Consider the following 143,219-nt stretch of genomic DNA (forward strand, 5'->3'; position numbering starts at 1 on the left):
TCTGAGCAGCACAAGAAGGGAGGGCGGCCCAGAGCCATCTCCAGGACAGCTGAGGCTTCTGTGATGCCCAGACTAACAGTCTGCTCCCGAGCCTGGGAAGGAATTGCTGGGTGTTCCTGGGACACATGTGCCAGCTCCAAGTGTCAGCCTGACTCAGCGCACACCGGCCCTCAAGGCCGATTCAGGGTTCAGGTCCCACTTGACGCCACTGGATCAGGTGAGGGCTCTCACAGCTGCCACAAGCAGCTACTTACAGTTCTCTAAGTTCCTTTACTCCAGATCCATTAACTGGGGAGGAGCCAGGGAGCACGTCTTGTGTGTGTGTGTGGGGAGGGGGCGTCTGGGATTCCCGGCCCTACCTCCCTTAGGAGAGGAGCCTCCAGGAGGGCCCTGCCCAGGCATCAGTGGCCATGGATCCAGTACCAAGAAAACAGAGCTCAAGCTGGGTCCCGGAGGACAAGGAGGAAGAGGGAGAGGAGAGCAGCGGCGGGGTCCAATTGCCTGATGCGGGCAGGCGGATGGGGCGTGAGGCACAGCGCATGGCGACGGGGGAGAAGAGGGCAGCCCTTTCACTGCTCGTGACCCCATCTTACCCCCACCCCCATCCTTTCACAGGAGAAGAGATGTCCTTCAAGGGCGCCCGGCTCAGCATGAGGAACAGGAGGAACGGCATGCTGGACAGCACGAGGACCCTGTACTCCAGCGCGTCTCGGAGCACAGACGTGTCCTACAGCGAGAGCGTGAGTTCAGGGCCCTTCCGCGCCCCCACTGCCCTTGTTATGTCAGAAAGCATCATTTTGCAGTTTGGATTCTTTGCAAACCAATACCCCTTCTTTAGAAAGTTCATTTCTCAACGGATAGTATTTCGTTCGTGGATTATTTATATGGAAGGTAGAGGCATTTTCTGAGCTGCTTTTTAAGCGTTCTATTTTCAAGATTGTGGCTTGTAACTTTAGCACGTTGTTAAAGAACCCACTTGTTAACTGACTTTTACAAAGTCTTAAATACGATGTTTGTTTTACTACGTAGTGCTTGGTAGTCTGGCTTCCAGCCTTGTGGGTTCACCCCGAAAATGAGTTTTGAATTGAAATCCTTTTCTTCGACTCTGGCGGGAGCTCGTTCTGGGTCTGCCTTTGCTCTTGCTGTAGCCTCGAGCTGTGCTCTTTGGCATGCGTTTCTCCTTGTTCCAAGCCTGCGTGCATGTGGCCTTCAGGACTTCGCATGCAGCGACCCCACAGCTGGTCCTTGCTTAGGGATGAGCGGACTCAGGGTGGGGGCGCCCGCAGAAGGCCCCCCCTCTGTGCTGCGCTGCCCCTCCCACCCCAGTCTTTGGCGACACCTCGAGGGTGTCTGGTCCTTGTCAGGGCGTAGCGAATGCTCCCATTGGTCAGCAGGCACTCCGTCTGACACCAGGGTTTCCCTCAACTGCAGGGTTAAAAGTCTGGGAGGGGGCCAGCTTTGGAAGGCGGAGGGATGGGGCGGGGCTTCCGGGGTGCTGGGCCTGTCAGTATTTTGATGTGATTGGCAGAGTGCACTTGCCACTCCCCACACAGAGCACCTCCTTCGAATCTGCACCTGCTGTCAACGTGGCCCCAGTCCTGTGCGAATTACACGACAAGCAAAGCATCTCCAGTGCTCCCTGCTCCCGCTCCCAGCAGGGAGAGCCCCCTTGGAGGGCAGAAAAGACCTTTCGAGATCACACTTGGGTGCAAGCCCTGGTGCCTCTGGGAGACAAAGGCTGCCTCTCTCTTACCCCGCTCCTTCCGGTTCCCACCGGATTTCTAGATGGATTTCCTGCTCCCTTCAAATCTCTCACACTTCAGAGATGACAGCAGCCCTGTGGGTAGAACTTCTGAGACGACCCAAGTACATCCCAGTGCTGGGGGTGGGGGGTACGGTTTGAGCCCGAGGACACACCTCTCAGCAAAGTGAATTTTCAGAGAGTTTTTCACAAGGCAGTTTTTGTCACCACCCTTCCGCCACCGTCATTGATCTCACAAGCTTATACATCTGTTGAGTTTTCTTCATCTGTGTTCAGAAGATTTAAAATCAGTGAAGAGCTTAGAAAGTATTTTGAAGGAGAAAAGGTGGTGGTGATTGCGACCCAACGCCTTTGCTTGTGGGAGGGCGGATGCATCCAGAAGGAATATTCAGAACATACCTTCTTTTGCAAAGCAAGCGTAAGAGGAATGAGAATCTGCAACGCTAAATGATTTATGCTAAACTGTCAACACATGCTTATATTCCCCCAGTTGCCTTAGAGTCAGAAAAGCATACTTTGTATGCTCATGATGACATTTGTTACAAGATAATGTCAAGTAACTTTTAGAAAAATTTGCATTTAGTTATAACAATTTAAATATATGTATGTTTTTTTTTTGCTTTTATTTTATTTATTTATTTATTTATTTTTTGCAAACTTTGTGTGCTCTAAAAACATGAAAGTGTGCTAGGAATAGGTGGTGAACAATTCTTCTTCTTCTTCCTCCTCCTCTCCCTCTTCCTCTTCCTCTTCTTGTCTTTTTAGGGCTGTACCCAAGGCCTGTGGAGGTTCCCAGGCTAGGGGTCAAATCAGAGCTGCAGCTGCCAGCCTACACCACAGCCACAGCCACACAGATCCAAGCCACCACTGCGACATATGCCACAGCTCAGGGCAACGCCGCATCCTTGACCCACTGATGGAGACCAGGGATCGAATCCGTGTCCTCATGGATACTAGTCAGGTTCATTACGGCTGAGCCAGTACAGGAACTCCATGGTGGTGAATTCTTAAAACTTTTGAAGTAGGTTTAGATTGTTTACTAGATCAGCAGGGGGTGAGGACAAATTAGTGGTGTGTTATTCCAATGTTCTTTCTTTCTCCAAAGGACTTGGTGAATTTCATTCAAGCAAATTTTAAGAAACGGGAATGTGTCTTCTTTACCAAAGATTCCAAGGCCACGTAAGCAAACTATTTTGTCTCTGTTTTCACTACCATGTTCAAAACTAAATTATTAACAACCATGACAACAAACAAACAAATGCTCCCTAGTTCATTATTCAAGCTGTTTGCATCTTGCAATTCTCAGAAATGGTGTGTGAACAGGAAGAATTTGGCAAGCAGCTTGTCCCCAGAGAGGTATCATTTCATTGCATATTTTTAGCTCTGGTGGTAGCTGGTAAATGATTCAAGAGAGGCTGTCGCTCTCTTGAGTATCCCCACGAGCCTGGGAGCCCACCGGAGTGGCCATGGTGATGCACCTTGTTGTTTTATAGAGGTTGGCAGGTGACACCAAGCCTCTGCACCATCTAACCAGATGCTCATCTACTCTAAGTCTTGTGTGTTTTGAAACATCAAAGGCTGAGTCACAAAAGCCTTGAGGGGCAGCCCCAGCAGCAAATGTCACCTAACGGGCCAGTGAATATGTGGATGGATGCTGGTCTTTTCTGAGGATGGTGCCCCGGAACTAAAGAAGTGATTTTAGTCCCCCTCAACTCCCCTCCTCGGTCCCCTCTGCCCCCTCTCTTTTCCCTACTGGTGATCAAAGAGAGTCTAGCAATGTATTAAGTGGATCGTTGCTGCTGTGATTTGTATTAAAGCGTTGATTCTGCTGAACAGAGACAGTGCACAGAGGAAGGTGGAAGGGAGAGAACAAGAGCTTTGGAATCAGCCTCGGATCCCACCTGACTCCCTGCCTGACCTTGAGCCAATTACTGTCTTTTCTGAACTGAATCCTCTTAGCCTAAAACTCTAGCAAGTATACCTCCTGGGTAAAGATTCAGTGGAGTAATGCATAAAATTCCTACCATCAATATGTTTTCTTACTCTGTGTGAATTAGAAAATAAACATGGGAGAAAGTAAGAGATACTTATTTTGCCACTGGTATGAACTTCAGCTCACCCTCCAGGGGGAAGAGGGCCTTGTTCCTAGCAATTCCATCCAAAGTCCTGGGTCTACGTTCATGGCTCTTATTGGCCTAGCTTGGGCCATGCGCTCCCTCTAACCCCGGGGGCTGGGCAATGGACTAGGTGATTGGCCAGCCTTGAATGTTGTGTCCACATGGACCAGGTGCAGAAAGGGAAATCAGGATGTTTCGATTAGCAGAAGGAGAAAGAGATGCCAGGTAGGCAGATCTATGGCTGCCACCTTATGGTGCTTGATTGCAGATTGAATCTGCTTTAGATGAAGGCAAATGCAGTGAGCAGCCCCCGGCCTCCATAAAACCTGCAGAGGACAGGAGCATCTTGGGGGTCTTCCAGTTCTCATCTCAGAGGAGAACCCAAGGTTATAGACCAGAGTCCACACCCTGTAAGCTTTTAACTTCTTGAATTTATTATTTTCATCCCGCCATAGCAGTGGGGATGCTCTGTGTAATCTGAATTACCCATCTGACAAGGAAATCAAGGGAAGTGACTGGTAGTAATGAGGCCAGAAAGATGTTCCCGGAATCTGGGTTCTTGTTCATGCAGTTGAAGTATGAACTCGGCTAACTCACAGGCAGAAAGCAAGCAAAGTCTTTATTAAAGGAAAGCAAATAGCTCCCAGGGCTGCTGGGAGTGGGGAGAAGGGCCCCCCCCACACCTATCTATTGCCCGATAGGGGTTTTTATCCCTTAAAGATGGGGGGGTGTACCTACATGGGGTCCAGAAAGATGCAGTTTTTTCTTTTTGGCCTTGCTCAGTTGTCTTTATCAGTCCGTGTCCAATACGGGTTTTAGGAGTGGAAATGTCCCATAAGTTTTATGATTTCTTTGTCTTTCTCTTTCCTTAGATTGAGTCACCCTTCCTCTCATTCCTTTTCTATCAGTTGAGGAGTGGGTTAGAGATTAAAGTCCATGTGGGGGTAGGCCCATTTCCTATAGTAAACAAAGCCTGTGGAGAAGGCACAATGCCTATAATAAAGCAAGGCCTGTGGGATTACTCTCTGGAGCCCTTAAGCCGCAAATGTTAATCAATAGCCTTATCAAAGAATGCATCAAAGCCCATGCTCCTACACTGACTACCTGAGTTAATATTCTGCCTCACTCGTGATACTGTAATTTTGTGGCTATTGGCCACACTAGCTGACCCAGCTGGCCCAAGTCTCCCCAGTGTTGCCTCACAGGTGCTAAGTCCAGACCACGGGTACTTCTCTACTTTATACCCTTGTGGATGTCTATTTCTTGACTGGTCACTGGAAAGTGATGCCTCACCATGGCCTTGGCTGCTGGGTGCCCTTGGAGGCACTAGCTGCCCAGCTTTGGGGCCGCCTCCTGGCCCTCCCGAGTCTGTAAATCCCTGGATCTGGGTTTGTTCTCTTGAATTCTCACTGCCTTGGCCATGCCGGGTTTGAGCTAGAAGAAGGAAGAATATAACTTTTGCTATAACAGGCTCTGTGCAATGGAACACTCTACTCTAATGGAAATATTCTTCATCCATGCTGTCCTATAGGACAGCCACTAGCCTTTTGTGGCTAGTGAGCATTTGAAATGTGGTTAGTGCAACCAAGGAATTGAATTTTCAAATTACACTACATTTAAGTTAAATAGCCACACGTGGCTAGTGGCTACACTATTGACAGTGGAGCTCTATAGGATTTGGACTTGTATGGGGTAGAACAAGTGTCTTGTCTTCTCCATCTCTCCTCTTTGCCCCTCTAGTGCCTGCTCCATGTATCTGTGCTTCTGATGCATCCTGGCCTTCTTTCTGGCCTCCTCTCCATTTGTAAAACAATTCGTGCAAATTGGTTCTTGGAGGGCTACCAGCCGGAAGATCATCAAGATGGAGCCAGACAAGTCTCTTGGTCAAGGTGACCTGAGACACATCCCTGTTCTTGGAAGGGAAAAGGACTTGAGAGTCAGTCTCAGGTTGGGCAAGGACTTCCTTCCCCAATCCTGCAATGAGCTTGGGCGGGTGTGGACAGACCCCAAGGCTAGCGGGACAGTAACAGCTAAAGAGAGAGGGGAGGAAGCCAACTTGGACTCTAGTGGGGAGGTCCCTGAAGCTATTAACAGCAGCCTTGGCTCAGGAAGTGCCCCCGGGGGCTTAATAAGAGAAAGGACTAAAGGAATTTTTGATCAATTCTGGTTGATTTTTTCCCTTGGTCAAAAGGAGTGATGCCACCTGGGAACTGTCCCCAAAAGGAGGCAAGATTGATGCTGGAGGTGTGATTCTAGATCCAGGTTCTAGCTCAACTTCTATAGCTCTAGAAAATACTGAATGTTTTGACATATATTTTGAATATAGGTAATTGCCATGGTCTATAGTAATTAAGACTTTTGGTTACAAGGAAGCCAAACTAGCTTAACCTAAATGGGGAGCAGGGGAGGTTTACTCCAAGAAAATAGGAATGCCACTCAGAACCTAAGAGAGAGAAGTGGCTGGGAGTCTAGAATGGTTGGGACCATAGCTGGAACATATGGAGACTCAAGTAATAGTCTCTCTCTCTCTTTTTGCTTTCTAGGGCTACGCCTTCGGCATATGGAAGTCCCCAGGCTAGGGGTTGATTCAGAGCTATAGCTGCCGGCCTATGCTATACCCATAGCAACGCAGCATCTGAGCCTCGTCTGCAAACTACACCACAGCTCATGGCAACTCCATATCCTTAACCCACTGAACGAGGCCAGGATCCAGTCTGCATCCTCATGGATACTAGCCGGATTCGTTTCCGCTGAGCCCCAACAGGAACTCCCTCTGTCTTTTATCCCCAACTCTCCCTGCGTACCTGCTTTCTTTTATTCTCAGTGGAGGTACAATTCCATTATATTGCCTGGATCGTTTGTGTCATGGGGATTAAACATCAAGATAGTTTTTAAACAACCGAGATGGTGAAAATAGTCTGAAAATTAGATGCGATGGTGAAATCTCTTTGAGGGTTTATTTAAGCTAATCATGTGCAGTCCAGTCTAATTAACAAGACGGACTGTTGAAGCTGAAGGTGTAATGAAATCTGTTGCCTCCCATCAATCTCACTCTGCTCAGGGAAAACGTGTGCAAGTGTGGCTACGCCCAGAGCCAGCACATCGAAGGCACCCAGATCAACCAAAATGAGAAATGGAATTACAAGAAGCACACCAAGGAATTCCCCACTGATGCCTTTGGGGATATTCAGTTTGAGACCCTGGGGAAGAGAGGGAAGGTAAGCAATGGTTTTCTATTCTCAGTAGCTAATCCTAATGCTAACAGAGTGTGGGCTTCCTTGAGTTACCCCGAATTGTCTAATACTATGAATGGAGATAAGGGAGATGGGTAATCAAGCAAAAGTGATGACAGAAAAAGTCTAAATCTTGCAAAAAATCAAAAGCTATGATCAGACTACAGGCAACTGCAATGCTCCACAGGTGATGACTGGCTTGTCACCCAGGGTCCTCTCTCCAGGCACAGGGCAGGCATTCAGGTAACATCTGTCTTGACCCTTGCCGCTATGAAAGGCCTGACGCATGCTTTTGTGAGTCGTCTGGTTTAGTTTGGCCTATGACATTCTTGAGAATACATGTGGCCTTGAATCAGGCAACATTTTCCTCTGCACACCCACACTGCAGGCTCCTACGTAGGATTTTACAAAGATGTTTAATGATTGGGTTGAATAATAATAATAAAAAAGCAAAGTATGAGAGTTGTGAGTTAAGTTTTATTTGGGGCAAAATGAGGACCATAGCCCGAGGGACAGCATCTCAGACAACTGCTCCAAAGAGGTACTGGGGAAGGTCAGTAGCACATGGTTTTAGTGAAGGGGGGGGGCGGCGGGTATACAATTAGGCACACATTTTGGCAGAGGCTTGCTGCTTGTCACGAGGAGAAGATGTCTCTTAAAGATTGCAGCGCTTTTCTAGATATAAGAAGTTGCAAGAATTGAGGCTCATAAAATCTCCTGAAACTATCTCTCTGAAGGCCTGTTGGGTCTGTTTTTCTCAGAGCGCAGCGTGCCTCATTCCCAATCTCCACCCTCGACCCCCTCCAGGGGGTGCTGAAGGTCAGGGACTACAGTGGCCAGTGACTCCATCCTTGTTGAAGCAGAGGGCAAGTGCCAATTTTCAGTTGGCCATTGTTAAATCCTCCTGTGTCCTGGATCCCAGTGACACAGCCATCCACAGACAGCTGGAAGCTGGGCCTTGACTGCACACACCTAAGCACTGCAGTTGCAGCCCCAGGACCTCCCTGACACCCAGCTCTGTCCACTCTGTTTTCCCAAGGCCTCTGTCCCAGGACGGGCCACCTCTACCTTGCCTCCCAGAAGCTCTCCCTACCTGTCTCCTCCCATAGGCTGTAGGCAAAGCGGCTGCTGCAGGGCTCCCTAAATCATAAATCCCATTCCATTTCTACTTGGTTTCAAACACCTCCTCTTGGGAGCACTGGGACGCAGGTTCGATCCCAGCCCGCACAGTGGGATTAAAAATACAGCGTTGCAGAAGCTGTGGCTAAGGTCACAACTGTGGCTCGGATCTGATCCCTGGCCCGGGAACTCCATGTGCCACGGGGTGGCCAAAAACCAAAGAAATCAACAAACAAAATCTCACAGTGCCCCACGGCCTTTAGGATAAAGTCCGAAGTTCTCCAAGGGGCTTGGAGGGGCGTCTGCATCCCCTCCACTCCCCGCCTTCCTTCCACTGCCCCACGGGGACCCTCCTCGGCTCCCCTCTCCCCCTCCCACCGGAGCCGGTGCGCTGGGCCAGGCCCCAAGCTCAGGAGAACAGGAGCGGATCCTGATGCTTCCCCTCTGCCCCGCAGTATATCCGACTGTCCTGCGACACCGACGCAGAAACGCTCTACGAGCTGCTGACCCAGCACTGGCACCTGAAAACGCCCCACCTGGTCATTTCCGTGACCGGCGGCGCCAAGAACTTCGCCTTGAAGCCGCGCATGCGCAAGATCGTCAGCCGCCTGATCTACATCGCGCAGTCGAAAGGTGCGCGGGGGGCCCGGGCGGCGCGGGGGGCCCGGGCGGCGCGGGGGGCCCGGGCGGCGCGGGGGGCCCGGGCGGCGCGGGGGGCCCGGGCGGCGCGGGCGGGTCCCTGCTGCGCGACGTTGCGCTAGCGCTTGGTGCCTTCAGGCTGCTCAGCGTCTTCGGCGGCGGGATGCGATTCTTCGCCACTCAGGGACAGAATCTGGATGGCCTAAAACTGTATGATTAATCATTATCTTATTGGAAGCAAGCTCCTCAAATGAAGGGACAGGCCGGGTGCACTGGCAGATGGCGGGCTGGGACTGGGGGGCACAGCAGCTTTTTAAAATCAGCGTTAAGAGCTGCAGCCTCAACCTATGGCAGGGCTGCAGCAATGCTGGATCCTTAACCTACTGCACCAGGCTGAAATTGAACCTCTGCCACCCAGAGACAATGCTGGATTCTTAACCTGCTGTACCACAGTGGGAACTCCAAGCCCACATTTATTAAAAACAAAACAAAACAAAACAAAAAAAACAGCGTTAAGGTGCTTCATGGTGCGTAATTTTATATATATATATATATATGTATATATATATACCTTTTTTTTAGTCTTCTGTCTCAAGTTTTCTTTTCCCTTCCTTCCTTTCCTTGCTCCCTCCCTTACTTGTCTCTTTCTTTCTCTCTTTCATTTCTTTCCATATAAGACTCCAGACTTGTCTGGGAAGTCAAAAAGAAAGTTTAATGTTTGCTCTTTAGTTTGGGGTCCATGATGTGTTTTGGAAACCGTGACAGTGCTGGGCAGGTTGTCTGATGGAGACCAAAACAAATGACCGTGGCTTTGTTATTTGAAATTTTCAGCTTATTTTTTTTTTCTTTTAAACTTTTTATTAGGGAAAATCTCAAGCCTGAAGAAGAGCTGTAGGAATAATATAATGAATAAGTGCACACCCTTCACTTAGATTTACCAGTTGTTAGCATTTTCCCATTTGTCTTATCCCTTTGTAAACATCCACATATTATGATTTAAAAAAATATTTGAGAGTAAACTTCGGATATAACCCTTAGCGCCTAAGTATGTCAGGCTGCATGGTTCTCTCACATAACCCAGTACAACTTTCCAACCTGAGAAAGTTGATATTTACCAATAATGTTATCTAACAAGAAGTCCATGTGTTAATTTTGCTAAGTATCCCAACAATGTCCCTCAGAGCAAAAAAAAGAAAAAAAAAAATTTTTTTCCTCTGTCTGGATTCCAATCCTTTTAGCTCTTCATATCCTAGAAAACGGAAAAGCTTTCTTTCCTCTGGAACTGCTCTTTAGATTTTTTTCCGTCTTTCAGAACATTTTTGAAGAGCAGAGGCAAATTGTCTTTGCAGACGTCATGCCATCTGAGTTTGATTAATATTTCCTCAAGATTAGATTCTGTTTATTAAAGCCTCACATGTATTAGTTTATCTAAGGCCAACATTTAGAAAACTTCTTTATTAAGATTATCGGTGGACAGAACTAAGGTAGCATGTCTTGTTTTAGATATGTTTTTCTTTCATGTCAAGAAGAAACCATGTTCCTCCTCCTTCTTTCTCTCCCCCCCGCCCCCCGCCGTCGTTTCTTCCTTTCCCCCCCCTTCCCCCCATCCCCTGCCATTTATTGTTAATTTCCTGACCAACCAGAGAGGACCACAGCAGATAGTTACCTGGTTGTGAAACCCTGCAGCTCAGCTTCCTTACTGCTGAATCTGAACACACATCATTTACTCATTCAGTAAACACTTCTTAAATGCCTACTAGGTGTCAGGTATTGTTTTAGGCGCTGGGGATAGAGTAGAACAAAGCAGACCAAAGACCCTGCAGCGGGACGTCTACTTAGAGGAGGTGAGGCATCAGAACGGGAAGATTGTCTTATTGTATTCTGGGTTGGCCAGGTGGAGAGCTCCTTGCTTCTCCTTGCTGCCTCCTTTGAAAGAGAGAGTTGACAACTGTTCCTTTCAAGGAAGGAGACTGGGTGCTGAGGGGTGTGGAATTCACACCCTGGGAGAACTGGCTAAAGGAATTAAATCTGAAACTTCTATGGACTGCATAACTTTTAGGTTAAAATATTGAAATGACTTCTAAATGTGTCCCTTATGTGGAAGACAGTAGTAGCATTAGAGAATGGAGACAAAATGAACAAAAGGAATTTTGAACAGCTGGGAGAGGCTGCCTTGGGACTCCTGAGCCTTTGTTACGAGAGCTGCTCAGGAGAGGCTGGGGAGCAAGCCTTAGGTGGGATCCCTGCCTGGGTAGCATAAAGGGATCCAAGCCTTGGGCTGGATCCCCTTCTGATATTATCTTCCATAGTGTTCTATCCTGGAGGACTGGATATAGGTCCCTGTGCTGTACGGTAGGACCTCATTGCTTATCCATTTTAAATGTAACAGTTTGCATCTGCTAACTGCAAACCCCTCATCCATCCCACTGCCTCCCCCTCCCCCTTAGCAGGCACAGATCTGTTCTCTATGTCTGAGTCTGTGTTCTGTTGGTCGGTTCATTTGTGCCAGACTTTAGATTCCACAAGTAAGTAATGTCTGTATATTTTTTAAACAGCATCTCTTAAAACCTTGGCAATCCCTTCCTCTTCCTTTCATGTGGATTAGGTCACGGTAGTTTAAAATGTGGCCATCGATGCTGATGTGTCTGCTGCGTCCTGGTGCCCACAGGTGGGGCTTCTTTAGGGGTCTGTGAGGGCAGGATGAGGAAATTACTCGGAGTCACGGAGTGTTCGTTCTTCCCCCTTGTGGACAGGCGCTTGGATCCTCACTGGAGGCACCCACTACGGGCTGATGAAGTACATTGGGGAGGTGGTGAGAGACAACACCATCAGCAGGAACTCGGAGGAGAACATCGTGGCCATCGGCATCGCCGCTTGGGGCATGGTCTCCAACAGGGACACCCTCATCAGGACCTGTGATGTCGAGGTACAGGCGGGAAGGGCCGGGGTCTGCCAGGTCATGGGGAGAAAGACCGTGGCACGCGGCTCTGCCGGGAGCACTGGGGCTTTGGGACGCAGTCAGCTCATGGGGAAATCGGCCAGAGAAGATTAGATTAGAGTCCTTTGGAGACTCAGGAATTCAAAACAAAGCTGACATGTGTGATGGTCATTGTACAAATATAACTGTAATACAATCGTTGAGTTAAAAAAATAAAAATAAAGAAATAAATAAAATAAAAATAAACACAAAGCTGACATACGCGAAGAATTCCTGGGCAGGGGTTATCAATGAATGTGTTTTGTTCCTTAAAATGCGTTCCCAGCAAATCGTGTTGAAGTCGGGTTCTTTATTCTCTCTCTTTTTTTTAATGAACCACATTCTTCCTTTTTTTCTTTCTTTTCTTTTTAAAAAATTTTTGTATTATAGTTCATCTACAATGTGCTGATTGGTTTACAGTGAGACAGCCCCTCCCCCAGATTTCCTGTGAGCATCGCTAGAGAGTAATCAAATGAGCGTGTCATGCTCAAGAGACCAGATAGACATCTGGGGTTTTGTACCAGGTGTGGAATTTTGAAAAGAGCATTTCCAGTGAGTTGAGGACCAACTTAGGCAACAGGTGTTCTTTGCCTGACAGCTCTGGGCCTGATGGTCAGAAATCCCAATTTAACTTACACCTTCTTCCCTCAGGGGCCATGGAAGTTTAGGCAGTAAACGGTCAGAATTCGGGGAATTGCAATGGTTCTTTATTCTTTAAAAAATTATCTTACTTTTGTGTCTGTAACCATTTTTGAGATCCATAAGGGGCGAGGGAGAGTGGGGAAGCATTTCCATGGACCATCTTTAGAGGCTCTAATGGTAGTGCTCCTTTTAGTGTTGATTGATGATAACCTCAGGTAGAGCAGCTTTGCAGCAAAGTCACGTGATCTCGTGTCTGACTTCCTTGTTTCTTTCCTGTCCCCCAGCAATACTGTTTGATCTTTGGCATAGGTTGAACGTAATACCTATAGGCATCACTTTGTTGGTCCTCTTTTCCTCTGTGGTTTCTACCTGTGATTTTATTATAAACCCCATTATGGGGCTGTACTAAGACCCAGATTGAGCTGGCCTGAAACACTACTGCATGTCACAAACGCTAAAGTTTGATGTGATTTTGAGGCTCTCTTTCAGGACTCTTTCCTCATCTTCTATTAGCTCATTTTCTTTTTTTGGGTCACTACGATATTTATTTTTTTTTGGCGAGGCTGTGCCTGCAGCATGCAGAAGTTTCTGGGCCAGGGATTGAACCTGCATCATGACAGTAACCTGAGCCACTGCAGTGACAATGCTGGATCCTTAACCCACTGAGCCATGAGGAACTCCAATACTACGCTTTAAAAATTGCTGTTGCTTAAAAAAAGACAGCTCACGCCTTTATTCATCACTCTTGCCTTTTAAAGTTCCTTTGTCAGGTTACAACCACAAGATGAAACAACACACTAAAAATTTCATGCTCACTGAGTCTAATTGTATTAAAACTGTAAGCTGATGCTGAAAAGATGGAAATTGTTATAATATCAAGTCATGGTCCAGTGTTATGATATGTTCTTCCATTTATGCAAGTATTTGTATTTCAGGAAAGTCTACCCTTTTTCTTCTCATTAGGTCCTACGTATTTCTTCTTAACCTTCTTTGTAGGTATTTTCTATTTTTATTATTGTTACAAATGGGGTCTTTTATTCAGTGTGATATTTGAGGTGATTTTCACTGGTGTATATAAAAATTGTGATTGGTTTGTTGTTTTGAACCAGAACTCTTTTCCTTGTTCTGATAATTTTTCAAAAGACTCTGGGTGTCCCATGTTTGCAACCCTATTATTGGTAGAAATTGTTACTTTTAAAAATAAATCTTCCATTTAAATACACTTTTTTTTTTTTGCAGTTTTTGCTCACCTTGTTGCCTTGCCTGTAATGTAAATAATACTAATGGTAGCAGGTGTCAGGGCAGGTGCCCAAGATGCCCGAGATCAGAGTTAGTAGGAATGAGTCTAGAGTTTCACCAGCAAGTAGGATTTGGTTAACGGTTCAATATGCATATATTTTTTTAGGGCCACACCTGTAGCATGTGGAAGTTCCCAGGCTAGGGATCAAATCAGAGCTGCAGCTTCTGGCCTACACTGCAGCCACAGCAACACCAGATACAAGCAGTGTCTGTAACCTACACCGCTGCTCACGGCAACTCCAGATCCTTTACCCACTGAGAGGGGCCAGGAATCAAACTCTCGTCCTCATGGATACTAGTTGGATTCTTACCGCTGAGCCACAATGGGAACTCCCTGCTTATGTTCTTAAAAGGTCTCGAAGACACTATCCTTTCATTTCTAGTTTTAGATCTAGAATGAATATTGAGTGTGAAATATCTTTTTGCTTCAATTGAGTTATTTTTCTCCTTTAGATTGTAATCAAATTGGCTGATTCCTAGAAACCACACTAATTTTTCTTTAGTAATTCTGCTGAATAATAAATAAATATGTAACATATAAGATAAATATACCATTTAATTAGCCAATGGTTTTTTAGGGTTTTTGTATTCTTATTCCTTGGAGAGCTTGGTCTTTGGCTTTTATTTCTGTGGATCCTTCCTTGTTAAGGTTTTGGAATTGGGGCTGTGTTCTGGAAGGGTAGAAATGATGTGAGGATTACATGACTTGTTCTGGAAAACTTGGTATTGTTCTTCTGTCAAACATCTGGGGCCTGTCTTGCAACTGTGATCTCCTGTGTCGTGACGAGAACTCTCCAGAATGGAGCTCCTGGACTAGGCAAGAGTCCCTTGGAGAAGAGAACGCTAACATTTGAGTCTTACTTTTCCCTCTGCCTTTGTTCAGATTGTATATATGTCGTTAATAGAGTCAACAACCTTCCTCTCCTCATTGCATTTTCAACTTGCATTCTTGCTGCTCAGGTTAGACACCTTCTAAGTCACCCCGATGCTTTAAAAACTGGACACCTTTGAATGGGTCATGAGGGTCAAGACCTTCCTTCTTTATACTCCTGTGGCAGTTTTTTATTCTCTGTTATTGAGTTAAGACAGTGTCTATTTAATTACTTCTTTTTGGTCACATAACTGTGTGTTCTTCAAGGGCTAGGACTCTGTCTTATTCATTGTTTAATCCCTAGACTCTGGCATAGGTCTTGGCAGATGATAGATTCCAGACAGATGTGGATGTGTGTGTATGTGTGTGTGTGTGTGTGTGTGTGTGTGTCTATGTCTATGTCTACTTCTACCTTATCCAGACGTGCACACACAAATGTGTGTGTATGTGTGTGTCTAGAAATACACACACACACTTTCCTGAATGCTATCAGTTTCAATGCATTTATACAAAAGAGCACCAAGTGATGAAACAAGAACTGGGTTGGAAATCTGATTCTTACCCTGCCTCTGGCCATTTATGTGACCATTGGCAAGTGACCCTGCCTTCATTTTGAGCCTTCATTGCTTCAGATTTAAAATGATGGCCCGTACTCTAAGATCCGGAAGACCCTTTTGTACTTAGGAATCTGGGAGGAGGCGTCAGTATCACTGAACCCAAAGGGAAAGCCTTACAGGAGCCTATAAAAATGTCATCGTGCATTTTTGACCAGCGAAGAAATCTCAAAGGCAGGTTTCTCTGTGCTTTTCAGGGATATTTTTCAGCTCAGTACATTATGGATGACTTCAAAAGAGACCCTCTGTACATCCTGGACAACAACCACACTCACCTGCTGCTCGTGGACAACGGCGGCCACGGGCATCCCGCAGTGGAGGCGAAGCTTCGCAATCAGCTAGAGAAATACATCTCGGAGCGGACTATTCAAGGTCGGTCTTGAGGAGGTGGGACGTTAGAGAAACATACCATAACAGGGGCAGCAGCAGCACCAACAGTAACACCCATGGATTGAGGAAAGCCTGGTGAACCCACCCAATCAGATGTTCTAGTGCCAAAGAGGAGCTGTCACACCTCTTCCTTAACAGGCCAGAGACGCGTCTTCCAGGGTTGCCGTGATATGTCCCCTTCAGTGGGCTGCAGCACTGACAAATACTGGTTTGTCAGTAGAGAGACCTGCTGTCTGTTTTTCTGCTCGACAACATTTAAGACCAAGTAAAATCCACAGCGGCAAATCTGAGCCGATGAAGCAATGCTATTAGCTAGGGTAGAAGGGAGAAAAACCAACCCCCTTAACGGATGGTTTACTTCTTCGAGTACTGACTACTTCTATTTATTAGAACCACCTAAAACATTGGTTTCAAGGGGAGAAGGCAGCAATTGAGTAAAGCCTTTGTCTGCTATGGAAAGCGATAAATTCTCTCTCTCTTCCTATTGTTGAGATGTTGGTGGTGAGCTGTGTCCTGTTGTGGAACCAGATGACCTCAGGATCTAGTGATAGACTCTGGGGAATTGTTGGCAATAATCTCAACCTTTTTCCTTTCTCAGTGGGACGGATGTGACGGAAGATGTTTATATATGCAATACTCTCTTTTTTTGTCTCGCTCTTTTTTTTCTTTTAAGGGCTGTGCCCTCAACACATGGAAGTTCCCAGGCTAGAGGGTCAAATCTGAGCTGCAGCTTCCAGCCTACAGCACAGCCACAGCAACACCAGATCCAAGCCTCATCTGCAACCTACACCACAGCCACAGTAATGCCAGATCCTTAACCCACTGAGCGAGGCCAAGGATTGAACCTGCGTCCTCATGGATACTAGTCGGGTTCCTTACTGTTGAACCACTCCCTACAATGCTCTCTCTTGAAAGAACAGAGAGTTATGCACATTTTTCACCCACTTAAGAAAGCATAGGATTATAAAAGTGAGTGAAAGTGTAATTATCAAAGGAGAAACTTGAACCTGGACTAATATATATTAGAAAAAATCAGTCATTCATAGACTTTAGCATTTTAAATGTCAGTAACAAATTGCAGGGTGACCTGTTCGGGGCGCAGAGGTGCAATGTTTAAGATCAAGTGATAGATAGTCAGGTCAGTGAGATCTGTAGCTGTCACCCCATACTCTGGGCTCAGGGGGCAAAGCTCCTGATCCACCACTTCCTTGAGGCAGGTGAGTATTTCTGATGAGCCCAAAATAAGTTTTATGTTTTGTATTTCACAGATTCCAACTATGGTGGCAAGATCCCCATTGTGTGTTTTGCCCAAGGAGGTGGGAAAGAGACTTTGAAAGTAAGTCTTGGTTTGGTTTTCTTGAAGATTATTCAACAACGTTTTTTTTCAATATTTTATTTTTTATTTTTTAGGGCTGTACCAGCAGCATATGGAAGTTCCCAGACTAGGGGTTAGATTGGAGCTGCAGCTGCCAGCCTACACCACAGCCACAGCAATGAAGGATCGGAGTGGCGTCTGTGACTTACACTGCAGCTCACGGCAATGCCAGATCCTTAACCCACTGATTGAGGTCAGGGATCGAGCCTGAGTCCTCATGGATACTAGTTGTTTTTTTTAGCACTGAGCCGCAATGGGAACTCTGTTCAACCATGTTAAATCAACAAATTTGTATTTTCAGGGATTTGGGGCTTGCTTAACCTAACTGGACTCATTTCTTTTCTACAGTAAGTAGCATCTTTCCCACCACACAGTGTTGCCCTTACAGGCTTTGGTTGTTTCCTTAGCTGAGAAGATTTAGAAAGAGACATTGTAGCAACATGAAAGCCCCTGCACTTAACCTTGGCTTTGACCGTCAGCCTGCCAAAGAGAAGGCTTGCCATTAACACACAAGACTTAGGGATTATAACCCGCATGGTTGGAAAACCATGGCCCCCTCATCTGTGTGGAGATGAGCTGTGATCATACACACCTGGAGTTACGTGAAATTTCTGGCTGAGTTTTTGGAGTTATCATCTGGCACTTTTCTTTGTTTATTCTTTTCTATAACAATGATCTTTTCATTCACTCATTCATCCATCAGCAGGTATTTATGAAGCAGCTACTAAAAGATCTTCTGCTGAGAGGATTAGTGAGTAAAAGTCTTTCGGGGCAAGGCTTTTCAGAGAAAAATTAGAGTTTTTTTTTTTTTTACTGTGAAATAGCATGAAAATGCATGAAGAAGCAGTCACGTTAAAGAGGAAGAGAGATGCAAAGACAGTCATTGAATAAGGCTATGTTTATCATCTCCCACATTTTAGGTTTACGGTGAAAGTTTCCAGAGGGCTGCTGTGGGCCTTGGTCACTGCACTTCTGCAGCATTTCCCTGCAAGTCTGCACAGCCAGCTCACAACCCACAGAACCCAGAGTTGAGCTCTTTATCCCCCTCATCCTTCAGCTCACTCTCTCATCATCCCACTCCCGCCCCCGCACGGCCCGACGTCCCCCTTAGGGCAGGTCGTGAGGTCAGGAGGGATTCCAGCCTGATTTGTGAGGGAACCCTCTGCCCACTCTCGGGGAGGCACCGCCGTCTCCAGGCTCTGTCTTCTCTAAGGAAGGTGTTCAACTCTGGCTAAAGGAAGGGGCTTTGCTCTTTCTTCTGTCCCCACCTGTACGTCACTGTGTCTTGCTGTCAAGGGATTAAAATTCTTCAGACCTGAGTCCCCTTTGCTGGTCCTGGGGAATGAAAAGTGTGGAAGAGGTTTATCCAGAAAGAAAATATGTTTTTCTTTTTAATGAAAGGAGTGGAGGGAATTATTTGAGGAGGGAAATACATGGGTCGACATAGCAAAGAATGAGTAGGTTGCTGCTGCGAAGGTATTTTCAGACCTTAAAAGTCTGAATATCGTTAACCTCCTTCAGAACAGCTATCAACCATCTCAAGCATTGTCACTCAAATCTGTGATGCCAGAAAAAAATTTATATTCAGGAGATATTTTAAAGCATTTATTTATGGAAAACTTGCCAGCCACACGTGTCCTCGTAATGGAATTTGGTATTAGCACAGGACGTAATACAATTGGCTTATATTTCTTCTTTTAAATCTTAAAAATTAAAAATCTCTTTAACTATTGAAGTGTGGTTGATTTACAGTGTTGTGTTAATTTCTGCTGTGCAGCAAAGTAGCTCAGTTACGCATACGTATTCTTTTTCATGGTCTTTCCCCAGATCCCTATGCTATACAGTTGGACCTGGTTGTTTACTCGACTGGTTTCCATCTCTGATTCTTGTTTTTTTTGTTTGTTTTTTTATGTGTGACTGTGCCCATGGCACGCAGAGGCTCCCCTGCCAGGGATCAAACCCGCATCACAGCAGTAACCCGAGCCACAGCAGTGACAATGTTGGATCTTTAACCCACTGAGCCACCAAGCAACTCCCATTTCTGATTCTTAAAGTGGTTGCAAATATTTGGTTTTCTTTTCTTTTTGCTTTTTAGGGCCACACCTGAGGCATATGGAAGTTCTCAGGCTAGGGGATGAATCAGAGCTGTAGCCACTGGCCTACACCACAGTCACAGCAATGCAGGATCTGAGCCACGTCTGTGACCTACACCACGGCTCACAGCGATGCTGGATCCTTAACCCACTAAGCGAGGCCAGGGATTGAACCCGCATCCTCCTGGGTACTAGTGGGCTCATTACTGCTGAGCCAAAATGGGAACCTCCTTGGTTTTCTTCTGACTGAAAATAAAACCCTCGAAGCTTAAAGTGCTGAGACACGTCAGCGTGATTTGTTAACCAGCTCGGTGGGAGCCTGGGTCCCGAGCTGGGTTCTGTCGCTCACCTGGCGGACTGTCTCTGTCTCCCAGGCCATCAATACCTCCATCAAAAGTAAAATCCCCTGTGTGGTGGTGGAGGGCTCCGGGCAGATTGCCGATGTGATTGCGAGCCTGGTGGAGGTGGAGGACGCCCTGACGTCTTCGGTCATCAAGGAGAAGCTGGTGCGCTTCTTACCCCGCACGGTGTCCCGGCTGCCAGAGGAGGAAACTGAGAGTTGGATCAAATGGGTGAGTTGTGGGGGAAGCAAGTTCAAGAGGGGGCGGCGCTCCTTAAATGCCCAACGCCCCTGGCACCTGCCAGTGCTTTATACTTTCTCAGTGACTTTAAAACTGCACTCTGGCCCAAACCACATTTTTTTTTTTTCCCTGCTGGAAACTGAAGCTCACCTAAGTTCAATGACTTGCCTTGACTCCATACCCCGTAAGGAGTAGCATACAGGGCTTAAACTCCAGTCTGCCCGTTGTCAAAGCTCATGTTCCTTCTTTTACGCTACGGTACCAATCTTGGGTGTAGTTCTCTGTGCTAAACAGTAAATAACAAGGATTTAGTAGTATGGACCTTGTCATTATTTAAAGCAAGGCTGGACAAGACAAAGTCTGGTAAATAATGAGTAAAATCAACCCAGCCTTCTAGGCTGCCAGGTACCCTGTACTAAATTCATGCATAGGAGACCCTGTTGGTTTTATTTAATTTCACACGAGTAGGTAAACAGGCGATTATCTTGATGAGGTACAGCACGGTCAAAGCGACCAGGAAACAAGTCCTTTCTGGATTAAGCCTCATCACTAAGATGCAGAATTTAAAACTGCTGATGCATCTTCTTCCCATAGCTGAGGGTCAGTGTTGGTGCTGAATGATGCCTGGTCTAACAGATGCTGAGATGATGCTCCTTCTGAGATACTGCATTTTGCAGATTTTACTGAAAGAGGTAAAGCTGATGGTTTTACATGAAAGTTCTTGCTGGGATTTTCTTGTGTCTTGGCCAAGTCCAGTGGAGAGACGGACATACAAGAATCAGGTGAATAGAGAGATTAAAATATCAGCTTCATTGAATGGAAATATCAGCCTCAATGGAGAGATGTGGCTTAGGAGTGCAGCTACAATGGGCCTCCTTATACTGAGCCCAGAAGGAGGCCGTCCTGGATGGCTGCCGGCCCCCATCAGGCTGGGCGTGTGTGGCTGACGCAGACAGCCGAGCACTAGTAAGCACCCTGCCCGAAGCAGTTCCCAGCTGAGAAGCAGGACAGGGCTGACTGGGCAAAGCCAAAAAGTCACACTCCCTCACCCTGAGTAGCAGTAAGCAGAGGGGTGGGGGAGACCCAGGGACGTAATTCCGATGGCGCGCCCTCTGCATGAAAACATGTGGGGGAAGAAACGGTGTCGACCCCAAAGCGGTGGTGTTCAGTCCTCCGCAGATTCAGACAGAAACAGGGTGAGGCATTCCGCACAGACCAAGGGAACCATCCCAGAGTGTAGCTATCAACCTAAGACATCACCTGTGGAGTGCCCTACGACAGGGGACTTCCCGTGATGGATGGAGGAACTTCAGGGGTCAGTGCAGGACACTCACAGAGACGGCGAGGCCTAGACACACCCACCGAAGATGGCCCGGGGCACCTTCCATCGACTTTCTTCTTACTCCTCACGCCAATTGGCTTGTAGCGTCCAGGCCAGGTCATGTCCAAAGGGCTTTGTCACCTTATGGGTCCCCACACCCTTCATGCGGGATTTTGATTTCTGCTTCAAGAAGCCACTACAGGAAACTCATCTGAATTCAGTAGGCTAAATGTCAGACCCATTGCACTTTCTGCAATTATATTATCCTTTCTCGGATTCATGTCTAATTCACACTCATATGCTAATGATTTATCCTAATTATAATCATGCCAGTCAGAAGACATCCATCAGCAATAAAAATTAGTCTGGCATTTTAATTATGCACTCATATGGTTGTTTGTTTGTTTGTTTTTTTCCATTGGTAGTGATTTCCCAAAAGACCAAGTGCAAGAGTGGAATTATTAATTACTGAATGTATACGCTCAGTCAGTTATTACTTGAGCAACCTCTTGGTGATCTCCTTGAAGCCCCGAAGCCTGACCTTACAGTTTCTCATCCTCTATAAGAGACTACTCTTCCCCACCGGACCATGCCCTCATCCCCCTACGATGCTGTCAGGGTTATTCCACTGTACCTACTCCCCACCTTCTCAAGAACTTGATCCTGAAAAATCTCCAAATCTCTCAGCCAACCGAGATATCATTCATTCATTCATTCATTTCAAACATGGATTTATGCACTTGTTTATTGAACACATCCTGTACGATGCCAAGTTCTGGAATAGGCACCTCAGAAAGAACAGTATACTCACCAGAGAGAGTGCTTGTCCTCTGAGAGAGAACAGAAACTGAAAGTTCATGTTGAGTGATTACAGCACAATGCCCTGTCTGATTTCAAACTGGAGTGGGCATTCCGAAGAAAGGTAGCATGGGTACGCGGGGCCAAGAGAGCCCGGCCTGGCGTGGAATGCCTTTCAGGGGAGGACTTCCCAGAGGAAGTGACATGGGATCGGTGAGCTGAGTGATGGCAAGGGTTCCAGGGGTGAGGGCTGGGGCTGTTTGGTGAGAACAGCACGTGCAAAGGTCCTGAGATGCATGGTACATAAGCATGGCTGCCCGAGGAGCTGAGAGATGGAGGTGAGGGTGGATACCGTGGGTGGAAGGACTTACGAGGGCTTTGGTCCTGTTCGGGTGTAATGGCAAGTCACTGAAGGGTTTGAGGCAGGAGAGATGTGACCAGTGTATACAGTGCAGCCCCCACTGGCTGCAGTGAGGGGTGAGGGTCGGAGGAGGTGAGTAGGTGGGTGGGGAGGGGAGATGAAGTAGGTACCCCTGTGATGTCTCTGGTCCCATTGGTTTGCTCTGTATCCATAGTCACCTTCTCCTTCTTCCTTCTCATTTTGGAGGAAAAGATCTCTCACCCCCCCTCTGCTGCCTGCCCCCACCTGTGCCCCAGAATCTTTGGTTCTGGACCTGGACCTGGACCCTCCCTACCTGTTGTGGCTGAACCCCTTTCCGTGGCCTCAGCAAAGGCCGCCAGCATGGTCTGAGGGCCTTTCCTTCATGCTGGAGCCCCCCACTCTTTCCATCACACCCACTGCAGTTTGTGTTTTCCTGCAGGTTTTTTGTTTTTTTTTGTTTTTTGTTTTTTTTTTGTCTTTTCTAGGGCTGCACCTGCGGCATATGGAGGGTCCCAGGCTAGGGGTAAATCGGAACTATAGGTGCTGGCCTACACCACAGCCACAGCCACGCCAGATCAGAGCCGCGTCTGCGACCTACACCATAGCTCATGGCAATGCCGGATTCTTAACCCACTGAGCAGGGCCAGGGATCGAACCTGCATCCTCATGGTTTCTCCCATCGGATTCATTTCTGCTGAGCCACAATGGGAACTCCTTCCTGCAGTTTTCATTTATTTTCTCATCACCCTTAGGTGCCTTTTGAATTAAGACCACTTTCCCAAGAAGCTGGAGCCTTCAGGTCACCTCCTAAGGTCCTATCCAAGAGCCTTTATATTTTTTATTGAATATAGAAATGTAATTATTTGTAGGTGATTTATAATACTGTGTTAGTGTCCGGTGTACAGTGTATTCTTTTTCAGACTCTTTTCCATTATAGGTTATTACAAGGTATTGAATATAGTTCCCTATGCCGTACAGTGGGTCCTTGCTTGGAGAATTCCTAATTCACGGTGATGTACACCTGTTGTCTAGATAATCCTGATTGTTTTATGATGGTGATATGCATCTGTTAAGCCCATACCCTAATCTATCCCTTCCACCTTTCCCCTTTGGGAACCAGAAATTTGTTTTGTGTCTATGAGTCTGTTTCTGTTTGTAAATAAGTTTACTTGTATCATATTTTAGATTCCATAGGTAGGTAACATCATATTTGTCTTTTTCTGACTTACTTCATCTAGTAGGATTATCTCTGGGTCCATCCGTGTTGCTGCATGTTATTTTATTCTTTTTTATGACCGCGTAGTATACAGTCCATTGTATACATATATTACTACATCTTCTTTATCCATTCATTTTTCGATGGACATTTAGTTTGTTGCCATATCTTGGCTATTGTGAATAGGGCTGCTGTGAACCTGGCGGTGCATGTATGGTCCAAGGTCTAGATTTCCAAGGTCTGGTCTGGTCTTATATCCAGAGTCCATATGTCCAGGGTCTGCTCTGGTCCTAGATGCAGGGTCCCTTCTTAGTCCACCATCATCACCTTTCACGAAGGCTTCCCTCTTCCCCCAGCTGAGACCCTCTGTAGTTCTAGATCCTCATCACAAATGTTGCCAAGAAAGCCCACCTTGAACTCCGTCTAACCACAGCCAGACTTGCTTCCTCCTCTAGAAGGAACTCTTCCTCTCCAAGCTCCCACCAAGCTCACCAACACCTGAAACCTTGAAATCAGGGGCTCCACCTCTCCCCCAGCACTTTAATCTTTAAAAAGGCTTTAAAAATTAACCATTAAAGAAAGATCACCAAGGATATAGCAAATTCCTCATCTCTTTATTCAGTCGCCAAGTTGTCTTTGAACTTTTCCTTCCTATAGTCTAAGCCCCGAAGACCACACTTGGATAATTTCTGTGGTTTTCTGTTGTCTTTTTCTCATGTATTCATTCATTCAACAATTGAGTGCCTACCATGTCTCTCTCTCTCATACACACACACACACACACACACACACCACACACACACACACACACACTCACACACACTCACACACTCACCCCTAGTCAGCGAGTCTCTTAGCATTTTGATAGGGACTTTTTGATAGGCATGCCCTTGTAGAATTCACACTTTATCCTCATTGTCAAGGACTCGCTATTCCAATTTAGAAATTAGATGCTATGGGTACAGGTGCTGTAGGGGAGGGAAGGGGATCTGGAAGGCCCCTGTAGATGGGCTGAAAAAAAGTAGAATGAGAGATTCCTCCCCGACAGAGAGGAGTTTATCCTCCTTATGACTGAAATCAGTTGGCTGACCACTCTGCTCTTTAAATCTTGCTAGCTCAAAGAAATTCTCGAAAGTTCCCACCTGTTAACAGTTATCAAGATCGAAGAAGCTGGGGACGAAATAGTGAGCAATGCAATCTCTTATGCGTTGTACAAAGGTGAGTAAAAATAGCTCCCCTAGAAGTGTGAACTTTGTGTTGCTTTCTGTGGCTTTTAATGGCTCACGTTTATTTTTTTCAACAGCTTTGCTGAAATATGATCTTGCACTTAATTTTGATGATTATAGATTGGAAGTTAGAAGAGCATCTTTTGACCCGCTGAGTTAAATCTCAAGAACAAGAATTTCCGTGTCATTAAAATACTGGTCCAGTATAATTGTAGTGCTCTCCAAAGAGCTGTGTCCAGTAGTGGTTTAAAATCTTTATCTGATTCTCAGATGCCTTTGAGAATGTGGTACAAGCTATAGACCTTCATCTTAGAATTTCACCTATGTGTACACACACACACACACACACACACACACACACACACACACACACTGCACCCATATGCATTCAGTTTCAGGGGCTTATACATCTCCTAAAGCTTATGAATGAACCACAGTTTTGAGATCCTCATCTGTGAACTTTGCTGTCTTAGAATCCCATCAAGGTGGAGTTATCTGAAGTAAATAGATCCTCGGCAAAGACCATGTGGATTGAGCCACCTGGTGAATATACGGAAGGCATGCAGTGCAGGGCAAGGCACCTCAGAAGTGCAATTTAAGCATCAGCTGTTTCTTAGAAACACTCTTATTGTGCTGGTCAGAAATTTAGTTGTGGGGCAATTTATTAAAATTGGATGACAGCTGTAGAGATATGTAGATACAGAAAATATTAGTTCTGGGATACAAGTGGAACACTGTTATAATGTATCTCATGATTTCATAGGTTTAGATATAGGGTAAGTCAGACATGGTCCTAGAAATGTAACACTATGGAATCTGAATCTACAGAAAAATATCAACATACCATGATTCCACACTGTTAGAATATGAAATGGAAAGATGGTATCACCTGCATCTATCCTCGTCATATAGCTAGGGACATACAGAATATAGATAAGAATAAGTGAAAATAAACTGTCAGTGAGATGACAGTTCTGAGTGTCTGATTCTAAGAGAACATGCTTAGCATCTCCTTGGATGAATGGCTCTGATAATTGGCCCTGCGGAATGGCTCTGACTCTCTTATTTCTGGGCATTTGGTGAGCTAATCTTCTTCCTGTCCTCTTACAGCCTTTAGCACCAATGAACAAGATAAGGATAACTGGAATGGGCAGCTGAAGCTCCTGCTGGAATGGAACCAGCTGGACCTAGCCAATGATGAGATTTTCACCAATGACCGCCGATGGGAGGTAAATGAGAAGCCCTCCTGGGTTATTCCAGTGGCGAGTCTGGTCCATTTCTGAGAAGGTGTTCATTGCTGAGTCTTGTAAAGGATTACTCTGTGCTGGTCCATCAGTATTGCCAAGCCTTACTTTCCTCATCTGTAGTTTGGGATAGTAACCTTGACTTAGTATGTTGGATGTGAAGAGATGATAAAAATAAATACACTGACGTAAAGTAACATCCAGAGTTCATAGTTCTCCAGCCTTGATGTGAAAGATGATTCTTCATCTGGGTGGAGAGATGTAAATTTCCTTCTGGAAGCTGCTGGACAGAGTATGGGGGGGAAATGTGCAGGATGATTGGCAGGGGTTTATCAGAAGTAGCTCGACTAAAAATCAAGACAGTGGAACTCATTGCACCCTGCCCATCTTTCTCGCCAAAGTCTAATAAGAGAATTGTCAACAGTGAGACACATATGCAAAAAATAGAACAATTTGATTGAATACATACAATGAATAGCTTACAGCTAGAAAATCAGAACTCCCCCAGGCAAATGAGCACCTCAATATGGAAGTGTTATGTCCGAAAAAAATCTGTATTTTTTTTCCAGTAGACTGACTTTTCTTACTTAGAATTTGCTGAGAATCATAGGACTGTGCTTTTCAGCAGTGTGCTCTGTTGCAGCTAAAGTGAAACCAGCCTTAGGAGCTCTGTTTTGTAGGAATAATTACACACCATCACACTTGGATCTACAAAGAGGGGTTTCTTTGTTTTCAGCTCTCCCGAATTAAGTCATTAGTGGGCAGTGAAAATTTAATTTTATGTGTGTATAAAATTTTATGAAAATGCATGTATTTCATAACCCTCATCCTTTATAGTCAGGTTCAGAAAACATTTTTAGGCTTATCATTGTATAATCAAAGAATTATACTAACATATGATCAATTTTAATAATAGAATACAAATAAAGCCCATGGCTTATGGGTTTTAAATTATTCATTCCTATAGCAAACATTATCTTTATTTGTTTTTTGCAGTATAATGAACACTATCTCATGTTGCAAGGCTTTAGTTAGTCAAAGGAAAGCAGAATTGTAAGTAGATCTGGTTAATTGATTCATAAATGAATCCCTGTGTGTGAAATGGTCTATTTAAGTGAGGTCAGATGGTACACATAAACATAAACTCAGGCACATATTGAATGGTACATTTAATTTTATTAACTCGGCTAAAGACAATTAAGGGTCAAGGACATAATGGTTAAGAGTTTGGACTCTGAAGCCAGCTCATCTCCATGACTTAACCTCTGCAAGTTGCTTAACCTTTCTAGGCTTCAATTTCCTTGTAAGTGGTAAGTTGAAGCCAGCTCATACTGGTTTTACCAGGAGCTGACTGCTACATTTTTAGGGCTTTTAGAGTTGGTTGTTAAATACAGTCATTAAAAATCAAATAATATACACTTAGACCTAAATATATTTTATTAAAAAGAAAGGTAATAAATAATAAAGCTCATCTCTTTCTCATGATTTTACTACATTTACTGTGGCCTACACCCTGGAGGGTATGTCTATTGTATCCGCCTGGTGGAAACACTATATCTGCTACCCCGTGTCTCAGCCCATTTGTGTAATTAATGTTTTCACACTGGTAGCTGAAAACTGACCATGCTAGGAGCATTTACACCATAGGAATGGGCAAGTACTACAAATCAGGGCTTATTATTTTCTTCCAGAGAGTTGGTTGTTAAGTATTTACCAGCACACCCCTGCTTATATGAAAATGGTGGTAATAGTAGTGCTACCTCATTGGATTGTTTTGATGATTGCATTGGATAATGTTTCTAAAGTACCTATAACATCGGCATATATTAAGCCCTAGAATAAATTGTTGTTTAAAAGTAAATGAGAATCTTTGGACTAATGGTAATGGTTGTGTAACTTTTTACAGCACACAAAACTTTCACGGTGCTGTTTCACTTGGCTTTCATGCCAACCACCGCAGGGATTGTGTCATCTTGCTGGTTAATAACCCAGGGCTCCATGTGTACCACAGGAGGGGCATGACTGATTTTTTTTTTCTTTATTAGGGCTGTACCTGTAGCATATGAAAGTTTCCAGGCTAGGGGTTGAATCAGAGCTGCAGCTGCTGGCCGATGCTACAGCAATGCAAGATCTCAGCCACATCTGTGACCTATACCACAGCTCATGGCAAAGCTGGATCCTTAACCCATTGAGCGAGGCCAGGAATCGAATCCGCATCCACGTGGATCCTGGTTGGGTTCCTTACTGCTGAGCCACAAAGGGAACTTCCATGAGTGATGGTATTTTGAGGGCATGCTCTGAACTTGAATCTCTGAAAATGTCTTGACCCATGTTATTTCATCCCCACAAACACCTGTTTTACAGAAGAGCAAACTGAGATTCAGAGATGCAACCTTGTTTGAGGTGGCACATAAGGTAATGGTAGGACCAAGGTTTGAAAACAAAGGTAGCAAAGCCTTTCTCTTCTCCCTGTGCCACTGGTTCTCAAAGGGTGGTCCTTGGACCGGTGACAGCACAGACATAACCTGGGACCTTATTAGCAGTGCAAATGATCAGGGCAGCCACATCTTCCCATCCCTGTCCTACCTGGAGCCACGGTGTGGGACTCAAGGGACCCTTGGCAGTTCCCTCTGCAGGCAGCGTGTGGTCCCCATGGGACCAGCATTAGACAGAAACAGAAGCTTCTCGTGCTGCCCTTGGCAGGGGATATTCTCCTGAAGCAGGGGTCAGACAAGTAGAGTGAGGAGAATGACCTGGGTGGACAGCATTGAGGCATGTTGGGGGCTTGTGGCTGTACCACCCAGGCCTTGGGAGCCCCTGCCCCTTGTCTCCAACTGCTGGTTCTCTGTGTTGTCACATCTTCTGGTGTTTACTCATAAACTTGGACTTTAATGCTGCAAATGTGGCTTTTTATGAACCATTTAATTTTTAAATGCTGGTAGCTGAATCGAATTGTAAGAAATACTGTGAAGGACCATCTGAATGTTTCTGAGGGCTGGTGTGGTTTATGGAACACTGGTTTGTGTCTAAAGTACACATTGATTGTCTTTATTCAGATTCTTAATAAGTGCCTATAGGATAAGGTTTATTAGGAGCCCAGAGATAAAGATAAATCGTAACCAAGTATAATTGTCAAGTCTTCCAATGACTCATGGTTATGTAACATGACCAAGCACTTGCCTCATGGTGTGTGGTGGGCAGCAGGGAAACCGCATGGCACAGAGGGGAGATTGTGGCTTGGTAGTTGGCTCACAATTGGTGTCCACTGTAGACTTGGGAGAAATGGTGTGAGCTATACAGCTAGCCCTCTACCGCCTCATGGAGTAAGTGCTTCCTCTTTGCCGGACATTGGAATACATTCTTTTTTTTAAATGTACATTTAAATTTTTTATTATTATTGATTTACAATATCATGTTAATTTCTGCTGTACAGCATAGTACCCTGGCCATACACACACACACACACACACACACACACACACACACACACACACACACACACAATATTCTTTTTCTTATGCAAACTTCCACCATCTTCTATCCCAAGAGATGGGACATATTTCCCTGTGATAAATTCTTCATCAATATCATCCCCACATGGGTGCAGTCATCTCCACTTTACACTCGCAAGAGACCAGTTCTCATCCACCCTCACATCTGGCTGATTTCAAAGATTCCACCACACTGCTTCCCCCGTCTTGATATCTGAGCTATGGTCCAATGTTATGTGACAATTGAAAAGGGACATTGTATCCCCCAAGCAGAATTGAAAGAGCCATCGAAGATACTGTTACTTTATGGTTGACAATGCCATGTGGCTGAGAACGAAAGCGCCTTGTGTTGCCTTGATCAGACTTGGGGTGTGAGGTCTCTCTCTGCCCTTTCTCCTCAGTCAGCTGACCTTCAGGAAGTCATGTTTACGGCGCTCATCAAGGACAGACCCAAGTTCGTCCGCCTCTTTCTGGAGAATGGCTTGAACCTGCGCAAGTTCCTCACCAACGACGTCCTGACCGAGCTCTTCTCCAATCACTTCAGCACCCTGGTGTATCGGAACCTGCAGATCGCCAAGAACTCCTACAATGACGCCCTCCTCACATTCGTGTGGAAACTGGTGGCTAACTTCCGGAGAGGCTTCCGGAAGGAAGACAGGAACAGCAGGGATGAGCTAGACATAGAACTTCATGTATGTACCGCACGGTTGTCTGCCTGAATTATTTGATCTCTGTAGTCTTCCTATTACAAAAAGATCTACCTCCATCTTTCCTACTCCCTACCTCATCGCCATAATTAGTTAACACGTTGGCATTGTTCATTTCTTCTGCTGCCTTTATTTAAGCGGTCAAGTCCTAGACAGGTGACAAGTGGTGCTTTTTCTTGCTTTATTATGTGTGCTATGTTTCAAACTAGTGGTTGCAGGGTTTCTTAATTGCAAAGCTTGGTGTGACACACCTTCTGACAGCATCTAACAGGGAAGAGGGACAAGTGAATGACCGCCTGCTCAGGTCTTAGCTTTTTGGACATGATCTGTCTAAAATAGGTCTCTGCTACCCATGCAAGGGACTGGAGAGCTGCCAAGTTTTCTTTTGTGCGTAACAGGCGTAGTGAATATTTCCAAAGGGATAGCCCAGTTTTCCCATTGAGAGGATGTTGTGGATGGACCACCTGTTTTCTCTCGGGATTTCCTCTTTTAAGTACAGGCAGGCCCCATTTCCCGTTGCCAAAACCTGCAGTTCTTTGCTGAAGGTTTGCTTTGGTCAGAGCCCAGTGACTGCCAGAAGGTGGTGTATCAGTTCCCCAGCAACCTCCCGGCTCAGAGGAGAGAATTCTCCTAGGGTTGCCTAGTGGGATTAATCTCTAGTTACCAACCACGACACTTTGTTCATAATATCCTCTTTATTGGTTCTTTCTTTCCAATATCGTTTCCTCAGTCTCTTAGAGGTTTTCCTGGAATGACTTTTCAAGTAAACTATTTGTCTCAAATTCTTGATTACTTCTGGGGAAACTCAAACTAGGCTGTTACCTTTTATAGTTCTAGAATTTTAATATATGTGTGTTGCAGAAATCTAAATGAGCTAGGTGTTTGAAGGAATTGGAGGTGTTTAGAAAGCTTCTGTATGATGCTATTTAAGTCAAAACTCTCCACAGTATCCGTAACTGTGCCAGAAACATGTTGGATCTTGGTTAAACCTGTAGGGAAGATTAAAAGGAATAAGTTGTTTTCTCTCTGAAATGGTTCCCTTGGACACTCTGGGAGGCTGAGCAGGAGCTGGGGTTCTAATTGGCGTATGAGGAATTGAAACCTTCAATAGCACTCCAAAGATATAACTGCAGTGTTACGTTGTGATAATTGAACGCAAGCTGTAAGAAAGTTGGAATTTAGTTTGAACGATTTTCCCGGATGAGAAAGAGAAGGAATTGCTTTCTCTTCAGCTTGTCAGAAGTCATTCAGATTTCAAATTGCTGTCAGCACAGGGTTTTCACCCTTTATACCTTTCCATCTACTTTTATGTTGTCTTTTATGATAGATCAAAGATTCTGGGTCAAATTATACCACCTGATGAGCTGAGGAGATGAAATTCACATCACGGGTCTGTTAAACAGGATTCAGACACCCAGTTACAGAGCTCTCCAAACACAGGATGCTCTTCTAGGGCAGCCTGGCCCCGTTTTCATTCTTCTACTGGTGTGTCTGGTAAGGTGGTGCTCTACCTGCGTGTGCTGACCCCATGCTCTGACCCCTCCCAGGACGTGTCTCCTATCACCCGGCACCCTCTGCAAGCTCTCTTCATCTGGGCCATTCTTCAGAACAAGAAGGAACTTTCCAAAGTCATTTGGGAGCAGGTAAATGTCCAAGTCCACGGCACATGTCTGCTTTGTCGTGGTTGTTCTCACCCTCTCGAACGCAGTGTCTCATCTAAAACATCATCGTAATGGGAGAGTTGAAGTCAGTGGATATGCCCGTTGCCATGTGAACAGGGGTGCGTTTGGGAGGGAAGGTCCCCAGAAAGTTCTGGGCTTGGTGGTCACTCCAGTAGGTGCCTGCTTCTTGGGTGTGTGTGGACATGTGATTGTGTTCCAAGTAGATGAGGTTTATCAGTTTAATTTAAAATTAATTTCTAGCTTTATTGCATTATGGACAGGAGGGAGGGCCTGTAAAAATTATGCTTTGGGAGAGGATTGAGTTTTTTATTTGTGGTTCTGCACATCATGATTTTTAGAAATGATGGAGCAACAGTTGGAAAGAAGCTCCATTCTCCCCTTTCAGAGCAGACAGCTGGGCACTGAGTATTGACTCACATACACAGTCTCGCTGATGACATTGTCAGGTCTTTGCGCCCTTGGTCACTTTTCCCCTCTGAGCTGGTACAGCACGATGGTGGGTAGTCAGGCCTTCCACTGTCACTTCAATCTGTGAGCTTCTCCTGTGCTTATCTTTTTTTTTTTTTTTTTTTTTTCTCTTTAGGGCTGCGCCTGTGGCACGTGGACGTTCCCAGGCTAGGGGCTGAATTGGAGCTACAGCTATCGGCACCACAGCCACAGCAATGCAGGATCCAACTTGTGTCTTCAACCTCCACCACCGCTCACAGCAATACCGGATCCTTAACCCATTGAACGAGGCCGGGGATCGAACCTGCATCCTCATGGACACTAAGTCAGGTTCTTAACCTGCTGAGCCACAGCAGGCCCTCCTGTGTATCATTTTTTTTTTTTTTTGGAGCTGGAATTTTGTAAAATGGATATATAGTTTGTGTATAGCATAAGTCACAGCTGTATAATATAGTGATTCACAATTCTTAGAAGTTATATTCCATTTACAGTTATTATTATAAAATGTCAGCTGCATTCCCTGTGTTGTACCATATATCCTTGGAGCTTCTCTATTTTATACATAATAGTTTGTGTCTCTTTTTGTTTCATTTTTTTGAAGCTTTATTGATGTATATCCGGTTCACAATGTTGCGATAATTTCTGCTGTACGAGCGATTCAGTTGTACATTACACGTATCCATTCTTTTCCCACATAGATGATCCCATCTGGGTAGAGTTCCCTGTGCTCTCCAGCAGGTCCCCATTGGTCACTCACTCCATATAGCCCAGGGTGCACATGCCAGTTCCAATCCTGCATTTTTCTTGATATTTCCTCTTTGTTATGCTCATTCCACGTTGAGGATTGTGCGTATATCCAGGATCCAGATTCTTGGTGCCCATTGCAGATTTTACTAGAAATCATAATGAACCATTCAGAGGTGCATCTCTCCCTGCTGTTGCCATGATTTTGTCCTTGTCTGACTGACTGCAAGGGATTACGAATTAGCCCTGACATGTCATTCCTCTGAAAGACCAGGGGCTGTACTCTGGCAGCGTTGGGTGCCAGCAAGCTTCTGAAGACTCTGGCCAAGGTGAAGAACGACATTAATGCTGCTGGGGAGTCAGAGGAGCTGGCAAACGAGTACGAGACCCGTGCGGTGGGTAAGTCTCCGGGGACAGGACCCGCAGGTAGCACAGGTATGCCAGGCGGCCTTGACGGATTTGTCCAAGAAGGCAAGTGGGAAAACGTGGGCTCTTCCAGCCCACAGCTGCCCAGGGCCATGCCCAGCCCTGGTCGAAGTAACTCCTCACCCCCGGGAGCTTTGGGGTGTTTTGTTTGGGGGGATGCTTGTGGGAAGCTTTGGGGTGTTTTGTTCGGCGGGGTACTCGTGGAAACTGTCATAGGTGTGAGGTTTTACCTGCCTCGCAAGGTAACAAGTCAGCCTGCCAGTTTCCTATGCATGCAGTGATGGAAGACCCCAGACCCCTGGGTCAGGGACACAGATGGTTTCTCTCTGATGGCAGAGGCAACAGCCAGATAGCATCTTGGGTTGTTCCCGTATCTCGGTTCCCCATGGGGTGATGTGAATAAAGGCTGGTGTGGGTGGCCCCCAGCTCCCCAAACTTAGGAGACACGGAACTGCTATCAGGCGACAGGTGAGCTGTCCAGCTCCCCTCCAGGCACGATTTCTCATCACCTGGTTGGAAGACGGCAGAGGCAGGTCTGTCCTCTGTTTGCTGTTCACCTGTCCTTGAACAAAGCTTGTCAGGGTCCCTGCTCAGAGGCCCCAGACTATACAGGGATGTGAGAAATCCAGGACCAGTTACCTCCCAACAATAGTTTTAAGTTTGCAGTGTGGCACGTTGTAAAATGCATGCATATTTGTCTGTTGTCTTATCTAATGAAGACATACTTGTGAGTTTAGCTTCTCTGTGTTGGAAAATAGGTGTTCGACTATTTCTTTTATGAGATTAAAAGTTTGAGAATATTATGTTGATTTCTGGTGGACTTTAGGTGATTTCTCCTAATATTTTGACTTAAATTTCCTCTGAGGCTCTGCATTCCACTGTTTTTGTTGTAAGGTCTCAAAATGTAAAGCGCACCCTCAAGGCAATAGGCTGGTGTTTCTTATTCCATCATTTTGGGGTGTTTTTTGGCACTGTGCCTTTTATGCAATGAACCTTCCCCAAGAAAGCACAGAAGGTTAAATGAGATGGAGGGGGCTGGTCTGTGAAGGGGAGGGAGAGGGTATGGATCCCCTCCCCAGGAGCTGAGCCCCTCCCCCCCCCAAGAGGGGGCTCCCCGTGTTCACTGCAGCTCACTTCATGGGCATTTCTAGACACCTGCTTCTAAGAGGCGCTGTGCTGGGTATGGGGCACCTGAAGCAGGTCTCTTTGTTCAGTAGAGAAGCACGTTGTGTTGGCATTTGCTCTGCCTTTTATTTTATTTTATTTTTTGCTCTTCAGGGCCGCACATGTGGCATATGGATGTTCCCAGGCTAGGGGTTGAATCCGAGCTACAGCTGCCAGCCTGCACCTCAGCCACAGCAATGCAGGATCCAAGCTGAGTCTGTTACCTACATCGAAGCTCACGGCAATGCCGGATCCCTGACCCACTTATCAAGGCCAGGGATCGGACCTGCATCCTCCTCACAGATACTAGTCAGATTCATTTCCACTGCACCACAGTGGCAGCTCCCACTCTGCCTTTTATAACTTAGGATGCTCACCGCCAGGCTTTTCTGGAAGTCAGGGCTTGGTTGGGGGGCGGGGGCGGGGGCAAGTTCTGTTTGTTGGGCAGCCCTGCCTCCTGCTGCCCTCTCTCTGCTGCTCATGTCACTTAGAGCTGTTCACCGAGTGTTACAGCAGCGATGAGGACTTGGCCGAACAACTCCTGGTCTATTCCTGTGAAGCCTGGGGCGGAAGCAACTGTTTGGAGCTGGCAGTGGAGGCAACGGACCAGCATTTCATCGCCCAGCCCGGGGTCCAGGTAAACACACAGTCACCAAACGTCACGCCCAGAAATGGGCCTTTTACATCAGATGCTGTTGGCAGCATCCAAAAATGAATACTGAGAACAAATCTTCTCCTCCAATTTCAAGGCCACAGCAGGAGAAGATGGGCGATATCAAAAGATGGCAGAGGTCCTTGTCTCAGGAGATGCTGCAAGAGAGAGCTTGAGTTTCCACAAAGCAAATGGCGCAGACCATGATTGTGAGCTGGGCCTGGTGTATCTCTAACTAGTTTGTAGGGATGGGGCAGATTACACAAGCTCTCTGAACCTCTGTTTTCTCATCTGTAAAATGGGCATGCGAGGGGAGGAAGGAAGGGTTGCAGTGAGGACTCAGTGAGATAACCTGTGAACAGTGGTGCCAGCCCCTTATGACTGGGCTGTCACTGTCACTGTTACTGTTACAGCTATTATTCGTAGGAATGGCAGCGGAGAAACTAGTATGAAGTGGGTTCCGCCAGTGTAGACGTTTTCTGCCTTGGGATTCAATTTTATGCCTGGGGCCTCAGGGTTCAGAGGGGAGATTTTCTATCTACCACCTAGCTGGAGGGCCTGGTGGAAGGGAAGGGAGGTGGGGAGCTGTATGGACTGACACCCCCGACACAGGCAGCCACGCTGTGTCTTCTCAGCACACATGGTGGTCGACAGTTGACGTCATCCTATTTTATGAAAGAGAGGAAGGAGAGAACTTCGGCGCTCAGAGCGGTTCTGGAATGTTCCCCAGCTTGCTGCGAGCAAGTAGAGGGGCTAGAATTTGATCCCATGATGACCGATTGTCTGCTCGATGGACTTGCCATCATTCTGTGCAGCAGTAACGAGCACCGTGTTTATAAAACACCCGCTTGCTAGGGCCGCTAAGTGGCCTCAAGGTCCTGTGTGACAAGGAAGATACAGGAGTCTTGCTGTGGCTCCTTTCCAGCCTCTGCACCGAAGCGGGCTGGGGGTCGCTGGCCTTGGGGTGGAGGGTGCCCGGGAGACGGGCTGGCTGCCGTGCTCCTGACTCGTGCTCCTGTCCTCGTTCACTTAAGCCCGAGGGTTTCAACCAGATGCCAGTTCACTGACGTTCGTGGGACCACAGGGTGTTGTTGCTGTGGGCAGGGTACCATGGAGGGGTCAAATGTCACCAGTGACCCTAGAACCAGAGCTAGTGGGGACCTTTCTGTGTCCAGGGGCCTCGTGGTGCTGCTTGGCGGTGGCCCAGGCAGGGTCAGGACGTTGAGGTAGGCTGGATCCTACTTGTCTATGTGCCCCGCAGAAGAAGACCCCAAACAAGGATTTGACTGCAAGTATTTTGTTCTGGGCATGAGTCCAGGAGGCGTCTGAGGGGAGTGGAGGCCGTGAGTCAGGGAGGAGACGGGGAGGAGGGATTTGCAGGTGCACTAAGGAGGGAGTTGCCCCTGCGCTCACCTCCTGAGGCTTCCGGGAGCTGCATGGCGCCTGCCCTGTGTTGCCCTTCTGGGCACGAGGAAGCTGGCCTTTCCCACCAACTGCAGCTTGTTGCTCCTGGGGGCTGCTCCTCTCGGGCCAAGTTCAGTTGGGGCCACAGCAGCCCCTGTCCTCTCCTGGAGGGAAGCGTGGGGTGCGGGTGTGTGGGGGGATCCTAGCCCCACTGCCAGTGCTGGGGAGGCCTCAGGTCCTCAGTCTGCCACAGACACATTGGTCCCTTCTGATAGACAGGCTCTTTTTTTTCCTTTGTTTTTTTAGGGCCACACCTGCAGCATATGGAAGTTCCCAGGCTAGGGGTTGAATTGGAGCTGCAGGTGAGGCCTACACCACAGCCACAGCAACATAGGATCACAGCCACATCTGGGACCTATACCACAGCTCATGGCATTGCTGGATCCTTAACCCACTGATCGAGGCCAGGGATTGAACCTGCGTCCTCATGGATACTAGTCGGGTTCCTTTCCACTGAGCCACAAGGGGAACTCTGACACGCTCTTTTCTGAGAGCTGTGTGGTCCCTCTCTGTGGCTCTGCTCTCCTCTCTGTGTTGACCTAAACTCAACCTGAGTTGGGAGCTCCTGTCGTGGCTCAGTGGTAACAAACCTGACTAGCATCCATGAGGTTGCAGGTTTGATCCCTGACCCTGCTCAGTGGGTTAAGGATCCGGCGTTGCCGTGAGCTATGGTGGAGGTCACAGACGTGGCTCAGATCCCACATTGCTGTGGCTGTAGTGTAGGCCAGCAGCTGTAGCTCTGATTTGATCCCTAGCCTGGGAACTTCTGTATGCCATAGGTGTGGCCGTAAAAAGACAAAAATAAAATAAAGTCGACCTGAGTTGACTAATTCACACCTTGCTGGGATACACCTGGTCTATCTTTCAGGGGTTGATAAGATCGAGGAAAAGCTTTTCCGTGCATTTCAGCCGGAGTTGGTGTTGAGACACCAGTGGTCTGTCCCTTCCCGACTTCCTTTTAGTTTCCTGACAAGTGTCACCTGTCTCCCTGCGGAAATGAACCCTTCGGGACCTGCAGATAGCACTGGATGTGCATGCGAATGTGTGAATCTTTCAACAACTACAAGGACACTTGTTTAAACTTATATAATAAGCATTAGAGTTGGTTAACTTTCGTAGGCTTAGTGAATTTGGATTCGCACGACCTCTAAAGTTTGTTTAGGAAAGGACTGAAAATAGAACAGAATTTTAAATGGTTTAATCATAGCGCCTCAGAATCCAGGTCACTAATAGGAAAGGATAAGGACCTCAGTGCAGAGGGTTATGTATTTGCGGGGCGTTGGAGGGCTGGGAAGAGCAGTTGCACACCACCTGGCATGTCATTACCTTAATAAGGACCTATGTCCTTGTCTCTGTTTCCTGTAGAATTTTCTTTCCAAGCAGTGGTACGGAGAGATTTCCCGAGACACCAAGAACTGGAAAATTATCCTGTGTCTGTTCATTATACCCTTGGTTGGCTGTGGCTTTGTGTCATTTAGGTATGAAACTGAGGCACAAAATCACTTTGTGTGTACCTGTGTCCATGCATCTGTGTGTGTGTCCATGCATCTGTGTGTGTGCGTGTGTATATAATGCAGCTTTGTGTGTACATGTGTGCGTGTGTGTGTGTACATGCTGCAGCTTTGTGTGTACACATGTGCGTGTGTGAGTGTGTGTGCGCGTGTGTAAAGGATTGTAAGGCCTAGAGCTCACGATGCTCACCCTAGTCTGGGGTCTCCTCTGGTTTTCCTGGGGTTTGATTTCCGACAGGTGGAGGTGGGGTCCTGTGTTCAGTATCCGAGGCAGGATCTGGGTTTGGCAACCACGACGTGCCAAGGCCGAATTTGGCAGGGTCCTTCCCGAGCGCCGTGGGCCGCCGCCCCTCCCTGGCCCAGCTGTGGGCGTGTATCCCCCTGTGTGCGGGAGGAGGGGGACCCTGAGCCTGACCGAGCCGTGCTCTCATGCCCCGGTCCAGGAAGAAGCCCCTGGACAAGCGCAGGCAGCTCTGGTGGTCCTACGTGGCCTTCTTCACGTCCCCGTTCGTGGTCTTCTCCTGGAACGTGGTTTTCTACATCGCCTTCCTCCTGCTCTTCGCCTACGTGCTGCTCATGGACTTCCACTCAGTGCCGCACCCCCCGGAGCTGGTCCTCTACGCGCTGGTCTTCGTCCTGTTCTGTGATGAAGTGAGACAGGTAGGACGGCCCCCCGCCCCCGTGGGGTGCCTCCCCCTCTCCGAATGCCGGGGGGAGCAGAATTGCTCCTGAACTTCCCAAGTCATGATTCCCCCCAAATAAATGTGCCTGTTAGGGGGGCAGCCCATGAACGTGAAGACGCTCTTCGGTGAGATCGCTTCGCACCAAGCTCACGCTCTGCTCTCTGATTAATGGTCATTCATGGAGGTGAATTACTCAGGGGGAGGGATGCTTTCCAAGAGTGGGTTGCCCTGCGTGGCTGTGGCTGTGGTGTAGGCTGGCAGCTGCAGTTCCAGTTCGACCCCGAGCCTGGGAAGTTCCATATGTTGCAGGCATGGCTCTAAAGAAAAAAAAAAGAAAAAAAAAGACCAAAAAAAAAAGAGGAGGTTGACTTTGGAGGGTAAACCCTCTCCCAGCGGGATGAGTGTCAGGGCATCAGCAGGGCCTTCCGGCTAAGACCATCTTAAGGCCCAGTGTGTCAGATGGACAGTGGTGGAAATTTCTGTAAGTCCCTGTGGATTTTAGGGAGTTCGTGTCAATTATTCATGGTGCTTTTCTGAAGTTTCTTGGGAGCCCTGCTTGGCATCTTCTTCTTACCCTTAAGTCCAAAACTTTAGCCTGGGCCTGGCATATAGCAGGTGCCTAGTACTGTTGAATAAATAAATGTGGCTGGGGAAGACTGGTGCTGTCCCTAAATCCTCATGAAAATTATCCAAGAAATCCTTCCAAAATAGTCGTTTACAAAATGTTTGAGACCTACTGTTGTTGTCACTCATATTCCTTCTGATCCCAAATCCAAAAACCTATCAGGTCAACAAGTATACCCTAGGCGCTTCCAGTTTATAAGGTACTATGCCAAGGGCTACAAGATGTTTGGAAGAGCAAAGAATGCTGTTCTTGACTTTACCGAATCACTGCCTAGAATAGAAATCCTAAATTGGTTTTGATCATCATGCCCACTCTAATAGATGTTTATTTGATTTTATTGGCGGCTTCCAGGAGCCCTGGAAAGATTCTGAGGCTCTTTTTGCAGGAGGAGAGTGTCTTAACCCATTAGCGGTGTTGGCCTTGGGCACAAGAGGTTCCAGGAGTCCTTGCATCAGTGCCCTGGATCTGCTTTCACTTACCTAGTAGATGGAGGTACAGTGTAGGCTGGAGATGAGGTGCAGGTGGAATTATGTTGAGCAAGGCAAGATTATCAGGCTTTCTGTCCACCAGCAACTCTCCCCCAGGACGAGGTGTTGCTGACATGCAAGGGGTCTCTATGGTTCCTATGACTTCAGATCAGCCTTGTGAATGTTCCAGGCATTGGCTCAAGAGGTCACAGTCATGGCCACCCAGCTGGGTGGCGTCACAACACAAGTTCATGGTTCTGGAGGCCCAGAAGTCTGCGATCAGGTTGTGGGCAAGGTTGGTTCCTTCTGAATGGGAGGGAGAATCTGTCTCAGGCTCCTCCCCAACTTCTGGGGATGTGCTGGCTATCTTTGTCCATCCTTGGCTGTCGATGCCTTATGTGATCCCTGTCCTCACGCCCACACAGAGTTCTCTCTCTGTGCTTGTCTCTGTCCAAGTCCCCCCTTGTCATAGACACTAATCATGTTGGTCCGGGGCCCATCCTGCTCCAGTGAGGACCTCACCTTAATTACATCTACCAGAACCCTACTTTCAAACGGGGACATCTTCTTTGCTTTTTTTTTTTTTGCTTTTTTTAGGGCTGCGCCCGTGGCATATGGAGGTTCCCAGGCTAGGGGTTGAGTTGCTGGCCTACACCACAGCCACAGCAACTTGGGATCTGAGCCCTGTCAGCTCATGACAACGCCAGATCTGTAACTCACTAAGGGAGGCCAGGGATTGAACCCACGTCCTCGTGGATACTAGTGGGGCTCGTTACTGCTGAGCCACAACGGGAACTTCCAAACGGGGTCATATTCTGAGGTGCTGGGAGCAAGGCCTTCAGCGTATGAATTTGGAGGGGCATGGCTCAGCCTACAACCCTTCCAGGTAGCCTTTTTCTCAGCAGCCGTCTTTGGCCTTCTAGTTTTCTCTCTCTCTTTTGACTTACTTTGTATCATCAGCAAGGGTGTGAAAATATCCTGCTTGGGAGAAGTAGAGAAAGATGGGAGGAGAGTCAGTATTTGAAACGGGAAATGGGCCCAGACCATTATGAGAAAGTTAACCAGGAGCCTTTAACCCAGGAACCTCCTGAGAGTTACACTGTCGTGGGAGCCGTGCCACATGGGTCCCACGTGTTCCCTCCTGGACCAGTGGGGTCGGGTGCCGGGGCCCTGAGTCCCGTCCTCCCATTGCTTCCCTCCAGGGCATGGCCGACCACCTTTCAAGGCACATCCAAGAGAAGAAGACAGTGTCCCCATGTTGGCTTTTGCAGAGGAAGAAGATGAAGGGGTGCAGTGAGAGGACTTGTCTCGCTGCAGAGGGAAGGCAGGGAAAGAAGTCCTGAGCACAAATATGTGGAGGGAGAGAAGGAGAGCGAGAGGGAAAAAGCTGCAGGAAGTGCAAATGGCATGGTAGTAACGTACTTAATTTCTTGGATCTTCTGGTTCCCCATCTTTTTTTTTTTCCCTTTTTTGGCCGCCCCGAGGCATATGGAGTTCCCAGGCTAGGGGTGAGATCTGAGCTGCAGCTGAGACCTGAGCCACAGCTGCTGCGACGCTGGATCCTTCAACCCCCTGTGCTGGGCTGGGGACCGACCCCACGTCCTGGTGCTGCAGAGACACGGCCGATCCTGTCCCACCGCATTGGGAACTCCGGGTCCCCCATCCTTAAAGGGCGTCTTTCCTACTGGAAGAGGTTCCTTTTTTTTTTTTTTTTTTTTAGAGATACTGACATATAGCACTGTGAGTTCAAGGTGTACCACAGAGTGAGAGCACACACGTACAGCAGAACGATCATCACGTGACTTACTCCCAATAGAGGACAGGGTGTCCCACGCAGTGGCCTCACTCATCTCATCAGCATCAGCTCTGCTGGGAGTTCCGGCTCCTCACACAAATCCACTCCTGCCCAGAATTGGGCAGCGTGGAAATGACTTAATTTGGATGTTTGTTTCTTTTTCATATTTGATCCTCGGGAACTAGCATGGGAGCTGGTGTTGTCTTTCTGGCCAAGTGTGTTATCTTTTTTTTTTTTTTTAAATGAATTGATGAGGCAAGGGCTTTTTGATTCAGCTCCAGAGCTGTGCTGTGACTGAGAACAAGGGTGACGTGTGAGGCCACAGCTGGGCAGTGCCAAGGAACCTGGAAGGAAGGGGCCAGGTATCCCTCTGAGCAGGGGGTGCTGTTGATGGCTGCTCCTTGGATTGGTTGGAAAAAGGTAAAAAGTTCTTTTCCTGATTCTGGCTCCCAACATTCCTCCCCTCGTCCTGTTCCTGACCCTGCCGCCCTGTGGCCCTTGTCCACATATCATTTGGATCCTCCAGGCATCTAAGGAAGAGGGAGGTCCAGAGAGAGAACCTATCCTGAGTTCCTCTGGCGGGCAGAGCTTGGCCTGGATGGAGGATACAGGGAGAGGCATCCTGGCTTAAGCCAAGCACTTCATCCATGTACTCTTTCTTTCAACAACGATTTATCGAGCAGCCGTTAGGTGCCAGGCAGTGTTCTAGACTTAAGGATGCAGCAGTGACCCAAGTGGGAAGATATCTCTGTCTTCATGGACTTTGAGCCAGTTAGAGATGGTGGCAGGGTCATTTCTGGGCACCTTTGGCGGGGGGTGAGCATGGCGGGCAGCACCAGATGAACATGTCTTGCATGGACGGAGGACAAGCGATAGTAAAATTTGGAGTCTGTAAGTCACAAGCGTTTCCTACAAATCGAGTGTACATTGAACTGCTCGTGTCCTATTCGGGTCATGCAGGAAGGTGCCTTTTGTTTGGAGAGGGGCTCTGGGCAGGCGGAGCGTGGAGCACTGCTCGGGAGGGGCACAGAGCAGGGACAAGGAGTGGGAGTGGGCGGTGGGCACGAGGTTCCTGGTAGGCACATTAATGTGCTTCCCAGTTACTCCCCGGGCCCCACGTGATGTCCAGAGGGTCTGGCTGGGTCCCAGCTGTCCTCCCTTCACGGCGGTGGTGTTGGATGCTGATAAGGACGTGCGGTTTTGTCCCAAGTGTTTCCTCTGTTCCTTTGTAAACATCATTTATGTATTATTTTTGTTATGGCTTCACCCGAGATGTGTGATAGTTCCCGGGCCAGGAATTGAATCGGAGCCCCAGCTGCGACCTATGCCACAGCTTCAGCAGTGCTGGATCCTTCAACCCACTGCACTGGGCTGGGCATCTAACCAGCACCTCCGCAGAGACCTGAGCCGCGGCTGTGGTTGGATTCTTAACCCGCTGTGCCACAGCGGGAACTCGTAAATGTGATTTTTGAATGGATAGTTTGCACCCAGAGATCCTGCGTATGAAGGTGGTGGTGAGGGAAGCTCCCGAGTGTGGGTCAGGTGGGGTCAAGGCCAGCTCTGCCAGGGGGGAGCAGCTCTATTGTGCCCCCGCAGATTCCTGTCATTACTGGAGACCGACACTAGGGGTCGCTGTTTCCCTTCGGGTCTGCAGACTCGGGCCTTTTGGAATCATCCACGCGCTTGGATGCTTCAGACAGTTCTGCTGGCCTGGGACTGTCTTAATTAACCTAATCCACACTTGTTAGTGGAAAATCAAAACCGCACAGGATGTTACCTGTTTCGGATTGTGTCTGGGTCAGAGGCCTGCCCTGCAGTCTCTCCCTGTGTCCCCCTTGCCCAGGGGCAGAGGTTGCTCTGTGAATTGGAATTTTTTAACCAAGGCAATCAATAAGTGCAAACACAGTTGCTAAATAATGCTTAGGTCTGTTAAACAGACTGTGAATGTTTATTTAAAATGAGGTAAGTCTCACCATCCCTTCTCGGAAGACACGTTCAGTCTTGAGGCCCTTGGATCCTCAAATCCAGAAATAAGTGGTCCTGATATTTTATGAGTATATCTCTGGCATTCAGAAAAGAGGCTGTTATTCCCCCCTTTTTTTTTTTTCTCTTTAGGGCCACACCCGCAGCATACGGACCTTCCCAGGCCGAGGGTCAAATCGGAGCTGCAGTTGCCAGCCTCCACCACAGCCACAGCAACATGAGACCTGAGCCACATCTGTGACCTACACTGTAGCTTGTGGCAATGCTGGATCCTTAAACCCCGAGCGAGGCCAGGGATCGAACCTGCATCCTGACAGAGACCGTGTCGGATTCTTAACCTGCTGAGCCACAAGAACTCCTGCTCTTCCTTTTTAAAGATGTTTTCTTACTGCAGTGGTGCCTCTGAGCCCAGAATTGATCTTTGTAGGGTTCCTCCCACCATGCAGCCCAAGGCTGAGGGGGCTGAGGCTCCCGCCTGTCCTGTGCCTGCCTGCCTCATACAGTGATTCAGAGGGAAGCTGACTCAGGTAGAGCCTGTCCCCACCACCGTCACCTTGCGAATGGCTCTTGGAGGCGGCGATCAGTGTCACTGGGACCACCCAAATAGACCGTTAGGGATCCTGACTCGATTTCTGAGCTCAGGAGTGCAGCCCTCCCCCAGGGGAACACGGTCAAATCAGGCTGCTCACATGTGGGGGATTTTCATCCTTCCTTGGCGCTTGATTTCATAGCCCTCACCCCTTTGTCCACTAAAGTTGCTATTTTCATTTATAAAATGGATGAAAAGAACTACTTTCTTGAGACATGGATGATGTTTCTTGAATTCCTTCCAAGCCTAGGACGGTGGGATCACTATGGGGTCTGAAGAAGCAGGGTGATGCAGGAGAGAAGAAACCAAGCTTCAGAACCCCGCCCCCCCACCAGCTTGACTTGGGGCAGGTTCCGTGGTTTTGTTTTCTTAGGTCTTATCTATCTGCATAGCACGTGGCCCTGTGTAGGGACTGCATTTAGCAGAACTGAAAAGTTCCTCTGATGGAGTCGACTTTGCTGTCGTTTTCCTGCCTTGCGTGAGTCTGGTGGTTGCCTCACCTGAGCTCTCGTGGGCCGCTGCTCTTACCTCCCCTCCGACCTGTCTTACTCTTCATTTTAAACGTGTTTCACGTCTGTCTTCCCCACGGGCCAGTGGATTCCTTGAGAGTCGACATCGTACCCAGTCTGATGTCTCCATGTCCCAGAAGCCCAGCATATGGGTTTGCAATCCCGTGGGTTTGCAATCTCAATAAATATGTTGTGAGTGAATGGATGAAGGAAAGGGTTAGATGCCCACCTTGGAGCCACCCAAATCTGGCACGTGGATTGCCAGAGAGGCTGTCCAGGTGCCATCTTCTTGTGGAGAATCTTGTCCCTCTAAGTGTTTTCCTGACATGTTGTCTTCTGAGAAATCATGACCAATAGTTACAAATCATGACGGAAGACTCACAGAGGCACATTGTTTTTATCAATCCTTTCTGCGACCACACCTGTCCTTACAGGTAACACATATACCACCTGTGTGCAAAAAAAAAAAAAAAAGTTTTCTAAACTTTAAAAAAGTTCCTTTTATGGAGATGTTTTATTGCCAGCTGCCAGAAGATTTTCGCAATAAACACACAGATCTGTGATGGATAACACCCTCTAGAGTTGTGCAGTGTGCAACCTGCACCACTGTACATGGTTTCTCAGGGGGTTCCATATTTTCCCACACAGGCTAAACTCATTCGTTGCAAGTTCCTCTTTAAAGAACAGGAAGGATCCGAGAGTCCTTTTTCTTGACTTTGCTAGAAATCCATGAATAACAGAAGAGCAAGCGTGCAGCCTACTTTCCGATCCCCCTGGAATAGCACAGTGCAGTTGTAGGACCCACTTGGCACATCATTGGCTCAAAAGGATCTGGACAAAAGTGTGTGAAGCCTCGTAAACCTGGAAGCAGCTGATATTTCTAAACTGCTGTGTCCTCTCTCTGTCCCTCTCTGTGCGGCAGTGGTACATGAACGGGGTGAATTATTTTACCGACCTGTGGAACGTCATGGACACGCTTGGGCTCTTTTACTTTATAGCAGGAATCGTATTTCGGTGAGTAGTCCTTGCCACTCTCCCAAGATTCAGATGGTTTTGGATTCTCTTGGGTGGAAAGGTGAAAGAAAGACATTTCAAGCCCAAGAAAAGTCTGTCTGCCCCTATTAGAGATTATTGCAAATGCCTGCTGTCTCTGCCTCTTAGAGACACCAGCTTGGTTGGTGTAAAATTGTCTCCTGTCTTCCCTCCCCCTGGTGATCTGGAATTTGCCAAAGGGTTCCGCACGGGTTTTCCCTTTGTGGTTCTAGAACTGGGGGAGAGAGAGTTCAAAGTCGCGGGGCATAGAGATGGATGAGGATGTGAAATATCACACGGCATTTTCGTCTGGGGCCGTGTCATCGTCTCACCTGCACTTAACTTCAACTCGAATGCTGGTCCTGGAGCCTGCCCTCCCAGTTACAGGATTTCTTCCATCCCAGAGCCAGAGCGTGTGATTAGAAAATTCAGCTGCAAATGATGGTTGAAGGTAAAAAGCAACCAGACTCCACCTGATAGGGGAGTTGGGGAGCCTTCAAGCCTTGGCTCCCCCCTGTGCAGGCCTGCTCCCTCCAGGCCTGCCTGCCCTAAAGAGCGTCGAGGGAGAGCTCGTGCTTCTGTTGGAGCCCAGAAGCCTGACTGTGCACGTGTGCGTTTACCCAGAGTGAGGTGCTTTACACTGAGTGCTCTCTCGATGATTTGAATGGGGTCAGACCTCAGTTTCCGCCTCCCTTTGGGTTAAAGGCCCGGCGTTTGAGTCGCCGTTGGCTGGATGTGATTCTAGAGGGTCCCAGGTAGGAAGCACATATGGCGGTCCATTAACACGCTAGCAGGTGGTTAGCTAATCAAATGATCTGGTGCAAATGAGGTACGTTTCCCTGGGGGGACGTCTGGCAGGGTCGAGTCTCAAGTGGCTAAAGTCATTATAGACCTTGTGAGCCCGGAAGTTAGCGATGGCGGGATGGGCCCCGCAGTCGTATTTAGGATGGAAGACGAAAGGGTCGGGAATCTTGGCCGCTCTGTTTTGTGTGACCTCCTTGCCCCTCCTGGGGTCCACGAGGGCAGAAGATGGGGCCTTTGGTTTTCAGTCACTGACGGGAGGGTGTGCTCCCTGGTCTTTCATCCCACTTGCTCTCCATTCCCCGGCTCCTGGCTGTTGCCATGCTTTTGGTTATTTTTTGATTTTTTTGCTCTTTTGGGGCCACACCTGCAGCATGTGGAGGTGCCCAGGCTAGGGGTTGAATTGGAGCTGAAGCTGCCAGCCTCTACCACAGCTGCAGCCATGCTAGATCTGAGTCATTTGCAACCTACACCGCAGCTCACAGCAACGCCGGATCCGTCACCCACGGAGTGAGGCCAGGGATGGAACCCGAGTCCTCACGGATGCCAGTTGGGTTTGTTACCACTGTGCCACAATAGGAACTCCTTGTTTTTTTCAAAAGCACCGCTTTGAAATATTTTGTTAGCGTCTCACAAATTCTGTTCCCCTTCTTCCCACAGGCTCCACCCTTCCAACAGAACCTCTCTCTACTCCGGACGCGTGATTTTTTGCCTGGACTACATCATATTCACGCTAAGGTTGATCCACATTTTCACTGTCAGCAGAAACTTAGGACCCAAGATTATCATGTTGCAGAGGATGGTAAGAACGAGGAATATTTGTAGTTGTCCTTCTTCCGGTTGTACCCAGGTTCCTCTCACTGTCGCGACGGGATTTTGTCTGCAGAGTGACGGCTGCATTTCACCATCGGTCGGGTTTGCTCTCTCTGATGTGTTTTCATCGGGGCCCCTTCTGGTTAAAATTTAACACAGGATGACTGTCAGGAGCAAAGAGCATAACTCTGTTCATTTCTGAGAACGATCTTTATTTAGATTTGACACTCCGAGCCCAGGCAGGGTAGGGACTTTTATACCCATTTTATAGATTTGGACTATCGGGTTCAAGGAGGCTAATATGTTTGTTTGGAGACATGCAGTGAGCCAGAGGTAGAGTGAGGGCTGGCGCTTTGGCTTTCTAACCAAGTGGAACAGACGTCAGGAAAGCGCTACCAGACCCGTCTCATGGGGGGTGATAATTACACACCGGTGATGTGGCTTCTTTCAGCTTGTTTTCCACGTGACTCATACCTCTCGTGCCTCTGTCTTCAAATCAGATGGGCATTTGGATGAGCTCATCTGGAGGTTTCTTTTCCAAGGCTGAGCTCCGGTTTGTGGTTTTAATTCAAAGCGTATCTGGGGCATCGAGTCACCAAGAGGTCATGCTCTGTGCGCAGAACCTTAGAAAAGATGAAACTGTGCATTCCTGCCTAACAAGGAGAGCTTTTTCTTTGCCTTAGGGAAAGAAACAATGCAGGCATGACTGAGGGGTCCGCGGAACTGGAGAGAAGGAGGGGCTCCAGGCTGGTCTCATTCAGAACATCTCTGCTACTGAGCTGGTTTGGGGACCTGGGAGCAAAAATGCGCCTGTCAGTTTTCATGCTGGGAGACAGATGCCTGGAGACCTGAGGGTGATGATGGCCATTTTTAAAAATTAATGAGCGAATGTTGGGTGGCTTAGGTCCCAGGGCTCCGGAGCCTCTGAGCTCCCCTGTGGTCAGCGGAGTAGGGGAGCAGCCATGGCCTGGTCCTGACCCTGCTCTCCTGTCCTCTCGTCACAGTTGATCGACGTGTTCTTCTTCCTGTTCCTCTTCGCTGTCTGGATGGTGGCCTTCGGTGTGGCCAGGCAAGGAATCCTCAGGCAGAATGAGCACCGCTGGAGGTGGATCTTCCGCTCGGTCATCTACGAGCCCTACCTGGCCATGTTCGGCCAGGTGCCCAGCGACGTGGACGGTGAGCCTGACGTGGCCCCAGGTGGGGACAGCTGGGAGGGGGCAGTTGCTTCCAGCACCAGGGCTCCCTGCTCTGGCTCTGGGCGTCATCTTAGAAGCACATGGCTGGAGTGTGACCAACACCAGGCAGTGGACACGAACTGTCAAAGCCTTTCTTCCTCCTGAGCAGGAGCTTCTGTCTGTCTGCCTTGCAAGCTTAGGCCCAACATTTCAGACTGCTTTTTAAAAATTTGTTTAATTTTAATTTTAATTGTCCTAGGGCCACATGTGTGGCATATGGAAGTTCCCAGGCTAGGGGTCAGTTGGATGCAGCTACCAGCCTATGCCACAGTCACAGCAATGCAGGGTCCAAGCTGCGTCTGTGACCTACACCACAGCTCACAGCAACACCAGATCCTTAACCCACTGATTGAGGCCAGGGATCAAACCTGTGTCCTCACGGATACTAGCCAGGTTCATTACCACGGAGCCATGACGGGAACTCCCCAGAGCAATCCCCCTTTTTTTAAATTTTTTCTTTCTACTTTATTATTTTTTTATTACTTAATGAATTTATTACATTTATAGTTGTGCAAAGAGCAATCCTTGAATAAAGAGACTCTGACGTGTCACTCCTCTGTGTAAAGCAGTCTAATGGCCACCCCTTGCCTTTAGTATAAAGATAAAAAATTAACGTGTCTGGTCACCGTGCATCTGTTCCCTCACTTTCACAGACCTTTCCAACCCCCACCGCAGGTCCTTTGCACATGCGGTCCCCTCTCTGGATGCTCTGCCTCTCCCCGTTCACTCAGTTGGTGCCTACTCACCCTTCTGTCCTCGGTTCGGAGATGCTTCCTTCTTGTGGAAGCTGTTCCCAGTGACCATGGGAGGATGCCCCCTTTTGTGCCTGAAGTGTCCTCTGAACACCTCCTTCTTAGCCCTTCTTGGGGCTGAAAGGTTCAAAGAGCTGTCCAAACAGCTGTGCGGTCGACCATCCATCTGCCCAGAGAGGCCGGAAGCTCCCGAAGGGCAAAGACCATGCTTACCTTGCACTTCCTCTTCTCCCCCATCCTGGTGAAGTCCCCACTCCTAGCTGCTCAGTGTCTCCGTGTGGAGTGGATGCACACACGATGGGAAGGCCTACACCTGGTTTGGACAGAGTGCCGCGGAGCAGTGCCCATCATGCTGCACGGTCACCCTGTGTCCCTTTGGACCCTGGCCCTCTGGAGGGTCCTCACTTCGCCTTTGGGTTTCTGCACCTCCAGGCACCACGTACGACTTCTCCCACTGCACCTTCACTGGGAACGAGTCCAAGCCCCTGTGTGTGGAGCTGGACGAGCACAACCTTCCCCGCTTCCCCGAGTGGATCACCATCCCCCTCGTGTGCATCTACATGCTCTCCACCAACATCCTGCTGGTCAACCTGCTGGTCGCCATGTTCGGGTACGTGCCCGGGCGTGCCCTCGCGGGCTGTCCATGCCCTGCGCGCAGTGAGGCTGGAGGAGCCGCGAGCAGAGGAGCAAAGGCCGTGGAGCTGGTGTTAGAGGCCTTTCAGGGACTGGTGGTCGGGGGTGGGGAGTGGCCTCGAAGGGACTATATTAAAAATATAGCATGTCCCTATTGGCTGTAACCTAAGTTTGACGCCACAGACAGGCACCTGGTACTCCCTCCAGTAGGTTCAGATTGTGTGTTTAGCCTGCATTTAGCAACCTCCCCCCCGGTGCCTGATGGTGACTACAGTTCAGCTTAGCTCCAAGGTCGTCATATTTTATGGATTCAGTGGGATGGATTCTGGGGCTTAAGGGACTCAGCCTTAACATAGTTGGCTGCTGTTTTGAAACTTTTAGTTTAAATGCGAATCAAGAGAGCCGAGTCTGGAGAGTGACTGCCCTTTGGGACTCACGCCTAATGAGGTTGGAGGGAGAACGCAATGGTGACTCTGAAAGGTTTTTATTGCATTTAGCCCTTCTCTTTAGTATGGTTAGAAAAATCATGTTTATCTCTCCCCTTTATCTTTCTTAGGAGGATTTCAAAGAGCCCCAGGTGGTGGTTATAGTGGGGGTACCTTAGTTTTACGCTTAGGTGGGTGGTGATTTGGGGTACATGAATCCTGGCACAGACAGGCAAACAGTTTAGAAACAAAACACAAATTAAAAAAAATTAGTTGTTAAATCAGTTGAAATGAGAAACTATGAAAGATAAGAACGACATGTTTGATTTGCTTAAAACAAATATTTTTAGGCACAGACTACATCAGATGAAGTCACATGATAAATAAAAGTTTGGGGGCAACGTTTGTCCATGGCGAACAGAGGAGTCTAATTCCTATAGAAAGACTCCTGCACATTGATAAGAGAAAGATGACCCAGTAGAAAATTGGCAGAGGAAATGCAATTCAGAGAGATTCAAATGGCCACTAATCGTATGGAAAGGGCCTCGACCTTGTGGGTAAGAAAGGTCAGATGAGACCAACAGGGAGGTGCTGGGTTAGGGTCCGTTGGGGGAACAAGACGTTTTGGGGATGACACTGGGACAGGGGCATTGCTACTGGGGGTGTCAACTGTCTCCAGCTTTTTGGGTAGTGATGTGAAAATAGCTATTAAAAAATCTGCAAACCTTTGACCCAACTCCTTCACCTCTGGGAATCTTTCCTAAAGATAAATATATGAAAACATTTGTTAGATCCTTGTTTGATGCCTCTTAATAGGGATGACAAAACAAAGCATGTTGCATCCATGCAGCAGACTATTATGCAGCCCTTAAAAAAGAAAAGGTGAGATCTATGTGTATTGACTTGGAAGGATGAGCTTTTGTTAAATATGAAAAGCAAAATGCAAACTTATTTTTATGGCACAATCTTATTTTCTGACAGTAAAAAAAAAAGGAAATTTTAAAAATCAAGTATATATTTTGTTTGTCACAGGGGTCACATATTATTTCCATAATTTAGATAAAAAATGAGAAAGCAGGTGTCACATGGAGCCCTGAGAGGGACAAGGACTGTGGATGAAGAAGGTCTTTTTTTGCTGGTCAGTGGCCTCCCTTTGAGTGAGGCTGGGCAGGGCGGCGGGGAGGGGACAGGACATGTGCCTCTGGGGACATCACACATCCGAGGGGTTGAGAGTGAGTGGCCGCCTGGTCTCTGGGTACACAGAGACGTCCTCCTCTAGTCCAGCTTCTACAGCGTGGCCACAGTGGTGTTTCTAAAATGTCACGTCTCTGCTTAAAATTCTGGAAGGATTTTAGTATTTCCCTGTAGTGTTCAGGGTAAATTTCATCCTCCTCCGCTTCCCCCCAAGGCCATCCATGACCTGGCCTTTGAAAACACCGCCTTGCTGTCCGCCCTGGTGGCCATCCCACCTGTCCACCTGTCACACCTGACGCTTTTGCAAATGTTCCCCCCGCCCCCCCGGGCCCACTGCTGGCATCACCTGTTCCATCTTGACCATGTCCTCCCCATTCCTGCCTGCCCTCTAAGGAGCCCGGCAGCATCCTTCACTTGAGTGGTCCTCCTGCCCCCCACCACCTCGTGCATGGAGACCCTGTGGGTCCCAGACCAGAAGCTCTGGAGGATGGAGATTGTGTCTGTCTCAGCACCTGGCCCTTCGTGTGTGTGTTTGTTGCATGAAAAGAACAGGACTCTCTCTGCTTTTAGTTTGATATTTGGTTCCAAGTTAGGAGCTCGGCTTCCCGGTCTGTTATTCACTGAGAAGTGTCCACATTAGACCAGCCAGGGCTTCATCACATAGATGTTAACGTCAGCTCTGTGTCAGGTGCCTGGGCCACCACCACAATGTGTGGCCACTGGTCCCAGCTGGCCTCCAAGAGGGAAAACTTGTAACCCCTTCTCCATCACTACCCCTAACCGGTTACCAGGGAAGGACTCAGGAATCCAGACATCTGTGTTGCTTCTGGGGAGCTGGGCCAAGCCAGGCTGCCCATCTGAGCTGGAGGAGGGAGGCGGCCAAGACAGGTGAGGATGTGTCCACGTGAGGGCAAGACAGGGAGGACCAGTTCCCAGACGTGAAACAAGAGCGGGGACGGAATGAGATGACTTGGGGGTCTATTGTACAGTGATCACATAGCCTGTCAGCTTTAATGTTGAACACTGGATAGTCCCTGTGAAAACCGGCCACTCCTATGGTATCTGCAAAAATTAAACAAAGGGCCGGCAGATCCCAGTGCTGTGAACTCTGAGTTACACTGTTTCAGTAAATCTCAGGAGGCAGAGTGGAATATTGCTGAGCAGTTTCTGAATCTGTGTGCTGTGATCAGTTCACCAAAGCCATTCTTTTTTTGGGGGCGGGGGGCAGCGTCTCTTTTTTTTGGGCTACACCCATGGCATATGGAGGTTCCCAGGCTAGAGGTTGAATTAGAGTTTTGGCCGTCAGCCTACGCCAGAGCCACAGCAATGCCAGATCTGAGCCACATCTACGACCTACACCACAACTCATGGCAACGCCTGATCCTTAACCCACTGAACGAGGCCAGGGATCATACCTGCATTCTCATGGATACTAGTCAGATTCATTTCAGCTGAGCCACGACTGGAACTCCACCAATGCCATTCTTGAGGACTGGGTCATGTTTCGAATCCATGAGCCACATGACAATCATAAAATGATAGAATTTGGAGCCGAGAGGGACTGGGTCCGGGCTGCCATTTTCAGGTTTCGGAAGTGAGAGTCGGGGAGCTCAGTGTCTGTGGCCTTGGCTGCACTGCCGTCCAGCTTGCGTGAACTTGGGTCTCTTCCCCCTGAGGCCTGAACTGTTGAGCCGCCCTCCTTGTCACCCCATTCTGTGCTTGTGATGACTGGGGGATAGCCTTTCCCTCGGGGCCCTCCCAGATTTGTCTTGGGCTAAAGCAGAGGCCTTTTCTTTGTTAATACCTGTCTGGGAGCTTGCAAGCAGCTGGAGCGGCCCCTTTGCCGTCCTGGGGCTACCTCATCAGAACGCTACTTCTGATGGTTGTGGTGGTGGTTCTGGGCTTACTGTTAGCCCCCCCCACACACACACACCCCGCTCCAGGCTGTGACCCCTGTGACCCACCGCATCGAATATTCATGGCAGAGCTGAACAATGGCAGCCTGAGGAACTGGAACATAAACGAACGCTTGGGGGTGTGTAAGCGGTGTTGGCACACGCGCTCTGGATGGTACTCAGCTGGAAAAGGAAATGGCTGGAAACACCTGCAATGATTCTGCATCCACATTGTCGGTCATAGGCCCCTGGGTGGCTTATCAGAGGCACAAGGTGAACTTCAGGTCAGCAGATGACTCAGGAGCTGTGATGCTTTCAGGTGCCGTGTCTTGAAGATACATCCACTTGAGGCATTTCTGCATTCATGCCCTGATCTAGGGTAATTTTTAAGAATAAGATGTATTGGGAGTTCCCATCGTGGCTCAGTGGTTAACGAACCTAACGAGGAACCATGAGGATGCAGGTTCGATCTCTGGCCTCACTCAGTGGGTTAAGGACCCAGCGTTGCCCTGAGCTGTGGTGTAGGTCGCAGATGCGGCTTGGATCCCACGTTGCTGTGGCTGTGGTGGAGGCCAGCAGCTGTAGCTCCGATTGGACCCCTAGCCTGGGAACCTCCATATGCTGCGGGTGTGGCCCTAAAAAGACAAAAGACAAAAAAAAAAGAATAAAATGTATGTATTTCAATCTCTGGAATAGTATGTGTTCATTGTGAATATATACAAAAGTAGAAAATAAGAGAGGGATCACCTGGTATAGACAACGTTTGGGTCCAGCTTCTGCAGTTCCAGGGAGGCTATTGAAGTGGGAAGAAGAGGAGAAAAAGGAGCAGATAATTGTAACAGTAGCAAGAATTAATACTTTGTAAGTTTATTTTTATTTTTTTTTATTTTTAGGGTCGCACCCGCGGCACATGGAAAGTTCCCGGGCTAGGGGTTGAATCAGAGCTGTGGCTGCTGGTCTACACCACAGGCACTAAAACTTACCAACACTTTTCCGTGTAAGGCACCTCCCAGTGCTTTACGTACATGGCCTCATTTCATTATTCGTCTTCTTTGTGTAGGTGTGATTTTATTTAAATTTTTTTTTTCTTTTTAGGGCTGCACCCGTGGCATATGGAGGTTCCCAGGCTAGGTGTCGAATCGGAGTTGCAGCTGCCGGCCTACACCGCAGCCATCCAATGCCAGATCTGAGCCGCGTCTCCAGCCTACACCACAGCTCACAATGCTGTATCCTTAACCCACTGAGGGAGGCCAGGGATCGAACCTGCATCCTCGTGCATACTAGTCAGGTTCGTTGCTGCTGAGCCACAGTGGGAACTCCGGTGTGACGTTATAATCATTTATACATGAGGAGTTGGAGGCAGAGAGAGGTTAAGGTCCCTGCTCTTTGAGGCAGGAGTTGGGCACGTAGACAGCACGATATGACTTGATGGGATACCTAAGAGTATAGTATAACACAGGCAGCACAAAAGACTCTTTACAAAGGCCTGTGGTGCCAGAGTGGGGTTATCGATTGGGACATGTATTGGGGGTGAGTAGCAGTAAGTGAGAGTCATTTTCTCAAAGGACCCCGTGAGCACTGGTTGGAGAGAGAGAAACAGAGGAGAGAGAGCTGGTCTGGCGGGGGGGATCGGTGACTGCGGAGGGGAAAGTAGGCAGGGGCGCGGGTATGGAGGGTCTTTATGCCACGTTCGAGAACTTGGACCTCTTTTCCTGCAGGTGAAGGGAGACGTCACCGGTCCTCACACGAGCGAACGGCACCATCTCAGTTGGGTTACTTTGGCAGAAACCAAACGTTTGCATTTTTGACATCAGTGCGAGGAATTGGCTGGCTGTCTCTTAGTGTTAGCGTGGCATCTGCCCTTTGGATGCAGCGGAGCGAGAGGGGAACAGCGAAAGGTTTCAACACGCCCGCCGGGCTCTGCGTGGGTGCGCAAAGTCGGGGTCACCAGGGGTCCTAGAGCAGTGCTGGCCGGTGTGGCTGGGGTGGCTGGTGTGGTGGGGAAGGGGCAGCGGGTGGAAAATGGATGGCATCTGTGAGGAGCGTGCAGGAGGAGTTTACCGGATCACAGCCTAGCTGGCAAGGTTCTCGGACTTCAGTTAATGCTAAAATTCTGCCATTGTTTTATCATCTACTTTTTCTTTCTTTGTAAGTTTTTGGCAGGCTTTTCTTTCTGTTCTGTTGCTCAGTCCTTCTCTTCTGCTTTTTACTACCAAATGGCTTTAATTACTGGTTTTTAAAAAAATCATTTTAACATCTGTTGTATGAGTGCCCCTCATTATTCGTACTCAAAATTCGCCTGGCTTTTCTTGTCTATTTAATCATACGGAGAGCCTGAGGCTCATCTTCTGAAATCCTTTTTTTTTCTTTCCTCTTCCAAAATTTTTTTAATGAATTTTATTGTGATGATGTTAACGTGGTAGAGTCACTGAGGGGAAGCTGACGTCTTTAAAAAAATGCCGGAAAAAAAAATGGTGTGAGTCTCCGTTTATTCAGATACATATAGTTTCTCGGTAAAGTTTTATGACTGTTCTCATGGATCTGGTAGATTTTTTGCTACTTTTTTTTTTCTAGGCATTTGTGGTCATGAGTGAGATATTTTTCCTCTTATGCTTTTTCCGTAACTACTTTTTGATATATAGGGAGGCTATGAAGTTATTTATTTTGGAACAAGTCTCCTTAGTGAATTCTTTCTTTTTCTCTTTTCTTTCTATCATGTCATAGAAGTTTCCTTCTATTTCTTATTTCTTCAGCTCCTTCCTTCTTCTTTTTTTCCCTTCTAATCAGAAATGGATGTTGAATGTTGCCAGAAGACATTCCAGCAGCAGTTGAAATGGTGCTTTTCCTTTTGATCTGTGATGTGTTATGAAGACGGTGAATTATGTAAATGACCTTAATATGCAGTCATCCTTTTGTTCTTTGGTCAGGCGCATTCCTCTTTGGACGAACCGCTGAATCTCATTGAGGCTGAGAGTCGTCACCATTTATCTCTTGGTAACATTTTCCCTGTCGGCAGACCAGACGTCTGAGCGTTTGTCTTTCTGTGGGGTGCCTGCTCCCCCCACCGCCCCTGCTCAGCAGCAGTTAGCAGACAGAGGTCCTACCAGCTGGGTGCCCGAGAGCACAAAAGATATCATGGGAGATGTTGAGTCCAAGGGCACCTGCAGCATCCCATCAGGGAAGACCCTAGATGGCCAGGGACTGGCCTGTGCTTGGCAGGGACAGTGAAAACCCTCACAGATGGGTGGCTGGGAGCCTGGACCCAAAAAATGGGCTCTGAGCTGCTCTGGACATTTGGGTTTGCTGGGGGTGAGGGGTGGCTGGATGTGTCGGCACCAGAACTCGGCCTCTCCTCTATGAACCAGGGTCTAAAGAGTATACAGATTATTTGAGCAAAGCGGTTTGAAGCAGCACCTGCTGCTCTGTCCTCCCTGGGGCACCCTCATGTCTGGAACTGACTTGAGAAAGAAAGCAGTGTTTGGAACATTTGCGGTTGGGTTTGGCCCCGGCTCACAGTGTGCCCATTCCTGCTGCTCTGGGGAAGGCGGACCTGAGTCAGTAGACCTCAGCATGGCCAACCCCGGAAAGCGGTTATTTATGCAGAGCCGCTCTTGGGTATTAACGTCCATTAATCAGCCAGCTCACCCACACCCCTTGGGATGGGGATTGGGTCTTTTACTGTTTGTGCAATAAAGGAATGCTGTTCCCTGGGTCCACTTGGGTCCTGTGGTGCAGAGGAAGCAGGGATTCAGGCAGGAGGCTCCTTGGCCCCTGCTGAGTTGTCTTGAGGAACAGATGGGGCGGAGTTGTGCAGAAATAAAGGATGATACAAACGGCAACCCCTGTTTTGGGGGCAGGCACGGGACTAAGTAGTTTCAGACCAGGGATCGGCGGCCAGGTGTGCAGAAAGAAGGAGTGCCTGGCGGCTCTGCATCCATCCTCACCTTGACTTCTGGGAACCTACAGAACAGGTTGGGGGTTGGCTTTGGCCCCCAGGTCACAGTGGGCCAGTTCATTTTCTGGATGACCTGGAAGACTTAAGATGTTTTTCACTGCCTCTGAATGACCCGTTGGACTGAGATCCAGATCGCTTTCTACAGGTCAGCTCAGAGCTTGGGGAAGGGAGGGAGAAAACTCCTGCCCCAGATTTAAACATCCTCAGTGTTCCTCCCTTCAGTAGCAGCTGTTAATTCCCATTTGGATTCGGATAAAACCTCAGCAAGCATTTGATGCATTAAAATGGGTGCAGTTTTTATGTCTGTTTGAATTTGGGGCATTGGAAGGGGCCAGCAGTAGAATTCATTTTTGGCAAAAATATGTAAGATTTTAAGATGCTCCTCGGGTTCAGTGGAACCATGATACTTGTTCTGGCCCTGATGCCTGGCAGGTTCTTCGCCTGGATTCATTAATCTGGGTGTGCCTGCCGTCCTCTCCTATTGCAGTGACAGAAGCCTGCAGTGTCCTTTGCAGACACAGAATCAGCAGGGACTGGCCAGGATGGATAATGATGCTGAGTGTTAGCCTCAAAGCAACCTGACCTACATTGGGAAGAAATGCCAGGCTCCTTGCCAGGTTCACTTTGCTGCACACTCATGCATCATGGTCCTGTCTGCTTTGCACCTAAAAAATCTACCACATGGAGTTGACCCATGAACCAGTCAAGAGACCATTGTATGTGCCTAGTACAGGAGCTTGCATATAGTAGGTAATCAATAAACATGGATTCCCTTTGCTTTAAAGACCATACCTTGTTGAAGAGGCATTTTCTGTAAAAGTCTGTCCTGCCCGGACCCCAGGACCCGGTGTAGAGCTCAGAGAAGTCAGTAAATCCAAGATAAGAAGAGCCAAGCTTAGAAGCAAAGCCACAACCATGATCCATGTAGGGTGGTGTTTGGCTTGTGGATATCACCTTCTCTTAGCTCAAGGTATTTAACTCTTAGATTTGAAGGTGCCAAAGGGCAGGAGTGAGGTCTTACATCACATGTACCCTGTTTCTCTGCCTGGTGACCCCGTTCGGGTTTCACCCCTGAATCTGGAGAATTTAATCCATTCTCAGCCCAGGATTTGCTTATAGGCGATTTCAAGGGTTCATTACTGGTTCTTTGGCTTTAGAAGAGGTGATTTGGGGTTGGCAATAAAAGTATGTTGGATGATTGAACTTCAGCAAATGGTAAAATGCTTCACGGTTATCCTTTCCTAAGTAGTCTAGCCAGATCCCTTTGAAATAGAGCGTAACTCAAAACATTCCTGCCCCCCACTGTGAGGTCGTGTCACTGAGTGACAGAGCAAATAGGTGCTGGGCTGGATTGCTGGGTTCAAATTCTGGCTTCATCACGTCCCAGCTGGGGGGTGCAGGCAATTTCCTACCCCTCTTGTGCCTCAGTTTCCTGATCGGATGATAGATGATGGTAATGTTATTTGCTCCAGAGAGTTGTTGGCAGATTAAAAACAAATTTTGGGGAGTTCCCGTCGTGGCGCAGTGGTTAACGAATCCGACTAGGAGCCATGAGGTTGCGGGTTCGGTCCCTGCCCTTGCTCAGTGGGTTAACGATCCGGCGTTGCCGTGAGCTGTGGTGTAGGGTGCAGATGCAGCTCGGATCTCGCGTTGCTGTGGCCCTGGTGTAGGCCAGCAGATACAGCTCCAATTCGACCCCTAGTCTGGGAACCTCCCATATGCCGTGGGAGCGGCCCAAGAAATGGCAAAAAGACAAAAAAAAAAAAAATCTGGGGGGGGCCACACCTGTGTCATGCGAAAGTTCCTGGGCCAAGGACTGAACCCTCACCACAGTAGCAATCTGGGCCACTGCAGTGACAACAAAGGATCCTTAACCCACTGGGCCACAAGAGAATCAACTAATATAAGTAGACTGCTTAGAATAGTGTCTGATATGTTATAATCTTGCTTTACTAAGTAACTGATAAATCAGTGGTATAATCAGACATTCTCCTGATGGACCTCTATCCTAATTCCTTGCTGTGAGGATCTGTCTCCCCGTGAATTGTGATTTGCATCGTGAGACTCTGCTATAAGCACAAGTCGGAGCCTACTTATCTTCACTCACATATAAGCATTCTCCCAAAGTATTACAAATTAGTCGTAAACCTAATATTTAGTTTTATTTATTTCTTTTGCTTTTAATGGCTGAACCTGTGGCATATGGAGGTTACCAGACTAGGGGTTGAATCGGAGCTGCCAGTGTTGCCCCGCGCCAAAGCCACAGCAAAGCAGAAGCTGAGCCTCATCTGTAGCCTACACCACAACTCATGGCATCGCCGGATCCTTAACCCACTGAGCAAGGGCAGGGATCAAACTCGCATCCTCTCTGAGCCACAATAAGAACTCCAAACCTAACTTTTAATGGCTGCATAATGTCGTCATAATGATTGGCCCTAACTCGTGATACATTTTCTTGGTGCTGAACGATTTGGTTGTTCCACATGCTGCTGGATGGAAGGTGGGGCCGGCTGTTACTCAGAGGGCAGTGGCAGACACCTGTGTGGGTACATCCATTTCTATATTTTCTTTCCTCGGTATCTCCTTATTCTTTGGTGAGATTTCCAGAAGTGAAATCAATGGGTCAAAGGGATAAACATTTTTAAGGCCCTTGATAAATATTAACAAAGTGCTCTCCCAGATTGTTTATAATTAAACTCCCACAGTGACGTAGGCCAATTATTCCTGCGAGAGTCGCCCCCGTGGACCTCTTAGTATATAAGCCAGTACCAGACTTCCGGAAAAAGAGACTGTGGAAAAGGTCTTGAAAGAGGAATCGTGGAACCCTCTTAAAGTTCACGAGGGTAATTTTTGGTGATTCAAAAAAACAACAAGAAAATCCAGCAAAGACCCCACGCGAGGGCCAGCGTGAACCGAAGGGTGCCCGATGCCGAGTGGTCCTGCTGTGAGAGCTTAATGCTGGTGTTGCCGACCTTGGCAGTGGAATGGCTGTGGCTGGCTGAGGCCTGACCCTCTCTCCCCTCCCGCCAGCTACACCGTGGGCACCGTACAGGAGAACAACGACCAGGTCTGGAAGTTCCAGAGGTACTTCCTGGTGCAGGAGTACTGCAGCCGCCTCAACATCCCCTTCCCCTTCGTGGTGTTTGCCTACTTCTACATGGTGGTCAAGAAGTGCTTCCGCTGCTGCTGCAAGGAGAGGAGCACCGAATCCTCCGCCTGCTGTGAGTGGCTCAGGCCTGGCGCCTGGGCTTCGGGGCAGGGGTGCGTGTCGGGGAGGTGTGTCTGGTCCACAAGGCAGCAGAAAGGGTGACTCCGTTAGTTCACTGCTCATGGTAACTTTCAGGTGTCGGGCCCCCAGTGAATTCCTCCAGAGAGAGAGTAGAGTTTGGGGTTAATAGATGTGACCGTTGCGTTTAGCGTGGATGGACAGCGAGTCCTGCTGTACGGCACAGGGAGCTATGTCCAGTCACCCATGATGGAACATGACCAAAGATAATATGAGAGGGCGTGTACAGACGTATGACTGGGTCACTTTGCTGTACAGCAGAAGTTGACAGAACAATGTAAACCAACTGTAATAAAACATTAAAAAAGAAAGAGGAGTTCCCATCGTGGCGCAGCAGAAACGAATCCGACTAGGAACCATGAGGTTGTGGGTTCAATCCCTGGCCTCCCTGCTGTGAGCTGTGGTGTAGGTCACAGATGCGGCTCGGATCTGGTGTGGCTGTGGCTGTGGTGTAGGCCGGTGGCTACAGCTCTGATTTGACCCCTAGCCTGGGAACCGCCATATGCCGTGGGTGCGGCCCTCAAAAGACAAAAGACGAAGAAACAACAAAAATAAAAAATAAAATAACAAAAGGAAGAAAGCATCGTAGGTCTGCCGGGATAGCCTCACGTTTGGTTGGACGTAATGATGATATAAACGGGATGCTGAGCAGACACGACTGGTGGGATGGTGTCAGGATGCGATTTCCTTCCTGCTCGCTGTTTCTTCTGGGACGCGTGTTCTCTAGGAGACCTTAGCTCTGACCCCTCAGGGCTCATGACTTTTCTGGTTGGTCTTAGAGAGAAAATCTTATGACGATCTGACTTGGTAAAGCAATCTCAATTTAGAAATTAGGACGTGCAGCCCAGGAGATTAACCAGCCGTTCATGCTCACCCGGAGGGGAGACCCCGTTCCACCAGCAGAGTTGTCAGGAAGGGCGGGCTCCTCTCTCTCATACTCTCTTCCCTCCCCTTCTCTCACCAGCTGCCGTTACGGACCGTCTGTGGGTCGGAGCCCAGGGAGAAGGGAGGGGAGAGCAGAGCTCCTCTCTGGAAAGAGAGGCATGGTCCTGGGCAGACTCCATGCCCCCTCACCTGGTGCCTGTTTAAAGCTGACCCTCTAAGCTCAGACTTAAGGCAGGGGCTCCCTGTCCGGGTGGGTGGGGTGGGGTGGGGCAGAGCTGTAGGGCTGTCATCTGCACAGTGATGGGGCCCAGACACTTTAGGGCACACACACATCTTTTCATTTCTTTTAAAAATCAGAAGAAAAAGAAGGAATTTGTAGGCGACAGAAAATCTGTTGGTATATACGTGTCTTTATACCAGCCCCATCATAAGATTTTTTTTTAATTTTTTATTTGTTCTTTATTTTGGCCACCCCACAGCATATGGAATTCTCAGGCCAGGGATGAGATCTGAGCTGCAGTTGCATCCTATGCTGTAGCTGCAGCAACGCCAGATCTTAACTCACTGGGCTGGGCTAGGCTGGGGATTGAACCTGCGTCCCAGCTCCCCCAGAGATGCTGCCAATCTTGTTGTGCCATAGCGGGAATTCCTGATATTTTAAATATTTTCTTTATCCTGGAAGGGGCCCACCATGGCAAAAGTGTCGAGAGCCCAGGGTGACTGACTTGCCTCAGTTTGCCAGGGACCCGCCTTATTATAGAATTGCAGGTCCTGCACCCCAGCCACCCCAGCAGTTGGGGGCTGCTGGTCCCCCCAGCAGGACCCGTGAAGAGCATCAAGCAGCCCTGTGTGCTGACAGGGAGTGCGGAATTAATGACTCAGGTTGGACCCAGCCTTGGTACCTGTGAGATTTCCATTCTCCGTCTCCTTCTTGAGGAGAAAAGAAGGGTCCCATTGAGTCTCTAAGCATATTTGTTGTGTCTCGTGTAACAACCCCTCAAACTTGGTTGCCTGGAACAACCATCATGTATTTACCTCTCATGATTCCCTGGATCAGTCCTGGGCCACGTCTCTGCTCCTTGCTGTGCCCGGCTGTTGGCAGGTAGGCCATAGGCTGGTTGGTCCCAACGTCCCTGTGCTCATGCGTGTGGGGTTGGCTGGGCTGTCATCCGGGAGCCTTATTGTCCCCCCCCAGCTCAGGCTCCCACATGTGGTGACCTGACGACCACAAAAGTAGAAGTGGCATGGCCTCCAAGGTCCTTGGCTCAGAAAGTCAGATGACGTCACTTTGGCCACTTTCTATTGGTCAAAGCAAGTCACAGGCCCGCCCACCTCCAGGGAGAGCAGCCTGAAGGGGGACAGACAGAATCTGTGGTCCTATTTTGCCTTTTATTGCACCAAGTATCCCCTGAACAAGCTGGATGAGCTGATCCCCCAAGAGGGACCCCCTTCACTTCCCTCTGCCAACCTAAAAAATGAAAGTAAGCATCTGTCACCCATCCCATCCAGGCATTGCAGCGGAGCTGAGCTATGTTATTGGAGGCAGTGTGTGTGGGGGCTTATCTTTCATGAACTCATCTGCCTTAGTAAACATAGATTTGATAAACTAGAAGTGAAAACATTTCTCTAGTCAGATAGTTCTGAGCAGTCCAAAATTATCTTTGATGCTTTGAACAATTTAAAATAAAAGTTTCGGAGTTCCCATCATGGCTCAGTGGAAACGAATCTGACTAGCATCCATGAGGACACAGGTTCAATCCCTGGCCTCGCTCAGTAGGTTAAGGATCTGGTGTTGCTGTGGCTGTGGTGTAGGCTGGCGGCTACAGCTCTGATTTGACCCCTAGCCTGGGAACCTCCCTATGCTGTAGGTGTGGCCCCAAAAAGACAAAAAAAATTTCTACACTGTAATGACTGTAGCTGCATTCACCATTGGGAAACGAGTCTAGGCTGACCCTCTGCACATATGTGGCCCTGTTTGCTGAGCCTTCCTTGCTCCTCAAAAGCATAGACAATTTAGCACAGATCTTTAAGAAACAGCTCCTTGATCTTCCTTGCTGCTTAGCTGCTTTTTCTTTGCCACTTTCTAAAACTGATATATTTTCACGAGTAATTTGAATATTTGCCATATTTCCCTTCCTTGTAATAACCTTTCCTGAGTACTTCCCCTTTGAGCAGGACCTGTGATAGATGTGGATAGACAAGCATTGACTTGGTTCCAGAAAATGACCTTTAGCATCTGGGATAGAAATGGTGCCTCAGTGTTTATGAATTATCCAACTAGTCCTATCACTTAGATTCTAGACAGCTACCAAGAACCAATGAAAAAGTCCTCATAATATGGGGACTAAAAGAAAGGAAAATCACTGAGTTCTTATAAATTCCAAAAGCAAGAGACAACCAACCTCATTTCCTGCTGCAGTTTTCTTTGGGGAAGTTTTTTAAAACCCACCTCACATTTGCTGTGGATCTGGGTTTAAAAGCAGAGTGAGTACAGGGGCGGATGGACACTGTACATGAGAAAGACAAGCAAAGCATGAAGACACACCTTCCCTACCTGAGCAAGTAAACAAGAAATACTGTAAAAGAATCAAAGGAGGTGTTCCTTCCTTCACAAACATTAACTCTTGGTTCTGTGGATACAGCTGTGCACACAGCCAGGTGGAAGGGGCCATGACCTGGAAAGGATTCCACACCCGGGAAGAGGCGGTTGGTCACAGGGAGCCTGCCATACAGGGGGTGCAGGGACCATTCTGTCAACAAAGATGTGTGAGGCACCTGCCATGCGGCATCCAGGCACTGTGAAAGGGTGCTAAAGAAGATAGAGGCTATACTTGCCCCCAAACAGGGCTCATGATCTCAGGAGGAGGAGAATCGGAAAGGCTTAATAAAGAAGTGTAGGAAGCATTAATTTTAGAGAGTGTGCAGGGTGCCATGGCAACCACATCGTGGATACTTAAACCCCAGGCCAGAGGGAGTCAGGGAAGACTTCTTGGAGGAAGGGGATGTTGCAGCTGAGACCTAGAAGATGAGGTGGAATTAGCCAAGCCAAGGCATGGATGCTGGAAGGGCCCCAGAGAGTGAGGAATGATCAGAGAGAGGAGGAAGTTACAGAGATCAGATGACAGGAGAGAGGGGTCTGTGGGGCCACAGGTGGCCAAGAGGCCAATGAAAGGCCCTGGTCCCTGTCCCAGCAAGGTTCTGGGTCCACAAAGCCTCCCTACCTCCTGCCCCCTGCCCCCACGTAAGTTACCATCCTGAGTCCCAGGGCATGGCAAATAGTCAGACAGAAGACATAATAGTGCAAGAAATGGTGACATAAAAATGAAACACACATCACCGTACCCTTCTGTGGATTGAACTTGTTTCCTTTAAGATGCAGATGAAAAAAGGAAGTCCCAGGGCCAGTAGCAGACACCCTCAGATCACCCTATCAAGTGATGCCTTTCAAATCCTGATGCTCATTCTCCGGACTCAGGGAACAGCCATCAGTATAGGGTTTGGGGAGTGGGGCAGGATCTGGAGCTGTGTCCCCCACAGTGGAGCCCTCCTGGTAAAAAGAAAGGTCTTGTTAAATAGCAAACAATGGGATGTTGGAGGCAGACTGAGAAGGGGATTGCTTAAGGGAGCATCCAGTACAAATCATAAAACAGTACAGTTAGGCTCTTCTTGTCTCCATGCTCATTTTTGTCAGGATGCGTAGGTGGTTTCCTGCTTTGTCCCTGCCTTGTTCCTACTGTTTGCCATCTTGTGTCTCCCCATGACTGCTGGGTGTGTGTTTCTGGGTTGCCCTGTGGTCTTTTCTTTATGGCATCTGATAAAAAGGTCAGCGACTACCACCATGGGATTCGTGTTCCATGTTGGGCCCATCATTCTTGTCGCTCTAGTGGATCCCAAATATTTTGATGATTCAGGAAGTAAAAATACAAATTTCACTCACCTAGACATGTTAATTGCCCAAGAACCAACCTTTTTTTGGTGGGACTCCCTAACTACATAGAAATGTAGGAGAGATGCTCAGGAATAAGATATTACCTACCGGTCACAACTTACTTCTGTGCTGTTTCTGAGCAATGATCCCCTGCAGTCTGACTTTCGGAATGCAAATGTGTCAAGGACCCCATCTCATGTCACCGTTTAAAGCGTCCTCATTGTCGATTCTTTGAGCAGCATTATCTCAAGACGTTAAATGTCACTTTGGGGATGTTATTAGCTATCACATGTATGTAATTGCCTTTCTTAATGAAGAAAAGTGTTTTGACAGAGGGATAACTTGCTGTCTTCCTCCTCATCGTCTTGCCTTGGGAGACATGTAAGTCGTTGCTAATGAAAAGAAAGAAACGTCTTTATACCAGGGGTGGAAATTGAAAGTTGAGACTTGGAATTTATACCTAGAGATCACATCCCAAGATCAGAGGTGCATAGTGAAGTGTCTCAGAACTGTCTCTGAGTCTGTTTTGAAGCCATGTTGTGGACGAATGTCTACAGAACCTGAGGGAGGGCTCAGGGGATCAAACCATGCCTGCAGATTTAAAGGCAAATGCAAAGCAAATTTAGGACATATGTTGCCAGATAAAGGCTCTTGGCCACAGGTTCCTTTTTTTCCTGAATGATTCCAAAGAAAGAAAGAAATGATGGATAAACGATCTGGGGAGGAAGATTGGCGCAGTATAAAGGAAAAGCAGTGTCTAACAAATAGTGGTGCCTGGCAGTGATGTGGCTGTCCTGTGAGGTAGTGAATTCCTTATTACCAGTAGGATTCCAGTTGGGGTGCGTCGGTAGAGAGGCAGCTGCATGGCATACAGGTCCAGTCTCCAAAGGAACATTGGGCCTCGCCTAGGATCAACGGAACCAGGAAGCTTGGCGTATAAGTAAGGACAGGTCAGTCCTCCAGATACTGGGTAGGTCGAGGTTGAGAAGGCAGGGCACAATGTGTTCCATTTCCCCCCCCCCCCAAAACTTATTTAATGATGAAGCACAGTAAGAAACATAAACATGGAAACACATGCCCCAATCTGGTCAGCACATGGACAGGAGCTTCAGCTGGAGAAAGCAAAGAGGTCAGAAATGACCCGCATTAATCTGCACCTGCCTTCCTGATGGACCCCTGGGAGAGTGATGCTCTCGGAAGCACTGGAGCAATGGGCAGGGCGCCATGAACATTCTCCTCCAACAGCTCTTAATCCCAGGATGGAATAAAGAAGTAGGGGGACTGGGAGACCGTGAGACAGGATCCTTCACCCCCTGCGTGGTGGTGACCGACAGCAGGGAGCTGAGAGCCTAGACTTCCGGGGCTCTTGGTCACAACCCACTCACTTGTTTCTCCTTAGGGATCGCTCATTCCAGAAACCACGGGGTTCTGTGGTGGTCGAACCCTCTCGTGGTAACTCACTTCCTGAGTTTACTTTGCAATTGCCTCCAAATAAGAAAGTCATGGGATTTAAGCTTAAAATTGCCCTTCTTTAGAGAAAAATGCAAGATTTTTCAAATAGCTTTCAGAAAAGGTAGAATCCAAGCTTCCATTTTTGGTACTTTTTTGGTGACATCTTCAAGTAGTAATAAAAAGGGAGGCATTTCAAAACTATTGTTTTTCATAATTGAAAAAGTCATCCATACTCACTTATGGTACATTTGAAAACCACAGAAAAGCACAAAAAGAAAGGACATGAGCACCTGTAAATAGCCTCCAGAGATAAATATTGATAGCCTATCAGTATTGATTCTGTTGTTCCTGTGTGGATGTGTAATAATTTGATTGCTCTTTGTTCACACATTCAAAATCTACTTTGTTCATTTCATTAATAATACATTGCGAACAGCTCCTGCATCTGTAAATACACATCTACATGACAGTTTTTAACTGTGGACGATTCCAGCCTGTGGAGGTCCATGCTTAATTTAGCCAACCCCTTGTTAATCGTGTAGATTGTTTGTCCTCTTTTGTCTTTGTGTAACACTATGATAAACAGCTGGATGCATTCATTTTTGAGCACATCGGTGACTTTTTTTCCTTTGAATCATTTCTACAAGAGAAATTGTAGTTAAAACGTATCTATACATTTAAGTCTTTTAATATTGTCTGCACCCCTCCATCCCTCATTCCCTAAGGCTGTATAACAATTTCAGATTTTCCTAATATATGGGGAATCTGTTTCTTGGCCAACGCAGGGTGCAGTCATTATTATAGACCCTGATAATTTTCCAACTTGGTTGTAGAAATGCTGTGTCATCGATTCAATCAGCATTTCCTTGGTGGCTAGAGAGGTTGGACCCTTGGTCATTGGTCCTTCTTACTATTTAGCCATCTGAGTTTCAGAAGCGTCTGTCCTTTCTGTATTATTATTAAATACTCCTATTGAGCCTCTCTATATATTTTAATATGAGGAAGAGACATTGGAAATGACTTTGCTAGGAAAAAACCCAATTGAAAGAAATTCAACTAGGAATTATTTTCTAAAGTGAATAACCACCATTTAAAAATAAATCTATATTTGCTATACAGGATTTGTTTCAATCCTGTCACCTTTATAATTGTTCTGTCTTTGACTCCCAATTAATTCTTTTTATATCTAGGAAAGTCTTGTAACTCTTCAACTCTAACATGTTGGTGAACAGGTTTAAAAGAAAACACTAGAGGAGTTCCTGTCGTGGTGCAGTGGAAACGAATCCGACTAGGAACCGTGAGGTCATGGGTTCGATCCCAGGCCTTGCTCAGCGGGTTGGGGATCCAGTGCTCCCGTGGGCTGTGGTGTGGGTCACAGACATGGCTCAGATCCCCCATTGCTGTGGCTCTGGTATAGGCTGGCAGCTGTAGCTCCAATTAGACCCCTAGCCTGGGAACCTAAAAAGACTAAAGACCAAAAAAAACCGAAAAAACAAAAACAAACAAACAAAAAACCCCAAAACCAAACCACTAGATTAATTTCTTCTGAGTGGACACCTGCATGAACACATGTGCTTTCCCTTCCTGGTGAGGTCATACAGAGAATCTCTGTCCATTGCACTGGTACTGAAACAGGTAACATGTTGGTCTATTCTTTTGTTCACTTGCCATCTGAAAGGCTGAGGTACTGTTAAAAAATCAACTAAGACTCTTACTGGACAGGCTGATTTTGCAGCATGCCCAGCTTAGATGAGAAGAAAGGACTAGACCTAAGAATTTCCCTTGAGGTCCACACCCAGACTGCATATTTCCAGAGGGTAGGAATGATGTCCAGGGATTATTTTCCTCTTCTCCCAAGTTTCCAGTCCAGTTTTAGGTTGAAAGTAGACAACCCATCAGGAATTATCCAACCGAATGTTTGGCCTAGGATTTTGGTGTCATCAAAAAGGAAGAGGAACAGTTAGGAAATGTGGGAACCAAATTCATTAGTGAAATGATTTTGCTAAGTCGCAAAACACACGAATAGGCTATGGGTGGATCTCTATTTAGAATAAAGATTGTGTTTCTAGTTCATGCAGACACCTCCAGTTCCTCATTGTTTCCAAGAAATTCATGCATTGCTCTGCCACTGTCACTAGTAAGTAACATTAGTCAGATGAGCCTGTGCAGGACAAATCTCATTCTCTTGGTTCCAGAATATTGCAGAATGCCTAATGGGTGTTGATTTAGGAGAGAAAGGGGCAAACAAAACAACTGAATGTTCTTCTTTGTCTCATTATTCAAGGTTTCAAAAATGAAGACAACAAGACTCTGGCGTGGGAGGGTGTCATGAAAGAAAATTACCTTGTCAAGATCAACACCAAAGCCAACGACACGTCAGAGGAGTATGTCAGTCATTTGTTTATTCCTGCTTTGAGAGCCTCCCCCTGGTAGACAGAAGCTGGCAGAACATAGGCAGCTTATTTGAGGAAACTCCATAAAGAGAATTTGCAGCAGAGGGCAATAGCGCCAGGAAGATCCTACTTGGGCAACCCAAGGTGACAAACACATAAGGGTGTGTGCCAGCCTTTCAGGAAGGACAGACACCACCCACCTGCCATCTGATTTTCTTTCTTTCTTTTTCTTTCTTTCTTTCTTTCCTTTTTTTTTTGTCTTTATAGGGCCGCACCCGTGGCATTTGGAGGTTCCCAGGCTAGGGGTCTAATGGGAGCTACAGCTGCCAGCTTACGCCACCGCCACAGCCACAACAACGCCAGATCTGAGCCACATCTGCAACCCACACCACAGCTCACTGCAACACCGGATCCTTAACCCACTGATCGAGGCTAGGGATTGAACCCACAGCCTCATGGTTACTAGACAGGTTCATTTCCACAACGAGAACTCCTGATTTTCTTTCTGATTGAAGGGAAGAAAGAGGTATTTGGAGCCTGCAGGGCGGGTGGCAAGAGTGTGGGTCCCTGTGCAGTGTCTGCAGAGGTGGATTCTGAGAAGACCCACAGGCCATGGGCAACAGGCATTACCTTGCAGGTGCCACATACGCATCTATCTCTTTGAGGAAGAAACAGAGATTAGATGATGGCAAAACCACTTGGTTGATCTGTTGCAGACTCTCCCTGAGAAGTCCTGACCATCCTTTATGAGTCACATGGAGTTGTTATAAACACCCCATACGACTCCATAGTTGGTCCACACGGAATGTGGGATGCAGGGCCTCCAGGAGCGTGCCCTTCGGATTTAAAGTGCAGTTAATAGGGTTAGCCATCAGGCATCCCTCTCACCGAGGCCGCAAACACACCTCAAAATTCAATCCAACAAAGGAAGCATCAACACGAGAACAGCTCATCCCTCGGTTAGTTTCAGTAGAGCCATTGGGAATATGAGATGTGAGGTGTGCTGTTTCTGTCTGAGCAGATGCCCTGCATTCTCCTTCATCCCTCGAGATCTTAGTTTCAGAAGGAAGGGGTGGACTTACGGTCGGCTTCCGCCCCACCATCCGCAAAGGTAGCGTCTATTTGCTGTGCTTCCGTCTGGGTGAGAGTGGAGTTCTGCTCCCCTCGGCTGTGCAGGAGAAAGTAAAAACGGTAAAAGCAGCTGATGTTGATTTAGTCGAAGATGAAAATGATCTGTGTTTTGTTCCTTAAGACTGTGAAATGGAGGAGTTCCCGTCGTGGCGCCGTGGTTAACGAATCCGACTAAGAACCATGAGGTTGCGGATTCGATCCCTGGCCTTGCTCCGTGGGTTAAGGATCTGGCGTTGCTGTGGCTCTGGTGTAGATCGCAGACTCGGCTTGGATCTGGCGTTGCTGTGGCTCTGGTGTAGGCTGGTGCCTACAGCTCCGATGAGACCCCTAGCCTGGGAACCTCCATATGCCGCGGGAGCGGCCTTAGAAAAGGCAAAAAGACAAAAAGCAAAACAAAACAAGACTGTAAAATGGAGCCTAACAGCCCTTTCTCTCTTCCTCTCTCTCCTTTTTCACTTCCTTGAAGAATGAGGCATCGCTTTAGACAGCTGGATACAAAGGTATGGTTCTGCTTATGGTTTGGAAATATTTTTAAAATCTCCGTTGTCTTTAAGCATCCCGCTAAAGGCCAGGGACCCAAAATACATGAAGTTAATTGTTTAAGAAAATGGATGTGACCATGTTCTATGTTCACTTTTCTTCATTCGCTGCACGAAGTCTGGATGCTGGAACGGAACTGCTTCTCAGATGCTCTCAGCCTCTGTGGGGATAGTCTTGAAGTCCCATTGCCACGATGTCTGAAATCTTTCCTGTCTCCATCTAACCCACAACCGCTCTTCTCTGTCTCTCAGCTGTAGAGGCGGGTGGAAGACGCTGAAATTATGGGGAGCACCAGAAGGGCCCAGGGGAACGGGTTGGGAGCCTGGGAGCCTCTATGCCAATCTTTGATGCCTCTAATTTGTCACCTACTTGATATGAATTGTGAATGCGCAGATGTTAGGCATAGGCGCCCTGAGCTGGGTGGCCGGAAATTACGATGTGGTTCAGCAGAAATGACAGTGGAGCCCTAAGTGCTGGCTCCCTGTTAGGCCCTGAAGAGACGGTGATGTCTGGTATCTTGTGACCCTTTGAGGATGGCGTCCTGGGTGACCGATTCCCATTCCCTCCTGGTGCTGTGGTGTTTAAAGGCTTGATGATACCCCATCTGGTGTGGCAGGGTCTCCAGCACCCAGCACCTGGCCTCCTGTGGGGTCTCAAGGACCATTGGTTGAATGAAGAAATGAACAAGAGGTGTCCTTCTCAAGGCTCTAACATGATCACTTGTCCAGTTCATAATTTCTTGTATATGTATTTATGTGTTAGTTTCCACCAGCACTTAAAAGCCTGAGGCCGTGTTTCGGGGGGCCTCCCCTCCTGAGCTCTGGCCCCGTACAGGATGGTGGGCCCTTGACTGGTGCCTTCCTCCCCCTCCCCCACCCCCAGTAGCTCTTCTCTTCCTTCCAAGCCTCCCTCTTCGTCCCTCCCCTGGAACTGCCTGCTCCATGCATCAGAGTCAGCCACTCGGGATGTTAGTACATCTGTGCAGACAATCAAATGTTTCCATCACAGTTGGCTTGAGTTCCCTATTGCTACACAACAAACAACCTCACGCTTTAGCGCCTTCAAACACAGGTTGATTTCACTCTTGCTTTTCTGGGACCAGAGTTTGCATCAGCTGGGCAGTTCTTCTGCTTCATGTGGTCTTCGCCGTGTTTCCTGGGCTGGATGCAGCTGGTGGTGAGGCCAGGATCTGGCACCTCGGTGCTCTTCCTCATGGCCTTTCTCCCCCATGAGACCTCTGATCCACATGGCCTGGGGGAACTCCACTGTTTTTCTTTTTTTTTAAATGGAAGTATAGTTGATTCACAATGTTGTCTTGTTTTCAGGTGTACAGCAAAGTGATTAAGTTATGTGTGTGTATGTGTGTGTGTGTGTGTGTGTTGGGATGCTTTTTCATTATAGGTGATTACAGAATACTGAGACTAGTTCCCTGTGCTATGCGGCAGGTCCTTGTTGGTTTTCTGTTTTATATATACTAGTGCGTAGATGTTAATCCTTCTCCTAATTTATCCCTCCCCCTTCCCCTTTAGTAACCCTACATTTCTATTCTGTATCTGTGGGTTCTATTTCTAGACCCAAATTTGTATAATTTCTATCTTTTTTTTTGCTTTTTAGAGCCTCGCCCGCAGCATATGGAAGTTCCCGGTCTAGGGGTTGAATCAGAGCTGCAGCTGCTGGCCTACAGCACAAGCCACAGCAACACCAGATCCAAGTTGCATCTGTCACCTATGAGGCAGCTTGTGGCAATGCCAGATCCTTAACCCACGGAGCAAGGCCAGGTATTGAACCCGTATCCTCATGGACACTGTGTTGGGTCCTGTACCTGCTGAGCCACAATGAGAATTCTTGTATCTCTTTTTTTTTTTTTTTAACTGAAGGGCTAGGAAGACCTCTATATTATTAGGGTCGAGTATCTATACATAAACAGTCATGCCAGGATGTGTATCTTGATTATAGTCAGTGGCAAGGGGAAAGGAAAGTGCTGGATATTATTTTTTTGTCTTTTTTTTTTCCTTTTAGGGCCCTACCCACAGCACATGGAGGTTCTCAGGCTAGGGTCAAACCGGAGCTGTAGCTGCTGGCCTACACCACAGCCACAGCAATGTGGGATCTGAGCTGCATCTGCAACTTACACCACAGCTCATGGCAAGGCTGGATCCTTAACCCACTGAGCGAGGCCAGGGATTGAATTTGCGTCCTCAAGGATGCTAGTCAGATTCGTTTCTACTGAGCCATGGTGGAAACTCCAAGTGCTGGATGTTTTTAAAAGTTCGAGAAAATTTAAAGAATATTAAAAGCATATATGAAAGGAATGATAGGAAATAGTATTCTAAGATGGAGTATTTATATGAGACAAATATAATTGTAATATATAATATATATACAACCTTAAAGGATTATTCCCACTTTGTCTACATCAGATATTTATATTTAAATATCCTGTCTGCTGCATCTGTACCTAGGTCGCATGGCACAGGATGTTTCCTGAGCGCCTGCCACATGCCAGGTGTTGGGCTAAGTGCCGTCAAAGCGGACATGGCCCCCCAGTTTCATGAACGGACCCCTTGTTAAATGGTTTGAGTGTAGGAGCATTTTCAAGCTGAGGATGTAGGATTAAGCAGGAAGAGCACTTTTCTCTGTGCTTTCGGGCATGTGTTCCAGATTGGCCACGCCTTTGTTATTGGGGAGCAGGAGCAGCAGCTGGGAAGGCCCTAAATCCAGAGGCGTGGATGTCCAGGCAGCCGGAGAGGGACAGCTTGGACCAGGGATGCAGAGAAGGGAGAAAGGGGAGGCGAGGTTATCCTGGGCAGGAACTTGTTGGCCTTTTTAGGGTTAGATTTTGCTCTTGTGCAGGGCAAGTCTCTGGGGACACTTCTTTCAAAGACCCCTCAGAGTGGCCGCCTAAAAGGGGCTTGAACAGGTTGGCTCAGGGCATAGAGATCTAAGGATTTTGTGTGTGTGTGTGTGTGTGTGTGTGTGTGTGTGTGTGTGTGTGTGTGCAGAACACAGGCTATTTTTGTTTGTTGTGTTGCTTGTTTTACATGTGGGGTTACAAACGTGGCTTTGGAGGGAGCCAGAGGGAAGTTGACTGGTTTGGACAAAAGCTTCTGCAAAGTTGACTTGGGGTGCGGCTAAACCTTCTGCAACCCTTGGTGCTGACCCTGCTCTGGGGCCCACAGAGAATGGGCAGAATGGCAGCAACTGGGGACAGGGCAGAGAGGGACCTAGGTCAGAGGTCATCTGGAGATCTGGGCTCTGGACAGGCTGAACTGACTCCCAGGGGCCCGGGAGGCCTCCCAGCCAGTAGCGTCTGAAAAGGGTGACACCGTGGTGGGGACGGTGGACCTGAGCAGTGGGGCTGCTGAGGGAGTCACAAATAATTGGAGTCACGGTTGGGGGCTGTCCCCACATGCAAGCCAGGGCTCTCAGGGGACGTCAGAAGAGTGCCTGCATGTCCAGCCCCCTTTGTAACTGTCTGGCTGGGGAGCTGAGCCCTTTTACCAACACCAGGCATTTTGCAGGCTTTGGGAGAATCTGAGCAGATCCCAGGGACACCTCGAACCTCACAACCTAGAGCCATCACCACCCATGGAATTTCACTGCCCCTCTCTGATTTTCTCTTGCTCCCAGCCCCTTTCTCATCCTATTTCCCTGCCTTCCCTCTCTTTTGTATTCTGCCCTCCATCCTCTACCCTGTTCTTCTGATCAACAAAAAGTCTCTCCTTTCCATCCAAAGAGAATTTTAGGAATTGCCATTGGTTTCTTGAGCAAGCCCTTGGGTCTTAAACCCTAAACAGCTTATTCAAGTCGTTTTAATGTCAGCAAATACAGAGATCTCCCCAGAGTCTCTGCAATGAAGAAAAACATTCCTCCATCCCATTCTCACACCAGAAAACGAAGTCATTCACAGCTGCCCTCAAGTCTGTGCGTAGGGATCTTGCTGTGCCTTGGTTATTTTAGGCAGCCATTAGCCCTTAAGGTTTCCTTCGGTTCTTTTAAAAAAAAGGGTTAAATGAAGAGGTTAATACTGGAAAAAAAAAAAAGCCCAAGTTAAACACAGAGTTTCCCTTGAATGAGTGAAATAGCAAGTTGGAGACCAACTGTACAGAGACTGCACTGTGTCTATAGCATTTATCAAGCGTAACAACATGGCTTATAATGGAAACTGACCTTCATACGTCTTGTGTGGTAAACTTGTTGACATATGCATGTAGAAAAATAACTTTACCATGCCTTTTACCTAAATTGTTTTGCTGTTTATACTGTGTATTTTATGAGGGCAGCCACTTTATTTGCAAAAATTTAATCACTATTACATTACTTTCACTAGTCTTATGCTTTTATCAAAGTGAAACTTTATTGATATCTTATGATTTTATTAGTTACATATAACATTATTATTCCTATGTCTTACTTTTCTGTGTGCTTAAGATCCACTGGTTCTACACAGGAATCACTACCGATTTGAATTTGAGTAAAGCTCATCCTGATTGGTACTAATGAGTATTTGCTAGTGATAGGACTTCAGAGTTAGTAATGGGGAGGGGCTGAAATATCAGCTGTCAATCATTCTGCTATACAACAGGCATGAATATACTTGGTATTTTAAATATAGTACATCTATTTCCTGAAAGTGCCATAGAATCATAATTTAAAATTTACAGTTGCAAAATTGATCTTAAGACCAGTTCTGTTTTTTTCTTTTCCCCTTTCCAAGCTTAATGATCTCAAATTTCTTCTGAAGGAGATCGCTAATAAGATCAAATAAAACCATAGGCACTCTAATGGCGAGAAACCTAATTTTCAGCAAGGTGAGTCATTTTAATGGCTTCTTTTTGCTCTGAAAATGTATGTGTTTTAAGACGAATTCAAAATCATGGTATTTTTCTCAGTGATTTTCACATATGATCAGATTTGAAGATAATGCATGGTATACAAATTCAAACAACACAGTGATTAGAGAGGAACAGGTGGGGACTTCCCATCGTGGTGCAATGGAAATGAATCCAACTAGGAACCATGAGGTTGAGGGTTCGATCCCTGGCCTCTGTCAGGGCGTTAAGGATCTGGTGTTGCCACGAGCTGTGCTGTAGGTTGCAAATGTGGCTCAGATCTCACGTTGCTGTGGCTGTGGTGGAGGCTGGCAGCTACAGCTCCGATTCGACCTGTAGCCTGGGAGCCTTCATATGCTGTGGGTACAGCCCTAAAAAGCCAAAATAAATAAATAAATACATAAAGGAACAGGTGGAAGCCCCTCCTTGCATTCATTTGTCCACTCAGGCTGCTCTCCTGCCCAAGATTAGCACTGCTAGCAGTAGGATTCAGTGTCCTTTTGGATCTTCTAAAAAACCTGCAGTTACTACCGCTCTTTTGGAATTGATTGAATCAAGGGCACACTAATCCAGGACTTTTATCCCCTTCCTTATCTCTAGATCCTGGGTATCTTTAGAGTTCTGTGCCTCAAACATGTACCTCATGCTCATGACTTCATTTCTGTTTCTTATTGTAGGGGATTTACAGAAGTCTGGGTTCTTTTGGTTGGTTTGTTTGTTTGTTTTTCCTGTCAACAAATGCATGTTGATCACATTTTACTACCAAGAAGTGTTTTAGTAAGTCTTTCAAGTTCTTTTTTGTTTTGTTTTGTTTGTCCTTTTAGGTGTTTTTAGGGCCACACCCATGGCATATGGAAGTTCCCAGGCTGGGGGTCAAATCAAAGCTGCAGCTGCCAGCCTACATCACAGCCACAGGCAACAGTGGATCTGAGCCTCGTCTGTGCCCTGTACCTCAGCTCATGGCAACGCTGTGTCCTTAACCCACTTAACGGGGCCAGGGATCGAACCCACATCCTCATGGATACTAGTTAGATTTGCTACCACAGAGCCACTGCAGAAACTCTCTCAAGGTTTTTTTTTTTTTTTAGCAACAGCTCATTTACACAGGAAAATATCATTCAGTTATCGGGAAAGATTGAACCCAAGGCTTTGCTCCTTGATCTTATCATTTGCTTTAATTATGTTTTCCTGTTACCTGTCCAAATTCTGAAACCAAATGTAAAATGTTGTTAGGGGAAGACGCTGGTGGCTCAGGTCGCTGCTGTGGCGTGGGTTCAGTCCCTGGCCTTGCTTAGTGGGTTAAGGATCTGGCGTTGCTGTGGCTGTGGTGTAGGTCTCTGACGTGGCTCGGATCCCGAGTTGCTGTGGCTGTGGTGCAGGCCGGCAGCTACAGCTCTGATTCGACCCCTCACCTGGGAACCTCCATCTGCCACAGGTGCAGCCTTAAAAAGCCAAAAACAAATAAACAAAAACCCCATGGAGTAATGATCAGAAAAGATTCACAATGAGATGTACACACCCGCCTATTCAAGCTCTCATCTCAGAGTTGCCATCATGGCTCAGCAGACATGAACCCGACTAGCATCCATGAGAATGTGGTTCAATCCCTGGCACACCCCCCCCCCCCCAGTGGGTTAAAGATCCAGTGTTGCCGAGAACTTCGGTGTAGGTCACAGACGTGGCTCATGTCCAGTGTTGCTGTGGCTGTGGTGTAGGCTAGCACTGGAACCCTGATTCGACTACTAGCTTGGAACTTCCATAGGCTGCAGGTGCGACCCCCCCCGAAAAAAAAACCCCCAAAAAACCCTCTAATCTCCTTACCTCTTGTTTCAAAAATGTCGATTGTAAGGAAAATGAGCAAACAGACTTGGCTTCTCAGCAACTTGCTCTTTGCTAAAACTTAAACTTTTGTTAATACATGGCGAGTTAATGAATTGGTGAATGAGATGGATTGGGAGAAGGACACTGCTTCACCCCGGGGTGGGCATCCATGAGAGAGGGGGTGGGAAGAAGAGCGTGAGAAAAGAGAGGCCCCAGGAAGTCTTGACATCTGTAAAAACAAGGCGCTTGGCCTGTCCCGTTTATCAGTATACTTGTTTCTTCAGGGCATAAAATCCATTTTCTTTTGCTGATGTTGTCTGTCTGGCACATCCTTAAGAAGTTCACTGACAATGTAATGTTATAGGCAGCCATCTACGTGGCTGCTAAACTACTTTCATTGGATTTTTCAAAAACTGAAGTATAGCTGCTGTCCAATAACATACAAGTGGTGGGTGTATAGTACGGTGAGTCACACTTTTTAAAGGTTATTTCCCACTTAGAGTTCTTATGACATTGTGCGTATAGTCCCCTGTGGAGCAGTGTGTCCTTGTAGCTTATTTTATACCTAATAGCTTGTGCCTTTTACTCCTCTGCCTCTACCCCCCCGCCCCCGTCTCCCCACTGGTACCTGCTGCTAAAATATTATTCTTGTTTCTCTGGTTTTTCTTTTTCTGGAGGGGTGAGGGTATCTTCCCTTGGGGTGGGGGGCAAGGGAAGAGAACACCAGCTCAGGTGGGTTTGAGCTGGCACCAGTGGGGCAGGGAGGAGTGGACATCTGGGGACAGGTCTTTACCAATTTGCCCATCTGGGCTCTCCATTCGCCATGAAGCCTTTGATCCAGTAACTTGGGATGGGACGCTTGTGTGTGTTTTTCTTTCTCCTACACTGACGCTGAAAGGAAGTAAGACCAGAGTAAGAGACGGCTGCTTGCTTTCTAATGTCTTTATAGCTTCGTAGAGGAGGAGGTTAGGAGGTGGGGAGAATGGGAGGATGGTATTTCCCTGAGGGCGTTGGAATTGTTTGATTCCTACCAAATGACCCCCTGATTCTTATACTTGCCGCACTTAAATTCTGCTTCACTGAAACAACTTGAATTTCCTTTGGGAGTCATCATAAAATTCATTTTGATAAGTTATTGCCATTTGGGGGGGCTTTTGTCTTTTTTAGGGCTGCACCTGCGGCATATGGAGGTTCCCAGGCTAGGAGTCTAATCAGAGCTGTAGCTGACAGCCTACACCAGAGCCACAGCAATGCCAGATCCGAGTCACGTCTGTGACCTACACCACAGCTCATGGCAACGCCGGAGTCTTAACCCACTGAGGGAGGCCAGGGATTGAACCCACAACCTCATGGTTCCTAGTCGGATTCGTTGCCACTGCACCACGCCAGGAGCCCCTCCATTCTTAACTTTATTACCAACTCAGCCTTTATTCATGCCAAAACCACCCAGCAAACTACAAGTTTGGAAACTTCCTGAGTCTTAGACCAAACTGAGCCTTGACCACTCAACCATCTTCCTTCTGTTCACACTGGCAAACTGGTCAGAATGCACATTCTTAAGACTAAAAACCAGTTTTGTAATTGCGTCTATACCAAAAGTCTCTCAGTTTTTGGTAGTCCATTGGGACGCATTGCCGTTGTCTTTCCAACGTGGTTGGGATCAGACCATCTCCTGAGGCTGGAAGTGGACGTCCTTCTTCACACAGCGCTCTCCCTCTTTGTCTTCACAGGGAGTTTCAGACATCCAAGTGGAGACGATTCAAAGGATGCTGCCAAACAACCTGGCTCCTGCCTAAACGAGTCGCGTTCAGGACCCTGGGGGCACGGCGATGGTTTCAACCACTCCAGTGCGCTCAGTCTGGGAACAAAACGAGTGATTGATTTCATAGGAGAAGTTGGATGGAAAGGCGGGACGTCTCGTATGCCGCACTACCGCGGAAGGCTGCTGCTCTGTGACTTTGAGTCCTGGTGGCTAGAATAGCTGCTGTTGACGGTTTAAACCATCCTGTGTTCTTCACTTGTCCTCCTTTGACCATGCATGTCCGGGAGCATCTCTCTCCTTGGTCCAGCTTGCCCTCCCGTGTTATTTTTTTCATCACCAATGGATTCGGCATTTCCTTTTCTTGGATTATGTGATAACTCATGGTTAAGTCTCCCCAGTCAGGTCAGATTTGAAAACCTCCTGCAGCAAGGGGACCGTGCTTTTTTTTTCCAGGAGAAACTATTGTTATTTCTCATTCTGCTTTTAATCATTAAAGCAGGTGATAAAGCAGCATTTCCCCTCCCACACCCATCAGGAACCCTACTCAAAGAAAATAGCTTCTTCCGAACAAGATGAAAAGTCACCCCCAAAAAGAATCTTTTGAGGCACCACCGACTGTGTTTTCACTGGGTGCCCCTCTTTCTCATCTTATGTATTATTTTCCCACTAAAAAGAATTCATGGCTATTGTAGAACATTCATGAATGTCATAAAAAATGTAGGCCACATGGAAAGGTTGAAAATACAAGTAGTCTTACTACCTAAAGATAATCACTGCTAACAAGTCAGGATGTTTTTCCAAGTCCGTTTGTTTGTTTGTTTGTTTCTATGAGGGTTTTGCTTCTCTTCTAAAATTTTACACAATGTCCTCATACCACATATACAGTTTTACATAAGCTCTTTCACTTGATATTTTATTGAAGATGTCTTCTTAATATTCATGTCTTCTTAAACATTACATTAACAATTGCCTACTCTCCAGTTTCTAATGATTTCCCCATGTCGATTGATCACCAAAGGCCAGTGGAAGCCAGTATCTATGCATGGATCTTCTTCCACAGTTGGGGACATTACCCATGGCTAGATCTCCCCAAGTCGGTACTGACTGTCCAACCATTTATAAGGCCTTTTCATAAATGTTTAGCAAATAGGAATAACTAACTTGATATAAGATATGAGATAGATGAACCTAGAAGTCTTAACATAAAATATTATATGTAATCCTTAGTTTAGGAAGAAACCAATATACTTATTTCAGTATTACAGGTGGTGGAGGCCTTGGTGTAGAATTGCAGAGATTATCTTATTGGACGCTGCAGCCCTCGCTTGGTCTGGTAGTGGTTTTGTCTTTGCCCAAAATAAATGCTCCAGAAATACACAAGGTCATTTAAAGGTCCACAATTGGTTTTTTTTTCAGCTTTGAATAGAATGTACGCATAGCTAAGGAAGAAAAGCTTAGAAAGAAGCTGTTAAAAGACTAGTTAGAAAAACTACAAAAGCATGAACCAAAAAAAGTTGTTTTCTGTTTTTTTCTGGGCAGTCATTAAAATGACTGCTCACCGCATCCACACTTGCTGCAAGTGAACACAAATAGAAGGCTTTTGTGTGTTTATTTTTTATTTAAACCCCGTTAATGGCCTAACGGGGAATCTTATTCATTGATAGGGTTGGGACGCTGAGAGGTGAAGGGATAAAATTTACAGAAATTGTCAATGAATGGAATTTTCAACATTTCTCAGCGAGAGAATTTCACTTTTGATTTACCATGGCAACTAGAATACTGTCTTTTCTGAAGCCACCAAGAAGAGGCTTCCGTTATCTCCACGGTGCCTGGATACAAACAAAGGATGTGGCACTGTATCTATGAGTGTATGACCACAGCCCCAACCTCTTACCCTCAACTCAAGCAGTGAATTTGAATAATGTCAATAAATTTGAATAAAACCAGAAAATCTCCCAGGAGACAAAATCCAGCATAACGATTGACTTAAATGCCTTTGTCCATGTATTCCCATCTCCGCTGACCGTGTTTTTGTTCGTTTAAGAAATAGGCCATGTGCACCTCAGTATCAGTGGCTGATACTGAGGTTGGAGACCAAGAACTTGCACCATACTTGGAATTGACTTGCATGGGAGAGGGCACTGCTCAGTGTTCTCAGCTCAGCTTGACTGGTGGATGTAGCTGCATGATTACATGATGTTTGCGTGGACAAAGCCGTTGTCTGAGGTGAGGCTCGGGAAAATAGCCCATGTACTGCACATACGGCTGATCAAGGGTGCTGAGGCTTTGTATGTGGCACGGAGTGTCCTGTGCTCCTGTGCCCCACTGCTGATAATCCCACAGCTGGGTTTAAATGAGCATGTTCACAAATTAAACAAGGAGGAAATGTCATGAGTTGTCTTTGTCATTCTATTGAGAGAGAGAAAAAATACAATTCCTTCCTTCAGTCAGATGTGTTTCTGTGGGAATTTGATTCCCATAGTTATATGAGCTGGCTTGGCTAAGCTGATGACGAGAACATTCTGCTTAAATGCAAGCAGAAGAAAGTCCCCTGTGGTTCTGGTTCTTGCCAGCAGGGCCAGATTTGGGTCCCACGGCCACTTTTCAGCCACCCCCTTGTTGGGCACTCATCTGTAGCCCAAGGGTCTCCAGCTGGGAGCTACCCCGCTGCGTTGCCACCCCTCTGACATGCAGGGGTCGCCTACGGGCTCAGGATCTGTCTTGGTGCCCATCTGGGTACTTTGTCTACAACTCCCTGTGGTGAGGGAGCCTCAGGCCGAGACGGATACATCCTAGCTGAAGGCGGGGTCCTCCAAAGCCACGCAGGTTCCAGGCAGACCTGGGGAAGCGTGTCTCCCTCCCGCCACCCCTCCCCCCTTCTCAGTCCGTGGGGGACTGAACTGTGTGGTTGTCATGGAGACAGCCCCTGTCCACAGCCTCTGCCTCAGAAAGCAGAGGCATAGAAGTCAGGCCCTTGGCCGAGCTGGAACTGGACACTGGGGACGAATATCCCGCTGCCCTCCCCGACCCCCTGACCCAGGCACCCGAGGACTGGACAGGCCTTTATTTTCCTGAAGATGGAAATCTCGAGGGGAAAAGCGACCTTTGCTGGCCCTCCCTGCTCACTGATCAGACCTCGGGGAATGTTTCTGAACTGCAGTTAGTTTAGGATCAAGCTGGGGCTTTGGGAAGACATGTATACATCGCAACTGTCAATTTTTTAAATCAATATTCTTTCCCCTGAAAAATCCTGTTGACTAGGAGAAAGTTCCCTCATTCGCTCATATGTGCAATGTGTCCACTGTGAGCGCTTTCTGGGGACTAAGAAAATTAAAAAAAAAAATTAAAAAATATCAAAATCCAAAAGAAACAGGAGGCTCTGCCCTCCATTGTCATACAATCGATTTAAGGAGATGAAATTGATTGAAAAGAAACAGGGACCTGACACTGACCTTGGTGGTGCGCCAAGTGCCGAGGAGGTGGGATGCAGACCGTGGAGGGACCTGTGTGGGGTGAAGGGTTCAAGAGGCACCTGCTTGTACCGTAGTTGGGGAGACTGGCTTCCCCTGACTTCCTCTGTATTCCAAGAAAGGCCTTGAGAAGCTCCCTGGGGTAGAGAATGAGGCCTGAGTGGCTAAAGACGGTCACTGATTGCTGTGCACATGCTGAGGTTTTGAAGTTGTTGGAAAATTGAGGCAGATGTATGGAGAAGGAGACACAGCAAAAAGGTGCGGGCGAGGAGGGTGTCTTAAGGGCAGTGCAGGGCCCTGGTCTTGGGAGCCCCTCCCTGCGATGGTGCCAATCTTCATGAAAGAAATGTGCAAACCAGGCAGCAATCATAGCACGAATCACACATGATCTTCTAGACCGTAGACCACATCCTGCCTGGGAGCCGTTCCCGGGCTCCTATTACACGGACCACAGCAGTAGCCTCTGGCACGTGTCTCCATCATAAACCTCGCCTCTCCTCCTGATTCTGGGCACTGCCTGACGCTCCCCACGGAGCATCCTGTCTCCTGCCCACGTGTCTTCAGTGGTTCCCCATTTAATTCCTGCCAAATCCCAGAAAGGGAGTGACATGGGCAGCCTGGCCTTATCTCCTTCTGCAGACACACAATGTGACCTTGCCTAGTTCCCACACTCCAGGAGCAGCTGCCTGTGTGGCTTTCCTCGCCTGAGCCGAAGGCTGGTCCTCCAAGCCCGTTTCTTACCCCTTCTGCCCAGTGTTCTGCATCCAGGAAAACCACTGTGCTTGTGCTGTCCTGCCTCTTCCTGGATTCTTCTCCCTCTTTTGTTTTATGCCTCAGTTCATCTCCTCTTCTGGACAGTAACGTAGTGCCATAATTTGGAAATCTGGGGCAGATTTACCTTGCTGTGAATTCTAGTTTCACTCCTTCCTGGCTGTGCGACTTTGGGAAGGTTACTTAAACTCTCTGTGCCTCAAGTTACTCATCTGTAAAACGACCTCCTTCCCTCAGAGGGTGGGGAGGGTTAAATGAGATAAACTGAGATGTTCTTAGGTCCAGGCTGGCCCTTCTCAGCTGCTCAGTGGAGGTTAGCACTCTTTATTGTCACCACTCTCAAGTGTTCTTTTGTTCAAAATCTCTTCCACCTTTCTTTCTGGTGAACTCTTACTCTATGGTCAGGGGTCAACGTGGGAATCACCTCCTCCAGAAAGCCTGCCTTGATTCTCCACTCCCAGAGCAGCTCTGTCCTGAGAGAGCTTCCCGACTTTCCTACCTCTTGGCTGTTTAGGAGATGGGAGCCTCTCTGGCTCACCTGGGTGCTAGATGGGGACTTCTCAGGGCCACAGACCCTAGTCAGGCCCCCTCAGCCACCCGGCACTGAAGGATCAGCACCTCACTCCCTGACCTCCTTCCTGGAGGGGCATCCTGGTGGGAAGCTAGGATTAATAGTCCCCACCGTGGTCCAGTTTGGATCCTCTTCCCTCCATCACTGTGACATCCTCAAGGAGGGGACTTTGTGTCCCCCTGTGTTTGGTTCACCGCACCGGGACGATGCCTGCTCTATGGCGGGAGCTCAGGCAGGTACCTGTGGTTGGGTTGAACCAGTCACCCTCTCCCGGTGCCCTGTGATGTCTTCATTAGTGTGGTTCCTCCTGCCTTCTTGGCTGGTTAAAGCATTACTGCTCCCTAATGAAGCACCACCCTGCCCTCCTTGCACCCGGGGGCAGAGGTCACCACCAGCCCTTCCCATGTGAGTATAACCTTGACTGCTGCCCTTGCAGTCTGTCCATGTGTGCCATGGTCATTGTGTAGCGACCTGTCTCACCGCTGGATTAAGAGCTCTTATAGACAAAGAGCTGGACGTTTTTTTCCCAGTTGAGTTCGTTTTTAAAAAAATCAAGTAGAGTTGATCACAGTGTTGTGTTGATTTCTGCTGTACAGCATAGTGACTCAGTCATACATTTTTTTTTTTTCGTTTCATTGCTTTGCGTGCTCAGAGACACCCTGCCTGCCTTACCTTGCTTGGATAGCATGCTAAGCCCCTCACTGTCTGCAGGGACTCCATCACTGGATGGAGATGTAGGGATCCAGGAGCAGGTAAGAGGGGCTCCTGACCCAGCTCAGGGGGAGGGGCAGGAGGGATCCCGGGACCAACAAAGTGATGAAGAGGGTTGATCCGCGACAGGCGAGGGCTGTTTGAGATACAGGCAGTATATGCAGGAGTGGGCGCGTGCTCAGGATCACACACACGAGCCAGCTTGCCTGGGCTCAAGTCCCGCCGCCCACGTGATGTTCGCCTTGTTCCCGAAGGTCGCTTATTAACGCCCCTTAAATCCTGCACTCTGTATTCTCAGCAGAATGGTCCACTCCACGGCTATCATCCCGTGAAGACTCGCCCTCACGTGTCAGGAACGTTTTCACTGGGGAAAAAGGAAAATGAGCACCCGCCTCCAGGGAGCCATCCTGGTACAGATAAAGAGGATGAGGGCTTCCTGCAGGGGTGCCGGGGATTTGGCGTTGGGCGCCGGGGACATGAAACACATCTTCTCATGCGCCATCCCACCCTCAAGCCCGGAGTGTGCATTCTTCACACAAAAGAGCACTTGCTCTTGTTTTAAAGAGAAGCAGAAAGATGTAGCTCCCAAATTAGGAGATTTAGTGTATGTGTGTCTACATGGATATGTGGTTATGAGGTGGGGAGATAGGGTTTGCACTAATTCTCTGGGGATGAAGTTGAAATCTTGTGTGCTCGTTCGCCTTCCTGCTTTTAAGTGAGCACAAAAGAACAAACAGTGTTCCCGCCCTGCTGCGATTCCGCCTTAACTGATGCTCAACCCCGCGGTCTCTGTTCCCTTCCTGCGGCCCTTCAGCCCTTCCGTCTCCCCGCCCCAAGCCTCCTCCATCCTCTTTCGTCCCCACGGTCTCCCTTCTTTCAGCCCAGTGCCGGCAGACGGCTCTGGCGTCTACTTGATTTCTCTCAGAGATGGGTGAAGAATAAAAAAGAGGCTGCCTTTCCAGGCTGATGGAGAGGGTTTTGTCTCCAATTCCTCCCTTCCCATCCCCTGGTTCAACCTCCAAGCACAGGCAATGCCCCTGGAAAATGAAAATCCCCCCAGCTCCCTCTGCTTTGCCTTGAATCTGCTTGGCGGAAGCCGCAGCACTCTCTTATTATTCCAGAAATGGATTTTCTTTCAAGCCCTGCTGTCAGTTTCTTGCAGGCAGATCAGGCGATTTATGGATGCTTAAGGAGCCGTGCGCCTTCAGTGACCCAGAACTGAAGACACGCGGGAGTTCTTGGCTCTGGGGCGGGGGTATGGGGGGGTGGGACGGCCCTTCAGCAGCCCCTTCCCTCGGGGTTTCCCGAGCAGCCAGCGCAGCTCCCCTGGGAGAGCCCAGGCACAACCAGCATCCTTGGTGCTCCTCACAGACCTCCCCCACCCTCCCTCCAAGCCCCAGGCTCTGACCCCTGCGTCCTTAGAGCGTCTGGAAGCAAGGCATTCTCCTTCCAAGTGAGGGTTGTTTTCAGGTCAGGAGAATAATTGCCTTCCGTGCGGAGAGCACGCTGTGTTCCAGCTCCGGAGTCCCGGGCTATGTCCCTTTTCTGTGAGTTTCCCTCTTTGGATCCTTCCGCAATTAAGTGACACAGTTTCTCCCCCCAGTTAAAACGAGAGAGGCTTTCATTTTCAGACTCGAAGCGCATTTGACTTGGATGGAAAGCATTTCTGAGCCCGGAGAAGGGAGGACAACGTCACCTCCATCAGGCCCCTCAGTGCCTGCCTCAGTACCCAGTGTGCCGGCATTAATTCTCAAGGAAGGCGGAAGCCCGCTGGGGAGATGGAGGCTTTAAAACCTCCCCCCGCCCCCCGGCCCCCGCCTCGCATCGGCCTCCTCATTAGGAAAGGGAGAAGTTGCTAAATCCTCGCCCAGGCTCCCCGCTCTCCGCCTCACCAGCAGTAGCCACTCCCCAGAGAGCAGAAGCACAGCTCAGCTTAGGTCGGAACATGATGGACCTTCTCTTCATGGTCATAGAAATTGCTTTGAACTTGTGTCTGTAACGTGGCCGGGACGGGAGGACATAGGACATGCAGCGTATTGGCCACGATCGTCCCTCTCGCCGTCCCCCCCAGCCCTCCGAGGCCACCTCAGGCCGCCTCTTGTGGGAATGAGCCCAGGGATGGGACAATGAAGGGGGTGGACACCGGGCCTTCAGAGAGACAGCCACCCTCTAATGAGAGAGGCAGGCAAGAGCACCCCAGATCCTAACACAGGGATGGATGGCATGGCAACAGAGGCAGTTCCAGAGAGGCTCTGCAGAGCCCAGGGGCTGGGCAGAGGGGCTGGCACAGGGAGCCGGGGCCTGAACCCAGGTTGGGAGGGCAAATGATCAGCCGTGAATAAGGCCAGGAGCGGGGTTTTAGTTGGGACGGAGACGGTCCCTACAGTTCCTGTTGAGTCTTTTCCTTGTTCTCATCCGGCTCTGCCTCTACAAACCTCCAGTGGTGTCCCCGTTTTTATCACTCCGAGGGCCACGGCGAGTGGACCTAGTGGACGGCGGTATAAGGACACTGGGGAGGGCCCGGCCCCCGCCTGCACCTTAACCCTACTGCCTGGGACCAGGCTTCTCATCTGCCAAGAGGGGACCCTGCTAGACGCCCCCATGCGGCGATCGTGGGGATGTACAGCCTTGGTGAAAAGGACAGCACTAATGGCCCGAACCCAGCCAGACACAGGCTGGGATTTGAACCCATGTTTTAAATTAGAATCGCCCACCCTGTGTCTGGACCCACTGAGGTTCAGGGTCTTCATGCCTCTGAGGAAAGGAATTTAGCAAGAGACGAAGTGATAGGCAAGAAGTAGAATTATTAAGAGAGGACGCTTGTGAGAGATGCAGGGGGGCAGGGAAGCTCTGCCCTGAGGGATCTGGTGGGCTACAGTTTTATCATCCAAGGGGGCTGGGGATTGGAAAAGCCCGCCTCTTCCTTTCTGGGAGCAGTAGCTCCTCCTTAGCATCTGGTTAAGGTATGTATTCAAATCAGCAGAAGGGCGGTCCGCAAACTCCTGCCCTTGGTCTGAATCTGAATGCAGGCTTCAGCCCATCCCCTGCCCAACGAGTGGAGGCAATTCTAGTCCCTCCACTAGTCAAGCAAGCCTGCCTTGTGCTGATGGCTTTTTTGAGCAATTTATTAACTTACAGTGATCTCCCCAAATACCCAGTTTCCCTCGTTATCTATGGTCCCTTATTGGGACTTTGACAGCTACCTGTGCCTACTCCTTCCATGGCAAACATCCTCGTACCTGCATCGAAATGGGGGCGGGGGGGGGAATACTTTGGAAATTATTCCTGTTCTTTCTTTTTTGCCCCTTTGAGCACATGACCATTTCCTTAGTTGGTCCAGGGTTTCCATCTGTTTGGAGGGGTGGGAAGAGGAAGCAGATATTAGAAACATCTCAGAATCCAGCAGGGAGGTGGTGTGTATGTATGTATTTATTTTTCAAGTGTTTTTATGTATTTATTTGTTTGCTTTACAATTCCTCTACATATCAATTAGAAGATATATACCAAATGAATTACTCTATTTGGTCTAAGTACTAGGGCCCCTCCAACATGGGAGGCAGTTTTTAGTGTGTGTAATCAGATTAGGCGGCCAGAGCTTAGCCCTGGAAAGAAGAACACTGTCCAGGGGTGGAATTACAAATTCTTTATTCTTCTGTTTTGAGTCTTCTCCTAACAACATCTTCCTTATGCTCTTTAGAAGGAAGACAAAGGCGATTCAGGGCATCCGGTGAGCAGGTGCAGGACTGTCATTGTCATTTATGTCTATGAGAGTCAATAAAAGTGTCAAAGCCTCAGTCACCCAAGTTTGGCGGCGCTGCCAGAAGCCTGCAGGAAGACAAATCTGGGCTGGCTCCTCGGCTCCTGTTCTTCCAACAGGCATACGCTTGGAAAATGACTCTTCTGAAAATATCCATATCTTATCAAGTAGAAAAAAAACTTAATATTTCCTTTCCATTTCAGGAGAAGTACAAAGCAATCTCCAGCATCTGGAAGCATCACAGAAGCTTTGAGATAAATCTTTGGAGTGCGTTCATTGGTTGAGCCTGCAAACATGTCCCTGATTTACATTTTTAAAAGGAAAGTGTGTTCTTTAAAAATCCTCTGGATTCCAGTCTCATTGAAATGCTATGGTGCTTCCAAGGTGTTGGCCCAGGGTTCCAGGTGGTTATGGCCCAGGGTTCGAGGTGGTTAGGTAAAAAGCCTGCAGATTATCCCCTGGGGTCCTATTGAGTTCTTTAGTTTTCTTTGCTCTTCAGTGGTGCTTACCTGTCAGCTGTGAAAATGGAAACAGACCGAGAGAGGATCGGCTTCAGGTCTGAGCACCTGGAGTTGAGTGGCAAACATGCTGATGAATCATCGCCTCCCTCCCACCCTGCAGAGGAGGATGACGTGGAATTTTAATGCATTTAAAAGATAAAGAGATGATGGCTCTTAAATACTTGAAGTATTTGCCCTTAGCCTTCAATTTTTAAATTTAATTTCGTTCCTTTCCAGAACAATATTCGACATATTTTTAAAAGCTGAATAGCATCATAAGGCTTTTTGTGAAAAAGAGCAATCCTTACCTTACCCCATCCTAACTAAGAACTGAGGCAAACACTTAAAAGCCTTTTGCCTATTTGTTCTGCTTCTTCATTTTCATATTTCATTCATTCTTTTTTCTTTTTAGGGCCCCACCTGCGGCATATGAAAGTTTCCAGGCTAGGGCTGGAATCGGAGCTGCAGCTGCTGGCCTATAACACAGCCACAGCAAAGCCAGATCCAAGCCACGTCTGCGACCTATGACACAGCTTGAGGTAACAACAGGCTCTTAATCCACTGAGTGAGGCCAGGGATCAAACCTGCATCCTCAGGGACGCTATGTCGGGTTCTGAACCCACTGAGCCCTAATGAGAACTCCTATTTTCATATGGCTAAATGATAGGCTTATACTGCTATTTCTTAATGTTTCAAATTCTTGTGACATCATCCTGTAGAAGATGAGGACTCAGTTCTTTTCTGCCCTGTCCCCGCCTCCACCTTCATGCAACAAACTCTTCTCTGACCTCCATCCTCCCGACTACTCTCGTTCAGTGTGTCTGTGATTTTGATCATATAAATATTGCTCACAGCCACTCTGCCTTTCCTTTTGTGGCTGCCATCAGAGCTCTGTGTCACATATTTGAGTGACAGGTATTTGGGTTTCTACACTCAGGGTACATAGCAGGACTTTTCCCCTGTTCCCTTGAATTTAGGTGGAGTCATGAGACTAGATCTGGTTGAGCTCCAGAGCATTTAACTGCCAGTGTGAAATTCGCTGGGGCTCTCTTTATACCCGCCAATGCCAACTGGTTCAAGAAGTTGGTTGTTCCATCATCCTGGGTCCTTTTGCAGCTGTGATGAGAGAAGCCCCTTTTAACCAACAGTGAGCATAAGCAAAAGAGAGAATTTTATTGTTTTAATCTACTGTAGTTTGTGGGATGTTTGTTATCACACTGTAACTGAAGCTTTCCTAACCGATAAATCTTTCCTGAGCAAATGCTTATTTTTCCTGGAAATGACAACAGCTTGTTTAAAAAGTTTGCTTAACTTTCTCTGTAGCCATCAGGAACACAACTTTAAATTCTCTACTAAAAGTATAAATCTTTTTATGGCATTTTTTTTTGTCTTAACTTCTTTTCTTTGGGACTTTCCATTGAAGGGTTGGCCTCCAGTCCCTGCACAGTTGTATTCCTGGAGATCCCTTCATCTCTATACTGTGGAGTATAAATCCCCTGGTTCCTGCAACTCAAGTCAGCCAAGATGTTGTTCCTACCCCCACATCTATTCTCCTCATTAATGGATTGTATTTCCTAACCTCTCTTGCAGTAGATGGGCTCTAGAACTTCTTTTTGTCCACTGAGATGCAAGCAGTAACATTATATGTGAACTTTGGAAAGTGTCCTTAGAGAGAAGAGGCTCACCCCCCCCCTTTTTTGGTCTTTTTCTTCATCAAGCTGAATGGAATAGAATGTGATGGCTGGAGCACAAGCAACCATTTCTGACCATAACGACAAGGATATCTTGAAGGTATCTAGGTCACTAATAATTATAGAGCCACAAAACAAGCACTTGTCTGCTTATTGCTACACTTTTATTTATATTTTAATGTGAGAAATAAACTTCCATCTTATTTAATCTGGTATCAAATTTTTGGTCCCGGAGTTCCCATTGTGGCATAAGCGGAAATGAATCCGACTAGGAACCATGAGGTTGCGGGTTGGATCCCGGGCCTCGCTCAGTGGGTTAAGGATCCGGTGTTGTCATGAGCTCTGGTGTAGGTCTCAGACATGGCTCGGATCTGGCATTGCTGCGGCTCTGGTGTAGGCCAGCGGCTACAGCGCCGATTAGAGCCCTAGCCTGGGAACTTCCATTTGCCGAGGGTGCAGCCCTAAAATGACAAAAAAGAAAAAAAATTTTTTTGGTCCCAAAAGGGTGCACCAGATTCAAACCGATCCTTCCTTTTGTTTATCTAATTCCCTTGTTTTGGTGGAGCACACCTTCTTAGCCATGGATTCACCAGGAAATAGAAGCAATTCTATATATTCCAGGTATGAAGGGTTTTAACACAATAAAGAAATTTTTAGGAGTTTCCATTGTGACTCAGTGGGGTAGGAACCTGACTAGTATCCATGAGGATGTGAGTTTGATCCCTGGCTTCACTCACTGGGTTAAGGATCTGGCGTTGCTGTGAGCTGTGGTGTAGTTCTCAGACACAGCTCAGACACAGTTCAGATCTGGCATTGCTGTGGCTGCAGCTGCTCCTATTCCACCCCAGCCCAGGAACTTCCATATGCCACAGGTGTGGCCTTAAAAAGACAAAAAATATTGTCAGATCATCACGTCACAGCTTTTATCGAAATTAATTCCAAGTAGGTTAACTAGTTAAATGTAAAAAAGGAAATCATAACACATAGTAAACATTTATATGAGTCTAAACTGAAGGAAGATCTTCAGAAGAGAATAGGAATAGAAAGCAAAAACCGGTTGAGTGGGTTTAAAACAAAAATAAAATAATTTGTAAGACAAAAAACACCCCAAACAAAATAAAATCATAAACGAAAATGAACAGGAAACTATGGTTAAAAATGTAGAGTCGCTGATCAAGATTCTTTTCTTTTACCAGGATTTCTCAGCCTCGGAACTACTGACCTTTCAGACCTGGATTCTCTGTTGGGGAATCTGTCCTCTGCATTGAAGGGTGCCCAGTGGCATCTTTTGCTTCTACCCAATCTCCAGATGCCCAGTGGCACCCTCTCCCCCAGTTGCTGACAACTGAAAGTGTCTCCAGACGTTGTTAAATGTCCTGAGGGGCAAACTCACCCCAGGTTGAGAACCGAGGCTCAACACCAGTGGTTCTTTCTCACTCTTGGGCGTGAATCAGAATCGTCAGAGGATCTGTGAATCTGTAAAACCCCGCTCTTCTCCTTAGGGTTTTTGATGTAGGAGGGTCTGGGTTGGGGTTTGAGAATTTGCACTTTCCATAAGTTCCCAGGTCATGTTGCAGCTGCTAGTCCACAGACCTCTCTTTGAGAACTTCTGATTTCTACTTCTTTGCTTGCAAATAAACATGCCATCTCCTATAAAATAAAAGTAACAATATTATTGACATTCCTAGACGCGGAAAGGGATGACTATGAGTGTGGAGTTTGGGAGTTTAGAAACCAGGCTATTACAAGAGATTGGAAGATAACTGCGAAAATTGTTGTTCGTGGATCAGGTGAAGATTTGGTTTACACGAGCTCTAAATTTAGTGAATTTTATCAAGTAATATTACTACAGAGGTGACCAAAATGAAAAGAAACTATCTTCAGAGAAATGCTAAACATGCTGACAATGAATCATATTAGTCTCTGATGGATGGCTACCATTTTTATTCAACCTTTTCCCAATGAGCTTCCTGTAATGAATTTTATATAAATTCCTAGGGGGCTACCTAGGAAAAGCTATACGTTCTTACTCTTCATTTAGAGACACAGAATTTTTAACACCTTACCTAAATAATTTTCGTTGGAACAACAGAAAACTGCTGGCATTATTGCTCTATACATTTCTGCAGATCGGAAAAAGAATAATGAAGGAAATAATTAGGGCCCAAATATCAGTGGATGGCTTCTATTTAATCTTCTAGGTCTACCAGACAAGACAGAACTCTGCAGAGGCATTTTTAGTAGTAATTGCTTTTCACCACTAATCAGTGTCTGCTCTGCATGCCCAGTGTCACTGTTTATTGTAACCAAGCGAATCTGAGAAATAAAATGATCTATCCTCGTGCCAGCAAGCTACAGACCAAATCAATAGCCCTGTGCTGGCAACATTATTTTATTGCTGTCTCCTTAATCTCCTTTACTCTTTCGCCATTACTTTTATCATTACTGCTCATTTAATGAGACCCTGGAGTTTGGAGCCAGATGGTGTGGTTCGTTAAATCTGGAAGAGTCTAATGGAATTGAGTTCAAACCCAGTTAACAGTAACAGCATCACAAATCTTTGTGGTCATCAACTCAGAGCGCATTGTTTTGTGTGCTTTTTATGCACCAGAACTCAGTGCAGGCTTCAAACGGAAAGACGTGGAGTAAGGTTCAGAGAGACAAAGTGTGCTCACGCACCATACATTCTTTTATTCATTCACTCACTCATTCATTCACCAAACATTTAATCACGTTCCTATCTGAGTGTTGTCCTATGGGATCAACAAGACGAGCACAGTTCCTGCCCTGTGGAGCTGAGAGTCTACGAGGGGAGAAGGAAAATATCAGACAAACAAGCAAGCTTTCTCTGCCCGTGTTAAGAGCTAGGAGGGAAGAAGCAGAGAGCGGATGTGGGGGGAGGGGACTTGTGAGGTGCGGGTGAGTGGTCAGGGAAGCTCACTCTCCAAAGAGGCAGCTAATTTAAACTGAAATCCTAATGATGGGAAGGCGAGGAGGTGGGGAAGCCAGGGGAATGTCATGGATTGTTGCCTGTTGGAAGGAATGGTGCAGGCAAAGGCCATGGGACGAAAGTTGCCTGGTGTCCTTGAGGAACCTCAAGGACACTTGTGTGGCTGGAACCCAGTGTAGGAAGGAGAGTGGCCCCACATGAGGCCAGGAGCTGCTGGACACAGAGATGCTGCATGAGGCAATGAGCATTTAGGCACTGAGATATTCTGGGGATTTAAAAAAATTATTAGAATATAGCTGATTTACAATGCTGTATTCATTTCAGGCATACAGCAAAGTGAATCATATATATATATATATATATATATATATATATATATATATATATTCATTCCTTTTCAACTTCTTTTCCCATATAGGTTATTACACAGTATTGAGTGGATTTCCCTGTGCTACACAGTAGGTTCTTGTTACTTATCTATTTTATATATAATAGTGTGTATATATTAATCCCAAACTCAAAATCCCAAACTAATTTATCCCTTTGATAACCATAAATTTGGTTTGGAAATCTTTGAGTCTGTTTTTGCTTTGTATCCTTTTAAAAATCTACCTTTGGGCCTTTGTGCTGGTGAACAAGACTTGGAGGAAGACCCCCTTTCGGGTGAGGGCAGTCAGAAGCATGATTCTAAACCTGGGTGCAGAGGGCAGGCAAAGCAGAGTTGACATGTTGATTAATGAAGTGGCCTCATGTAGTGGGAGCTGCTGAAATGATGTGTCACTGCACCTCCTGTAAGGCCCATCTTTGGTGTTAAATCTCTCCAGTATCTCTTCTTCCCCATCCTCCTCCTCTGACTCCTCCTCCTCTTCTGTCTCCTCCTCCTTGTTGGTAGCAAGGCCCGGTCTGCCTCTAGGGAACCGGGCCACCCCACACCATGTCCTTGGTAAGGGGCTGCAGTCCCTTTCCCAGTGGTCTTCTGTCTGTCCTTTCTTTCTGACTTGAGTCTCCTTCTCTCCTGGCACCTGTCATCCAGTTTGAAGATATGCCCGACCACCTGGGAACCAAAGTCCAGAGGACTGAGCAAACTGTCAATGGCCCCACCACCTCCAAGAATTCTCAGAGCAATTTATGCCTCTCTCATTGGCCCTTCTAAGTGCCTTGTTTATAAGCAACATGAGCTAGATGATTAGTTCTTATAGATGTTCCCTGGACCACTTGCCTATTACATAGCAGCTACTAAAAAATATTTATCGAATTGAATTCTTACTAGCAGTTACCATTTATCGAGCAATTCATTTGCCAAGTGATCTTCCAAGGGCTTGTGATTTAATTTTTATGTGATGGTTCATTTTATGTGTCAGCTTGGCTCTGGTGCCCAGATATTTGGTCAAGCATTATTGTGGATGTTTCTGTGATAATTTTTAGGAGAGATTAACTTGTAAGTCAGTGGATGCTGAGGAAACAGATTACTCTCCTTATTATGGGTGGGCCGCATCCAGTCAGTTGAAGACTTGAGTATACAAAGACTGACCTCCCCAGCAGGAAGGCATTGTGGCAGTAAATGGCCTTTGGACTCAACCTGCAACTCTTTCTTGGGAATCCAGCCTTCCAACCCATCCGAAGGTTTTGAACTTGCCGTGCCGTGCCATCGCACAAACTGAATCCTTGAAAGCAATCTCTCTCTGTCTCTCTGTGCCTCTCTGACTAATAGTTCATCTTTACATTGAACCATGTATGCTCACCTTATAGGTGAGGAAGTTGAGGTTCAGAGGCATTGAGGATGATGCCCACAGATACACTCCTGACAAGGGTAGAGCCAGGATTCTGGTCCAGGTGTTTCTGAATCCTAGAACAAGTCAGCTTCTTACACATGAATTCAAAAAATGAGACCACCATGAGCTGTATGTCACACAAGCTGTATTTACTGTAAAGCATCTCTTCTTTTTAATGATTTATAAACTACCTTCAGCTCTTACAGTGCATGGGATTCATCAGTATGCAAACATCTCATTATCCAGGTGAGATGCAAAACTATCCATTAGCAGAGAAGGTTGGTGGGCAGGAGCTGTGTCACCGCTGTTTACTGCCGATGATCTTGGTTGGCGTTTTTAATTCCTGCGGATTAAAGTCTCTCCTTTATAATCATAATTTCCAGTAAGATCGTGAAATAACCACACAGTGTTTGCAAACAGCCAACTGCGAAATCTTTAGGAGCATGGAAGGGAAATAAGTGGATGACAATTTGAAATTAAGTGTTTTGCGGAAACAAACTCACAAACGTAGAGAAGAGACTGCGGTTGTCAAGAGCAAGGATGGGGGAGGGATGGATTGGGAGTCTGGTATTCGCGGATGCAAAGCTATGGGGTAAACAGCAAGGCTACTGAATAGCACAGGGAACTATATTCAATATCCTGTGATGAACCATAACGGAAAAGAATGTGAAAAATGATACCTGTATGTGTTTAACTGAATCACTTAGCGGTCCAGCAGAAATTCACACATTGTCAAGCAACCATATTTCAATAAAATAAATTAAAAAATTTATCTGTTTCGTTGAAAGTAAGATGACACCCCCTCCTTCTAAGACAAAATGAAATAAAGAGAACCAGGCCGTCCACGTGAATGAAATTAAAATAGAGAAAAACAAATGGTGCCCATGGAATCCTGCCTCTTGGTTGCTGTCTGGCTGCAGGTTAAAGTCCCGTGGTGAGGTTGAAATTTCAAAAGTGGCCCCAAACTGGACCTTTCCACAGGAAGAGCCAGCAGAAAATATTGACTCTTCGGGATCAATTATTTCTGTTAAGGCTGCCGTCTGCTCCAGTCAGAGAGAGAGAGCAAGCCAGGTCACATTTGATAAAGAGCTGTTTTCAGGGCGACCTGTGGCCCCCAAAGGCACAGGGACAGTCTCCCTGGCTCTGAACTGAAGCTGTTCTTCCCACCATGGAGAATAGGGCGATGAGGATGCTGGCGATGTTTGTCCTGGGAACGAGCTTCTGGTCCTGTGCAGGTAAGGGGCTCAGAGGCAGGGCCACCTGCACCTAATGATGTGGAGCTGCCCCACCCGTGTGCCCTGCCTCACCGTGTCCCCGCGTGCTTGGGCGTCCAGGTTTTCCCGTGTATGACTACGACCCATCTTCCCTGAGGGAGGCTGTCGGCGCCTCCGTGGCCAAAGTGAATTCCCAGTCGCTGAGCCCCTATCTGTTTCGGGCCTTCAGGAGCTCACTAAAAAGGGTAAGTGCCCCTTTTGTCTTCTCTAATCCTCTTTATTCTTCCTTCTGGTTTTCTTTCTTTTGTCATTTTGGGTGTACGACATTTCTTTTTGGTCTTTTTGGGGCCTCACCCATGACATATGGAGGTTCCCAGGCTAGGGGTTGAATTGGAGCTGCAGCCACTGGCCTACACCACAGACACGGCAACACCAGATCCGAGCTGCATCTGTGACCTATATACCACAGCTCACAGCAACGCCAGATCCTTAACCCACTGAGCGAGGCCAGGAATCGAACTCACATCCTCATGGATACTAGTCAGATTCATTTCCACTGAGCCTCCATGGGAACACCTGGGGGGTACAAAAATACTTAAATTTCAACTGAAAATGTTTCCAGTTTAAAATGAAGTTAAAGTTTTCCAGTTTAAATTTAATTTTTCATGGAAAAAATTTCCAGTTTAAACAGATAGTAGCTGCTCAGCTCCCTTACACTGTTTTGTTTTGGGTTTTTTTTTTGTTTGTTTGTTTGTTTTGATAGAGAAAGGATTTAATTGCTATTATTGTCATAAAGCTTTCAGAGCTCCTTTGCAAGCCTGATTCTTCTGCCGTTTTCTTCCCTCTGGCCTCATTTCCTATTTCCAGATGTTACCCTCCGCATATCCTGCTTCTGTACCCAAAGTCCCCATGGTTCCTCTTAAGATGTTTTATTAAAAACTGCCTATTTATTAGAAATAAGGCTTTTTCCAGTTCAGTTGTTCTGCTCCTAATACTTAGAGGAAATAAATTCTGGCTTTTGAGCCAAAGAAAGCCACTTTCCTTTGTCAGTTTGGTAATAGTCTGTTTCCTGTTATCTTTGGGAAATGGAAAAAGATGAATTTTCATGGGCTTCCAATGACTACGGCTGTGATTGCCAAAGAAAGAGACAGAAACATCCTTCAAAGGAAATGAGAAACGAGGTAGCAGTTGGCCTCCCTCTTAGCTGGGCCCCAGGTGATTTCACTGCTTGTTCATCATCCTGTGTAAGGTGGGAGCAGAAATACCTGCCAGCGAGTTTAGGTTAAGATGGGAGGTGAGCAGGTTCTAGAAAGTTCCAGGTCCTATGAATTAGAACTTGCTGCAGCCAGGATGCCTGGAAACTGGGAACCACATGGACACGGCCAGGGGTCCAGGCAGCAGCTGCTTCCTCGCAGAGGCCCAAAGGCTGGATTCCTCTCCACCTGGTGGTCGTCTCTCCCATCCCTGCTGGGTGCTACCCTAGGGTGCAACTTGTTTGCTCCCTCTCCTTCTCCTCCTGTGAAGGTCACACAGGTCACAGCTTCTTAGATCCAGTCCATATAGTGCATTCATCTTGACCCTTCCTTTTCAGAAACTGGCCCCATTTCTCCCATCCAGATTCCCAGGAAATTAATCGAATTGTCCCAGTTATCTTTTCTAATTGGGCCATAGGTCACGAAGATGATGCTGTAGCTAGGCGTCCAGCCCAGAAGCAGGCTGTTGTGGCCACAGTGAGATCACTTGGGCTGGACGTGCAGGTGCAGGTTTGGCCAGCTGCCAAGCTGAAGGGTGAGTTCCCTCTAGTAGTGTAATAGAAAGTATATCTCCCTTGCACATGGCTCTGCTGGCCTCCGTCTTTCACACTGAATGAAATCCGTGTGTGGTGTGGTGGAATTGGTGTCCTCTTGCCAATAAACAGTTTAAATTTACTTGCGATTTGGCTAGTTCTCACTACAGACAAAAGTTAGTAGTTAATTAAAGGCATAAGAGCATGAGGACAGTTCCCCAAAAAGTCAGTTCCTGACACCATGGAAATCTTGTCCGTGGAGATGGGCTGGCGTGAGGTGTAGTCGCCAGAGCTCATTTGAGCCTGTGAACCATCTTGGTATCCAAGACCTGAGCCCAGACACAATGGCACCTTATGTATGCGGGTGTGTGATCCTTAATGAGAACACACTCAGGAGGAGGTGCCTCTCCACCTCCTGCGTGCCGATCTTCCATCTGAAAGTCTGCCTGTTCTTGCTTCTCCCCAGCCTTTACTCATTACTCAAATTCATCAGCCAAGTTATATTCACCATGTCTCTTCCATGAAAAATTCCTTTCTTCTCCCAGTGGAAGGAAAACCCTCCTCCTTTGATCTGTCCTGGTGATGTTTCTATCTTCTCAGAAGTGGTTCACATTTTGCTTTATTGTATGTGTTAGTTACACCTTCTACAAATGCCCTAAAGATGGCCCCAAATGGGCCAATTCCTTCCATGCCAGGAGACATGAAAGTTCCCCCCAGAGCTATGCAAAACCCTTAAGAAAGAGATGAAGGAACAGATCATTGGCACAGAGCATACGAAACAATTCACTGAAGGAGAAGCACAAAAGGGCTCAACACATTTGGAAAAAGACTTCACCTCTCTGATAGCCAACAAAATCAGAATTAAAATAACAAGGTAGAAAGGAAGAAAAACAAAGTGAAAAGGAAATCGCCAGCAGTGCTAGAGAGGGTGTGATGAGGTAGAAGTATCTTTGGAAAGTGATTTGGAAATATGTATTAAGCATATTTATAAACACATTCAACACTGAAAATAAATATTTATAACATTTGATCTCATAGTTTCATTTCTAGGAGCATGCCGAAAGGCAATGATGGTTTGGTCATGTTTGTGGATGTGTGGGAGATTTGGGTTAGAGGTCAGTGGACTTAGGGAGAAGGGTTAGGCCCAGCTACTTTATCCCGGAGTTTGCTTTAGAAGTCCAGTGGTTCTCAGCCCCATGGCACATCAGCATCATCTGGGAGATTGAAATATTCCTGATGTCCAGGAGGGACGATGATGAATGAAATCCTAGTCTAGGGGGTGGGGCTCATATTCTTAAATGTTTCCTGGTCATCCTACTATGGAGTCACGGTTAACGACAGTTACTGTCCAGGGGCTTTGGACTCCTTTAATCAAGAGAAATTGATAAAAGGCCAGAAAAGAAATTCAGGCCAGGCTTTATCAGAACTTAGGCTGCAGCACAAGGGAGTGAAAAGTAACAGGTTCCTTGCTCACTCCCTGAGGGGCAGGGAGGTGGTCCTTTAAATGGGGTGAGGGTGTGGCAGGTCTAGGGGTCAGGTTGGAGGGGCGGCTTGGTGGTCTGCCCACCCCCTGGTGGTGCTCTGTGCTGGGATCATGCACAGTCCCCTGCCTTTGCTCCCAACACCTCCAAAATGGCACTGGGTTTTTGGGTCTTTTTGTATCTTGTTGTTCATAATAGGCCTCAACTGCACATGTGTATAGTTATTTTTAGTCCCTTATAGTTTCTTTGTATCTGTTGCTCAGCAGATGTTTGTCCAGGTACAAGCACTGCAACAAAGAGTTCCAGGTCCCAGGTCTCAGTCTTTCTCAGAGCTACTGGGTTTTACCACAGACCTGGACCACATACCCCTGAAACTGACAGCCCTGATGGCCTGAACCCAGCCAGAACACAGATTGGGACTTGAACCCATGTGCCGGGATGCAAACCCAGCCCAAACCCAGACTGCGGCTTGAACCCACGTTTTAAATTAGCACTCACCCAATGTCTGGACTTACTGAGGTTCAGGGTCTTCATGCCTCCACGCAGAAGGAATTCAGCGAGAGACAAAGTGATAGGAAAGAAATAGATTTATTAAGATACGGCTCTTGTGAGAGATGCCAGCCGGCGGGCAAGGAGGGTCTGCCCTGAGGATCCGGTGGGCTACAGTTTTATCATCCAAGGGGAGTGGGGGTTGGAAAAACCCGCCTCTTCCTCTCTGGGAGTAGTAGCTCCTCCTTGGTATCAGGTAAGATGCCTATTCAAATCAGCAGAAGGGCAGTCCTCACACTCCTGCTCTTGGTTTGAATCTGAATGCAGCCCTCAGCCCATCCGCGAACTAACAACCAGAGGCACTTCTCGCACCTCCACTAGTCAAGCAAGCCTGCCTTGTGCTGATGGCTTTTTTGAGCAATTTGTAACTTACAGTGATCTCCCAAAGTCCCCTAGGTTTCCCTCTCTGTCTATGATCCTTTATTGGGACTTCGACAACTACCTATGCCGACTCCATCCCTGTCACCCTTGCAACTGATTTTAAATAACTTAGCTCTCAGGCTCTACATTTAAAAAAAAGATGGGAAAGCCTGGGGGCTTCAGCCGCAATGATTTCCTAACTCCATCATGGACCCTAAGCTCACTTGGACTGGTCCCTCCATGGACACGAGAGAAAGGAAAGGCAGACACAGGCCCTCTGCTGGGGGCGAGCAAGAGAGAGGATGGACAAGGCTCTATTTCCCTGGAGTTCAGATTCCACTGTGGAGAGGGAGGAAGAGAGAGGGAGAGGCGGGAAGGGAATGAAGACAGAATGGGGTGCAAATTATGTAAGTAAGTGAAGGTAGTTTCAGAGTGGAGAGTCTGTGGAGAAAATAAAATAGAGTGATGGATATAGATGGGCCTGAGCTGGGGCTGGGGCTGCTCTCCGATGGGGAGGAGTCTCTATGGAGGCGCCTTGTGCTAGGACTCACTCACTGACAAGAACTTCCCACCAGACCCTCTGCAGGGGTAGGGGAGGGATTTAAGTAGAGCTCAGGAAGCCCTTCTAAGACCTCTGCAGCTGGTGCATGGAATGGAGTGCGAGAGAGGAAGCCCAGACCGTGACTGTAGGATGCAGGAAGTAACCATGGCAACTGAGCCTCTTGGTGCAGGGTGGGTGGGGAGTGGATGGACCCCAGGGCATTAGCTGCAAAGCCGTGGACGCTCTGGGATCCTTTGTGTGTCCATTTTTACCTTTCCTCTTCTTTGCCTTTTTTCTTTCTGGCTTTCTCCATGATTCTAGGTAGCTATACCTGAGCTTTATTTTTTTGTCCAAAATAAGGGCTTGTTTTGAAAAACCTATATGATCACTGTGTTAGTCTTCTCCAGAGAAACAGAATTGAGAGGGGGAGAAAAACAGAGAGAGAGCGAGAAAAACAGAGAGAGAGACAGAGAGATTTCGTTTAAAGAATTGGCTCATGCTATTGTGGAGGTTTGATAAAGCCAAAATCTGCAGGTGGAGGTTACAGGTTGGAGACCTAGGGGAGAACCGATGCTGTAGTTCATATCTGAAGGCTGTCAGGTGGCAAACTCCTTCCTGCTCAGGGCAAGGTCAGTCTTGGTTCTACTCAGATCTTCAACTGACTGGCTGAGGCCCACCCATATTAAGGAGGATAATTTGCTTTACTCAAAGTCCACCACTTTTAATCTCATGCAAAACACCATCACTGAAACACCCCCGATTAATATTTAACCACATATCTGGACACTGTGACCCAGCTAAGCTGACACATAAAACTAAACATTATAATCTCTAAGAAGAATTTTGATGCATTTTTATGGCTTGTTTATTTTTACTTCTCTTTGAAATTAAAAAATAATCGAAATATACTCCTTATAGAGAGTCAAAAGACACAATAAGAAAGAGAAAACCAAGTTTAACATCCTTTACTCAGTCCTCTGAGACAACCACTGAGCACATGTGGCCAAATGTCTTTTTGGATGTTTCCTCTTTATATGTGGATATAAAATGTATTTTTTAAGAAGAACAGAACCACACTGCAACAGCAAGTGTAAAGTGCCGTAATTTATTTCAGCTGTGATGCTGGGTTGGGGATTTTCTCCAGCTGATCCCTTATTGTTGAATATTTGGGTTACCCTACCTTTTTTCAAATAATACAGAGCAGAAATTCACTGGCTGAAAGTAAAGGCAAATGAAAACACAAAGCTGCTAGGCTTTTCTCCAGATTCTGGAAAGCGTGCTTAAAAGTGCTTACCTTTGCAAAAAAGGTTGCAAAATCATCTCATGGTTCAATAAAATTATCAGTATCCCCAAACCTCACATCTTCATCTTTTTAAACTGAGCTCTTGTCTTGCCAGTTTGCACTCATCAAATTGCATCAGGGGAAACTGTGGAAGCATGATCTAGGGGGAAGAACACTCACGATGGGCTCTGGCTGACAGAGAGGTTTTAATTTTCTTATGAGATTCAGATTTAATATCTAATATTTTAAAATGATAAATAAACAACAATGGCAAGGCTGAGTTTTTTTTTTTAAATCTTTGTTGTTTTAAAATTATGTATGTATGTATGTATGTATTTTGGCCACACCCATGGCTTGTGGAAGTTCCTGGGCCAGGGATGGAACCCAAGCCACAGCAGTGACAATGCTGGGTCTTTAACTACTAGGCTACCAGGGAACTGCCACAATGCTGAGTTTTCAGTCCTACTTATTTTCAGAAAACTATGCTTATATCAACACTCTTCATCCTGTGTCAGAAAGAGACACAAAGCCCAGCCATCCCGAGCCTGGAGCTTGTCACTTATTTCCCCGTGAATGTATGGACAAATCAAATTTGCCACAAGGTGGGCTCAAGAACTGGCAGGGAAGGGGTCTTTGGAGCCTGAGGTGCTGTCAGGCAGTGGACCACAGCGGGCTCCCTCCCAGCCCCCTGCTGCCGTTGTGTCCTTGCCCCCCAGTGTTCTCCTTGTGGCAGCCTGGGTGACTCAGATCTTATCTTTAAAACACTCTGAGAACTTCTCATTGCCATGAGAATAAAATCAAAAGAGCTTCCCATGGGCTAGAAGACCATAAACTACCCAGCACACCACATCTCTCCACCTTCAGGGGATATGGTTTTCCTCTTGTTCATTTTTTTTTGTTTTTTGGTCTTTTTGCCATTTCTTAGGCTGCTCCTGTAGCACATGGAGGTTCCCAGGCTTGGGGTCGAATCGAAGAGCCACGGCAACGTGGGATCCGAGCTGCGTCTGCAACCTACACCACAGCTCATGGCAATGCCGGATGCTCAACCCACTGAGCAAGGCCAGGGATCGAACCCGCAACCCCATGGTTCCTAGTCGGATTCGTTAACCACTGAGGCACGATGGGAACTCCTCCTTTTGTTCATTTGCTTCGTCACCATAGCTGGGCTTGTTCTGCCCTAGGACACTGGCTCTGCTTTTTCCCCACACGATGGGTTTCTTCCCATCCTTTCAAGTCCCAGCTTAAACTTGCCTTCCTTGTGAGGATTTCTCAGGGCACCCCCTCTAAAGTATCTGCTGCCCATCAATCCCCATGACCCTGTGGTTTTGTCCCTTCATAGCACCACAGACATCTGGAAGGTCCTTTTTTTAGTTTTCTTTCATGCATTTGCTGTGTGGCGCCCCCCGGACCCCACCCCGGAATCTAATCTCCGTGGGATCTTTCACGGTCTGTCTCTGGTGATGGGCACACAGTGGGCACTGAATAAGTCACAGGACTTCCGTGTCATCAGAACGGCACTCAACAGGAAGTTTGGAAGCTTCCCGGCATCCCACCCTTGGCTGAAAGGAGTGGAAAACTGTGCAAACACATTCATAGATGCAAACTGATCAAGCAGGAAGTGGGGCTGGACAGCACTGTGCAGCGGAGAGGGACTAGCCCCTTTCTTATATCAGGGATTATTAAGAAAGCATGGTGCATGCTTTCAGGAAATGGGCACTTAAAATACATACAGTTGATTCTTGGTATTCGCAGTAGTTACATTCCATAAAGACTGTGCCAACACTGAATCAGTGAATCCTGGGGAAATTCGGGGTTCTGTCAACTGATCAATATAGGACCTTGTTTTATGTGTATTTCCCTTTAAAGAATTATTTAATGTATGCGCTGGTTCGCCAACATTGAGCTGACTGTACCAGCACTCTAACCCAGGCCTGAACAAATCTAATGCATATCTTTTCTCTGTAAGGCACATCTCAGCCTTCCTGCACTTAGGACACTAGACAGCATGTCAGCACGAGGCTAGGGGGCCACAGAAAGATCACCAAGGAAAAGCACAGAAATGAGGAAAACGTGGCATTAAATAGACCATGAAAATGACTTGTGGACAGGCTGGGAAACAGACAAGGAGGCCGGCCTGACCTCGTCTGACCCCAGCTGGGAGCACATGCACCAGGGACTCAAGTTCTTTGCCTCCTTTTGCGTGTCCGCGAATGACTGTGGAAGCACCCCGTACGGATGTGGGGTTATCCCTACCTTTGAGCAAGGAGGTACATCCACAAATAGGGACGTTTTTAAATAAGGAGGATCCATTGCAAATGTGAGTCATGAGATGCGACGTTTAGCTTGGGCTGAGGACACCTGAGTTCTGGTCCCACTGTCTCAGTTCTGTGAGCCTTCAGACCAGCACTTCTTCTCTGGTCTTCAGAAAGCAGGTGTGGAACCAGAACCGGGCGATTGCCACGACCCCTTAAAGCTTTTGTGGTGGAAGCTTCTGTCCCTGTTTCCTCCTTGTGCAGAGAGACACCTGTAGCCTGCAGCCTTCGGAAACACATCAGTGCCAAACTGACGCTTTGTTCTTGTGAAGGTCAATGTGCTGGGTGAGGACAGCTTGAGCATGGACATCGAGTTTGGCATTCGAGAGACGACATGCAAGAGGGATTCTGGAGAAGACCCCGCCACCTGTGACTTCCAAAGGGGCTACTTCACGGTAGGTGTCAGGGGAAGGTTCCAGCCTGGAAACCCATCCAGGTAGCTTCTGTCTTCTCGCATGAGCTGGAGCTGATTGAGAGTCACAAAGGCTTGGCCACTGCCTGAGTCCGGCTACCCTTGGAGGTACCACTAACAGAGTCTTGAGCGGAGGTCTTGAGTTTCGGCGTTTGTAACTATAATCCCGGCAAACTGTATTTGTGCATGCTGCCTCAGTTTTCCATTCTTTAAAATGGGGATAATGATGATTCCAGGCAACGTAAATACCAAGAGGCCAATAGCAAAGCAAAATCCCAGCGGCATTTCAAATTCTATTTTAAATGAATTTAAAATGCCAACTGTGTTCCTGGTGTGAATTGCATTTTTTGTAGCTGACTGTTGTATAAAATCTGCCTCCCCTATCAGCTTGGGCTCCGTGGGGGACAGGACCATGGCATGGGCACTTTTGTATCCCCAGTGGCCAGCATGTGGCCCCGCGCTTGGTAAACCCCAGAGGCAGGAGCCCACCTGCACAGGCCAGCACCCTCCCCTCAAATCTGCTCTCTGAGGCAGTCATGTTCAGATGGATGAGGTTTGTGGGTTTTGTTACTTTATCAGTTTGAACATGTTTTGGTTGCTTCACACTGGTGTCAATTCTGAAATGAGGATCATTTTTTTTTTGCCGTTTCCTGAGACTTTCCGCTGTGACTCTGTTTCACAAAAATCCCAAACTCAGGTGTTGCTAGCATCTGATCTAACAAAACCTGAGGCCAGGGGAGGGCAGAACGGAGTCTTTTGGGGACCTTCCCATCTCTTTTTGTTCCAATGGGAAACCTTTCAAGGCAGCCCACTCAGAGCTCAGGAAGGGAGCATTTGCTTTCCCTGAGAACTTGTAATAAGTAAATGCCTAGAGAGCTGGAAATCATCATTTGTTTTTGCTTAGGTCTTTAGAAATTTTCATTTTGGAACAATGAATTGTCTCTGAATTTTTCCTTTCTGTCTGCCTCCTTGTATCCAGCCCTATGGTATTGCCTAGTTTTTTGGGTAGATCTAACCATTTCTATGAGCCGCCAGGCACAGAACTCATTTTTTCTCCTTTCCAGCCATCGGCCACCTGCAGAAGCACCGTGCAGATATCTGCTGAGAAGGTGCAGGATGTGTGGGTGCGTTGCCGCTGGTCCTCCAGCTCCGAGTCTAACAGCAGTGAAGAGGTATGGGCAGGGGCCTGGCATCCTTTGGGATGGCACCTCCTAGGGTCTGTGTGCGTCTGTGACAAGCAGAGGAGCTGGAACATCATCCAGTAGTGGAAAAGCACAGCGCTGCTTACTCAGCTGGCATCTCCCTTTAATACCTGCAATCTCATTCTTCATCCAAGTCTCTCTCCCTCTTTCCCCAAGACTTGGGACATGAGCTTCATGAGCTTCAAATAACAATCAGCAATCTTCAAAGTTTTAGATCTAAGTCGGCGCCTCACTACCTCTGTGGTTTAGTGGCGTGAAGACGGGCATTTTTGGTAGACCAGTGTTCAAAACTGTCTACCAGCTCTGGAGTCTGGGTCCAGATATTTAATTTCCATGCTCTGTAGCTTCTTCATCTGTTAAATGCCAGTAATAAAGACCACCTGTTAGGGTGTAGAGGAAACAGAGTAAGTTGATGCCCATGAAAGATCTGGTCCAGCACCTGGTACATAATAGGTGCTCAGTAAATGGCATGGCAGAGCTTTTTTCCTTCCACTGCTTTGGTATTCATCTGCAGTAATACTGTGAAGTCAAGAATATATACATTTCTGACTTGGAAGTAGGTTACTTATTTGTCTGTGTACTGACTGACTTCCTTACTAGAATGTGTATCTCATGAGGGCAGGGGAGGTTTGTGTGGTTGATCTAGGACAATGTTTAGTACAGGGTGGATGCTCATCAATACTTTAATGAATGCAAGTAAACGAAGGACGAAATTGTCAGGAACATATGCAGAGGAAGACTCTAGACTCTAACTTGGGATACAAATGTAACTGATACGTTAACGTTTATTTGTAACGAGATCGTATCTTTGCTATTTTTAAAAAAAGTCTCTACCATTCTGCAGATGACTCCATCCAACACCTTTCTCCACTCGTCTTTTTATTTGATTTTTCAAGATTTAATTCTGTAGTGAAAATTACGTGCAAAGAGAATACCATTTAAACTTTAAGAGTTATCCATAATAAAGTAAAATTCTCCTATTATTAACACACCCAGGTCTTACGTATTTAATGTGAAGGTCCGTTTTAGAATTAGGGAGGGATCGTACTCATGATTCCTGTGACTGGAATGGTTTCACTGTTGGGAGAACTCTGCAAAAACTTTCCGTGGAGCATAACCTTATTGAGTAATCTCCTTTTCACCGGCAACTTTTAAGGATCAACCCACCAGGTGATTTCTGGGTGATCTCCCCAGGATCCTATCTTCCTGGTGTTAAAGCAGGTAACTCAGGGTCTCCTTGTCTGACTCTGTGAAGTGTCCAGGAAGGGCGGTGCTGGCTTGCACCTGGCCAAGCTAACCCAGAAGTGACAAGGACCGAGCTTCATTTCCCAAGCATTCTGCACACGTTGATTTTGTGATTTATGTGGGAAAGCTAGTGGACAGTGAGGAACAAGACAGTACAGCTCTGGCCCTCGTGTAGACAAGTCTAGGGGTGTCCATCAAGTAGGGGGTCCCCTTCCTACCAGACAAGCATTGGGGGGCACGTAGTGAGAGGGTGGAAAGCGTGTGGGAGCAGAGCCAGCTTTCTTGGGGGACTGGAGGGTGGGTGCTGTCAGGACAAAGGGGACAGGCTATGAAGGGGAGGGAGGAAGCAATTCCAAGCACAGGGGAGAGCACAAGGGAGTTGCCTGAAGTGTGGGAGAAGCTCGGCAGATGGGTTGTAATGGACAGAAATCCATTATGATTAAGAACAAAATACAGAGAGAGGCATAGAGGTGGGGCTGGAGAGGACAACAGCCTGGTCAAGATGGAGTTTATGGGACATATGGTCATGTCAAGCATCCTTGGCTCGGAGTTCCCGCTGTGGCACAGGGGATTCAGAATCCGACTGCAGTGCTCAGATCTCTGCAGAGGTATGGGGTTCGATTCCCCTCCTGGCACAGGGGGTTAAAGGATCCAGTGTTGCCTCAGCTTAGGCTCGGAGTGGATCCCTGGCCCAGGAACTTCCATATGCTATGGGTGTGGCCATTAAAAAAAAAATCCTTGGCTTGATTCTGATAGCAATGGGGCTATGGAAAGGTTATAAGCAGGGTGGGGACAGTAGATGAAGAGAAGATTGGAGCTAGGTAAGAACAGGTGGGGGTCCCAGGAGGCTGGCAGGACAGGTGAGAGAGAATGCTAAGCAGAGCTAACACCTTCATGTTGCAGGATTCTTATACAGAGGACAGGACACTGAGACTTTTTGCCAGGAAGCAGCATTTTTTCGTGCCAGCACTGGCTCAGTGGATTCACATCCAAAGGCTGAACCCTGAATGCAGGGTTGTATATACCTTCTGTTATTTTCCCTTTTACATTTTGGTCCCTTTGTCCCCCTTATAAGATAACATACATTCTGTCAATTCTGGTTGATGGTCTGTTACAAAGTTGCACATGGATACTGATTATGTCTTGCTGCCGCAGAGTTACTCATGCGCACACAGATGCTGGTCATGCCAGGTTGCCTTCCCTTTGTCCTGGGAGGGCCCTTACCACACTAGGAATTAGTGGAGACTATTGAGAGAAATGGATGCTAGTTCTCCTAGGACCTTTAACACAATTGAAATTAATTTAATAAGTGCCCCCCCCCCCCTCATTTAAGCCTTCTTCCATCTCTGATTTGGGAAGCTGATCCTGATTGTTTGCACACCCCACAAACCTGCTGCAATTTCCTAATTGCAAAGTGAAAACTTCTCACTTTTCTTCCAAACCAAGTTTTGTAAGAAGACTCTGATATTAAGTTCCGTTAGCCCCTGAACAAAATAAGATTTTAAAATAAATGCCCTGGTTACTTTTCCTCAAAGATTAGGAGATTGTAAAAAATAATTATGAGCAAAGAAAAAAAAATTCTTAAAGAATTCTACAATTCAAAAGAAAGAAAAGAAAGCAGATGGAGATTTAAAGTCATTCCTGGAAACTCTAAAATAGATTTATTACAGGAAAAAGAAAGAAAATTAGAAAAGAGTTGTTAAACATTTTCAGTGAAATAAATGGTGATATTACAAACATGAAAGACAATTGACTGGGATGAATTAGACAGAGAACAAATCAATCATTGTTGGAAGTAGGGAAGAAAAGAAATCAAACTGAAAAAAAATCCCAGAGTAATGAAAATAAAGACCACTTGAAAAACATATGTAGAGTGTGAAAGAATTTCCAGAGAAAAGAATATAATCTAAAAAAGAAAAAAAAGATAGAAGCCATGGAGAATAAGACCCAGTATCCCAATTATAATGAAATAGAACTTAGCTCAGATGGAAAATATCTGATAAGGGTACAATGAGAGAAAGTGTCTCTAACATAAGAATTGTGTGGATTTCAGTTGTGGCTCTTCAGGTTAAGAACCTGACTAGTATCCCTGAGGATGTGGGTTCTATCCCTGGCCTTGCTCAGTGGGTTAAGGATCCGGTGTTGCTGTGAGCTGCAGCATAGGTTGCATCTGTGGCTCAGATATGGCATTGCTGTGGCTGTGGTGTAGGCCAGCAGCTGCAGCTCTGTTTCGACCCTTAGCCTGGGAACTTCCATATGCTGCAGGTGCGGCCATAAAAAGAAAAAAAAAAGGAAAAAAAAAGAAAAAAGAGAAAAGAAACGCCAGTACCCCTTACCTCATTGCTTATTCTCTCCGGAACCTCAATAATCACTTACCACGTTCTTTGTTTATGGATTTACCTTTTTTGGCCATTTTATATAAATGGAAACAGACAATATGTTCCTTTGTGACTAGTTTATTTCACTTAGCATGTTTGGAGGTTCATACGTGTTGTAGCATGTATTAGTACTTCATTCCTTTCCTTGTTGGAGGATAATCCATTGAAGGGGTAAACCGCATTCGATCAATCCACTCATGAGTTGATCAAAATTAGGGTTGTTTCTACTTTTTGGCTGTTGACAATGATGATGCTGTGTGCAAGTTTTTGTGTCGGCATACATTTTTTTTCCATTTTTTTTTGTTACTCAAGTGAATTTATCACATCTGTAGTTGTATAATGATCATAACAATCTGATTTCACAGGATTTCCATCCCACAGCCCAAGCACATCCCCCCACCCCCCAAACTGTCTTCTCCGGAGACCATAAGTTTTTCAATGTCTGTGAGTCAGCATCTGTTCTGCGAAGAGGTTCAGTCTGTCCTTATGTGTCGGCATACATTTTTATTTATCTTGGGTTTTTATCTACAAGTGGAATTTCTGTGTTATAAAATAACTCTATGTATAGGTTTTTGAAAAGCTGCCAGACTGTTTTGCATAATAGCTATACCACGTTACATTCCCACCAGCAATGTGTAAGCATTCCAGTTTCTACACAACCTTGTCAACACTTGCTATTGTCTGTCTTTTTTATTTTAGCCATTCTAGTGGGTATGAAGGGGTATCTCATTATGGTTTTGACTTACATTATCCTAATGAGTAACAATTAGCTATTTATATATCTTCTTTGGAGACCTGTCTACCTAAATCCTTTGCCAATTTTTAAATTGGGTTAGCTGTCTTTTTGTTGTTGAGTAGTATGTGTTCTTTATATATTTTGCATATAAGTTTCATCTCAAATATAGGATTTGCAAATATTTTCTCTCATCTGTAAGTTTATTTTTTTAATTTTGTTGATGGTGCCCTTTGAAGAACAAAAGTTTTAAAGTTTCATGAAGTCCAATTGATCTATTTTTTCTTTTGTTTGTGTGTGAGTCTGACATTTAGATCGATGGTCCATTTTGATTAGGAAGGGGTCCAGCTTCATTCTTTTGCATGTGAATATCCCAGCACCACTTGTTGAAAAGACTATTCTTTCCCCCACTGAACTGTGCCCCCTCTAGAATAAATAATCACTGTGATGGGGGCTGGCAGGCGAACCAGCTGTTCAGGAAGGAGGGAGTGATAGGAAGGTAGCCCAACACCTGGCAGAAAGGTTGTGAGCCTAGCAGCCACCTTACTTTGTGACTACTGCATGGTTTTTGGTGGCTTCGTGAAGACTACCTGTGTACACCTTTTCCTGCTGAACACAGGTGGGGCTTCAGAGAGAGAAAACTCCCACATTTTACTTAAACCCAGTCTATCTGCAAGTCCATAGAATGAGGGTCTGTCTTTCTCGTCCACAATATTCAGGAGTCATTCTGAGTCTAGTGGAAACCTTCTCATTTTTTTTTTTTTTTGCTTTTTTAGGGCCACACCCCAGCATATGGAATTTCCCAGGCTAGGGGTCGAATCAGAGCTGCCGCTGCCAACCATGGCAATGCAGGATCTGAGCCACGTCTTCAACCTACATCACAGCTCACAGAAACGCCATATTCCCAACCCACTGAGCGAGGCCAGGGATCGAACCTGGATCCTCATGGATTCTAGTCAGATTCGTTTCTGCTGCGCCACAATGGGAACTCCCCCTTCGCAGACAATTTTAACTTCATACAGTTTGCTCCTCCTCACCTGCTTTTTCACTTGTTCAATATCATATAAAGTTCTTTAATATGTTGTCTTATTTCCTTAAAATAAATTATAATAATCTGAGTCCTCCAGATAATATTTGCATTTTTTGGCAGTGTCTTTCCTTTTTTTACCTTTCATGTGCTGGGTCCATACGGATGCCTCAACTGGCTTAGATGATTTTTGGGGATATCTTGGGATCATCTACGCCAAGAAACAATTATCTCCGTGGTAAGTTGACATCTATTCTTTAAATATATATATCTTTTTTCATGAATCTTCATAGTGTAGCTTTCTGTCAGGGAGTCATTTAAAACTGAAACTATCTCTACATCACCTGTGAGCATTTACAGAAATTAGAGAAAATAAACATTTGCTTTTGCTCCTTTATGGATGCTAGGCAGTGATGACACACCTCTTCATTTAGGCAACTCTTCATATTTACACAGGCTTTTCTGTACATGGTTCTATGTCATGGCCCCAACATCGCTGTCAGGTAGGCAGGACAGATGTTGGGCTTTCCCATAAGAAGGTCCCCCCTTGAACATGCTTGTTCTCTCCTGCGTGCAGGACCAAAGTTATGGGGCCCATAATGATGTGTAGGTGGGAGGGTCTGGACTAAGCCTCATCTGACTAGTCGAGGCTGAATTCTGGAATCTTCCAGCCATGTGAACAGAGCTGACCATTGCTTTAAGAATCTTACTTGGGGAAGGGAGACCTTTCCTCTTTTCCCCTTCTTGTGTGGTCTGTCTTTTGAAGCGGGATTGGATTAGAGTTCTACGGCTTAGGAAACATTTTTACCTATTGGTAAACTAGGTAAATAGGAGGAGTCTTCCTCTTGGTGCTGATGAGAACAAAACTCTTTGGGGATCTCCCACTGCTTGTCTACTGGAGAGGCATGCTGGTGGCATCAGTAATAAAGCCATAGAACATTTCAGAAGTGAGCAGAGAGCTCTCACCTTTTGACCATTGGTGTGTTACAGGTCTCATTCCTGACATATCCAGAACCGAGCGATTTTATGAACGGTCACTTGGTAAGTGGCCTTGCTTTCTTCTGTATGACTCCCAACACATCCCTTTGTGATCAAGCCAGACTCTGCTGAAGTCATGTCATAGGAGATAAACCCGGCGTAAAAAATAATTTCAATGAAAAAGAAAAGAACAGTCCTGCATAAACGTGTTTTGCGAATCATTGAGAAGCTAACCTTGAGGTATTAAAACTCACTTAAAATTGATCAGGAATCAAAATATCAAAGCTGGTAATTCCTGTTGTGGCACAGTGGAAAGGACTCTGACTAGTGTCCATGAGGATGCAGGTTCAATCCCTGGCTTTGCTTAGTAGGTTTAGGATCCAGTGTGGCTATGAGCCGTGGTATAGGTCACAAGTGCACTTGGATCAGGCTGGCATCTGTAGCTCTAAGTCGAACCCTAAACTGTGAGCCTCCATATGCATGAGTGTGGCCCTGAAAAGCAAAAAAAAAAAAAAAAAAAAAAAAAAAAAAAATCAGAGCTGGCTCAGGAAATCAGAGCTTACCTCCCTCCTGTCCCACTCTAGAGCCTTTTCTAGAAAGCCTCAGCTCGTTTGAACTTCTCTTTGCCCTCCACCCTCATCCGTACTTTCCAGCCGGCCAAGTAGAACTAAGTTATTTTGTCTCTCCCTTTTATGATCGCTTTTCTCATTTAAACTTCATGATGGCTCTGTATGCCTCCCTTACACAGAAGAAATGAGCACTGTCTCATGGTGTTCCTTGTATCCGTCGAACACTTACCCTCTGAGTTGCTTGACGGATTTCTTCTTGCACTTCACAACCATCTTGTGAGGTGGCATGATGTTGCTTCCCATTTTATAGATGAGCAAGCGGAGGCTTCGTGAGTTTCTATAACACGGCCAATATAAGACTTTGATCCAGGTAGGAGGTGGCAGCAATAGGACTTTGAGTTAGATCTGTCAGATGCTAAAGCCTTGGTTTTTTCCACGGTGCTTTCCAGAAGAATTGTGAAATTCACTCTCTGATGAGAGGTTGCCATTAACCTGAATAACATAAATATTAATATTTCATTGAGCTCAGTGTCTGAGTCTCCTTAGGCTTACTCCAGTTTATTTGAAGTACGAAAGGTTACAATCTGAGTCTTACTTTTTTAAAAAAATGACCAAGTTTAGACCTCTTCTGAGGTATCACTTTGGGAGAAATACAGTTATTCTAACAAAGTGATCACATTTTTGAATTTTTTTTTCAATTGCCTTCAGAATCTGTGGCCTAGTCTTTTGAATCTCTGTAGTGGGGGAAATCATGGGTCCTTGGATTTAATTTTGGAAGTAGCTAAAAGCCGTTTGGAAAGACATCCAATTAATCAAATTAATAACCAGCTTCTGTGCATTAGGTATCTATTGCTCTGTGCCAAATTACCCCAATGCTTAACAGCTTAAAACAACAGACATTTATTTTCTCACAGTTTCTGGGTCAGGAACCCATCAGTCACTTAGCTGGGTGTTTCTGGCTCAGGGCCTCAAAAAGGCTGCAGACGAGATATTGACCGTGACTGTGATCTCATCTGAAGCCTTGACTGGGGCGGAGGGATCCACTTCCAAGGTTACTCACACAACTGCAGGCAGGAGGCCTCAGTTCCTCCTGGGCTATTGGATAGAAGGCTTTGGTTTCTAACATATGGGCTTTTCCACAGGGCTGTCTGCAGGTGCTCAAAACATAACAGCTAGCTTCTGCCGAAGAATATGACCAGAGAGACAGACAGACAGGGGAGAAGAGAGGAGAATGAGCAAGCCACAGGGCATCCAAGACAGACAGCAGTCTTTTATTGCCTAGTCTTGAAAGTGATATATCATCGTTTCTGCATAGTCTATTAATCGCACAGACCAACCCTGGTCCAGTGTGGGACGGAAGGTCCACCGTGGGAGGGAAGGTCCAGTGTGGGAGGGGAAGGTCCAGCATGGGAGGGAAGGTCCAAGCGTGTGAACACCAGGAGGCCGTCTTGGAGGCTGACCACCCCATTGGGGAAAATGCCATTTGGGACCAAAAAAATATTATGTGGTTATAAATGAATATGACTGATCCTTTTTATATGTCTCAGAAGGTAATTCCAGAGTTAAACTGTAAAAACCTTTTGGGGCTTGAGAACAGCATTGAGACAGATGTGCAGCCGTTGCAGAGATGGCTTTGAACATGACAATTCCATTTAATTCAACAAATGTGTGTGACAAGCCCTGGGCAGATCCCATGGAGGACTGAGCGATAAATGTGACAGTCCTTGCCCTCGGGGGCTTACAGCCGTGGGTTCAGCTGTGACACCATGCAGGCGAGAGTGAGGGAGAGCTTGACAAGGAAGATGAAGTCATCCTGTTCCTGGGGAGCCTCTTGGCCGTCAGGGCTCTGGTTGTGCTGGCCACAGCCCTCCTCGTTAATGCAGAGGCACACAGCCCGTGTTGTCTTAGGTTTGGATGTGAGTGACAGAGCCTGTTTATTCCCTTTCTATCTTCAGAGATCATGAGAAGATTCCCTCCTCCTGGAAATAGAAGTTACCCGAACCAGTGGCCCAGAGCAAGAACAAACACTGGCTTTGAGTAACAGCCTTGAGGTAAGGGACCACAGCTAAAAACACGTGTATTTAGAAACAGATACTACTGGAAGAGATGCCTTAAAACTGCAGCTCCTCCACGTCCAAACACCTGTAGTCCACTGTTCAGCTCCCCTCTGACCTTCCATCTTCTCTTCTCTCCACCCCGATTCTGATCCTCAATTATCTCGTCAGGTTTCTACCCTGTGGCGTTTGTCTGTGTTGCTGCTGATGTGATCAAACCTCTCCACTCTAAGAGCACACGAAGACACACAGCACATCTCCTTTCGTTGATCCGGTTTCCCCATCCCGGCAACTGCTGTCCCTCCCTCCCGCCTTCTCTCTCAGCTCCTTGACAAAACTGTGGTCCATGGCTGTGGCCCCAACCTCCCCGCCTCCCCTTCACTGCTCTGCTTTTTGCAAACTGGATGGCAATCCTGGGTAGCAACTGAAGCTGCCTTCCTCCTCTTGATCAGTAATTTAAGTCCTGGTGACCCTTTGTATGATCTCCTCAGCCCTTCTTTTCTCTTCTGTAGACTCCGTCATCTTGTCCCCTTGCCTGAATTGATCATGGATGTGCAGTGGTTTCCAGTTACCCATCACTCACCTCACTCTATCTCGACACCCAGGCCCTTACCTCAGCTGCCCGCTGAGAACCTGTGAACCTGTGCACTCCTGGAACTCAGCCTCCTCTTCAGCTCCCTGGCTTAACCAAAGGCATCACCATCTACTGAATTTTCTCCAGTTCAACATTTCTGAGGATCATTGGCTCTTCTTTACACTTTATCTTCTTCTGACATCCACAGGCGTCCGAGCCTGGGGCTTTTGCCCACAGAGTCCCTCTGGCTTTAGCCCATCATTTCATTACTGTCACCACTGGACTGTGTTCTTGCCTCAGGTCCTATCCACCTTGTGTGCGGTCCTCAGGTTTATCTGGAAACACAGAGGAGACCCTGATCCTTCTCCATTTAGTGCTCGCTTCACTTTCAGCACAAAGCGGGGGCAGATCCTGAGCCAAGAGGAAGAACAGCCTATTTGCCTCGGTGCTGTGGGCAACACACACCCAACACTAGGTGCCACTAAGTCTCATGGGGGTATACATTCCACTTACTGGGGATTGGTGCAAAGGCAGCTTTGTCTTTTTTAAGGCTCCTAAGTATTAAAGGGACACCATGAAGGGCACATTTAAAAGGAATCTTTGGGTGTCATTATAGATGTGGACTCAGTGCACATTCATTTTTACACACACACACACACACACACACACACACAGGTTAATTACGAAGCTTGGGCTTTCACGTGCTTTACAGTTTGCATAGTACTGTATGCCTTCAGAATAAAGTCCAAACTCCCTAGCAAAGAGACCTACAAAGGCCTTTGTGGCCCCTGCCCACTTCTCCAGCCTCATCTCTCCCAAGTCCACCAGCTCTGAAGCTCCTGCAGGGCTGAAATATTTGCAGTTCCTTCCCTGCGACCTCCTCCTGGACCATTCACCTGCCGAATTCTTCCTCCTCAAGATCTCAGCTCAGTAGTGCTTCTCCTGAGGGATCTCCCCAAATCAGAGATGTCCCTTTACGGGCCCCCCTAAAGTCCTCACCACAGGCCCTGCCATTGTCTATTTTCTCTCCGCTCCACCAGCCCCCAAGGGGAGGCAGGCATAACGTCAGTGCCAGCATCCCCCAGGGCCCTGCCCAGAGCCAGGCCTGCAGCAACCATTCAGGTTTTTGTTTTTTTTTTGAGTGGATGACAGACTCTTTCACTTTGGGTCCTTGAGCTTCTGTTATCAAAAAAGTCAGCTAAGCACAGTATGATTAATTTTTAACCACCTGAACTTGAAAGAGGTCAACTGACATTTCACCAAAATCGAAGGGAAATTTACCAGGGGGGTGTGGTGGAGGAGAGATGCAAATGGTAGGTTTTCTTTTTAATCTGTGTGCACCCTAAAAATAAAAACCAGCTTCATGCTGAGATCAAGAAAGTACTCATTACAAAGAAACAGACTCATCATATTCCTTTTTTACAAACTGAAGTCATTTCTTTTTGCTTTACAGAACATCCTGGGGGGGAAAGATAGAATTCTCAATGGACTGGCTGTATGTTACTGATTAGTGATTATATTGGATATACACACACACACACACACACACACATATACACACACTATGTACATACATATACACACGCATATATCCAAAAGTAAATTTATTATCTGATTTCTGTAAAGGAATTCATCACTTAGAAAGTGTCTCTTTAAAGGCAGCGCAGACTAAAGGCCAAACACTCCCTCCCTGGCCTGGATGTCGACCTTGACTTATGCCCCAGTTATATCTCTGCTCTCCCGTAACCCTCAGCAGGGTAGGTTTCCACACTGTGCTCCAAGTTTCCTAGAATCTTGACACAAGGCCAGCCCAAGGCGTCCAGTGATGAGACTAACCCACAGTGGCTGAAATCTGGTTCTGAGCCTTCTCTGCCGCTTAGGAGCTGTGGGAGTGATCCCTTAACCTCTCAGGCTCAGTCCTTCGGAGATTTATGATTTTTCTTTTTATGGCCACACTTGTGGTGTATGGAAGTTCTTGTGTTTGGGGTTGAATCAGAATTGAAGCTGCCGGCGTACACCACAGCCACAGCAACGCCAGATCCGAGCCGCATCTGTGACCTAGGCCAAAACTTGAGGCAACACCAGATCCTGAACCCACTGAGCAAGGCCAGGGATTGAACAGACATCAACACAGAGAAAACGTCAGGTCGTTAACCCTGAGCCACATTGGGAACTCCTATAATTTTTATTTGTTTTCATCCCTGCTGCGCCATGAGCTCCTTCAGGACGCGTTACCTTGTCATCCTTATTAAGGAGTTTAGTTTAAGGGCAAGAAAAATATGATTCATAATGTGTCTGTAGTCATTAATAACAATATCCTCTGTCTAGTTCAAAAAGCTAAAAAGCGTGTCTAGAATATAATGGGGTTTCCATCAGGTTGAAAGGAAGGAATAAACAAATGCAGGACCAAATTCAGGATGACTCTTTCCAAAATGTGAATGGCAGGTTTCTGGTGGGGGAGCTTTCTGAAGGCAGAGACTGGTTCATCTAGAATCACGGAATCTTCAGAGCCTGGCTCAGGTTCTGGAACAAATTAGGAGCTGAGTAAGCATTTTTGTAATTTAACAGCCACTGTTCTAGGATTCTTTCAGGCTGCTAAAAATCACTGCATATGCAGGAGTGGGTAGTGAAATGGAGTATTTAAATAAAGAGCTCTGAGATTTTTTTCTTATTTTCTTCCCTAAATTAGGAGTGTTGGAGGGGTTCCATGGTGGCCTAGGGGTTAAGGATTTGGAGTTGTCACTGCTGCTGTTCAGGTTTGATACCTGGCCTGGGAACTTCCACATGCCATGGGTATGGCCAAAAAAATAATAAAATAAAATAGGAATGGTGGGAAGTCATGCCCCAGCTCTCACGTTGAAAGGAATCTGTTTGCGAGCCTCCCATTTTCCTTGCTCCTTAGAGCTGGCCTAGTTCTGACTTTTGCATGACGTGCTGGTCTGAAGACCACAGACCATGCTGTGGGCACCCAAACCACAACAGTGTGAGTGATGAACTTTCCTGTACATTGCAGTGTCATTTAGTCTAGAATTATTAGTGTGGCATTCCCATTTATACCCCAGGGAGCAAAGGAGATAGTTCTCAGTGAGGTCTTTTGACCATAACTGCATGGTGAGTTCCCTGGTGGCCCAGCCTGTTAAGGACCTGGCATTGTCATCAGCCATGGCTTGGGTCACTGCTGTGGTGTGAGTTCAGTCCCTGGCCTAGGAATTGCTGTATGCCATAGGCGCAGCGAAAAACACTGCCAAACAAAACTCAATTGCTAGATGAAAAGAATCAGTCTCATGATGTTATCAGTTTGTTCAACAAATATTCATCAAATGCCCACCTTGTGCCTGGCCCCGCACCAGTGAAGGTCAGAACTCTCTTTCACCTACACTGTCTTGTATAAATCTTGCAACTATCTGAGTGAAGTCTTATCATTATTATCTCCATTTTGTCAAGAAGGAAGCTGAAGCATGGAGGCCTCTGCCCTCAGAGGTGGTGCTGGGTTAGGATTTAGCGCCGGATATCTGCCTATCTCCAAGGCACCTCTTTTCCTTCTTGTGATACTCAACTTATGTCACTATCTCCACATTTAGAAACTAGCACCCAGGGGCAAACTCTTAAAGATCATTTGTTTAAGGAATTTTTTCTTTTCTTTCTTTTCTTTCTTTTTTTTTTTTTTTGTTGTCTTTTGAGGGGCAGCATCCATGGCACATGGAAATTTCCATGCTAGGGGTCGAATCGGAGCTGTAGCTGCTGGTCTATGCTATAGCCGCAGCAACGCAGGATCTGAGTTGCCCCTGTGACCTACACCACAGCTGACGCCAACACGGGATACTTAACCCACTGAGCAAGGCCAGGGATCGAACCTGTGTCCTCATGGATCCTAGTTGGGTTCATTACTGCTGAGTCACAATGCATACTCCTGTTTAAGAAAGTTTTGGGTGAAGTGATGTATGGAGTAGCCACTTGGAAGGCAAAGACTTGAATTGGCTGGAGGCGTTAACAGCACACCTACCTGCCAGCCAGTATGTGGGCGAGGCCACCCTAAAACCTGGGCCACCTGGGTGAGCTTGCTGAGTGATTTCGATATTCAGGAATCATACTTATTTGTCACGTCTTAGCATGATCTCCCCGGACAGCCCAACCACTGGGGGAGCCAGATCCTCCCACGTAGGATAGAAAAGCCCAGCCAGTGCCCGAGGCAGAAAGCTGGCCGTGTGCAGCTGGACTGACTCTCCCTCTGCTCTGATGCATATCTGCTGCACAGTCCTATCAATTGCTTCACCAAGGACAGTGCGTTCTCTTTACGTGGCGGTAGTGATTGATGGTCTACAGACTGGCTGCAAATGTTGAATGAGTGACTATCACACTGTCGCTCCCAGCAGGAAATACAGGGTTAGGGTCCTGGGAACGTTTGGTCACATTTTGTCCAATCATCAGTATGCTCTTTTGAGGTGTGTTTCTATTGAAAGATGTCTTATTTTATTTATTTATTTATTTATTTATTTTAATGAATTTTATTACATTTATAGTTGTACTGCAATCATCGCAACCCAATTATAGAGCATTTCCATCCCAAACCCCCAGCACAGATGTCTTATTTTAATGCTTGTCGATTTATTAATATTGAACTCACACCGTCGCAGTCACTCATGCCCGAACAGAGCATGAGTGGAGGTGTTCTCTCCGCTAGGCACAGCACAGCCTTCCCTTGTTCAGGACACTAGACAGCAAAATCACCCCTAAAAAGCACAGACACGCTAAAACCCACGGCACTAAGTAGACCGCAAGGGGGACACTGGTTTACGGCATGAGAGAGGAGACGGGGAGGCCGATGGCCTGGTGTGAGTGCATGGGCGCCTCAAGTTTCTGTCACTCTGTGCAGGTCCTGGAATGACGCCAAAGCACCAGGCATACTGATTTGGGGGTTACAAGCAAATAGTAGCAAGGAGACAAATCTCTGGGAATAAGGAGGCTCTGCTGTACAGGGTACCCCCTGCCTCAGTTTATCCTTGGTTTCTCTCTTGTTCCTTTTCATCTGGTCACTAAGGAAAAGCTCTGTGTACCTGCCACTCCAGGACCCTCTCTCCACTCTCTTAGGGCGGGGGCTCTTTTTCATCTGCCCTCTGCTGTCACTTGGCCCCTGTCCGCCCATTTTCCAGTTGAACATCATGGCTGAATTTGATGCTGTTGAGAATTCCCTTCTTCAGTGAAATCCCCTGCCCCTGAGACGTGGCTTCCTTGCCCCCCACCGCCCTTGGCCAGGCCATCTCTCTATTCTTGGGGGGCCCTCTTCTGCCTCCTGCTCCAGAAAAGGAGTGATGTTTGCCAGGGCTCCAGCCTCAGCTCTCCCTCAACTCGCTCTTCTCCCTCTCCCACGCCATCCGAGACAGCCCAGGGCTTTGGTGCCCACTTGTCCAGGGATTATTACAACCTCTGTTTACACACTGTCCCTCCAGCCTGAACTCCAGACTTGATTAAACAATAGCATGCCAGACACCTCCATCCGGAGGTTCCACAGCATGCTCAAAATGGAATTCTTCCCCTCCGGACTTCCTCCTGTATCCAACCCAGCTTCCGGTTACACAGACCGGAAACTGATTCAGCTTGTACCTCCTCCCTGCCTTCATCCAACTATCACTGCTGTGTTCTGCCAGTCCTTCTTCTGAAACATTCCGTAGCGCTGGCCTCCTTTCCATGTTCTGGCTTCATATTTCTAGCCCGATGTGATTCGCATCTTCTTGACAGTCTCAAAAGTCAGAGTTCTCTCTCATCAGTTCTCATCAGTCCTTATAGGGTCCAGGTCCTGTTCACCAGGGAGGTGGAGTCTAAACTTCCTAGGGATTTGGGACATGAAGAATCAGGCCCTCCCCTAAATGGTAGGGTCCCCGTCTGGGTCTCTGGCTTCTCTTGGCCTTCACTTCACTCAGAAGAGTCACACAGCTGTTCCACCGGCCCCCAGCCTGGGTCTGACCTCCATGCCCAGGCCCAGCAAGCCTGCCCCCCACCTGATGCTCAGAGCCTAGCTTCTCCAGAAACCTTTTGCCTTAGGTTCCTGCACCTAGGAGCCTCTGGCATTGCCCTTACCATGCTGTAACTCCGATTGCCTCTGTCTTCTCTGCTTGCTTGTGAGTTCTCTCTCTCTCTGGGAGATGGGGGCTATGCTTTATTCATCTTCATAACCCCACTCGATACTCAATGCCTGCATATTTACTGAATGGGTGAGAGAATGGAAGGATGAATGAATGAGTGAATCTTCCCACTCCAGCCCTGGGCCCCAGTGACCACAGCTGCAGGCAGCCTGCTCCTTAACTGGCTTCACTGGTCCCCTCCTCTGCACCCTCCCACCACCAGCACCTCCTCAGACCAGCCCGAGTCCCGTTCCAGCCTTTCCTCAGGGACCCTCTGACTCTCCCTGTTTTGAGACTTGAACTTCCTTTCTGGACCTTCATCTCTGTTCCCTGGACTCTATTACTGCCCCTTCTCCCTGCAGGTGACTTATGCTCAAAGAGATCCCTGCTCTGCATAGCTGCTCTGGTCTCTGAGTCCATCTTGGATTCCTTCCCTTCCTTCCTTCCTTCCTTCCTTCCTTCCTTCCTTCCTTCCTTCCTTCCTTCCTTCCTTCCTTCCTTCCTTTCTTTCTTTCTTTCTTTCTTTCTTTCTTTCTTTCTTTCTTTCTTTCTTTCTTTCTTTCTTTCTTTCTTTCTTCTTTCCTTCCTTCATCCTTCCTTCCTTCATCCCTCCTTCCCTCCCCTCCCCTCCCTCTTTCTTTCCTTCTTTTCTTTCTTTCTTTCTGTCTGTCTGTCTGTCTGTCTGTCTGTCTTTTTAGTGCTGCACCATATGGAGGTTCCCAGGCTAGGGTTGAATCTGAGCTACAGCTGACTGCCTACACCACAGCCACAGCAATGTGGGATCCGAGCCACATCTGCAACCTCCACCACAGCTCATGGCAATGCTGGATCCTTAACCCACTTAGCAAGGCCAGGGATTGAACCCGTATCTTCATGGATACCAAACGTATTCGTTTCTGCTCTGCTGCAACGGGAACTCCTTGGATTCCTTTTCAAATAGTGCCCAGGAATCCTGGGTCCCATGCCTCTGTGATAAGGGTGTGAAATGTGTACTGCAGGGTCTAATCTTCCCTTTCTTCTCTTTTAACAGCATAATGCCCTGGAAGGAATGGACGATCCGAGGAAGAAGGGTGCTCTATGAATTGTGTGATTTTTCTTCGGATCGGTTCTGGTCCGTAATAAACGGCTTACTTTTCCTCTTTCTTTCATTGCTTGATTTAAAAACAAAAACAAACCAGGAGTCACTATCACATTTTTCAGTGAGAAACTAATGATACAAGGAAAGTTCACTAAGTGTGTTTCTCTCCCTTCGGGCCTGCAACCCCCTACGGAAAGGCCATGCTTGGAGATGGCGTGGGCTGAGCCAGAGCATGGTGAGGGGCTGTCACAGTGAGCGGATGGCTGGAAGTCTCCCCAGACACAGTGACAGCACAAATCAGACAGTTCTGTTGCCAGATACATGACCCAGCAGACTCCTGCCTCGGGGCCCATGCCTATTGCTAGGCCAGGATTGGACATTTCAGGCTTAGAGATTGTTTATCACTCTTCTCTGCCTCCAGAAGAAAGTGGAAGAAATATGTGAGCAAAAATGTCTGGGAAAAGCTGGAAAATTTGGAGATTAGCAAATTACAGAAATATGTCCAGTTACTTTATATGCAGTTAATGTCTTATTCTGACCGTTACAGGCATCACACCTGTCCTCCATGGCTGTTCAGGTAAAGGTCCTTTATTAGAGGAGGATGCTGGGGGCTGCTGGGCTAGGGGAAGCACCATGCAAAGACTATAAAGATAGCAGGGGTTTCATAACCTTTATGCCCAAACCAGACTAGAGACAGTATGAAGTGACACGATAGATCACTCTCACAAAAAGGAGGAGGCAAAGTTAATACTATTTGCAAAAGCTATGGCTGTATGCATGGAATATTCTAGAATATCAACTGAAAACCTATTAGAAACAGCATGAGATGTGAGTAGGAAATCAGCCCCCCAAATCTAATATATAGTGGTCAATTTTATATTATAAGCTATAATGGGACAAAAGATCTTATTTATCATAACAACTAAAAGAATAATAGCAGCAAATAAATATAAAAAGAAATACGGAGAAACTCAGACTCTATTGAGGGACATAAAAGAAGACGTCAGTAAATGGACATGTATATCTTATGCTTATAGAGCCAAACTCAGAAGTCTGAAGATGTCAATTTTTCTAAATTAATCTGCAAAGTTAATGTAATTAGTATTTTGATTTAAAACATCAACTCATTTTTTTTTCCATACCCTGACAATCTGATCTTAAGTCAAAATAAAATAAGTAGATGAGAATAGCCAGGAATGTTGTAAAAAAATAGAGAAGATCGGGTGTGAGGTAGGGAGTAGGCTTGTCAGATAGAAGCCATCGTGAGCAGAGCAGTTGGAAAAAGGAACAGGAATCAGCAGGCCAACCTGCATCAAGGTACAAATGACAGTAATGGCTTTAGTGGATCATCCGGTTAGAAAACAGCTCTCAGGGGCTCCTGACTCTTTGTGGAAGCAACGCGCGAATGTGCTGGCCATTTCCCGCAGTCTGCTGGTGGGGGAACCGTTGACATTGATCTGGAGGTTCTTTTTTTTTTTTTTTTTTTTTTTTTTTAAGGACCACACTTGTGGCATATGGAAGTTCCCAGGCTAGGGGTCAAATTGGAGCTGCAGCTGCTGGTCTGCACCACAGCGACAGCAATGCCAGATCTGAGCCACATCTGCCACCTACACCACAGCTTGGTGTGCTTGGGATCCTTAACCTGCTGAGCGAGGCCAGGGATCGATCCCACATCCTCACAGAGACCGTGTGGGATCCTTATGGGTTTGGAGGTGCTCGAATCCTCTAGTTCTCTTACTGATGGGTCAGCTCCAGAGCAGGCTGGCCACAGAAAGACCTGGCTCCTGGAACGGCACCAAACTGGGGCCCATTTCTAAGTAAGTGGCTCAGTGGACACCGACCCCAGTTCTTTGGGTACTTTCTTGGCGATTCCTGCTTTGGCAGAAAGCTTGCTTTGCTGAGCTCAGGAAGTGGGCTCCCTGGCTCCTGGCAGCACAGAAGACTTCACGGGAGATGGGAGGGCGCGGGCTCCACATGCTCTGTGGCTCAGCCTGGGCTGTTCCTGGAAAAAGGACGTGACCTCATGGTTCTCTTGCCCAACGCAGCCCTGTCCTTCATTGTGGGTGGGCGAATATGGTGAACACTGGCCTTCCCTCCCAGCTCCGACAGCTAGAAACCCAGGTCCGAGACCAAGCATGGCAGCGCTCTCTGTAAAGATGCCACAGTGCCGTTTCACACACCCTGGGAAAGCTCTCTCAGACACTTCAGGACACCTCCATTGCAAGATCTGTGACTGAATCCTACCTGCAAAATCCCTTTTCCTAGAGTTCCCGTTGCAGGTGAAGAACCTGGCATAGGGTCCGTGAGGATGCGGTTCAATCCGTGGCCTCACTCAGTTGGTTAAGGAGCAGATGTGGCTCAGATCCTGTGTTGCTGTAGCTGTGGCCAACCGCTGCAGCGCCCATTCAACCCCTAGCCAGGGAACTCCATATGCTGCAGGTGAGGTTCTAAGTAGGAAACAAAGAAGCAACTTTTATCAAGTAAAGTTACATGTTCACAGATTCTAGGGATTAGGATGTGGACGTGTTTTGCAGCCCACAGAAGCAACCATGATCTGACTACCAAATAGCTGTCATTTACTGAAGGCTGCGGACCAGTCAGGCACATCCCACATATCCCATCACTAATTCTTAACATAGTAGCTGCTGTTACTAACCCAACAGGACAGATGGGGAAAGATGGTTTAGAGAAAAACTTCTCCTATGGCTGTTAGAGACAAACCCAGGGGTTTCATCCCAGCTCTCTGAATTCTGCCCTCTTTTCCCTAAAAAAGAAATGAAAAACCCGATTACATCTTTAGAAAATTAATGATGGACTTGAAGTTCTCCCAGTAGATGTCAAGCAAAGGGGATCATAGTCAGACTGTTGTCTTGATGGACCACTCTGGCCATCGGATGCTCCCGAGAAGTCTTCTTACAAAGCTGTGTTCCCCTCCCCCCAGTCCCACCTGCCCCTCTGATAATTGTGCATTAACTGACCCCAGGAGCCGATCCAATCCAGCGAGCCTGGTTCTCTGATCTACCCGGGAACACCACACAGGAGGGGGTGGGGAATTGTTTTACTCCAAAGTATCCTGTTAACACTCACACTGTTGCCATCTATTTTTTTTCTCTCTTTTCCTTCTTTCTTTCTTTTTTTTTAAATGGCCACACCTTCATTATATGGAAGTTCCCAGGCTAGGGGTCGAATCAGAGCTGTAGCTGCTAGCTTGCACCACAGCCACAGCAGTGTGGGATCTGAGTCAAATCTGCAGATTATGCCACAGCTTGAAGCAACACTGGACCCTTAACCCACTGAGTGGGGCAAGGGATCGAACCTGTGCATCCCATGAATACCAGTTGGGTTCTTAACCCGCTGAGTCACCACGGGAACTCCTGTCTATTCTTCTCTAGACAAGGTCTGGACTTCTCAGCCTATGAAATGAGCTGGGCCAAGGTTCGTTCTAAGTTTTCCTTTGCCCAGGACCTTGGCATTCTTCCTCTTGTGTTCAAAAAACACTCCCATGTCTCAAGAGAAAATTGGCACCCCTCTAGCAAAACCTACCTCAAAAGGAAACGCACAATTCATGAACAGAGACGATATCCAAGCATTCTTTTTCTCTGATCTAGGGTGCCTGGACTTCAAGGTTGGTGAATAAAGTGGAGGAGAAGGGGAAAAAAAATTTAGCAGTCTCTCTACCCTCCCTGAGCAGGGGGCACTAGGTGGCAGAATTTGCTTAGCACAGCTCTGCAGGTTGCCAGCTCCCGGCTTGTGGTGAGGCAAGCGAGGCTGGTTCCGTGGCCAGGGCCCGGTAACTAGGTCACGGTTAAACTGAGAAATATGTGTCATCCTGTAGGTAGAAGCACAGGGGCTGTTGCTGCTTCTTCAAAGGCAGAGCTCCGCGTGTGGCCCCAGCCATAGCTGAACCTGCCTACTCTCTCCTCCTCCCCTTTCTTTCTTTTCTGTTCTGCTTTGTCATAGCGCGTCCCCTCTCCTCTGTCCCCTGGCTGGACCGGTTTAACCCTGGTGGCTTGTAGGGTGGGTGTGATCGCTGCTTCCCATTGCAAGCCACACGTTCTCCACTCTAAAAGTTAGCTTCCTGTTGGCAAAATTCACATGTTCAAGAAAGTGCCTTGCTTTGCAAAAGGAAGCATTACATTAAAAAAAAAAAAATGCACAAAATTCACTGAAAATCCCACTACTGTGCCTTTGTCTCTTGAGCTCCCTTTTTAAAAATCTCTTGTGGAATCTTCCTCTGACCAAGAGTGAGCAGGCTGGCTGCCCTGTCTTCCTTTCTGATCACTCTCAGATAATAAAAAGCTCTCTGGTTAATTTCAGTCCTAAGACACACCGGTGTCTTTCATTAGAATGATGCCAGGCTACGGGGCATGGATGGCATCACATACTAATGGACACAGATTGGCACACGTCCTGTGATGCAGTCGAAATGCTAAGCCAAGCCTCCCCATCTTCTCTGGCAGCTGTGCCTGCAGTGGGGGAGGGGCCAGGGCAGGGCTTCTCTTCTCACCCTCACCCGCCCCACAAGCAGAGAAGGGACGGACCCTTCTTAGGAGGCTGGGGGCTGTGTGCTCTTCTACTGGGGCTCTTTAGAAATGCCCTCCACTCCCTTCCCTCCTGCGCTTCCTTGGCCTTGGCCTTGAGCTCCATTTCAAGTGGTCGCTGTGACCCCTCGTTCAAGCCCGGCTGCTGGCGCACTTGCCCACATTCCACCTCTCCTCTCGGCCACAAGCCGTTTTCTACTAGCAAAAGTACACACACTGTTAAGGGCGCATCGATTGACCCCATGCCAGTTGTCCTAGGTTGAAACAGTGTCCCTCCCAATACCTGCCTACCCAGAACCTCAGAATACAGTTTGATTTGAAAATAGGATTTGTTCAGACATAAATAGTTGAAAGAGTGTCAGACAGGCCCTGATCCAGGGCTGGTGTCCTTGAAAGAATAGGAAACACAGCGATGGAGGGAAGCTGTCCACATGACGATGCTGGAGGGATGCAGCACAAGCCAAGCAACTCCAAGGATTTCCGGAGCAGCCAGGACCCCCTAGAAGGAACCCACCCTGCAGACCCCCGATAGAACTGTAAGAAGATTACTTGCTGATGCGTAAAGCTGCCCGGCTTGTGGTACTTATGGCAGCCCTGGGAACAAATGTACCGACTCCCCTATTAGCCCACATCTGGCCCCAGATAAACACCCGTGCATGTTTGCCCCCATAAACCTTGGAGGGCAGCCTGACTCTGCCAAGGACTAGCCCTCCCCTGGCCCTGCTTCAAAGCCCTGGGTCAGCCTTCTCGTGTCCTCTCCATCTCTTGGCGGCAGTCGGACCCCAGGCCCCAGTCCATTTCCTCCTTTTCGGTGTGAATGAGACATGGTCCTCGGCGTCACCCACCTTCGCCTTGACCCTCCTCCTGGACTCTGGGCTGGGGACTAGCATCCCCTCTGCCCTCTCCCAAGTGTGGTTGCCCACAGCACGGCAACCAATTCTCCAAAGAGCTCTCTCTTCCACCTCCTCCTTGCACCTCTCTCTCATCCTTCGTGAATCTGGTCTTGCCGAGAGGCCCAGGAGATGAACCACAGTTCCTTCATTCCCTTTGAGATTTTGTATCTGGGAGGTCGTGGTGGGGGTTGGGTTTTTTTTCACGCTCATTTGGTTCCCCAGTCCTGTTCTAACATCCTGTTACGAGCGTGTGTGCACACACACGTATATAAAATGTTTTCCATTGTCAAAGTGAGACTTTACAAACTTGACTCTTTCTGATTATAATAGGTTGATTTGTGCTCCCCCCACCCCCCAAAAGGCATGTCCTCCCCGAACCCACGAATGTAATCTTATTTGGAAAATGGGCTTTGCTAATATTATTCGGTTAAACATCTCAAGATGAGATCATTGCGAATTCAGGATGGGCCCTACATCCAATGACAGGCGTCCTTATAAGAAGGATGTGGGGGAGACAGAGACACAGGGGAGAAGGTGTGTGAAGACAGAGGCTGAGATGGGAGCCAGGCACCCCCAGGCCAGCCAACAGCTTGAGGAGCAGGGAGAGGAAGGAAGGATTTTCCCCTAGAGCCTTGGGTGGGAGCTGGCCCTGCTGACACCTTGACTGACACCCTGACTTTGGACTTTCAGCCTCCAAAAAGTGTGAGAGAATACACTTCTATGGTTTCTATGGTTTTAACCGCCCAGTTGGGGTAATTCATTGTGACAGCCTGAGAAAACCAACACACTGATTGTATTATAAACATTTTTGGAGTTCCTGTCATGGCTCAGCGGAGATGAATCTGACTAGCACCCATGAGGTGCAGGTTCGATCCCTGGCCTCGCTTGGAGGGTTAAGGATCTAGCATTGCTGTGCGCTGTGGTGTAGATCAGGAGCAACTTGGATCTGACGTTGCTATGGCTGTGGTGTAGGCCAGCGGCTACAGCTCTGATTCGACCCCTAACCTGGGAACCTCCATGTGCCGCAGGTCCAGCCTTGAAAAGCAAAACAAACAAGCAAACACATTTCCATGCTATTAGACATTGCGGTAGTTGTTTTTCATGATGACCCACTTCTGTAGTATAAGGAAGCCAATCAATCCTCTATTGTGAAATGTTTAATGTTTGAAAACTCAACTAACTAATAAGGAATTACATACTCGTGAATGTTCATTTTATCTGATCATTTCCTTAGGAAGGTTTCCTAGGGGTGGGTGCAAGGATCTACCCTCTGCGTGAGCCTCTCTTGCATGGATCCTATCCCTTGGGGCCTGTAATTTCTGTAAATATTGTTTTATGCTAGTTGGTACAAGATGTGTAATAACTCCGTGACTCACTTGTATCACAATACTTACAAATGCTGTCCTTGTGAGCATGAAACACCATCTTCTGAAAACCAGGCACCAACTAGTACTTAGGCTGTCTGGACACCATCTGATACATTTTAGTCACAATTAGTGCGACACCCTGAATTTTGCCACCAGCAGTGTACTAAAAATGTGCTTCTTTGTACCTTTTCTTTGGTCTCAACTCTAAAAGCAAACCCTGATATATAGCAAGTCACTTAAGCATCAAGAACAAACCTGGCTTGGGTCAACTTCTTCCTCGGTCTGTAATACTTAAAAATACAAATGTAAAAGATGCTGGAAGTTATGTGAGCCCAAGAAGTTTTGATCCTCTTCCTTCTGAAGAAGTCAGCAGACAAAAAAGAGCACTGCAAACGGTATTTGCCTCGACTCAAAGGATCTGGGGTGCAACTTGTATTTTGCTGACATCAGCTTTTTTTTTTTTTTTTTTACCTTGGGAATGTTTGCGTCATTTACCCTCGGAGACCTATTTTGGACAAGGAGGTTGGTGGGCTAAATGAACTCTAAGATTTGCAAGATTCTATCCTCCTGCTAATGTTTGACTGCCCATTTGAAGGGCATTTGCCTGTTCATTTCTAAGTATTGGGGCAGACATGTCTGAACCACAGGAAGCCTTTCCATGTACATTTGAAGAGAGTGTCTGGAGTCAAGACCTTGTCAGAATAACAATCACAAAGTCACAAGCATGTTAAACCAACGCAATTGTCTGTCGGTCGGCTGTGTTTTTGTGCATTGCTTTAGCCTCCGCTTCAGTCCTAGCGGTCAGGTAAGGGAGAGAGGAGGAAGGAAGGGGGCAGGGGAGGGAGTGGAGGGAGGGAGAGGGGGGGAGGGGGGGAGGAGGGAGGAGGGAGGGAGGAGGGAGGGGGGAGGGAGGGAGGGAGGGAGGGAGGGAGGAGAGGAGGAAGGAGGAAGGAAGGAGGAGGAGAAGGAGGGGGGGAGGGAGGGCGGGGGAGGGCGGGAGGGAGGGAGGAGGGCGGGGGAGAAGGAAGGAGGAGGAAGGAGAAGGAAGGAAGGAAGGAAGGAGGGGGAAGGAAGAAAGAAAGAGAGGGGAGAGAGGAGGGGAGGAGGGGGGAGGGAGGGAGGAGGAGGAGGGGGAGGGAGGGGTAGGGGCGGGAGGGAGGAGAAGGAAGGAAGGAAGGGAAGGAAGGAGGAAGGAGAGGAAGGAGTAAGGAAGGAAGGAAGGAGGGAGGGAGGAAGGAAGGAAGGACGATAGATGAGGACGTGAGAAGGATGAGGGAGAGGTGATTCAGTACCGTACGTCAGTCATCTTCTTTCGTTCTTTCTTCTTTATTTCTTCTTCTTTTTCTTCCTTCTTCCTTCCTTCCTTCCTTTCCTTCCTTCCTTCCTTCCTTTCTTTTATTTTGTGGCTGCTCCTGCAGCATATGGAAGTTCCCAGGCTAGGGGTCTAATCAGATCTGTAGCTGTCGGCCTACACCACAGCCACAGCAACAAGACATCCAAGCCACACCTGCGACCTACACCACAGCTCAGGGCAAGGCTGGATCCTTGACCCACTGAGTGGGGACAGGGATTGAACCTGCATCCTCGTGAATACTAGTTGGGTTCGTTACAGCTGAGCCACAATAGGAACTCCAACCAATACAATTGTACCAGGAGCCTACCTCATTTTTTCAGTTAAATAAAACATTCAATTTTCGTATGAACTACTATCTTGATACACAAGGTTATGATTAGAGACAATAAAATAAATCGTGGAGTCATAACCCAACTAGATATTTTGTCTCATTTGTGAGTTTATGAGAGACTGTGGCCTGAAATAAGCTTACAAAAAATGTCTATATAACTCTGACTTGGAACTGAAAATAACTTAGCAATTGACTCTAGGAAGAACCTGATTAGTATAATCAAATAGGAGATTCATTATTAGGTTGGCTGATAACTACTGAGTAATACTCTTTGATTCTGGAGTTCCTGTTGTGGCACAGCAGAAACGAATCCAATTAGGAACCATGAGACTGTGGATCTGATCCCTGGCCTTGCTCAGTGGATTAAGGATCCAGCGTTGCTGTGAGCTGTGGTGTAGGTTGCAGACGCGGCTCAGATCTGATGTTTCTGTGGCTCTGGTGTAGGCCAGCAACTGTAGCTCTGACTGTACCCCTAGCCTGGGAACCTCCATATGCTGAGGTGCGTCCCTATAAAGCAAAAAACAAACAAAAACAAAAACAAAACAGAAAAAAATGCAGAAAAAACCCCCAAAGCCTCCCCAAAACTTCCTTGATTCTAAGAGAAAAACACACATGCACTTTACACTCATGTACACACAATGCACAAGCACACACAGGCACACACACACATAACAAAAAGTGAAACAGATGCAGAAGTTTACACTGTGGCTCAGAGGTAACAAACCCAACCAGTATCCATGAGGACGTGGGTTTGATCCCTGGCCTTGCTCAGTGGGTTAAGGATCTGGCATTGCTGTGAGCTCTGGTATAGGTCGCAAATGTGGCTCGGAAAGAAAGAAAAGAAAGAAATGCAGTCTATCACCTCTACCTTCTTCTTGGCATTTTTATGCCAGGGCCTCTTCTTTGCAAAGAGATAATAATACCATATACCAGGAGGAAAGGCCTGTAGTAGTAAAATTAGCATCCAGAGAGATGACACTGTCACATAACACAGTTTTGAGTTAATGAAGAACCAGTAGGCTTTGGTCCTCAAGTTGCCTGCCATATTCTTAGATGACCCAGAGACAATTTACTTGAATCGCTTACATTTATTTTTCCTTAATGTTATGTCACTATTCGGGTTTCCTTAATTTTCCTAAGTTTGACTTTATTTTTGTTATTTCATAAAACTCGTCAAGTCTTTAGAGTCAGATGGAACGTTGGGGAGTGTCTATCTCCTTGGAAACCCGGGTCAGCGACATCAGAGCCCATCGTGGAGAAACAAGCTCCTTCCAGTGACTGGTTCAGAAAAGGACATGTGAATCCACACAGACCAGGGATAAGCAGCCGAGTTTGCTGGAGGCTGCTGGACACACTTTCTTGCTTTATGGGTCTTTCTTCTGTACAGATGAAGTTGACACATGGCAGAGGGCAGAGCCAAGAGCATCTGAGATATGGAGCCAGAACTAGTGGGTTCAGTTGAGCCCCAAACCTGTCCTACACCTGCACTTCCAGAGCCAACCCACTTGTCACCGTTTAAGTCATCTGAGGCTGGCAGTTACAGAAAGTGCTGGAAGTGTGATATATGGTCATGCTCAGCCCATGTCATTCTACACAAGAAACCAGAGCCCATTAGGACACGTCAAGGAAGCGGCATTGGTTTGGGAGATTGAATTTTTTTTTCCTTGCTTCTTAGGGCCACACCTTTGGCATATGGAGGTTCCCCGGCTAGGGGTTGAAGTGGAGTTACAGCTGCTAGCCTAAGCCATAGCCACAGCAACATGGGATCTGAGCCATGTCTGCAACCTACACCACAGATCACAGCAATGCCAGATCCATGACCCACTGAGCAAGGCCAGAGATTGAACCTGAGTCCTCATGGACACTAGTTGGGTTTGTTACCACTGAGCCACAGTGGGAACTCCCAGGAGACCTTGTCTTGATGACCCAACTTACTGAGCTCCTTCTTGATCTTTGCTCCAGTGCTGAGGTGCTTGCCTGGTGGATCCCATTTCAAAGTTTTGGTATTGACAGGCAGGCTAATTGAGATTCCTGTTCTCCAATTAGTCTTGCCTTTTGATTAGAATGTCTCTGCCTATTGCTGTTGTCCTGCTCAGAAAAGGCTTCAGGTTCCCAAGGAGATCCTGGACACACACCTCTCCCAGCCTGTGCATCATGGGAAAGAAAAGGAGAAGATAAGAGAAAGCTGTAGTCCGCCTGCCACCCCCCTGCCCCGCCCCCACATGCCTGGATAATATTTGGCAGAGAGTATGGACCGGTTCTTCTTTGTCTCATTTCTTTCCTCCATGAACACATCTTTTGTTGTTGTTCTTCTGGGCATTGTATAAAAGGACAAAAGTCCTAGATCTTGAATCAGACGAAGTGATGTTAACACCTGGAAATGACCTTGAGCCGGTCATTTCAATACCACTCTGAAAAACTTAGTGTCCCCAGGCCTCTGCTCAGTCATCTGAAAATGAAGATGAAACACCTGCCCAGCACACTTCCAGTCTGAAGGGCATCCCCAGCTCATAGGGTGGTCCGGTGCATCAGTTGCGTCCCCCCTATGTAAAACGGGTGAGTGGGACATGAAATGTAAATTTTGGAGCATTTTCTAAATGTTAGGTCTTGTTACCATTATAAAAACACTCACCTGGAAACTATATCAAACATTTTATAATGGAAAAAATAAAAATCTTTATTAAAAAAAAGTTTCATTTCTTCTTCAACTATTGTCATCTTCCACATCCATAAACTTCCCAGCTCTTGTATTACTCACATTAGTGGCGAAGACAAAATGCCCTCCTTTTCATGCCCTGCCACCCTCCTCACCGAGCAATAACCACGTCAACTGGAAATATCATAAAGGGCACTGGCTTTATTTTGCGGTCCTGCATGCCTGGGCTTTTAGAGTGTTGGCTAAATATCACAAGTGATGGATGCCCCTGACAATTCTCACTTTTTGTTTTCTATTTCATCTGTCACACCCAGATTAGGGAGAACACAAACCTTCACCTTCTGTGAAAAGGTTGTGATCAAAAGAGATTAAGTTGTTTCTGAGTAGTTTAACTCCTAAAATGGCATCAGGCTAGTTAAATGCATCCTTTCATAGATTATGGGTTGAATTTTGCTCCCTTCTCTGTCAATATATATATATATATGAGATCGGAGCCCCAAGTACCTCAGAAAGTAGTTTCCTTAGGAGATAGGGTCATAGCAGATGTGATGAGTTAAGGTGAGATGTGTTCTTATTGGAGTAGAGTGGTCCCTAATCCAATGGATTGGTGTTCTTATAAGCAGATGGCTCTGGGAAGAGAGACATGTGTGGAGATGCCATGTGACAATGGAGGCCAGATTGGGGCAGTGCAGCTTCAAACCAGAGAAAACCAAAGCTTGCAGCTCTGCCAGAAGGTGGGAAGAGGTAAGGAAGAATATCCTTACAGGTTTCACAGGGGTCATGGTCCTACTGACACCTTGATTTCAGACTTCCAGCCTCCAGAACTGTGAAAGAATACATATCTGCTGTTCGTTCTTTTTTGTTTCTTTGTTTCTTGCCACACCTGCGGCATATGGAAGTTCCCAGGGTAGGGGTCAAACTGGAGCTGCAGTTGCTGGCCTACGACACAGCCACAGGAATTCGGGATCTGAGCCACATCTGTGACCTACACCACAGCTCATGGCCATGCCTGATCCCTGACCCACTGAGCATGGCCAGGGATCAAACTGGTGTCAACACCGATAATAGTGAGATTCGTTTCCACTGCACCACAATGGGAACTCCCACTTCTGCTGTTTTCAACCATTTAATTTGTGGAGCTTTTTTATGGGAGCCCTAGAAAATGAATACAGTATTTAAGAAATTAGGGAAAAGAAGAGCTTCCACATGAAACACACTGAATTCATTATCTAATTTTGTGTAACAAATTACCTAAGTTTGGCAGCTTAAAATATATTATCTCACAGCTCCTATGGATCAGGAAACTGAGTATGTCTTAGATGGGCCGTCTGGGTCACTGTCACACACAGGCTGCACTCAGGGTGTCAGCCAGGGCTAAGATCTCATCTGAAGGCTTGCCTGGGGTAGGATCCATCATGAACTGATGGTGGTTCCTGGTCTCAGCTGTAGGTAGAATGGGGGAAGCAGAGGTGGTTCTCAGGTAAGCTCCTGAGACATGTATTACTTGTTCTCAGGAAAAAGAGACAGTGCATCACTGTGTGATAATTAGATCTTCAGAGGCAAAAGAACAAAGGGTATATTTCTTGAAACCAACTATTGCCTCCATGAAGATGACATTTTTTTTTTTGAGATCATGTATTTTTGGAAATGTGATGTTTTTGACTATGCCAAAAGTAGGTTCATTGAACTGCTTGAGAAATTAACCTAAGTTATCATTTCATTCTGTGATTTCTTAGAGAAATCTGGTGAGATCTCTGTCTTCTCAAATACTGGGAACTGTCAGGAAATGGAAAACAACAGCGTCCCTGATAGTTAGCACAAATTTATTACACAACTGATCCTGTGTTACCTACCCAATTACTTTCCCAGAGGAAACCTATTAATGCATATATTTATTCAGCCTTTAAAACATCTATTGAGCATCTACTGTATACCAGGTGCTGTGCTTGGCACTGAGAATACATTTTTTTGTTTGGGCTTTAAATGGGTACAAATAATCCAATCTCCTGTACTCAGAGTTCGGAATTGTTTCACTTTGAAACACAAGCATCAACTCCACTCTTGCTTTGTTACTTACGATTGGAACAATTATCTTCCTACCTGTCCACTGAACTGTGGTGGAGACCTCGGTGAACATTTCTGCCCAGGGCAGCAGCAGAAAAGGAAACCTCTGTGGTCTGTGTGCAGGAGGGGGAGGAACGTGGGAACGAGAATGAGAAGGAGAGAAAGAGACAGAGACAAGGAGACAGAGACAGAAAGAGACAGAGAGAGCGAGTCTTGCTTGAAACATTTTCCTTCATACTTTCCAGGGAGCAGGTGAGGTGGGGATGGCTGCGATGGATGGATGTTGAGCTTTGGCTCCTGGTTAATAGCTCATCAGAGCTGCGGGTCTCTGTGGGGCATGTTGGAGGAGGGGACCTTCGGTCTGGTTCCACTATAGGGACATTTCTCTTGTCTGAGTGGCCTGTGTGTACGGCAGGAAAACATCTAATTACCAACCATCTGGTCCTTTCATCTTCTGTCAACAGCCCTCCTCCCCTTTGGAGTCCCAGGCCCTGATCCTGTCCCATAGCTCAGGATGGCACATGGCCAGGGGCTCATATATTTGGAACCGTAAGTATGAACTCAAATGTGTTTTTCTGGGAGTTTCCATCATGGCTCAGTGGTAATGAATCCGACCAGTATCCATGAGGATGCAGGTTCAATCCCTGGCTTTGCTCAGTGGGTTAAAGATCTGGTGTTGCCGTGAGCTATGGTGCAGGTTGCAGCTGAGGCTTGGCTCTGGTGTTGCTGTACCTGTGGTGTAGACTGGCGGCTCAGCTCCATTTCAACCCCTTGCCTGGGAACTTCCATGTGCCACATGTGTGGCCCTAAAAAAAGACAGGAAAAAAAGGGGGTTTTCTCTTGTTAATCTGTCTTTTTCTCAATTTAATTTTTAGACCAGCCGAGTTCTTCAAACTAGGAGGAAAGAAGGGAAAACTTTCTCACATCAACAATGGAAAAGAAAACCAAATTAGAAGTGGCACAGAAAAGAAGCCGTGCCACCCGGAGCAGACTGGTGGTTACGGGTGACAGGATTGAGAAAGAGCAAAAATGAAACAACTAGGAGCCACGAGTTATAAACGAATTGGAGAGCAGTAGGAAATAAGCAAGGCAGACAAAGGAGACCAAACACACATAATTGATGTCTCTACAGAAGGTGAAAAAAAAGGAATGGACAGGACCTATATTTAAAGTTGTAATTCAAGCATAGTTTCCAAAGATAAAGGAAGAAGTGATGCTTTGGTTTGAAAGATCACAACATAGGTCCTAGAGGAAAATATTTACATCGGACCATCCATGTGGAGGCTCATCTCAGTAAAGTTACTGAATTTCAGAAAAAGAGAGAGAACCCTTTGGACAGCTAGACCAAGGGATCAAATGGGCTCTTGGAGGGAGAATCAGTCTCGCGCAGAGCACTTACAGCCCCGATCAGTCCTTGAAATGATAAAGCAATGTCTACAAAGTCCTAAAGAAAAAAACCTTGTGACATAAGAGTTTGAGAGCCTCCTGTGCCTTATGTCACAAATAAGGGCAGCAGAAAAGCATCTTTGAACATGCAAGCACTTAGAGAATATTGTTCCCATGAGCTGCTTTTCAAGAAACCACCAGAGGATGACATTCAGCTAGTTGAAAGGTCAATGAAAAAAATACAGCAAAAAGACCACCCGTGAATGCTGAATTCATTACACAGTGGGTTTGAGACCAAAGCGCTTGGTTTACTTTACAGGCATTAGAAATAATAGCACCAGTGAAAATCAGGGGACAAAGAAGGGAACCGTTGTAGTTGGAAAAAGTAAAGGAGGGATCTAGTCTTCATTATATAAAATTTCCCTTTTATTTATTTTTTTTTTGAATTTTACCTCAGGCGCATTTCCTATGTGTTCAAAAAACAAATAACCTATTTTTAAAAATGACATGAAAGAGATGGGCCAACATTTTGGACTTTACTATTCTGTCATCTAGAAGCTGAAAGATGAGGTATGGTTTTGTACCTTCTCAACCACAGCCAGTGCGGATGGAAAGAAGCCACCTAAACTCTCACAAAATCTGAAAAATGGCTGAGTGGGAAGAGCAAAAAAATGCAGCCTTCTGTGCTGTGTTTCTTGTGGCAAATATTCCAACGATCCTTCTACAGGGACCCCGTATTACACTGGCATGTAGTTTTTTGATGGAAGAGGTGCTTGAGGAGAATTTTCAGATCCAAGGGACTTCTACTGTGGGCTTATGGTTTTTCATCCTGTGTATTCCCGTGACTGGTAAAGGGGAGCAGAATTTGTCACCCCAAAATATGCCTCTTTGGCACAAGGATTATCTTGAGCAGTTTTTGTTTTGTTTTTGTTTTTGTCTTTTTAGGGCCTCAATCCAGGCCTATGGAGCTTCTCAGGCTAGGGGTCGAATTGGAGCTGCAGCTGCCGGCTACACCACAGCCATAGCAATGAGGGATCCGAGCCGTGTCTGGGACCTACACCACAGTCCACAGCAATGCTGGACACCTTAACCCAGTGAGCGAGGCCAGGGATTGAACTCACGTCCTCATGGATCCTAGTCAGGTTCATTACTGCTGAGCCATGACAAGAACTCTGCCGAGCTGGTTCTTTTTTGAGAAACAGCAGACACAGGAAAAGCTCTGAAAACTAAGCAGAAGTTACCATTTGGTAAAAGACATTTACCTTTATAAGGAAATTTCCGTTTGTAAGGACGAGGAGGATGACCCCATCTCTAGCATCTCATTGCTGGAGAAGGACCCAATCTGCCTGAGCACCTTACCCTCTTCCTGACACCCTCCTGTTACCCACTCCCCCGGCCTCCAGCCACTTCTGTCTTGAGCTGGAGATGGTGTTGAACGCGGTGGCTCAGGCCATTTCAGAGTTTCACTCAGATTCCCTGGGTATCTGTCATGTGTCTGGGCAGTAAACACGTCGTTCCTCTTTTTCTCCAGGTAACCTGCCTTTTTATTCTGTGGTGGGGTAGGCGGGGGAGTCTCAGCCAAGAACTGGGAAGGATAGAGGGAAAATTATTTTTCCTCCTTTAGGCTGGACTCATCCATTATTCCCTAATGGTTCTGCCCTAATCCTGGTTCCAGGGCATTTCAGAGAGCATCTGAGCCTCTGTGGAGAACCTGCATGAGGATTATTTTGAGTCAGTTATTTTGAGAAAGAGCAGATGCAGCAGAAGGTTTGAAAATGGGGTGGAAGTGTCCTTTTGAAAGGGAAATTTCCATGTATAAAGGAAATCTCTGTTTGAAAGGGTGTCTCCCTCTCCCTACGAGGAAGAGAAGGATGGCTCTAAATCTTTCACAGGAAACATCTATCAGTGGAAAAGACCTGGACTCAAATCTTCACAACAACCTCCCCCTTGTTAGCATAGGTTTCCTAGGAAATTCTCTATAACTGACCTCCCCTACCCCATACCCATCTGGCTACAGATGGCATTTAAGCTGGTGGTTCAGGCCACCTTGAGGAGTGACTCGTTTTTCCCTGGGTATCTCCCATGGACTTATATATAACATGGATTCCTTATTTATGTATGTATGTGTACATGCGATATACATGTTAATGAACTTGAGTTTGTTTTCTCTTGTTAATTAATCTGTCTTTATTACAAGGGACCTCAACTCAGATGGGTAGAGGGGAAATTAGTTTTCCTCCCCTGCAATTTCTTAAGTGTATTTGATCATGCCCCCCCCCCCTCCTTTTGGGAAGTTTCTCAAGGATGCTTTGGGGAAGTACCAACAAGTTATATTTTACTAAGCAAAATTTAAATCCATGGCAGTGCCCTGTTTGGGCTCTTGGGTTTGGGAAAGATGTGTTCTTGGTATCACAACTGGGAATTCAGGATTCCTTTTCCACAAGACAATGCAGCTAGATGTAGTTGAAAGAGAATGATTAGAGCCGTAATTGGGGGGCAGGGGGTGTAACATAAGCTTCTGTGAACTAATCTGGAAACTAAACCACCAGGAAGAGAGGTGAGAATCTCAGGCGAGATGCCACTTAGGGTTGTGAGCAGATTAGAAACATACCGCAGAATTCAACCTGGGCTTCACTGGGGAGCTGTTTTTTTTTTTTTTTTTTTTATCAAACTTAAAATATGCATCCACGTTTGAATGACTGGACTGACATGAATGGTTCTTGCTTGTTGTGCCAGCGTAGGTGCCTCGAAATTCTGAGGCGTTCTTCCATGCTGAATTTTTCTTAAGAATTAAAAAAAAAAAATCCCAAGTGAATGTCTTACAATTATAATCAGCTTTAATTACTTGTTGCTATGGAGGTTCGCTTGGTTACAGATTTTTCATCTGCTGCTCCTAAGAATTCAGCTGAAGTTTCAGCAGCTGAAGTGTAACTGAGCAGGGCCCTGTGGGGCTCCTGGGCACAAAAGCCTTTCTGTGCCCCCCCCCCATTTCTTGCTTTTGGGACATGGGCCTCATTGAGCTTCCATGGCCTTCCCTGAGTTCCAAAGGGCAGGTTCAGACAGTTGCCCATCAGGGATGGAAGGGGATGCAGAGACCAGAGAGGAAAAGTCAAGAAACAATGGTGCAGCCTGGGGGCAGGATCCTGGTGCCCTCTCAAGGGATACACATAATAATATAGGCATCTTACACACCTGAGAGAAAGTTTATACCCCGTATACTTCTTTTAGAAATGAATACTTTAAAACTGACCAGCTTAGAGTCCATCCTTGTCCTTCTCTCTGGCTTCATTGCACCCTAAACAGAGTCACCCATAAGCTAAAGATTAGGCACCCTGAGCACAATTGCCTGTGCATTAAAGATGATTAGCACATGATGTTTTTCAGGAACTTTCCTAGTTTGTTCTAATCTTGGATCAATATACCCCCCCCCCTTTTTTTACCAAGTACGGTTATTCGAGGCAGTAACCCAGAAAACCCCCGTCATGATCATGCGGAGATCTCGTGACACCAGCTTTGAGGACAGATTCCTCTAAAAAAAAATATGCATGTTTCCCCCAATCCTGCTTCCTACCTGAAAGCGTGTTTTTCTGCTTTTTACTGTAAACTCCCTGCAATTCTCCCTAAGGGGGCACAGTCTTTAAGGCATGAGCCTGCTGTGGCCTCTTTTGCCTGGCAAAGCAATAAAAGCTATCTTTTTCTCCGAACTTCAACCAAAACTCTGTCTCTGTGTTTCTACTCAGCACTGGAGGACAGAGGCTGAGTTTCAGCAGCACGAAGAGTCACCCACCTGGCGTCAGCTCTCACCCCGCGGCTGCTGATGCATCAGTGGTCGGGCTGGACCACATCTATGCCTTGATCCCATGTAGGGGCTGTTGGGAAGAGGTTGCTTCGAACAGTGTGTTTCATTTCTGGGGTGAGCGCCCAGGCGTGGGGCCACTGGGTCATGTTCAATCTGTGAGGAGCTCTTGGGGTGGGGGTGGGGGCTGCCAGGTCATGTCCTTGAGTCCCTGCCAGACTGCTGGGGTCGCTGTTTTACACGAGCCATTCCGCTGGGCATGCAGTGGCGTCTCATGTGGCTTTGAGCTGATTCCCCTCATGGCTGATGATGCTCGTTTATTAGCCAGCTGTGCTCCATCTTCGGGAAGTGTCTAGTTGTGTCCTTTGCCCACGTCCTAATTGGAATATTTATTTATTTATTTATTTTTTTGCTGTTGACTTTCTGGAGTTTCTTCGATATTCTGGAACTCGCCCTTTGCCAATATTTCCTCCCAGTCTATAGTGATGCTTTCATCTGCTTCACAGGGGCTTTGGCAGAACAGGAGTTTGTAATCTGACGAGGCCATTTTATCTGGAAGAACGTTTCACGTTCTTGGCGTTGTCTTGGAATCTGCAAACACGGCGTCTCTCTGATCTCTTTTATCAGCATTTTGTAATTTGAAGCACGCAGTCCTATCCACATTGCATTACATTCTTGCCGAGGTACTTCATTTTCTGAGGTGTGACTGTAGCCAGTGTGGTGTCTTCGTCTGGTTTCCACGCAGCCGTCATGGCACAGAGGAGCCCGTGGCCTGGCACGTTGAGTTTGCCGAAACTGCCGTCCTCCTACCTGTGTTTTTGTTGCTGCCCTGAGAGTTTCTAGTCAGCCATGTCCCCTGCAAATAGGGGGACTTCTTCCCTCCCAGTCCGTCTGCTTTTTCTTGCCTTAGGAATCAGCTGGACTCACAGGGCTTCCCTGCAGGAGGCGGAGAGAGCAGACTCCCTGCGTCACTCCCACCCCAGGGAAAGGCCAGGGACAGGGCTGGGACCTGCAGCGCATGCTGTCCAAAGAGACCTCAGATGTGGCATCCAGTGTCACTTACAACACGGGGGCTGGTCCTTACCTGCAGTGATAATGGTGCAGCTGGCTCCACAGATGGGAACATGGTGACACTGGATGT

General features: G+C 47.0%; 2 protein-coding genes across 2 annotated transcripts; both read left to right on the plus strand.

Moving 5' to 3' along the window:
- The first annotated feature begins 623 nt into the window (after nucleotides 1-623).
- TRPM8 (transient receptor potential cation channel subfamily M member 8) lies at nucleotides 624-81,994 on the plus strand. Its single transcript, XM_047770265.1, has 26 exons — nucleotides 624-891; nucleotides 1,327-1,766; nucleotides 4,148-4,289; nucleotides 6,931-7,097; nucleotides 8,687-8,966; nucleotides 11,624-11,796; nucleotides 15,471-15,645; nucleotides 16,932-16,999; nucleotides 19,506-19,703; nucleotides 24,545-24,647; nucleotides 25,766-25,884; nucleotides 29,792-30,082; nucleotides 31,645-31,740; nucleotides 33,240-33,369; nucleotides 35,052-35,197; nucleotides 38,042-38,154; nucleotides 38,631-38,847; nucleotides 45,761-45,852; nucleotides 47,332-47,473; nucleotides 48,489-48,660; nucleotides 49,904-50,081; nucleotides 60,604-60,794; nucleotides 69,409-69,508; nucleotides 71,115-71,148; nucleotides 75,906-75,999; nucleotides 79,572-81,994. The coding sequence occupies exons 1-25, from the start codon at nucleotides 624-626 to the stop codon at nucleotides 75,954-75,956; spliced, it is 4,086 nt and encodes a 1,361-aa protein (XP_047626221.1). The 3' UTR covers nucleotides 75,957-75,999; nucleotides 79,572-81,994.
- Nucleotides 81,995-96,944: 14,950 nt separating this feature from the next.
- SPP2 (secreted phosphoprotein 2) lies at nucleotides 96,945-115,906 on the plus strand. Its single transcript, XM_047770515.1, has 7 exons — nucleotides 96,945-97,031; nucleotides 97,131-97,255; nucleotides 105,594-105,716; nucleotides 106,798-106,905; nucleotides 112,502-112,556; nucleotides 113,309-113,359; nucleotides 115,821-115,906. Exons 1-7 carry the CDS (start codon nucleotides 96,965-96,967, stop codon nucleotides 115,904-115,906), a joined length of 615 nt encoding a protein of 204 aa, XP_047626471.1. The 5' UTR covers nucleotides 96,945-96,964.
- The last annotated feature ends 27,313 nt before the right edge of the window (nucleotides 115,907-143,219 follow it).

Source organism: Phacochoerus africanus, chromosome 3 (assembly GCF_016906955.1).
Source record: "Phacochoerus africanus isolate WHEZ1 chromosome 3, ROS_Pafr_v1, whole genome shotgun sequence".
NCBI lineage: Eukaryota > Metazoa > Chordata > Mammalia > Artiodactyla > Suidae > Phacochoerus > Phacochoerus africanus.

Excerpts from the sequence above, each read along its gene's own strand:
- SPP2 (XM_047770515.1), top strand. The coding sequence starts at position 96,965 with ATGGAGAATAGGGCGATGAGGATGCTGGCGATGTTTGTCCTGGGAACG. Across the intron at positions 97,256-105,593 it reads TCAGGAGCTCACTAAAAAGG|GTCAATGTGCTGGGTGAGGA; the intron begins GTAAGTGCCCCT and ends GTTCTTGTGAAG. Across the intron at positions 113,360-115,820 it reads ATTTTATGAACGGTCACTTG|AGATCATGAGAAGATTCCCT; the intron begins GTAAGTGGCCTT and ends TTCTATCTTCAG.
- TRPM8 (XM_047770265.1), top strand. The coding sequence starts at position 624 with ATGTCCTTCAAGGGCGCCCGGCTCAGCATGAGGAACAGGAGGAACGGC. Across the intron at positions 24,648-25,765 it reads CTCTTATGCGTTGTACAAAG|CCTTTAGCACCAATGAACAA; the intron begins GTGAGTAAAAAT and ends GTCCTCTTACAG. Across the intron at positions 31,741-33,239 it reads CCAAAGTCATTTGGGAGCAG|ACCAGGGGCTGTACTCTGGC; the intron begins GTAAATGTCCAA and ends TTCCTCTGAAAG.